This window comes from Takifugu flavidus, chromosome 4 (assembly GCF_003711565.1).
Source record: "Takifugu flavidus isolate HTHZ2018 chromosome 4, ASM371156v2, whole genome shotgun sequence".
Classification (NCBI taxonomy): domain Eukaryota; kingdom Metazoa; phylum Chordata; class Actinopteri; order Tetraodontiformes; family Tetraodontidae; genus Takifugu; species Takifugu flavidus.
In genome coordinates this window covers 3,091,645-3,226,416 of record NC_079523.1, presented here as the reverse complement: position 1 = coordinate 3,226,416, position 134,772 = coordinate 3,091,645, and the positions used below count along the sequence as shown (strand labels likewise).

The following is a 134,772-nucleotide window of genomic DNA, read 5'->3' as shown; positions in this document are numbered from 1 at the left end:
TCATCAGTCTCTCCACCCCTCCCCGCTTCCCTGGCTCCCTCCCAGGGGGGCAGTGTGTCACTCAGCTTGAAGCCCATGGAAGAGAGGTGAAAGGGGGCTGATTGAGCTAATTTAGCCCCTGGATGTGAGAGCAAGAAAGGCCTCACCTTCTGCTAATAGACAGACATCAAAATGGAGATGAGTGAGGGAGGAGGGATGAAAGAAGGGAAAGAAGAGCTCGAGGAGGTGGGAGCTATAAAACAGTGACGACTTTTTGATAGATTTACGTCTTTTTTGTCCAAGGGGGTGTGCGGAAAACTTTTATGGACGATGGGTGACATTGTGAAGTTGCTCCAGGTTTAAATGTGTTGCCTCAGATTAAAACCTGCTGATATTACTTATTGATCCATCCTTCTCCATTAAGATCCCATCAATCACCCTCCGCTCTATGATCCGGTCCGCCCCGGTCACTCACCTCACGTACCGCCATGTAGAGAAATACTGGGAGCGGCGCTCGGAGACACCTTTGACAGCGTTTGCAGGGATTCGTACTCATGTCGGGTCTGATTTAAAGGCCAAACGCCTCTAATGACGATACCATCTTGTTGTTAAGAGCCAGAACTTTATTTTACGTACACATGGTTCATATACCTGCCTTCATGCAGGCGCGGCCTTCACTTGCATTCCACCTCCTGTCCTTCTTCTCCCCTGCCTCTCTTTATTCTCCTGCACCATTGTCCATCTTCCGCTACATATTTAATACTCTTCGCTGACTCCCTTCAACCCCTCATGCCTCTATTCCTGAAAGAAAAGGAGCTCAAATTGGCTGGAGAGATGAATAATGTCACTGCCATTAATGGAGGCATGGATGTATCAGTCTTTTCATGTGTGTGGGGGTGAAGGGACGACTCGAAGGAGGCGAGGCGGCGGCGGCGGCGGCGGCGGCGGAGTGGACTCCGGTCCTGCTCTTTATGCTCCCTTCCAACTTTTGCACAGATTGCAGAAAAGGAGAAATGATTTCCGCATGGAGATTTCCCTCCACGGCCTGCGGCGATTAGCTTAAGTCATAAAATATTTGAGCCTTTGACTTTTTACTTCCTCTGAAAGAGGTGTATGAAAGTACATTTAGCGGAAACTATAATTTAGACTTTCTTTCACTATCATGAGAGATGAATTCAAATTAATTTAAGCTTGCCTTTTTAGCTGATAGAATTCAATTTTGCTCTTAATTGAAGCCCTTTCACAGCCATTCAGAGGCTGCCATGGAGTGTATTCCCGTGGGTGGCCGATAGGGGGAGATAGTGGTCCACAGGCAGCCATCAGAGCTGAGGAAGAAGACAGGGCCCCGCTGACATTTGCTCACTGGGAAAATGAATCTGTTGTTTGGACTCACAGGAGTGTCAGTCGCCGACAGACTCAACAGCACGGTGTTGTCTCTAAACGCCACCATCACTGTCCGGGAGGTGATGGGCAAACTGTTGTTGGGCTGCTGTATAAAAGATGGAGTGTGTACGCTCTCAGTTTAGTGGGCTGGGCCCCATCTTTCATTATCAGGATGAATAATATATCCGACACAACATTTGTCACATTCTGAAGGTTAAACACTCCCTCATTTCCTCCCGCAGGATGACGGAGCAGCCGTGACAGTAATGAATCCAGCATCACCTCCTCGTTTCACTCTTCGTCCTCCTGAATTTGAAATTTGTCTCCAACAGCAGCGCGAATGATGAACGTATCGTCGCCCTTGGCAACCAAAAACCCAGGAAGATAACTGGCAAACTAATGGTCTGCGGGTGCACGATTCATCCGCACCTATAAGCTCCTGAGATCTGTTTGTTCGCACTCTGTGTTCCTCTATCTGTCGATCCAGCCACTCATCCACTCATCCGCTCATCCATCCAACTTGCAAATCCTCTTCCACTCGCTGCTGATGCGGAGTGAGAAGCTGTTTCCCTGAACTCCAACTCTGAAGGTTACACAGATTTGACTTTTACCCCCCCCTCCGTACCTCCCTGAAAAGCAGCGTAGATTATACAGCCTACAGCTGTTATCACATTTATGCCCTTCTTCAAGCTCCTTTTTATTCCCGTTCTCTCGTTTCTTTCAGAGACCTGAAGATAACGGCACACCACATGACGCCATTGTCCTCCTCCGTCTCTCTCCTGCAGCTCGTAGGTGGAGATTTAAAGTTCTGTTTTAAAACTGCCACTGTTCCAATCCTACTTAACCCCCCCTCCCTCTCTCCCTCTTGTCTCCCCCCCCTTCCTCCTGAGTATACTGCCTAACCCCTCTGAACTTCAGTCAGAGTTACTGAAGACCCGGAGTACACCGGGGAGTCGGCTGCACCGCTGAGAGACAGCCAGAGATAGACGGAGACTTAGCTGCATGCTATTCCACCGCTCTCTACGGTAATAAGAAAAGTTTCTGTTCTTTTCTGTGTTACAGCAGGGAGATAAAACTGGGGATCACGCACACACACACACACACACACACACCACACACACACACACACCACACACACACACACACACAAACACACGCACACACATGATTGTGGAATGGCACGCGGCAAAGATTCAGACATAAAATGGAGGCACACACAAAAAAAGCCCGGTGCTCTCCAACCGTGATTCGTTCTCAGGCTTTCTTTCTTTATTTCTTTCTTTCTTTTTTTTTTTTTTGCACAAACTTGCAGGAACAAAGAGCAACAAAAGAAGGGAGAAAGAGAAACAAGTTTAGTCTGCAAGCGGCATGAAAACCTGACTCGCATTAGAGGGCGATTTCCACAAAGGTCAATGTATTCAGCTGATGCCCTGAGAGAGAGGAAATTTAATACCCCTTTTTGGTTGAATTAATTAATTATAATATTAGGCTAGCTCTGGGGGCCCTTTTCTTCAGTGATTAAGTGAGCACATATCTTTAAAAGACTATGTTGGTCTCTGGGGCCCTGGGCTTCTGAACCTTGGGGTGAAACGGAGAGAGATGTATTAAACATGAGAGGACGGAGGAACACAGACCCGTCTGCTCACCTCCACGGTTAGACACACCATTTTCTGTATTTAGACCTTCAGTAGCACTTGTCTCCCTGTGCTCAGGCGCTTCTCTGCTGCCCCTCTGCCCCAAACTGCTCCCTTCAGAGCTCCGGACTGGGGGTTTAAAGGCTTTAGGAGCAGTTTGGCTGCGTAAATGTGAACAGGTAAGAAAGAGGAACATGCTGCTGGGTGGGTGGAAAAAGGTAATGATGCTGGAATCATAATAACCTTTAGATTCATGCAAAGATCACGACACATGGGGTTGTTTGTGCCAGTCAGACTGATCCAAGCCTGGAACCGAGCAACTGAGGGAAACAAATGCCCCCGTCTGTCTGCTCGATAAGCCCCTGCACAATAGGAGCTCCGGATGTTTCAGTCACATCTGGACAAGACTGACGTAAACTGACATAAACTATCTCAACTGTATCACAGGCTGCTCTTAAAATAACTGACATTTAAAACCAAAGCCTGGTGCTGGGCCTTTGTTCTTTACTGCAGCCTACCAGCAGGGGGTTTACAGCAGGTGAGTGTAAACAGGTTTAAGGAAAATGGAAAACAACTGTCTAAATGTTGACATACAGCAGGTAGAAAAACTGCCTGTAGCAAATAAAAATTCACCTCAATACCAACATTTACATGTGCGAATGGCTCTGAGCTGACCCAAGTGACTCCTGGCTGTCAATCACCCTCCCTCCCCCGTGAACCTGTGTGTGTGTGTGTGTGTGGTGTGTGTGTGTGTGTGTGTGTGTGTGTGTGTGTGTGTGTGTGTGTGTGTTACAGCTCATTTGAATCATTGCTACTGATCGACTGTTAGCCTTTCCAGTAGCGGGTGATGATGGAGACGAAAGAGGAAGGGCACCCATGACAAGAAGGTGATGACAGAGGAACATGTGACGCTGTGAAAGGGGTCGGCGAGAGCAGGCGTGGGCGTGTGCACGTGTGCACGTGTGGGGTATAAACAGAACCGATAAACACCTTAGTTACACCTGGTGGCTAAACGCCTGGTGCTCGCTCTCCCTCTCTCTCTCTCTCTCTCACACACACACACACACACACACACACACACACACACACACACACACACACACACACACACAGAACTGTAGGCATCTTGCCCCACTGTATGACCCCACTAAACATTCAGGTACAATTAATTATTCCTTCCTGATCTAACGAACACAGAGCACTGATTGGACACCCTCGGGGCGCCGGGCCGCTATTTTAAAAACACTTTCAGGTCATGAATTTTAATCACTTCAAAATGTATTGATAAATTATTAATTAAGTGACTTTAAGTGATGCCAGGTGGGCATAATTTCAGCAGGAGCGAAACGCTTTTGGGGGCTAAAATGCTGGGACGTGAAAGCGGCGTGTTATTCTCCTCCTGAAGCAGCTGGTTTATTTTTTTTTTTTAAAGGCTCCTCACAAAGAGTTCCAACAGTCTCAGGGCTTGTTTGGTCAGAAAATAAAGAAGTCTCCATTTTGCAAAAATTAAGGCCATTTTCCTTTCTTTGTTTTGCCACTGCTGCGGGGGCTCCTCCGCTCATGGTCCTGGAAGCCGTCCTCGGTGGAATACACTCTTTTTTTTTTTTTTTTAGACTTGCGTTGAAAATCCAAGCGTTGACTCTGCCTTTGATTTGAACGGGCTCCTATAGAACTTCTGAAATATACAGACAACACGCGCACGGGCGGGTTCTGCCTCATACATTTACGTGTGTTTCACCTGTGTCTGCCTGTTCTATAGGTTAACCTGCTGAACAAGACCCAAACAGGAACGGTGCAAATTACAAATTACCTCCCTTATTAGGCCTGACCCCAAATTTCCTCTTATGAATATTCATGACGGGGGCCGCGTGGAGCGCCGAGAAATGAATCTGCCCTCTCCTCAGACTGGACTGTGAATAAGGAATGATTAATGGAATTGTGCTTGGTATGAATCCATCATTCCTTCGACGGAAGGCTGGACTGGTAATAAGAATCCAATTAGAGGCACAGTGGGTGGGACGCGGTGGGAGTCACAGCAACAGACCTTATGACACGTGCATGCACACGCGCGCTCATGACACACACCTTTTTTTGGGAGGGGGGGGCGTTTAAAATATCCAACTGAGTAACTGAGTACATTTACTCATGTGTTACATTTAAGCCTAATTTTGAGATTCAGGTCCGTTTTCTTTTAAGTAGCAATCAGGAGGAGAGGGGTGGGATGGGGGGGGGGGCGACACCAGAGGTCGCGGGGCAAGGTTACCAATACCCCCGGGGGAGTTTGGAGACTTTGAGCGGCATTTTTACCCAACGACACTTATTTTGAAGCTTTGCCTCCAGCTCACTCGCAGCTGTTGCTTCGGCCCAGCGGGGGAAGCACATTTCTAATGAATTTATTTTCCTTGTCAGAGGTTACCAAAATATTTAAACAATGTGGAAGATCGTGTCAAAATGCCTTAAATTCTTGCTTGTAGAAAGCAAAAAAAAAAGAGAGAAGAAAATAAAATACTCAATATGCTGAGCAAATTAATTTTCTTTTAAAACGCCTCCTGCTTTTTGCTATTCAGACCTTCACTTCAGGTTGTTTTATTTCCTTTTTAAATCATAAATTTACAGAGCACCGAGGGGATTCTCAGCCCCTGACTTATGGCATATTATATTTCTGAAATCAGGATTCTAATTATTTTTTACATTTGATGCTTAGTTTTTTTTTAATCTTAAAAAAATAGTAAAAAAAGCATTAAAATCAGACACATTTAATCAGGGAGAACCTGAATCTGTGGTGTGAACTTTGAGCAACGTGCAGCAGATATACGAGCTGTGGTGTTTCACCTCCGTCTCCTTGAGCAGTGTCTCCTCTCAACAGGACGGCCTCGGCCACGCTCGCGCCGACACCTCTCCCGCTCCCAAAACAGCCAAATATTTGGGATGGGAGCGGCCATCTGACCTGGAAGCTGTGCTCCACACACACGTGCTCATGGTCTCCTGTGTCGTTGGTCCAGGTCATGGAAGCTTAGCGGCGCGCAGGTTTATCACAGGTGAACAGACGAAGCGAAGGACTTTCCTCAGCGTTAGCGCTCTGCTCCATCTACCACAACTGAAACTAGTGTAAATTCCCCCTCACGGAACATCTTTACTGTCCATTCATCTGTTTTTCCTGCGTCCTCTCTCCTCTCATGCCTTTAATGAGCTCTTCTATTCCGCCACCTCATAAACTAAAACCTTTTAGATGAATTACATCTCCTTAAGATTCATCTCCAGCGCTGTGGCTTCTTCTACCCCTTTTATGATTGTATTTAATCCACATCACATCTTTATTCAGAACAAATACCTCCGCGTGACACCGTGGCGGCAGCGGGAATATTTTGGCGAAGGTGTAGAAAGACGCGGAGATGTGCCAGAGCGGCTCAACCCCTTCTCTGATGATATCTTCGATAAGACTTTTAGCTAATTAGCGCCGGCTGCCCGCGAATGCAGTTTCAGTGCAGCGAAAGGCAATGAACCTGCCTGCTAGCTCAATAGAGAGGCGGCGAGAGGAAAGAAAGGGGGACACGGCTGTTGAAAGAGAGACAGATTAACATTTGTTCTTTTACATGCCTCCCTCTGCCACACACACACAATAACTTTGCTTATACTAATTAACAATTAGCATAGACTGGATGGCTAATTGTGTTATTGCTCCTAATCAAGAGGCTAATTACCAGAATGTCAATTTAGATTTAATTACTAAGTGCTTTGTTAATTCCCACTGAGCATAAGTTACCCTTTCTCTTTCTCTCCCCCTCCTCTGCTTTTCTCTGTTCCCCCCGTCGTTCGTTCCGCCGTGGAACCTTTGCTGGGTTCCGAGGTCCTGCTCCGGGTTTGGAGATGTTGGGGGAAGTGGGTAAACACCGACATAAATGAGGTAAGGTGTTTGAGCAGAGGGGCCCGGAGACACAAGCATTAATGAACACTTTTTTTCTTAACCGCCGGGCCTCCAATTAGCCGCCGCTCTCCCGCCAACATCACAGCGAGGAGGGATCTACTGAGGGCTGCTCATGCGACTCCCCCGCCCATCGCCACGACAACTGCGTCCTCACCTCCCGCTGGGTCCCTTGCAGCTGTTCGCGGCCTCGCCCACACCTCGTGGGTCAGACCACAGCTGGAATAAAGACGCTATCAGGGATCACGTTCATTTGAGCTCAACTAAACTGAAGCAGGATCAGATCTTCTCTCGTCTTTGTGATCCATCCACAGCTGCCATCTTGGATCCAAATGAAATCACCTCTAAAAACGGACACGTTCGTGTTAGTTTCTTATGTTTTGGCCCTTTTTGGTTTCATGTATTAACTGCTGGCGTTTCAAAATATCCACTGACCGTCAGACGAGCTAATCCCAACATCCGTCATCGTGTTGTGGGTGTTTATTCTCTGAGATTCTGCACATCGACTCACCCGGAGACGCTCCAAGCTCCGACCGTGGCGGTGGAACCCAGATTCCGTGAGCGATGCTTTTCCTTTGTGCAGGCCTCTCGTTCGGCCGCTGCTGGGTGCTATTGTCTCGCCGTTCATCGCGGCGCTCTCTCATGCATGCGTGCACACACATAAACCCCAGCCCTCCTGTCTCCATCTCAAAAAGAGCAAGCGCTTTCAGTCTCCCTCCTAACGGCCCGGCTCCTCATACTCCTGCCAAAATACCATAAGACAGGGTATAATATATATAATTATCCCCACTTACATTAGCCATTATGCCAGTGGAGCATTGCCTGCAGAATGACACACGACCTGTCAAGGCTTCATTCACGCCATTAATAAGCGTCATTAGTGTCTGCTTTGAATACCCCTCTTGCACGCTGCAGTCATTTCAACATGTCATAGATTTTAATTTGAGGGTAAAAATAGCTGTGAGGATATTATGCACTCGCCCAGTCAGTCTCTGTGGTCTTCCGATGGGGAAGAAGTGCACAGTGTGACCTTGGGTTTTCTCTTTCTTGAAACGAGGACCATTACTGCTCTGCAGCGCTGTGGGCCAGGTACTGAACCGGTGCAGGGGTTTCTGCGCCCGGCGTGCGCGCTCCTTTATGGTGTCCATCAGCTGACAAGCACCTGACACAGCCTCGTTAGAATAAAATGGGTTAAATGATTTGAAATGATTTTAAAAGCAGGGTGCAATTAAGGAACTTCCCAGCTGTTGGGAACAGCACTGTGCTATTAGCACTTTCTGGATGAAGCGTTTTATTTTAGTAGCACAGTAGAAAATGGAAATATTGCTGAAATGTATGTGATATTTATTTATTTTTTATAATTATTCGTTGATGAAAAAACACCTCATTTTGTGATGTTAAATAGACTTTTGAAACATGGTCTTAAGATCCTTTTTACTTGCCCTCTAGTGGTGGGTTGCGGGCAGAAGGAAAGCCCCTCCTCAGCGTTGAGTGACAACTGACAACGAGGTCAACAGATTTTGAAATGATTTTGTATTATTTTCAAGGACGCACGGATTTTTAAACCGTTCTATAAGAGGCCAAATCTCAAAGGTTAAACAAGAGGCAGCGTTCCGATTTTAATGAAAAGAAGGTGCCAGCGTTGACCATCTGCTGTTGTTGATCCCTTTTTAACGGAGAAATGCTGCTTGTTTCTCTTTACGCTTCCTGATCGTCATCCGTTGCTCTTTCATGCGTCGCCAGCTCACGGCTTCATTCCTCAGTGACTCGTTTTCATGACTGTTTGATGGTGCCACATTTGTGCTTTTTGTGTGTGTTTGTCCATTCCGGCTTTTGTTTGTTTAACTGAGCCATTTCCTGGTGACCCCCCCTCCCACACACACACACACACACACACACGCACACACGCACGCACGCACGCACGCACGCACGCACGCACGCACACACACACACACACACACACACACACACACACACACACACACAGTTTTTCCTTTGGTCTGAAGGTTCATTTCCTTCTGTGTCCAACATTTTGTCCTCTTTGAAGGCCACTTTCATCCCTTATTTTGTCGGCACTTTCTCTCTGCTCACATCATCAACGTGGAGCAGTTGAGATTCTTTTAATTTGAAGTCCTTTGGTGTGTGTGTGTGTGTGTGTGTGTGTGTGATCAGACCAGATCTAAAAATCTACCTTTAAAGCTGAATCTGCCCCAAAGTGTGAATACACATTTGAAAACAATCTCACGAGGAGACACTGTGGGATGACAAACAGCCTTCTGATTAAGTGTTTAGACAGTGTGTCTGTGTCAGATTCTCTATGAAGTGTGAAATGTTTGTGTGTGTGTGTGTGTGTGTGTGTGTGTGTGTGTGTGTGTGTAATTGAGCTCAGGAATACGAGATTCTCCCACAGGTATGATGCACAAGTGTGAGAGACTGGGAACGTCCCACAGGTCCCGCCGTGCGCGTGAGCGTGCGTGCACCTCTGTGTGACTGTCCCACAGGTACGCAGACTGTTTGAGCCTCCTGACAGGCTGCGTCTTTGATCGCTGGCTGAGATGGTCCTTGTTTGCCTCGCCTGCGTGCGACTGCTGTAGGGGCTAATTAGCCAATGAAAAGGCTTAATCGCTAGAGCCCGCCGTCAGCCCGACACCTTAGCTCGCTTTCAGGAGTCTTTCGGAAAGGAGGATGAAGTTGAGGAGGGGGCGGCTGAGGAAGGGAGGGAGGGTTTGTGGACAGGAGGGAACTTTGAAGAGATGTTTGTTTCCCTTTTTATCTTAAGTGCTGCATCTCCCGTCAAAACGAAACGATATCAGCGATCACCTCCGACGTACGGGAACCCAAATCGTCTTCACTGTTAAAATGCCCAAATGAAATATCCATTAATCCTGAGCATCAGACCATCATGGGGCCTTCCTGAGAGGACAGAACTAAAGAGAGTGAGGAGAGACGACTGACTCGCTGTGAACTCCTCCATGTAAAGAGCCTATTAAAGCCTGGGGAAGCCTGTCCAGCAGCTCAGGTCTGGCACCATGGCCCCCTCCTGTAGCCCTCCCGGTCAGTCCCCTTCCTGTGGCAAACACTCTGTCTGGCCTTCATGCTGTCCTGAGGTCCTACAGGCCCCCAGTAACAGCAACACACCAATGTGTGTGTGTGTGTGTGGTGTGTGTGTGTGTGTGTTTAGCACCTGCAATCAGGAAAGCAGCATCAAACAGTGTTTTTATCTCTTGTAGCCTGTTGCTACAGTGGGATACTGACATGATCAGAAATCAAAGTCAGTATCGAGGGTGAATCTTTGCAGCAGCTGTTGCTCCCATCGCCACAAATCTTGAACCCAAAACGGATATGAAATGTTATCATCATGTCCGAATGATAAAAGCCATAAATGGACACACACCAGCTCCCTGCCGGTCCATAAATTCTCGAGCAAAGTTGTCTTTGCAAATCAACTCTGGAAATGGTCGTGTCACTTTATCGTGCCGAGAGGGGACGAAACCCTGGAAGGTAGAGAAGTTGGAAAGTATCTAGAAGTATCTAGACAGGGTGCACGTGCATGCGCTCACACACCTCGCTGTCTCCTTCAGTTCTCCTCTGACGGTGGGTGACTGACAGGGATGTTAAGTGCCGTTTGACACCGCAGGCTGAGGTGACTGGAGGTAGCTGTCTGAGTGAGAGTTTTTTTGAGTGCGTGTATGTGTGCGCACGTAAGGATGGGGTTGTGTAATGAATTAGAAGCGTGCGTCCGATTAAAATGACTGGTAATTTCTCTGGGGGGGGGGGGGGGCGATGAGAGCCTGGAGCGGCATGAATCAAAGCAGCGCCAGGATGACTCACCAGCACGTCTCCTAAAACCCACCGACACGCTGAGATGAGCACCAGGAGGCTGCAGGAGAGAGTGGACACGGGGAGAGATGGGTCAGGGCGTGGGGGCGGCGGGGAGGGAGAGCAGGGGGACGGCTGAGGTGGAGAAAGAGGTTTTGATGAGAAGAATGAGGGGACGCCCCCCCCCCTCAGCTCCCTCCTCTATCGGGGTTCCATGGCAGGGGACAGCAGCACGGCTAAATTATCTCCCGCTGGCACTTGAATCAAAGAGGGCGCAAAGTGAGCGAGAAACAGGAAGAGAGTGACTGATGGGGAGAGAGTGTGTGTTTTGTACGTGTGTGTGTGTGTGTGTGTGTGTGTGTGTATGTGGGGGGGGATTTATGAAAAGAGTGTTCTGTGGTCACATTAATGCAATTCCTCTCTTCCGATCCTTCCATTCCCTCAGCCTGGCCCTGGATAATGAGGTAGCGAAGCCCCCCCCCACCCACTGGGCTCTACCTGCCTCACACAAAAGGCTCCGAACACTATTTTTGGAGCCCCTCTTCTCATTTATTTCCTTGAATTGGTGACGATAATGATCATTGTGACTTGAGGTGCCATATTCAAATTAACTGCCATTCCTCCAGTGCTATCGTCCCCGCATCACCCTGCTCCTCCTCCGTCTGCTCCCTCTGTACCCCCCCACACACACCTTCCCCACCTCTCCTGCAAGCAATACAAAGAGCACTGAAGCGGCGCCGCCTGATCTGTTTCCTTGTTGAGCTTATTCAAATCAGGTGTTTGAAAACTAGCCTTGTTTGCATTGTAATGTTGCGCGGCAGAGCATCGACAATTGACAATTTACTGATACCGGCCGGTAAGAACGCCGGCGCCGTGAATACGGAATGAATTACATTTCCGCCTGCAGTTATTCATATCAGAGTATGACATGATAGCTTACATGAGTGGGTTTCAATGGGGGTATAACTAAATAAATTTGATGTGCAGGGAGCGTGTGTGGCAGATAGAGCTACTCACCAGGTGCTGCCATGGATAAAGCAAGCAGTTTATTGTACATAATAGGATGCAAGAATCTTTACATATCCATGAATTCTATTAGGCGGCAGAAGGGAGGCACAAGACAGCAGCTCTGAGTGAGGAGATGAGGCAGCTGCTCGCATCCATCAGCCTGATAGATTTGTGTGTGTGTGTGTGTGTGTGTGTTCCATTCAAAGCTTGTGTGCTGTCACTCTCACTTTGCACTTTTTTAGCAACAAAGAAATTAAAGTGTTTCTGTCAAACCAAACACCCAGGGGATACCTGTCAGCACGGAGCCTCTCTCCGCGGTGCGTGCACGTGTGCCTGATGAGATGTGCAGGCTGCAACAGTAGGAATAGTAGCGTCTCACACGCACATGCAGGAGACTCAAATTTCTATTCAACGCTAAGCAACCTTGGTCGTAAAACCCCAAAACATCGGTGATATTATGAAAAAATCTGCAGAATCATCACAAACTGTTCAAATCTTTGCTCAGATTCGTGATATTTCCTTTTTAAATCATCGGCAGTTTAACAGCTGCTGGGAGTAATCTGGGCTGGTCAGGGCTAATGGCTAACTTGTTCTTAATTACATGATTGAGCTCGCTATGGCCTAATTAAAGCAGTAAAACAGAGAGAGGGGAGACAGAGACATGGAGAGCGAGGACATGGAGAGAGTTAGGCTAGCAGCCTTCAATCCCCCCCCCCCCCCATCCGCTTTATTAAACTGTTAACCCACAAAGCCCCCGTCTCTCTCTCTCCGTATGCCCTCGGCTATTTGGAATGGGCCGTGAACTACAGCCATAATCAGCAGGCCTACATTTCAATAACACATTTTATCATTTAACCTCTAGTTATACACATCAAGGTGGCAGAGCGTGTTCCATTTGGGGAATTGAAAAGGAAAGGAGTCGTGTGTGTCTGTGTGTGTGTGTGTGTGTGTGTGGGGGGGGGGGGGTTCGATAACAAAGTTAAACACCAAAATAAAATTACCAGCCAGCTATTGCAAGGGCCCGAGGACAGGAAAATATAAGTTGAGGAAGTTTGGATCAGAAGTTGAGACGCGAGAGGGAGCGGAGAGAGGCGGCGAACAATGTTTTTGTTGTTCAGTTTAAGAGTATACTTTTGGGTCAATTAACAATAAAGATCAATTGATATCTCCTTATCCTTTCTTCTGTGATTTTTTCTTTTGCCTGCAGTGATGAGATAAATATTTATGAAGGCTGGAAGTCCCCTGTCTCGCCTCCTTGTGTCAAATGCTCAACGATGATCAAAGGCTCAGCCCAAAAAACACAGCGCACGCTGAACGCATCAAGGCTCTGTTGGCATTGTTTTTCTGCTGTCCCACAGCTCAAACACTGGAAACTGAGCATCACGCTCCCCCCATCACCACCGCACACCCTTCACCAGATCTGTTTGGGACCAGTGCACTGTCGCTTTAAGATAAAATATTCTATCTTCTACATCATAATTATCTCCTTAAGGTAGAAATATTAGCATATCCACCAATCTTATTATCTGAGAAATTGGCTCATTAAGTCGGCTGTCTCCCCCCGCGCCCACCTTGTTCTCCATTGTCCGTACCTCATCAGAGAGGGAGGATGCTGAGGGGCATTCTGACTGACAGAAGGCACTCGGCCTCTGTGGGGACTGGCCTGGGCCGGCGTGCGCAGACGGGACGGCGCTCTAATGTTCGCTGTCCTCGCCACCGCAGCACCGGCTCTCCCGCTGGGGACCGAGATGTGCCGTGACTTTGTCATGGCGGGATCTGAGCGCTTAGTTGCTTGCATTGCTCGCAGCAACGTAGGAATTGCTGCGCTCCGTCTCTGAGCGTGATTTTGCCAGTGATGCAGCCTTGGGGATGGAGGCTAAACCACAGAAGAAGAAGCAGCGCACAGCTCAATTTGCGGTCTTAAAGAACAGAGCGTCAGCGTTCTTAGTAATCAGAAAGACAAGCTTTTGAAATCATATTTTCTGTGCCATTAGATATTAATGAGATGCTGGAGAATAGCCTTGGCCTCTAAGATGTAGGATTTAATCCCTCGATCGAAACCTGACACCCGTGGATGCTAATGAAATCATCCTTTTTAATCCAGGGAAATGTCGTCCGTAAGCCGGCAGCTTTAGGGAACCGCCGGCTCCACAGCGCAGGCCGTGTTTGGGCAGAGGTGCAGGACTGAAGGCGGCGACCAGGAGCTCCTTTAATGCTGCTGATGCTCCGATAAGGAAAGGAAAAGATGGAGACTTGAGGGTGTAAAATCATCAGGCAGCACATGAGGGGCTACAGAAAACAATCTTGGAAAAATTCTCCTGAGCACAGTTCCCCTCCCCTGCTTCCCTCCCTCGTCCGTCTGTCTGCCTGCCTGCCTGTCTGTCTGTCTGTCTGTCTGCCTGCCTGCCTGCCTGCCTGCCTGCCTGCCTGCCTGCCTGCCTGCTTGGCTGGCTGGCTGTGCAGGATTGAGTTGTTAATTAGAATTGTGGCCCGGCCAAATGAATTCAGACCTTCTTCCCTCTGTAATGGTGCTGCAGACCCCAAGCTGTGGGCTTTAATTTTCCTCTCATCAGTGTGATGGAAAAATCACCTCACTGCCATTCAGCTCTGCCTCTCATTAAACAAGCCAAGAAAAGGTGGTCGGCACAATAGAGTTTTAATACTACGCCTGCCCTCTCTCTCGGCTTTTACGGGAATGCAATTTTTTTTTGTCGTGCACATTTTTCTGCAACAACAATAGATGCACCGACACGACTGAGAATAATCATCTGATTGCAGGTCGGATATCTGTGTGTTTGTCAGTTGAAAAAAATAGCTGTGTATTTACAGGTGATGTGTGAGGTTTGGGGGTCTAGTTGTGATATGCTTAACAGCCAATTTACAAAGGTCAGGCCAGCAGGATCAAATGGGTGGGAAGATCACACCTCATGCTCCTAAATGAGAAACAATCATCCCTTCAAAGGTCACGCAGACCCAACTAAGGATTAAAATAATAGAGCGCACTTCTCCTTCAGCTTGAGACGTTTCTCCTCCTCACAGAAAATACACCTCTGCACCGAAGCTCAAACCCAACGGTGTTCGCCTCACCACGGGGCCAGTATATGAATCTTAAAATAATCGCGTCCTGACTTTTTATAATTGTCACAATTGCCTGCTCACTTGATGAGGATTTGATTTGCATCTGCAGACTTTTTGTTCTCTGCCTGCTGTTACTATAAAACACAAACCAACACATTATAGATTAAGTCAAAATACACAGTAAAAGGCTGTTATCGCACAGTATTCAGAGCAAAATTTAAAAAACCCAGAGAGTTAGATGAATAAAATGATTTTGAATGTGTGATTTATATATTACATTTTAAAAAGGACAATTGTAGGTGAGCTTGGGAAACAGCAGCACTTGAGCAGGTACCGTTATGCAACATAAGGGGGCAGTGTTGAGTCATAATGAACACCACTGTCTGGCCCTTTTCTCCTTCTGTCTCTCTTCCTCTTTCTCCCCCTCTCTTTCTTTTCTTGTCTCTAGCCAGAGTCCAGTCTAACCACCTCTCAGGATTAATTACACATTTTCAATTAATGTTCTAATGAGAGCTGCTGGTGCAGAAGTCTGATAAGGTAGTTAGGGCGCCAATGAGGCTATAGGCGAGCACACACATACACACACATACACACACGAGCACGGGCGCACACGGAAATGATCGACAGGACATAACAGAAGCTGACAGGACCCATCAGACCGAGATGGCCCCTCACTCATCTCAACATCCTGGCTTTAAACATGCAAACAGGTGGAACAGCACATTAATGATGAATGGATGATTAATAAATTAAAACATGAAAGTAAACATACACACCGCTTGTTGTCACTTTGTTGACAGAAAACCACACAAGTGCATACTGGCTTTCAATGGTAATGAGTTCAACTGGTGCCGCACGCACGCACGCACGCGCACACACTCTCACACACACACTCTCACACACACCCACGTGCGTGAACTCTGGCAGCAAACACCAGGGGACCTGTCAAGTATAAATTAGTGCCGTTGATGTGTCACAAGATGTCCCTGAAGGTCATTAATTGGTCAGTGATTGGAGGTTGTCATGTCATTTATATGGAGATCATTTGCATAAAGCAGCAGAGCTCCTTCCCCCTCAAAAGCATTTTAAAGATTCTATACGTTGAAGCCAACCTTGTTAAGGCTTCTTCTGCCGGAAATCGGTGAGGGAGTCGCTCAAGCGTGAACCCTGCAAAACACAAGATTAAGACACGTTTTGACAAAATCTTAAAATGATTTGCTTTGATCCTAGTTGGAACATTTTTATTTTAGAAGAAGCTTTACGATTTGTTCAATGTTGCTCTGGACAAAATGATTCTGAATAGGTGTCAATGTTCTTACAGATGTGACGTCTTCTTGTTTCGAATAGAGTCAAAGACAGGAAAAAAAAAGGTCATTTGTTTTGTCGGAAATTAAAGTTTGGAGACGATGATCTAAATCTTGAGGAGGCCAATTGCTTCAGAACAGAAACCCCGAGAAGGTCACAGGACACAAAAGAAGAAATCACCCACTTTTTCGGTGGTGATTCTGCACGCGCGTGTTCGTGTGTGTGTGAGCTGCTTTAAGAAGATAATAGAGAAGATTGCGTATGTGTGTAGGATAGAGATTAAGTGAATATGGTTCCTTCTGTCACTAATCACAGCAAACCATTACATCCACTTTTAAAGATAACAAGAATTAACAGCATCCTGCCTGCTGTATATACATGAATCCTTATATATGTCGGTTTGTTAAATTACAATACCGTTTTCTCTGATCTAGTCACATTGTCTCCACCAAAGGACAGAATGAAAGTGTGAGAGATTGTTTTTTCCCTCTGCCGCCGCCGCCCCCCCACACAATTACTCATTCTTTCTTTCTCCATCTATTTTATTCTCTTTCTCTCCTCCACTCTCTCCATCTCATTGCCCCATAACCACAGAGAGATGAGTTCAAGCCACCATTTAAGCGTTAAAAATTTAAATATATATATATATAAAAAAACCTCAACGCTATTTTTTTAATTAAAAAGGATCCTAATAATCCACATCATATTATACGTCGCAGATTCATCGGTCAATTTAATAACAGTGAGGCTTTTGGATCTTAATATCTCTACTACCAGGTTTCCTTCATAACTGAGAGCGCGTGTTAATTACAGCAGAGCCTAATGGTGGGGAATATTCAGGGCCTCTCCGTGTTTTGATAAATGGCTTTCCACTAAGATTTATTCCTAATTATCTCATTTGTCTTTCTCCATTACTTTTTATAGCTTAAATTTATGAAGTCATTAAGACGTTAGTGGGCCTGATAATGATTAGGAGAAGGAATTGTATGAAAGTGAATTATATGAAAATGATTATAGCTAAAGGAGTGTTTAAAATGAGAGCTGTGGTGCGTGTATGTGTGTGTGTGAGGGTGTGTGTGTGAGTGTGAAAGAGGTGCAGCTCTGTTTGAAGGTGGTTAGCCGACGCCGTCGCTGTACACCAGTGGAAGTGAGCGTGATGAACCATCTTTGTCACTCTCCTCATCCATCGTGCATCTCTCCTCCGTGCTGGCCCACATCGGCTCGTATCTGGGCTCCATCCATCTGTCTGGTCCGGCTGTGTTAACCCCCGGCCAACGTTCCCTCCAAGTAATGAGAGACGATCCGTTTCCGACGCACCCTCACGTGGAGACACACGCTCCGCTCGCTGAGGGAGGACCTTCACTGCATTTGGCTTTTCTTTAATTACATTTGCCTCGCGAGATAATGAAACGTATAAATACAGATCAGACCATGTGTGCATTTGGGTTTCTTTTCTGGAGTTACGACCATTTTATACAGGAGCTGCTTGGCACTTTCAGTGGAGTCTAATCTGTTTGATTAAGGCTTTCAGGCTTTAGCATTTTAGGGAATAACAGCCCTTCCTCTGCTACCACACCTACTCTTTGGTCTAATTTAGATAGATGAGTGTGTATGGGTGTGTGTGTGTGTGTGTGTGTCAGGGAGAGAAAGCTGTCCTTAAAGTATACCTTTTTGGCACCTGTGCCAACTTTCCCTCCCTCGTCCTTCCTCGTGTCCCAGCAGTCAGCGTATCCCACCCTCTCGAGCTCCTGTGCCGCCCCACCATGGCAGGCTGTTTCCCAGAGATCATAAGAGGCTGTGCAAGCCCCTGCCTAATGAATTAATTATTTGATTATTTAATCACCCTGATGAAGAGTGTCTTTAACACCGGTATTAATTAGCTAACATCTGGGCCAGTCTGAGGGCCACGCACGGAGATACTGAGCCGAATATCAACGCACAGTCAGACATGAAATAAAGTTATAACATTATTCCCCCCTCACTGATGCGTCTGTTGAAATGTGCTGCTGAGTGCCTGTGATCAAAGATATCCATGAATAAAATCTAAAAATAAAATTCATATATCAACAATGGTGAATTTCTATTCTATTCAACATGCAATTCAACTTCCTGCCGTTAGGGGGAGCAATGCTTCCCCCCAGACTTAATGAGAGGTGGCACAACGGTGTGTACAGTGTGACTCTTGCTTATTTGAGATTACAGCATCAACACCCCATCATAACTCCAAACGCGCGCATGCGTCTCATCTTCTATTGTCCCAGAGCTTCTGTGTAATTTTAACTGAATCTGCCGAACATATTAAGCTGCATATTCCTTATGTTTCCATCATAGGACCTCATATGAAAAGCAAAAGTGAAGGTCTTGCAGGGGTTCTCTGCTGCCTTTTCTTTCTGTAATTAAATTTTGTATGTGTTTGAGGGGTGGGGGTGGGGGGGTGTCTACTGCTGACAATGGAGGAGGGACAGAGGAGGAGAGGAATAGTTGTGGCTCTGATTAAGACCACTTCAATCTGGATGGTCGTACTTCATACTAGACGTAGCCTTCCAGGGCACTGGACATCACAGCACGTGTGTGTATGTGTGTGCATGTGTGTGATAGTATATGTAAATGTATGTGCAGAGAGGAGTGGAGGAGGGTAGGAAAAGGGATTCCCTCTAATTGCAATCATTCTGGCAGCACTGCAGGGATCTACATGCCATGCATACAATTAGAGAGTAGAGGAGGAGAGGATGCTACTGGTCTGCCTCTCTTCCATTATAGTGATGCCACACACACACACACACACACACACACACACACACACACACACACACACACACACACACACACACACAGAGTTAAAACCAGACAGTATCTTCAAATACTGATTGTGTTTCCTATCAAATGGTGCTTTTAGACCTCACTGATTGCATCTTTGTATATTGTCTATCAGGGCTGCGCACTGTCAGGGGCGTCTTGATTCTTTGTGTACTGTATACTCTTTCTGTGCACCGCTGAGGTTAATTGAGATACATAGCTCATCACTGCCCTGATGGGGGTCAGAGCACAGAAGCAGATCTGCATCGCATTAATCTCACCCCAATTTATGCCACCACACATTGTCAGTTGCAGCCTCGTTCCACAATCACACACAGAGGCGCACACATTTGCGCATAACCATTAATTTAGGGCCAATTTATGTTGTCTTCGCCTGCCGTGAGGCATGACACACACTTATGGATTCACAATTACAACTTACACGCTTTCTCTTTCGTGCACATTCCTTCACACAATGTTCAGGAGGACTGATCAGTGAAGGTCAGCAACGTACAGGCTTGCAAACAAATGGGAGCCTCAGCATGCAGCATATTAGAAAACAGCACAGCACACACAGGGGTTGTCATGGTCTTTAATGTCAATACTGTGTGCAAAATGCACAACTAATTACCCCCTGAAAATAAAGCCAAAAACATCTCAAACAGTGTTAATCTTGCTGGCACACATTTTCCTCAGCAACACACAAGAATCCTCACGTTCATGTGGCCCTATTATTCCTGCACAAGTTCCTCGCGGAGCGGCACTCTGACAGAAGCTAAACCCTGCATCACCCGCAGAAGAAGAGGCAAATTAACCAGCTTCACTCCAACACTGAGGGACCATTAGAGTCGAAACGCCTGATCTCCCTGGCCAGTTTTTACTCTCCATCCTTTCCCTTGTTCCTCTCTCGTTTCCTCACTCTTGAGCTGGAAAGGTTAACCGTGAGAGGCTCTCAGAGACACTCTAGCAGACACACAAGTGATCTTTCAGTTAATTGGCTTTTCCACTCCCCTTCTTCTTCGCTCCTTTCCCTATCAGGTCACCGCAGGACCCAACAGCAGAAAAACACACAAAGAAAGAAAAGACATAGGTGTGCTCAGGCTGAACTAAAAACTAAAACCAGCGGACGAGGCGCGCGCGTGTGTGTAGGTGTGTGTGTGTGAGGGTGTTGAATATCCCCATCCCACCAGTCACTCTATCAGCAGTAGGAGCTGTGTAATTGAGCTATCTGGCTCTCAGGTCTGTCTGATGTCCTCATCCATGAAGCGGCTGACACCGCCGCTGTGCTCCTCGCCGTTACAAAGAGTGGACACGGCAGCTGTGGAGCAATTAGCAGTTAAAGCAGGGCCGGGCCACAGGTAGAAACGCTGGGCGGAGCGACCATAGCGTCAGCGTTAGCCACGGGCGGAGCTTCGCCATAGTGGTCTTGAAGAAAACGTACACGCACAAGCAATGACTTGACTTCAGTATTGCATGTATTGGGGAGCTGCAGTTTGGTCCATTCCAATCATCTCTAAAACTCGCTAACATTTGAGTTATTGCATATTTTATACCAACCTGAATCTGGAACGGTGTTGTGAAGATTTATGATGCAATAGTCACATATCTGCACAGACAGACAGCCAGTCACCATTATTTAGACATTTTAATCCCCTGGAGTGTTTCTCTTTCACATTTCTGGATAACAGAAAGAATAGATCATTCACACACACTTATGTGACACATATTGCATTTTTAGGATATTATGTTTAAAGAAATACTCATCTTTTATAAACAGAAGCCTTTAAATGTTTAATTTCTTACTTATTATCCTTAACCTTATGTTACTATATTTTAAATTTATTAGTGATGCTTTGGACACGTTTTGTACGTATTTAGTATTATTGACAGTGTCACGGGCTTGTTTAGTTTAACCTAAACTGTAGGAAACTGCACATTTATTTAAAAAGACAACTGAAGATACTTGCAGCCACTGTGAAGATACATCTTTGGCCTGTACACAGGTGTCATGGATGCTGGGATGTCAGGCCTCCAAACGAATGAATAAAGTTACCCAATCTCGTCAGTTCTCGTGGAGACATAATTGTGTCCGCCGACGCTCAATCTGGCAGCTAGCAGGTCGAGATAGCAGAGAGAATCACGGTGTGAAATGAGCTACTGGCTACGCTGACGTACTGTGGTGGAGTCAGAGATGAGTAGACAAGGCGGCTCAGATGATTGCACCCTGGACTCCGTTACACCCCTTCTTCTGCTTCATCTTCCACAGGCCTCGCCGCAGCTATTATCCACGGGGCGAAAGATGTGAGAGGACATCATTACCGGCTGTCTGCGGAGCTGCCTCCTGCTCCTGCAGCCGTTCCATCTGTCTGAGTAGAACCACAGAGAGGCCGGCGACTGGGAGCAGCCTCATTCCCACCTGCCACAGGAGCAAGATAGGACACCAAGATACACGGCGCTTGCTGGCGGCTCAGGAACCTCGATAATGGACTCATCGGGTCACAATTTCAGATGCTCCACAGCCTTTTTCATTTGAGAAGTTTATTCTACATTTCAGACAGAAGCTCCAAAAATGATCGGAATACATCAGAAGCCACTCAGCAGATGTTAAACTGGGTTTATCGGCCAGGCCAGTCCAACCAGCTGCCTGTCCTGGGAGAAAACCATGACCAGGTCCGTAGATACCAGCCTCCTATCCTACTGTGGGTCGGTAAGGGTAAACATGGCACAACTACGACCTGACAATGGACCTAGATAATATATTGTAAAGCAGATTATTATTGTGTTTATTATTGAAGTGGGGATTTTGCTGTTGTCTCCCCAAAAAGTGTTTTTTTGTGGGGTGGACACGAGACAGCAGGTGGGCAGCTACACAAGAGCAACAGGGGCTAAAAGGAAATGGACTTTGAGGTTGTCATGGTGATCTAAACATTATGACCCAAACAGTCTCTGGGTTATTACCCCAACCCACGCTGTCTCCTGACCCCCTTCTGCACTCCCCCACATACTCACAACACACACACACACACACACACACACACACACACACACACACACACACACAGGCACACACACACAGACGCATGTGTGCCAAAGTATGACTTTGTTTTGGGGTCAGATGAGCCAGATCTGTTTTGAATCTCCGCCATCACACCTATCGTGTCCGTTTCACATTTATTTGCGCAGACACACGCAGACCATTGTCCGAGGCGATCCGTGACGCAGGACAGGATATAAGTGTTTACGTAGATGAGGCGCCCCTTCCTGTGCGCTCCCCGAGGAACCAGCCCCCTAATCCAGCCTTTTATGTTCCTGGATTTCACCTTCCTCCAAGTGCAGAAACTCTGGATGTTTCTGGGTTAAAGTGCTCTCTTTCTCACTCTTGATTTCCCTTTTTCTTTGCCCCCCCCCCCAGCTCTGTTTTTACTGGCTGTTTGAAACAATGGAGTTTTGTTGGTGGATTTTGCCATTATGAGCAGTTTCACATTTGTTTCTCTCTCTCTCTCTGAACCCAATAAATGTGTCCGCATCAGGTTTTTCAACTGGTGGCACAAAGCTGCAGTTCTGCAGTAGGTCACTGGTGAAGTAGACACAAGCCCGTGGAGCAACACCAAAAAGAGATGTAGCAGAAACTGGAGAGCTTGTTGGGAGATGTTGACTCCATTTCATTCTGTGTGTGCAAGTGTGCGTGCCTGCGTGCGCACAGATGGACAAGGCACTGGTCTGTACTCCCTGTTTGCTTAAGGCGGCATGAGTCAGCTTGACTCAAAAACAGGAGCCTGTTTTTGTGTGGCCTGCAAACGCTGCCTCTCTCTCTCTCTCCTCTCTCTCTCTCTCTCTCAACATCAGCTCAGCATTTAAAGTTTCAGTTTGGTCATTTTCTGACCTTATGTACAGACAGTAAATGCATTTTCTCTGTAACTGACGTATGCTAAAGCTGGACCAAAGTAAAAGGTGTGAGGCTGCACACTTGGTGGCTCTTGTGGGGGTCAGAGATTATGGAAGGGAGGATGTGTTGGGCTTGGCAGACTCTCGGTCTCCTCCTTCACCCTGTCCCTTCCAGCCACGTTGCTGTGGTTATGAGCAGCCTCAGGGGTTTGGCTGAAATCCAGAAGTTGCATAAACTCCCCCTAAACCAGTGGGATGCCATTCCTCTCCTCCCAATTCTGTCCTGTTGGGTTTTATCACTTCAGCTTTTGATCTGTTGCACTTGGAATGGCTTCTCCCTTTAAGTGGGCACATTCATTCCTCCATTCAGTGAGATAAAAATTAGATAAAAAAGGAGCATATTTTATGGTGAATTTTTTAATGAACCGCCTATTTTTCAAGGATTTTTGCCTAAAAAAACAACATACCATCCGTGTTGATTAAGATCAGCAGTGAAAAACTGCATAGAGGACGCTGCTTACTTTTACACTTGCAGCTGTTCCTGTACGGGTTCGTGTGACCTTGAATCAGCCTGCCAAAGGTGTTTACATAATTACAATTGTTCCTTTTTCCTATGGCACATGCACACCAAGACGGGCTACTTTCAAGCAAATTAGGTGACTTGGCCAAAAACATTTGCCCGTTTACCTTTGAAAAGGCTCAGGAGTGTTTTGTGGAGACTGAAAGTCCACCCGCCACCACAAGAAATGAATTTTCACTGCGATCATCAGTGAAATTAATACTTTACATCTGGCATTGGGGTTTTTTACTTGGCTGAATCCGGTCAGAGGTGATCAAGATGCCTCCGGTTGGCTTTAAGTTCTGGGTTCTTCTGTATGTACAGTCTGTGAAGGATGGTGGTCAGTGGACCTGGAGCTCTGTCAAACACAGGCATTCAGCTTCACACGCACCACAATCTATTTGTGCTGCAGCCGCTGCGTTAGTCTGCCAATCAAACATTGCACTAAATCCAAAAATAGCTCCCGCGTGGCTGCGAGCACGTTTCCTACACCATGTCTACATAAACATCTTCATTTATCGCCGCATTGGCCGAGCGCGGCACGAGGGATGCGCTGCAGGCTTTTAGGGTGCGATGGGCACGAAGTCGGGGGTCAAAAAGGAAAAAAATATAGTCAATATATTTATAATTATAATATATTTTCAATATAGTCTCTCAGAGTGGTTTTATTCTGAATTGCATCAGAAGATAACATCGGGCTACTTAGATAAATGGGAAAACAAGCTGAGAGTTTTAGCACTCATTCATAATCTCTTATTACAAGAATTTAAATGTTTTCACCTGCGTTTTACAGTCATCCCACGACCTTGGTGAGGCCGCCGCATAGGCCGGCGAGCAGAGCCAGCGCTCCCTCAGTGCTGTTTGTCATGTTGCCAGCACTTGTATCTGGCATCTCCCACCCACACAGATGAAAGCTGACTGCTAAGTGCTGGTGTCTGCCCTGCGTGCACCTCCCCTGTCTGACAAAAGAGCCGCACTCAAACAGGAAAGAGGGCAGCGACGCCGCAGCGCAGCCGATTACCTGTGTTTGTTAACATGGCATTTGTTATGGAATAAATGCTGTCTCCCCATTTTTCATTTTCTACACACATCTTTTACTGTTTGCTCCCTCGCTGTGCAGATTTCAGCAACAGAAGGGATGAGAATGTTTTAATGATCTGTAACAGATTTCTGCTCTTCCTCTTGAACTCTTGCTGGAGTTGAGGAAGTGTGCTTGGAGCTGCACGTGTGGTTGTGGAACTAATCATCATTATCCCAAATATTCCCATCCAAAAGTCAATAACTGTCTCCTGAACAATGAGGCTTCTTCTTTTCCAGCTTGTGTATAAACTGGATCACTCGAACGCTGCGAGCCAAACTTTTACCGAAGGACATAAACCCAAAGTAAGCGGGATCTGACTCTGGATCAGCCCTTTGACAATAACACCAGCCTGCTGCACACACAGGTATGCATGGCCATTAAACCAAATGACTTTACACTGTCTCAGAGTGAGATCTTTCGGGTGATTCATCAGTGATTCATTATCTGACGGATGCGTCCATGGCGGAGGGATCCATAGCGCACTAGATTAATCTAACTGTCATTGTCGTATAAGGAAGATTTATGGTCATTGCTCGGCAGAGATGAATTAAGGGAGCGGGTTTGTATCACCGCCGGACATACACTGTAATAAGAACATGACTCCAAGCTCATACTGGGAGGAGTTTAGGCGCTGATGTGCTCCGTGCAGACGTTTGGTGCCAAATTGCGCTTTAGGAGCAGGACTATTCTGGCAAATCTCCGGCTGCTGCAGGAAGCTTCTCCTCATCACGTCTGGTCAGCGTCTGGCACGCTTGTCAGGCCTCACACAGATGGTCATCGGAGTCTCCGCCCACTCTCGCTGCTCTGGCCCAACGCCTGCCGCTTCCGTGAGACCAGAGCCGAACCAAACCTCTCATTTCTGCCAACTGTGGGTGTGTGTGTGAGAGAGAGTGTGTGTTTCATGAAGGCCTGGGCTGCGGTTCCCTCAGTAGTCCTGCAGCAGCAGTAACATGATACAGTACACACACATTTTTGTTACTGATCCAAACTTGTCTGCATGCCATGATTTTGGTGCCGTTTAACTTGTTGTAAAACGCTGCACCATTAGAGAGGAGAGCGTGTAATCGGCAGCTAATGAACACAGTGTGCTCACGATATACTGTATATATATATATATATATATATATATATAATATATATATATATATATTATATATATATATATATATATATATAATATATATATATATATATATATTATATATATATATATATATATATATGTATGTATATAACACTGTTATATATGGTTCAGTGTCAGCATTTTGCCTTCGTCTTCTTCGGGTTAAAATGTCTCTAAATCACTTTTAAAGCAGCTATTGTTTTGCTTTCAGCTGAAATGAAATGATCAGATTTTTTAAAAGGACCTTATTTCATGATCTTTTTCTCCACGTGTACATTTCAACTCGGCGCATATATTTGCAGCTTGCACAAAGATTCTTACATGTTGAGGAACAGGGTCGGCATTCAGGCCAGGATGCAACTTTGTGAAATCTGAATCCTCCCCTGAAAGAGTCGACTCACCGTGGGTCTTCGACACCTAGCAGGGGCCCTGGCTGGCAGCTCGCAGCTTTTATATATGTATTTTTAAATAGCTATTTAAGTTACAGCCCAATTTCTAAATCAGTCCTATTAAAATAACTGCGGTTACGTCTCGGCACATAAGCTCCGGTGCACCGACGTGAATAGGTGTTATTCCAGTGTGGAAGCGAGGATGTGGTGCATCTCTTAAACAGCTGAAATGACTCCAGAGGTGAATCCAGTCTGCCTGGGGTGTGTAGAACGCCAGCCTGACCTGCTCCAACGGTGACCTCGATAAGCCTCTGAGAGGAGTTAAAAACAAAAAGTCCCGGCTCCTCCTGACGGAAGCTGAAGATAAACCGTGTTCTCCTTTCAATAACATTCCATAGAGGATCATTGAAGGATATTTTAGGATTATTTATTCGAGATTATGGTTGATTTAAGACTGCAATGGATGTTCCGGTGTCAGACCTGTCATCGCCACCAGCTTCTGGACGATCTCTCCGCTTCTTTCAGCATCAGCGCAGAAATATGTCGCCATAGCACCAGCACTGGAACTGGATTACAAAGGGTTCTAAACAGACGTCATTGTGACGAAGGTCCCTCGGGAACACGTTGACAATCGCCCACGTGAAGGTTACACGGTGGCTGTCTCGCACAATAGTGACATCAGAACAGTATCAGGCGGATTGAATGAGTCCTGTGTCTGTTGTGGCCTTCCATTGACCCAAAATTAATAATAAATTGAGTGTTTTCTTCTCTAGGTGTGTTTTCTGACTTCAGTGGAGAGAGAGCTGTGTTTGGGAGCCCAGGGTGAGCGGCTTGTCATGTCAGCGGTATTAATTTATGATTTCCATCCCAGCTTCTGACCCCATCACCTCCATTAAAATGCAGCCTTTGTAATTTCTTAGTTAATATTCAATGGCCACTTGTCCCCGGTGCACCCATTTGTGTATGCAAAATTTGTGCAATGGAGGTGCATCGTTTTGGATTTTGCACGCATGTGCACGTGCATGAAAAGAGAGCTGATGGAGGACCGAGCAGCATGGCAACAGTGGCAAAGACGTCCTGATTTCTCCTCCCATCATGGAACTTGAATTGCTTCTCTGTCTGACCTGAGTCATTTGAAATGCCTCCTTCATACTCTCTCTCTCTCTCTCTCTCTCTCTCTCTCTCTCACACACACACACACACACCCTAAGGCTGTGAGAACAGACATACACACATACTGACCTTTTGACAGGCACTTGACGTCCAAATTTGGACCCTGCAGTCTTCTCCACACACATTCAGTGCCGTGAAGACTGGACGTGTTCATAATTGCTGTCCACCATGAAATAAACGCAGAACTGAAAAAAAGGAAGAAAGACTCCAGCCGAAGAAGAAAGCTGGAGCAGCAGAAGGACGCTGCGCTTCTCCGCAGATTGATGTATTGGCTGGAAACCACATTCCTACCGAATGACTTTGGCAAGCCTGTCAAAAAGCACATTAAAGGCCTCTGTTCTACACGATCCCAGTTGTTGCTGTGTTTCTAGCCTTTTCTCCAGTTCTCTCTCTGGTTTGTTGAACCTCAGACACACACGAGAAAAACTGAAGGATGGAACATACCAACGTGCAAATAATTATGGCGGACAAAGAGGACGTTTAAAGATCGCCAGTGATTTGTCCAAACACGTCAGAGCTGTACGGGAATCAAACAGGAGCATCATCATCATCTGCACATTATTAATGAAGAATATTAGATCAGATTTTTGATATATTTGACAAGAAAACCCCTGAAATAGTTCCCGTCTGGGACAAACTCCGAATTCCGTTGTATTAACGGAAGAACCAATAAAACCCCATGTTGATGTTGAGTGGAGGAAGATCTAATGTAGATGAGCGTATGAAGAAACCGTCTTTGTTTCTTTAAAGGAATTTTAAAGCGGGCCAGGTTAAATGTTTGGTTTCGTTTTTGAAATTCAGCTCTGCGATGGATTAATGTTTTCTTTGTTAGTTTAAGATACATTTCAGATCATTGCCATGTTTTTAACGAGCTGAACTGCGACCCAAATGGAATATTTACATAACCATAATTTAATAAGCCCATAACGCAATAAGCTGGGAGCCCATATGAAAATAAAGGAGGAAGGATACATGTAGCCTGGAGTTCACATTGTTTATTCAGTATTAAACAAAGAGATCTTAAATGTGAGTTCCAGAACAGCAATTCAAATTGACATTAACTGGGGCTAATGTAAACAAATGACACTATAGTGGACTAATAATCTAGTAACATTTCAGTAAGATAACTTTCAGACTAGCAACGGTGGCAAAATTCAAAGTCTATCAGTACAAAAAAAACCTAAAATAAAATAACCACGAACGTCACCAGACATTTCTGTGGTCGAAGAACTTTTGAAAACAACGTGAGAACATTGAAAGTAAACATTATTTGGTCTTTTTTCCCAGTATTGTGGAGATAACTGAACAGACCAAAGAGATGTTTGCACATGAGATGATGAAGTGAAAGCTCAGACGCAACAGCACATTTAAAATCTTCAAACCAAAATCCAGAGAACGTGGGAACTGTCTTGATCCAGACCAATAAATTTGTTCTTTTTATGGCTCTAAACTGCCTTGGTTCCTCACGAATTTTCACTTTTAATCTCGCTATCGCATTTGATTCTGCCAATCAGGATAGTTCTAAATTTAAAATCCTCAACCAATCACTCATCTAACAGAATCAGTCTGATGCCTCCTAAAGGGATTTACAGAAAAATAAAGACTGGAAGACAGATTGCACCTGGAGAAGTGCATGAGCTGGCAGGAGAACGTCCATCAGACGTTAAACTCCAGCTTTAATGACTAACAAAGGTTACAGTCCAGCAGGAGAACAGTTCTGCCATTTTAAAGCCGTAATAAACCCACAAAAGAAACCGAGTTGTCGGCTTTGCTTTTGTTGACTTTTCTCCAGTTTTCTCCACAAAATTCAAAACCGTCCAGTATAACAGAAGCTTTGAGATGTCAGATAAGTGTTGTGTTATAAGTTTGATATAATTGGTCACAAACGGGGTTGGTTCTAACCTAAAATGAGATGACTGAGCAACAATTCTCTCAGTAACAGTGATGACTAATTAAAAATGATTGGACTTTGTTGAGTCTGTTATCATTGAGGCGGACTTTTGCAGATGCAGGGAAACTTTAATATCCTCTCGGTGGTTCGGCTAATTTGAATCGGTACTTTCTGTGATTACATTATTCTCGTAACAGAGAATCCCACAATGAAATACGATAACCGCACTACTATAAACAACTTTATATGATGCAGTTCTCCCTTCATAAACCTCTCTATACTGTAAATAAGTGCTCCGTCTTCCAGGGACTCCAGGAACTTGTCGTGACTGTTGCAAACACACAGGAAGAACCTGCAGGATCTCCTTAATTTGCATTCAAAGACTAAAAACAGTTTGATCCTCTGCTTTGGTTCTGTCACCTGTTCAACAGTGCGGTTCAACCACGACAACAGCCAAGCGATATAACACTAATTGTAGTGTAAAGAGGCGATAAAAACGGTATTTCTGGGGAAAAACAGTATTTGGTCAGAGAGAAGAGGAGATTGCATCAAGTCTTATTTTTCTTTCGAATGCACAAGAGATCTGGGTGACACATCAAGAGGTAATCTGTTCGAGCGCACGAGCGTCGGCCTGCTGTCCAAGCGTACCGTTCACACTATGAGCATATGGATCTAACTTAGCGTCATGTCGAGAGATTTTCAATCAAGGAATTAAATGAGATGTTAAGCAACGTCTGCTTTACAGGGCGCCGGGTAAAACCTGATAACGCAGAAAATGTGATTTTCACATTGGAGGAGAAATGCAAATATCTTAACAAATATCTACAAAAACAAGGATTAATAGAGATCTGTTAAAAGGCAAGGAAGCTACTTGAAAATCCAGGCCTTGAGCTAAGCCAAGGCCATTGGTTCACATAGCTAGAAGGACAACAGGGACAGGAAATTCAATTAAAAGACAAGAGATGAGAGTTGTTTGCCACTTCTGACCACTCAGGGAAAGAAGAATTCAGTGAATGCAGCTGAAGCCCCTCAAAATACTAACAGAAAAAAAGAAAAGTAAACACGATATGAAACTTTGAACGAGGAGAAACATTTCATTTGGACCCCTCTCCCTTCACATGTTAGCAGACGCTGTGTCCGTTCACCCTGTGCCGTTGAGCCTTTACAGTACTCTGTTAATGGGACCTGCGCTCAAGCTTTTGGCCGGGACCCTCTCTGAGCACGTCTGTAAAGTGAGATGCATATTAACTAAAGAAACGCTCTTTAATATTGCCACAAGCCACTATTAATGTTCATTAATGAATGTTTCCTCACTTTGGATACGTGCGACTCGAAGGCCACTGTTTGCCATCAAATTGGATGACTTTAACCTTGGCAAGGACGGGAGGGCAGACTACATTTCTTCTGAGATCTAAGCATGCGTTTTCCATTATGCTGCGGCTCTTATCTACAGAAACGCTCAAATCCAGTTAAACGGACCCATTTTCTCATTTGCCTTTGAGGTCATTTTTCATACTTGAACAACTCCAGTCGTTCAGATGTCACCAGAGGTTCCCGCTGGACTAATGGTCTGTTCTGTGACGCTCCAGGGGCCCCCGTGCGCGCAGCCTGGGGGACTCTCAGGGGCTGCGGCTGGAATTCACAGCTGGAATTCACTCTGCAGCCTGTATCCAGCTGTGCAGCGACTGACCAACAGCAAAGACGAGGTGAGGCCAGTGTTCCATGGTTTCATCAAAAAAAGGAAGGAAGAGTTCACCAGTGACTGCGCTCAGCTTTAGGTCACATCTTTTGCTTGCCAAACTCTGTAAGAAACATTGGCCGTATTGTGGATCCATTCAGTCAGCCAGTATAGTCTAGACCACAATCCCAGGCAACAAGGACCGGCTGTGGGGCCTCTCAGCTCTGTACGGATACTGGTCAGAGTTGTTCCTGGGCTTATGGCAGCGTGTGAAGGGCAGACATGGACTTGACCTACCCCTAAACCCCGCCTCCACGCGGTGGCTGGGGCCCTCAGGAGGAGAAGCACAGACTGCAGCACTCCATGCAGATCTCCAGGCAGTCTGCAGACTCGCAGCAGGCATCGAGGATGCCACAGTCCATGTCACACGGCAGGTCGCAGTCGCCGCACTCCTCTGAGGCGCAGCAGCAGCAGAAGCACGAGTCGTCCCCGGCGCAGGAGCCGCAGGTGGCACAGTCCAGCACGATGTTGCACAGAGTCAGAAACTCGCAGAACAGGCAGGCCAGGATACAGTGAACGCAGCAGTCTGGAGGGAAGCGGACGCGGTCTTGGTGACTTGGTTTTACAATGAAATATTTATATTGAAGAATTCTATTAAATCTCACCATCCTGTGCCTCTGTGGGGATCTGGGAGCTGTTGCTCTTGGAGCTGCTCTTGCTCCTCTTGCTGCTCTGGGACGTGATGGACGGGTTGGACTGCAGTTTCTTTGTGTGCCTGGGTCCTGTAGAGGACGAAGACGAGGTGGACGAGCTACCTCTCGGCAGGGAGCCCAGCTTAGGGTGCTCATGAAGGCCCCCATTCCTGACCCCGTTGGACTGGAGGGCGTGCGTGTGAGGCGTGTGCGTGTGATGAGGACAGTGTGCGTGTGGGGTCCGAGTGTGTCCGTGGTGCTTGGCTCCGTTGCGCAGTTGGCTGCTGGGTTGTGTCCGACACGGCTGGGTGTAATGGATGGGTGTTGATCTGGCTGTGGGTTGGGCTGAAGAGGGAGGAAAACAAAGACACGATCAAAGAAATGGACTCGACTTTTGAATCAAAAGCGTGGGTAATCACGGGAAAGCATCCGGTCCCGTCCGGGCTGGGCAACAGCGCACAACAATTCCACAAATTCTTTTCCAGAGAGGAAAGGATGCACACATTTATTCAGCGGGTGAAAAATAAAGCTGTTGGTGACTAAGAGCGAAATGAAAACTCAACGCCAGCTGTTTTTCACAGCTCAGCTGGAGACCTTTCCTGTTATGGTTCCAGTAAAGATTGAGCTCATGTGTAACAGGAATCGGTGGTTGTTGTGACATGGTAGTTTCTGGTTAGCACATCTGAAAACAACCCCCACATATACATCCAATTACACTGGAGTCTGCAGCACCACTTTCTTCATATACGTACGCAGGCTTGTGCCAAAACTTTATCCTGGAGTGTAATGGCAAAGCCCGGCCCAAAGGCAACGGCTCATTGGAGCTGCCACTGACCCTTGACCCCACACGTCTAGACTCTTATACAACTACAAAGAAGGAAAACGAGATAAATGAAAGACGAGTGAGAGGAGAGGAAGGGGGCTGTTTGTGTCTGGAAAACCCATCTTTTCTGTACCAGGGGTTCTTGGAAGTGGGTCTGCGCACACATCACGTGTGTATTTTTACCCTTGGCTGAATATAACACTTGGTATGTTTTACCTCGGGCTCAGGGAGAGAGCGTCAGAGGCGAGCACACCTTCGCTGCCAAAACAAACACACCCTCGGCAGAAGAATGAAGCGCGGGTCTGCTCTTTATATTATTTTGCTTGTATTTAATACCATCCTATTGAGGCCCTAAATATTTTCTTGACCTGAAAGCATATGGCAGCAAGAGGTGTGGTGAGTATTAATGTGGCAGGATGTGAAACAACAAAAGTGGCAGAATAAACCTCAAAAAACCACATACACACACACACACACACCACACACACACACGCGCGCCCGCGACACGCAGGTACTAATAAAAGCTGCCGTTTGATAACCACTCGGAGACAGATAATCCATCCACAACTGTTTTGATTGGCCGGCGGCTCCGGTCACATAACCAGCTCGCTGTTATTAAAGATTCTTTCATTCAGCGTTCTTCTAACTTTGCTCCAGATGTTTGGCAGGCCGCGGGGGCCAGGGCGTGCACGCATGCATGTGCAGGGCACCGAAGACGCAGACGCATTTTCTCCTTTCTCCAGCGTGTAAAGTCTTCCTCCTGTCATTAATTTAACCCCACGCGTTGCACGGAAGCGTGCACTATTCTGTAGTATTTATAACTCCGCATTATCCGCTCACGGATTTGCAAGTTACTCAAAAATTCCTGCGTCTCGGGAGTTTAGTGTATATGTGTGAGTGGAGCACATAGGAAGATCTGGCAGACTCAGACAGTGGGATCGAGGACCGTCTCCAAGTCGCGGCTGAGGTTCGGCCCACTCAGTCGCACAAATATATGCATGCGAGTACACGTGCGGGCACACACAAACAGAAGGTGCCTTTGTCTGACGGGGAGAAGGGAAAAGGATGGCAAGAGAAAAGGGTTTCTGCTTGTGCAGAGCATTCAGACCAGGAGGACATGAGACTCATAAACCCGAAAATTCAGCGGGGGGAGTTGTTTCAGAATAGCAGCAAATAAAGGCGTCGAGCGGTGGGAGCGTTTATGTGCGTCGCACACAAAAGAGTGTTTCTGAAAACCCCAGGACGCGGTGTTTCTTGGAGGTTTGCGCAGATATGCTGGGCCACTGAGGGAGCGGGAGTGAGTCACCATCAGATGAAACACCACGACCGCACCCCCCTATTCTTAAACCCTCCTCTTCCTCCTGCCCTCTGGCGCCTCTCAGCCACCCTCCACTTCCACACCTCACTCCCAGACTAGAACACTGCCCTTCATCTCTCCCTCTGTGGCGATGAGTCACCAGAGTGATGAGGAGTGTCCGTCTGTCTGCGTGTCTGCGCTGCCGCAGTTCGTCTGCGCAGCTTTATGGTGCTAATTTACAACATTCAGACATGAGAGCGGACTGGCTTGGAGAACAGATGGAGCGGCGGGTGACTTCATATGTGTTGAAATCCGGCGGCACACTTTGAGGAGTCATTCAAGTTTGGCACTTTGGCCGTTGTCCCGACTCACATAATGGAGGGGAGTGTGGCTCAGTGCTTTGGCGTAGCCCAACACCAGTGGCAGCCGGACTGGACTCACCTCTCAATTAATACAGAGTGCAAGATCAATGCAGAACTTTATTCTGCAGCACCAGGACGGAGCCTCTCTGAGAAACTATTGACACATTCTCGAGGATAAACGTTGCCCCTTGACTCTGAACGTCGCATTGTTTTTAAAGCCAAAGCCTGAGAATCGGCTCCAGAGTGCAGGGGTGGAAAAATTATAGGGTCTCTGTGATATTATTCGAAGCAGGTTTCAGTGTTACCACATTTCTGGCTGCTGCTGTGCACGGCTCCAGTGATGATGCAGTATTAATCTGTATTACGCTGCCGCTGCACATCCCTTTAGCGAGTCGCAGAAGTGCACAGTTAGCTGTGCTGTGAGTTAAATCTGTCTTCATGTGTCATTACATATGTGTTAAATGATGTTTCAGAAGCTCTTTGTAATTTCATACAGCTGCTTTGGAAGAACGTCAAGGAAAGTCGGGACCGACAGCAGCAAAATCTCTTAGTTAGCAGTTCAGAAATACCGTTGTCCCACATCACCGCCTCTATTTTCATCTAATAACTTAATTACTTGATTTATTTAATCTAATCTAATTCATTTGACAGTCATTTTAGATCGTTAAGTCTGTAATATCATTAAAGTGCAGTTTTCTTCTTTTTCTTTTTATTTTCTGTCACATAATTGTTGCAACTATAAATCCAAAAAGGATTTACTGCTGGTATGTTTTCCATGTTCACTATTATGAGACACCACAAGAGAAAATATTTCACTCAGATGTGTTTTCTTTGCTTTAAATCACACAATTTAATCACAAGGCCCTGAGGACATTCAGCTGAGAATCTGTTCAAAATGTTGAAACAAAACTTTGAAACTAGAGTTGAAGCTGATGACCTGGTCAGAGTGGGAGAGACTGCATAAATGAAGCGGTCATGCTCGGATCATTTCGATCCGCAGGGTTTATATCCGAGCGGCCGAGACGCCATTTAAACCGCTGCGTATGTTTAGCACAAAGACAGTTATTCACCTTCCACAGATGGTTTTATTTACTTGTGGCTATGGCTTTAATTGTATTACTTCTGAAATCCCTTTAAAAGGAGTGTGTAGAAGGTAAACGGAGGAAGCGCTTGTATATTTTCAGTGGTATGGACAGGCTGGGAAATCAGCCTGACAAGCGGGTTTATTGTCAGAGTGAGGGAAGTGGAGAAGAGAGGACATTGTTTAAGGGCAGCGGAGATGGGAAATATGTATTTAAACATCTATTAATCTGTTATCGCAAGCACCGCCGTGGGTATTAATGAAGATACAATAATTAACATTGGGGGAGAAAAAAATATTCACAGATTTACGCTCTGAAATTCATGATCCCAGTTCAATAAAACACTTTGTGTTAACATAATGGAGGAACAAAGCAGCCACACAGCTCTTCCATTTCAAATTCAAAGACAGCGTTTTGCTGTGTATAGGACTCGAGGTCAGACCGACAAACTTGTCCTCCGAATCTGGATAATATGTTCCAGAATCAAAACACCAGTGAATATACCCACAATGCCACTTTATCCTTAAACTGAGGGCATTATGTCAAACAAAGCTCTGCCCTCCTGCAGCATATGCAGCGTTTTGTGGTTGTGGTGAATAAAATTTCCAGCCTGTTAAAGGAAACATGTTTGTTCAGACCAATAAAAGCAAACTGGAAGTGTCATAAATGCTACTCCAATGCTGTCATTGATAAATTACGTGCGTCTCAGCGTCTTCGTCCGTCCCAGCAGTGAAACATCTGTAAACATGTGTATCCCGCTGCGGCCGTGACGTTAGAGGCAGCCGTGTGTTCGTTAGCCGGTGACAGGCGGGGCGTCTGGCTGAAACACCCGCTCCCCACTGCTGACAGCGCGCTCTGCACATTGTTCTCAGACAGCTTGTCATTTGCCCAGACGCGTTCTCCAGCTCTGATGTCATCGCAGAGAAATGACGGAATTGTTTGAATTGGCTTCTGTTTTCTCACCTTCTCGCTCACATGCACCCGCAGAGCCATGACCTCACCGGGTCGGCTTAGGAGCGGCTTAATTCTTGTCACGAAATCGACCGAACATGTGATGAGCGATTGATTTAGGCCCTTTTTAATCAGCAGAAACAGAACTGATGTGCCTGAGCGGGCATCTGTCTCTTCCTGGGACAAGACGACAATCAAGCTGGACTATTTTGAGCTTCAACTAAACAAAATGTCTGATATTTTTGTAGATTCAGGGAGCAGTGCATGATGGGAAACAACCCATTACAGCAAATGCAAGCTCAGCAGAGAGTGGCACACATGGCGGTACATTTTGTCCAGCTTACAGTAGTTGCATAACTCACTCTGCCCAGCATATGGAGCTGGTGGGTTTTATAGCGTTTATTAGGATTGAAAGTAAAACAAGGGAAGAAGGGTCGGTGGAAAGCAAATCGAACCTTTCCAGGCGGTGCTTTAAATAGCAGCAGACCAGACAGGTAGCGGCTGAAACCAAAGACTTTCACACACCTGCCAAACTCAAAATACAATGAAGTTACGCACTGCTTCGTTTCCTGCCCAGGACTGACTGCTGGATATTCAGTCGCCACAAACTAGCTATTATGAGGGGCCAGGCTGCTGTGCTGCCTGGCCCTGGATTCCAGGAAACGCGCATGTAGCTTTCAAACACATACTCAGATGTCGGCTTTCTCAGTCATCTACTGACCCCTCACTTCTTTCCTTTCATCCAGCCATTGTGCACCTATGACGTCTCTAATTTGCTCTGGATGGCAGGAAGCACGGATTTAGACCTTCGGGGGTATTTACAGAGTGTGACGGTGCATGTAACTAACTGGCCCGCCATTAAAACAGCATTTATTGCGGGTGTTATTATTGCAATGCTGAAAGGTTGAAGGAAAAAAGGCCACATACTTTAGCTGCAACACCTTGAAACTAGCATCGTAAGAGTTTCGCCACTGAACACAGAAACAACGTGTCTGCGGCTCAGACAGATATGAGGGAGGGACCGGGTGGTGGTTGATGGTGTTTTGTCCCATGGAAGGAGAGGCTGATGGTGTTGTGACACTCCTGACTACCATAAATTAGGCTACACCTTTATTGCTTCACCCGCAAATTACCTGCAACTAGTGAGTCTACAAGGTTTTTATCAAGCTAAACTGGGAACATTTTACTGCTGCAGCACCTTCAGAGACACAATCAGCTCTGCTACACATACTTAAAGCAATAAAGTTGGAAATAATAGTTAAAGGTGCTACTATAAACACTATAAACATAGAATATCAGCAGTAAATAAACAATAAAACAACTATAGTTGTGCACAATGTCGAGATATCCTGTTTCATTGTTACTGCTGCTTGTCCAGCTGTTTGGAGGCCACCTCTGAAACAGCCCCACCGCTCCTGCTTCTGAACCTTAATCTGGGAATGTCCAGCAGCAGCCAACTGTGTGGGAGGCTGCTGGGGCTGAGATCAGTCCAGTTCGCCATTGATAGACTTGAAAACTGAAATCAGAAATGAGATCCAGAAGTGGACAGGAAGTCGGAGTAAAGAGGCCACCAGACTACCACCCTGTCAGAAAATTAGCCGCTGCTCTTTGTACAATCTGCAGGTGACGGAGTGAAAGCTTGACAGGGGTAACAATGGTCTTAACGAGCCGTAATGAAGGCCTAATTTGATCTGTCAAAAAAAGGGAGGTCAGCCTTCGACCTATTCAAATGTCTCCACCGAAAAGAGCTCACCTTGCTTCAGCTATTTTCCAGGAGATAATCAAAGATCACATTGAGGTTCCCGGCAACAAGGTGACTAGTTTTATTCCTCTCAGGGTTCAGGAAGTTTTTTTTTTCACCCCATCCACTTAAATAGCTCTTTAACCATCCAATCACCAACAAGGGTACAATAACAAAGCTCATTGTTAGGAAAATTGACAGGTAGAAACTATGAAAGACAGCCAAATCTCTGCCCTTCATGCACTCATGGGAGGCCTAAACCAGAAAATACAGATTTTAAAACTGGAACTGCTGCAGTAGCAGTGGAACGTAAACTAACTCAGATTAAATTATGACAAGATGTGGCTAACACGTCTGTGAACAATGTGTGACCCCCCCCCCCCCAGGCCTGGCTGAGATAATTCTGGCCTTAATGAATGCACACCATTTAAAAGTTCCTTTAAAACTGGAGAAAATTCCAAGAAAGCCAAACAAATTCTGTCTTGTTTTCTGCAGCGGTGACAGCTCGCCGGCCCCGGTCTGAGCGGCTGGAATGAGCAGCAGCTGGACAGACGAAAATCATTTCACGTGTGGAGGTCTGGGTGCAGACCTGCCCGTGATCAGAAATAATAAATGTAACTTATTTAGCTGACAATGTAGATATTTGTGTATAGGATTACCTGACCCATTTCTCCAGGGTGTGTTGAAGGTCAGGACAAACTGACTCATCAGACAAATGATCGGTCATGGAAATAAAACTTCCCGCCAGGCCCTCTGAGCGTTGCTCTGCGTGTGAATGCGCTATTTACTCACATGTGATACTCTTGCCGGGAGTCGTGAGCTCCGTGTGCGAGAGGATGTTGTTCCACTTCTCTCCGTGGCCGTTCCGTAACCTTTCTGGGGTGCCGTTTATCCTCAATATGAGGGGCTCGGTGTAGGTGTGGGCCACATCTGAAGAGCACAAAAGCACACTGAATCAACAGAGATATATTTGTTGTCACAGCCCGTATTCCCGGGTCCGGAGCGGAAAATATCGGCTCCTCTTTCCTGATTGGACAGATGTCGTCCGTGTGGACGTTATCAGATATCGGCGTCACCGTCGAGCTGCTTTCCCACGTGTGGCCAACTTGTCAACTCCCGGGTCATTTCCCATCCTCCAGCACTTAATGTAAGTGAGCAGTTCTGCTGACTTGGACACAGCAGAAGATTTCGCCTGCATGAGTCGGTGTGCGTTTGTCCTGGACCCGCATCTGGAAGCAGTTAAATCAACCCCCTTGGGACTGTTTAGGGCTCTATATGCACGCTTGTGAAACCAAAAAATCTGTGCGGTTCTATGGTCATGCTGGGATGGCTGTTGTTGTTTGAAAGTAGGTCTGCATGTGCGCGTTAAAATGAACATGCGAGCGTGTGCCCACCTCATACGTGGAACACGGTAAATACACGTCTGGGTGTTTTATGTGCTCACTGGTATCACGCGGAGCTCTAATGAAGCCGGTTTTATACACACATTCATGCATACATACATGTTACACAGAGGCCTTCAAAGCGGGGCAAGTTTGGGCCTCAGAGAGGTGCAGACTCATTCCTGGGCAAATGGGAGCCAGCTGGGCTTGATAAACACACACACACACACACACACACACATGCAGACAAACCAAACCACGTCCTGTGCTTGGACTCAACACTTCCCGGCTATGTTTATTTACTCAGTCCGCACTCACTGACTTGTCTATCTGTCCTCTCTATCCTGTCCTCTGTCTCCTCGCCTCCAGATCACATTCCCTCCCCAGTCTTACAAATAAATTCCTGCACATATTTGACATAACTCAAAGAGCACCCCCCCCCACTCTTAACGGTATTAAGGTGATGTTTATATCAAAGGTGTCTGAACTGGTGACTAATGGGAGTGAGTGGGTCACCCGGCAGAGGCCTGAAAACGGGGCTCATTCATCCAAAAGGTGGAAATAGGAAAAAACAAAAAGTTTTTAAGAGAAAATTGAACTAATTAAACAATAGATATATGATGCAAACATAAATAAAAATGTGAAAATTAGGAATTTTGCAGCTGTGGTTTGGAAATCTTTTGCAGAAGATCTCATTCATTTATCATTTTTCCAGTACAATGGATCAAACACTGTAAAAAAAACCCAAATTAATGCAGGTTTTTAAAACGCTGCACCATTAGATGCATCAAAGATCCACTTTCAAAGATCCACTTTCACAATGAAGGGACCAGTTAGGGTTAGGGTAAGGCGCACTATTTAAATTTTCTCAGACCAAACCTATCAAAGCTGACGTCCAGATCGCACAGTTGAGTAAAGGTTTGCGACCTTGATGAACAGGAACCGTGTCTGCAGCGCTGACCTTCAGCTTCGCTTATGTCTGTCTTTCGCGTGCAGTTGTTTTTCCATGCATGCGATGCTAAAGGCGTAAACAGGACCTGGAGGAATGAGAAGCGCTTCCTGCTCTTCCGCTCTATGAATCTGCGCTGCCCAAACTACATACCTGTACAAAAACATACAGTCGTAAATCTTAATGCGCTGCAGTACCGACTCCCACCACTGGGACCCACAGATACACTGAACATCTTCGCAGAGAGAAAATCCTGAAGCAAGAGTCATTCCTCTGTTCTGGACCTCAAACGTATAATATTTCAATCCGTATTTACTCATTACCCATCATACATCAGCCTAAGGACCTGCGCCTTAACTTGCAGAGGTGCATCATGGGTTAAATCTGTGTGTATTGTGACTACATCAGGGCTTTCAAAACCACAATTGTTGGAGCTAAATGGCTCCCTGACAGAACCCCAGAGTACCATCCAAGCAGGCCTCCAACCAATTGTGAGCTGGCATCGGCATCAAACCACCAAACCGCGTGACCTCAGAGCCGCTTCAGAGATCTGAGCACGATGAGCCTTTAATTCAAATCAGACCGGAGCCATCTGAGCCACCGAGGAGACGTGCGTGGCTCTGTGTTTACATGTGTCCATTCGTGCCGTGTGTGTGCCTGCTGCTCACATAGGTGTGCATGTGTGTTTCATTTGTGTTTGCTATTTACATGTCAGCGGCCCCGAGGGGAGGATGCAGTTTCTTGTAAACAAACAGAAACATATGGATCTGGACTCAAAAGGGCAGCAAAGGTCATGTGAGATGAGGTGACGCGTCCTGGCTGACCTTCAACACGGGCTTTATTCTATACCAACAACTTCTATTCTATATGATGCCGCTACACATCTGAGCCGGGTTCACACAATAAAAGAGAATCCATCTTTTTACTTTAAAAAAAAAAAACACCTTAAAAGACTTTTTCTTGGAGGTCTTTCAAATCCAAAACGCTGAAATCACAAATGCTGGTTTCAAGTTGACACGTTTTTAATGTTGCGTGAGCCTGATTTTCCACTGAGGTGCCTTAATTGCGAGGAGCGTTGTGCTATCCGATCTTCCGGGGATTCTTAGCGCTCATTCCCACCGACCCGCCCGGAGGTTGACAGCATAACGGCAGAGATAAGAGGCCAAACGCTGGAAACAATCCTGGAAAGTTCCTTTTGACGAGATGAGAACCTGGGCGCTGCCGTTGGACGGAGTTCATGGAGATGTTGCAGTAGCAGCGGGAAGTCCGGCGGGAATGAGTGGAAGGGAGTCCACGCTGGGGGTTCTGGTTGAGGATGACGCGATGATGGAAACAACTACACACCAAAAAAGCATGTTTTGTATTTATATCCCCCAACAAACACAAAAAGGAGCGCAGAGGCGGGGAAAGAGGAGGCAGCTGGTCCGCTGCAAACCAGCCAAAAGCTGATGCTCGCAGGCGCACGGGGACGATGGGAGTGCACGGCTGGAGCGGGTCCAAAATCAGAGATTACAGATGCTGAGAGAATGAAAGAGTGCAAGCTCATTAAAGACAAAAGTGTCGGCTGTCAGACAGTCGCAGGGGGATTTGACTCTGTCACAGATTCTGCTGGGTTCTGGGAACACGCTGGGCAGCTGCCTTCCCCACAGAGGTCCTCGCTAAAGCGCCGAACAAGAGAACAAACAGAGAATTCCTCAGGCGTGGAGGCAGACGGCGAGAAGCGCCGCAAACCTACTGGATCTCCGGACGAGCTCTGGAAGTGGTGGGGTTAATTTGTCAGATCTGTCAGAGGCGACTGTTCTTCAACAGGCCTCATGTGTCTTCACAGGAGGGGCCATTTGTGATGCTCAGGCTGAAACTATCTGTCAGCAGTTTACGACTTGGATTAACGAGGATTTGGACAATCTGATGACAGGATGAGAGTCAGAGAGAGAGTGATAGAGAGAGCATACCTGTAGTCATTTCTCAAATATTTGTCGAGAGGTGAATGAGGGGGAAAAACACGGGCTCAGTTCAAATATGTAGCGAAGGAAGCTCCAAATTCCTCCTAGTTTATTTCAGACACTTTTACATCCAAATGAGACACACACACACACACACACACACACACACACACCTATTCTCCACAGAGCAAAGCGAGACACAGCAGCAGAATAACCCTGTTAATATCAATACCCTAACCCTGATAGTGGGATTGATGCTAACGGCAGGAGGAAAGAAGGGTTTAATGACGCCGGTTTGTTTTGACATGTTTTGACTGTTGGACTGTGGAGCCTTTCTGTCCTAAACTCCAGACGGGAGGATTTGGTCCAACACAGTTGCAGTGTTTGACGCACATGATGCTCTGCTCAGGGGTGAAAAGGACGTCATTGCACAGAGTTCAGTGCAGTCTCTCTGCAGCTCAGCACATCAGTAAGAAATAGTGATCTGAAGGTGCACGAAATGAGACGTGCACTCTTAAATTCGACTTAAGTGTCAAATCATGTGTCTGAAAGAGCGAACTGGCAGGAGCAGCTGCCGACATGCCGAGGCTAGCTACGCTACATTATCTGCTGATTCTGACTGCTGCCTCAGTCTGTTCGGCCTTCCTGCCTTTTCAAACTGCTCGGAGGCAAAAGGTGCAGTTAAATGTTTAATAAGCTTTATATGTGTGTAGTTATTCAATGAGTTTAAATTTTAAATGAGCTTGATTTCTCAGAATGATCGATGGAATAAGGAAAAGGAAAAAAAAGCCACTTACTTTAGCATCCGAATAAATCAATCTATCCAAACACCAAAATCAGCACAAATGAAGCGGATACGAGCTAAGAGATGCGCACGTTGCTGAAGCCAAGTCTTAATTTTCCTCCGGGGCCTTTGGGATCGACTCACGACAACATGATTAAGCTTTTAACAGACGCTGAAAAGAGCTCAGCTCATCATCGGCAGTGTTGAGGCAGGTGTTCCTGCAAGCTGCACGTTTTGTCCTGTCCTATTATCAAAACACAGCAGGCTCGCACGAGGAAAAATAAGAGCCATAATTGTCAGGAACCGAGCGCTTGGCAGTCACACACCTCTGGTCTTAAAAACCCTGAAATGATAACGGTTGCATGAGGTTCCGGTTAAAGTTCAAGCAAGACTGGAGATACAAACGCACACCTATATATTTATTTCTATAAATGCTACAGTGGCATCTTGGTCATTATGCTGCGTTTTAGTTCAGCCCTTATGTTCAGAGACAGAGAGAGAAGGAGAAGGGATAAAGAATGTGAAAATCTGGCATGCGGTTGTAAAAGGCGCCTATATAAACAGCCACATCGCGTCGTCATGGCTGAGTGAGTGCAACACTCGCTACAGTCAAGGCATCAGTCAGCACACACACACACACACACACACACACACACACACACACACACACACCACACACACACACACCCCACACACACACACACACACATACCACTGTGCAGCAGGGTCTTCACGCTGGCTTACGTCCGTTTTATCGTCTTTTGTGCCGCTCACCCAGACCTGAAGTTTTAAAAATGGCTGGCAGCGTTGTTGCCCTGGTCAGGTGATAGGCTCCTTCACCTACAGTCCACACACACACACACACATACACACTAGACCAGACAAGCTAACGTCTGTGCTAGACGCCAGAGTTTTGTGTTTGCTTCCAGACGTGCAAGCACAAGCACCGTCAGCACAACCACAACAACAAGTTTGGATTTCAGATGCGTACGAGGACATTTCTGCCACGGACGCTGATTTAATGCAGAGTGACGCACACGGGCGTCGCCGAGTGTGCATATCTTAGATCAAAAGAGCTCATTTTGTTGGCAGCTTTAAGTGCTCATAATTCAAGGTTAAAAACAAAAGGAATACGAATTTGCCTTTTCAAACCTAAACTCGCAAGAATCCAGTAGGTGGCGGGTTGCCGTGGCAACACCCTCCTTAAATCTTTGCCCATCCCTTAGCCCTTTAGCACACCTGTCTGGCCTTTGGTCAGTCGTGCCGCCGTCACGCAGCAGCTCCAAGGGTTGTGGGCGGAGTCACCGGACCACGGCGCTGCCCTTTTTCGTCCGCGACCTCTTGTTCCCCCCCCCGCCCCCCCGCGTCAGTCAACCTTTACCATGACCAATCGCACAAAGGGAGGGCGGTCACGGATCATTCCCAGCTTCCCGGTCCCACTGCGGCCTTTCGGCATTCCAGCGGTGCTGAATCGGTGCCTACGCCTCAGATCACCCGCAGCCCCCCCAGATCAAACTCTGATCAACGCTCCACGCAACTGTTTTCTCTATCAGGCTGAAGGCCCCTGACCTAATTCTCTCTGCGCCACACAAGTAAACTTCTGACTCAGTCGCCCTTCCAGTAGTTTGCCTTCATTTCCGTCCTCACAAAATAGAAAAACCAGAAGAAGTCATATCGTTTACTTTGTAATACCTATAATTTCACTGCATTCCGTCACCAAACCAGATCAATATCAGCCATCCAGCTGGGCATCAGGTTTCCATCAGCAGCGGAGAACATCCCTGCCTACTGCAAAAGCGTTTGACTTGGTAAAGAATGCGCCCATAAACCATCAAAGATCTGACCTTTCAGTGTTGGCTCAGTTTCACCACGCCAGGCTTTAAGGGTGGCACCAGCAGCTGAGAAAGCAAATGAACCAAAATCTATCGAGTTGACGTGTCACACGCGATAAAGGTCACAGGAAAGGCAAGGTAAGCATCAAATCTGTCCCCTACGTGATCTTCCAGGATAAAAGAATTAGAAATGAGTCAAACAAAAACACAAGAAAGTTATCCACGATAGAATGTGATAGTTGGGCTTTTTGACATCTGATAGATCACAAATTAGGATCATTCGGGATAAACAACCTTCATCTTAGCCTGATCCACCTCTGCTTGAACTGTCAGAACCTCTGCAGAAGATCAGATATGATAGGAATAAAGAAGGTTTCATTAAGCTGGAGAGAGGTGAGGGTGACTCTGAGTCTCCACCAGCTGTGTTGTTCTTCTCTTGCTCTTACCTGATCCGGGACGAGGGTCTGTTTGGGGGCGACCGTTTGCTGCCGCTGTGCTCGGCGTTAGCGGACCGGGGTTCCTGACATCGGGCGGCTCTGGGGAGATGGTAGGCGGACCCCTCTCCTCATCCATGCTGCTCAGGAAAGGAGGTGGAGGGGTCTGAGAGTGAGCCTGGAGGAGACAGACAGACAGGTCACATGACCTACCTCACAACACTTTAACGGGCAGACGTTTGGGCGCGTGGCGCAGCACCGAAGCTGTGGACTCCTGGGAAAACATCGAATTAATCATTCTCAGGAACGTGCATCAACGGTGTTTACCCACCATCCCTCATGACCACCACTGAGGTCCGGAGCAGCCCCCACTGACCCCAGCGGCCGGCAGATCACACACTGGTTATACTGGGCCTGCTTTCAGGCCCGGCAGTGATCAGGGTGTTTCTGGGAAGGCCCGACTGGCTCCCGGAGTCGCCTTTCTAAACAAACACCAGCTATAAGTGTGCTCTTTCTCTTGCATGAGGAAAAGGTGCTTAATTACAGTCAACCCAGATGAGTCAGGCTTGCAAAAGTTCGGCTTTTATCTCTTTAAAGCGCAGCAACAGCGTTAAAAACGCGTCATTCCGGATGATTTTATCTGCGAGTGTTTGACTCTGATGAGGACAGACAGAAAGAGAGGAGCCCAGATTGTTTTGTCTTGCGTTCAGCAGCGATTACCGTGGTTCTGCAGCCAGTAATGCAGAACCTCCAGAGGTGGTTACACTTCAGAACCTTTGATGTAAAGAAAAACAGCAGCCTGACGCGCTTTTGGCCGCAGAACCCCCCTGACAGCTCCAGGCGGTTCCGGCGTTCCCGATCACGTTCTAAACCCGAGTTAGTCGTCCGCCTCACGTGCCAAAATGTGTTTGTCGCGCGCCCACGCTGCAACAGCTGGGCAGCTGTTTGCGCGCTCCCGTCTTTTTTCTCGGTGGCCCCCCAAAACTTTTGACAAGCAACCTTTCGTTTTCGGCGTAATCACCCGATGGAGATGCGTTTGGTGCGTTTAGGGGCCGCGTGTTCGCCTCACGCACGATTATCACCTTCAACGAGCCACGGCTGCTTCCGTTTTCCAACTTTCTGAGAGAAGTTTGCGGCGCAGCTCAGACAAACGAAACTTTGCGTCTAAAATCAGAAGGTGCACGCACGCCAGAAGCGGGTGTTCGTGTTCGGTTCACCTATTCTGCTCGACCGCCTGCTCCCCTAAAACGAGTCTCTGCACGCTTTGGCTGAGTTTAGCTGCAGACTCCGGATCCGTTTCTCTCTGTAAAGCTGCTGCACGGTAACTTCCACCGGTCAAACCAGCCCTTACCTCGTCTCTGGTCGGGACGCAGCGCAGCCGAACCCGGGCTAATTCATTCTCTGGCCGCACCAGGTGGACGTCTTGCCCTTTCCCGTCCTCTTTTCCTCCTCTCCTGTCACCAAATCACTTTTCAGCTCTTGGAGGCGTCCCAGACTCCCACTTTAACGCATTTTTTTCCCTCCGGCGGAGATAGTTTTCTTTCCGACTCCAAAGTTTGTGTCTCCGGCTCGCCCCGTCCTCCAGCACACCAGATGTTGGGAAGTTTAACTTTGCAGGCAGCTTGCTGAATTCTCTTTGTGTGTTCTTTTTTTTTTGGGGTGGGGGTTCTGCGCACAAACTTCAGGGTGGTTCCAGGCTTATTCCAGGTGAAAATCAGGAGTATCAGTCCCGCTCCTGCGCCTCTGCAATGCTTGTGTGCTGCAACCAGCCTATTGGACAGGAAACTGCAGTCAGCAGTGATTGTGCTTCCTTGAGGCAAGAAAGTAGTTGGGCTGAACTATACTGTCATATAATTACCCCTTAACCCGAACCAGACACGGCTCTAACACAGGGTAGCTTTCATCGGGATTTATGAGCCCACGAACTCATACGCGTAACTTTTTACGCACGAGAACTCTAATGCACGTAAGAATATTCAGCCAGAAGCAGCCGGACCGGGCCAAAGGTCCGGGCTCATTTGGGATTTTTTAAATTTTACATCCACAAAAGCTGTTTTAAGAATGTTACAATGACATCCCCGACGTGTTGCTCTCGGATCTGATCTTCCTGGTGTCGTGACTCACTGTGGGAATTTCCTTTATTCCCTCTGGGCCGCGCGGGGCCGTTTGAGATGCCCCAGCGCAGAACTAAACTAGGTCATTTTGTCAGCGATGACTCACGATTCTGTCCTGCTCAAAATAATCCCGCGCACACGCGCGAGCACACGCGCGCGCGGATGCAACAGTCATAACTAGAAACCGGTTCACGCGCAAACTTGAATTAGATTCAGTCACAATTGTGTAAAAGCACGATATCAGTGTAAATGAGCTTTTTCCCCCAGGTCTTCAAGCGCTAAAGTTTAAAGTGTCAGCATATAATTTATGATTTTACTGCTTAGTTGGAGTCTGATAAACATGATTTACTGCAGCAGGCCACCAGGGGGCGCTCAAATATGTCATGACACGTTTTTTGAAATTCTGGATGAAGAGACGGATAAATGGGACGGCTGCACCGATGTGGTATCAGCGGTGATTAGGAGGGCAGATAAGGGGGTCATTTCATGCAATCAGAGCCGCTGGAATTGGGCAAAACTAGCCAAGACGTGAGGTTTTTGGTTGTGTGACTGGCACACATGCAGCGCCGGCTGGTGGCGTGTTGACACCCGCTGACTGAGGCCGAGGAGACTGTTGATGACTGACGGTTCGCGGTCGTGCTGCGGGCACAAGTTAGCACATGGCAGCAAATCTCTTGACAGGCCTGATTTTTGCTAATAACTTGATGACCTCCTGTTCCATTTTGGAACAATCTCACTAACAGATTGTGACACTTCAGCATTTGAAGGATTTAGGAGCGGCTCGCCGTCTATCTGGGCATGATGGTTAGAGCCAATGTGGGTAACGGTAGAATTAAATAAATCTAATTCCAGGAGGATTTCTGGTGCATTTCTTTGGTTTGTTTTGGCTTGTGGAAGGGTTCCAGGCATATTGCATTTTACTTTAGACAGCTGCTAACCTACAGTTCAGCAGACATGACCCACTTTTATCATCCATTAAAGTGTGCAACACAACATTTGTGCACTTTAGACCATTTATTTAGAGAGATTGTCCCCAAGATTTCCCAAAATGTACCAGCGGCTGGAGCCGTAAGGGCTAATAACAGTGTTGCAGCGAACTCTGAGGCTGACAAACGAAGCCAGTGTGGAAGGGCCAAAACAAGTTTATACACGTCTGCTGCCTCAGTACAAACACTGGTTTTGTGCTCTTCTCATAGTCATTTATGCCATTTCTCATGCAAATCTAATGTGTTTACATTATATTAATGCGGGAGTTTATGTATCAAGTGGCGTTCTCTCTCTGGAATGGCAGTTAGCGGTTAGCGGTTAGCTACAGGCTTTGAGTCAGTGTTTTAACATCATCTGTGTTGCTGGTGCTCTTAGGGAGATATTATTAAACGTAAAACCCGAATGATTAATTGAAATGATGTCAATGTCTCCTGGGTCATGACAAAGAAAAGCTTTGGTCCGATCTACAAATGCATCATTCATAGACGACCTGGACGCGAGATCCAAAACAGTCCCCGTTTTAATTGCTGTTCGCAGCCCAAATCTGCTCTGCGTGGGCCTGTTTTGGCCTGCAGAACCTGTAAACTACGCTCCAGTGAAATAAACATTCAGAGGTGACGACCAGAAAGTCGATCGCATGAACATTATGAGGTTGGACTTGCAGAAAGCAAACGCTGGAATCCAATAATTCCTTAAATAAGGCGTGTGTGCACGCCCAGCGAGCACAAACGGAAAGATAACGGAATTCAAGCATCAAAAACACCAGCAAAAGCCCATTCTCTCAGGTGATCCACGTGCACAGACGTGGACCCGTTGCTCTGGTTGCAGGAGCCTAGCGCAGCCTGTCCTTTAGCCCCACAACAGCCGCTCAAACAGGCACAGCTAAGGGGATTTTTCACAGGGCGGGATTAGAACCCTGTCAAGCCTCATCAACACATCAGACATCAGAAATCCTCACACACTGAGCAGAAATAAAGCAAGTGCGAGCTTCCAACGGCTCTGGCGCGTGTTTGCGTGACACTCTGGCTGCACCGTACCTTCTGCATACGCGGATAATGCGATTCACTCCACCTATTCCTGCGGCGAACAATGAGCGTCAAGAAACTGTCTCGGTGTCAGTTTCCTGAAAAACTCTCTAAAAAAGTTCTGCCCGTGACTCACACCCCGTTCTCCACGCCCTGAGAGCTCCCCAGCAGCACGACGCCTCTCATTTCTATTCATATTTATAATTCCTGAAACGATTTAGAGGCTCTGATTGGGTGGTTTTGGAGCACTCGCCTTCTAAAACGCTAATATTTTACACATTTGCTCTCTCCGTCGCTACGTGGTTAGTTGTTTCAGACTTTAGAGGCCTGACGGTCCACTGACCTCCACCATCGAGCCTCCGAGCTGATCTGTTCGAGATCCCGACCAGCATCTGATCAGCAGGAAACGGGCAGAGTGGGAAGGGTGAGTGAGAGAGGGAGAGAGAGAAAATGTGGTTCTAATCACTCACAATCATGCTTTTGTTCTGCTGCTGCTGCTGCTGCCTCCTCTCTCTCCCCTCTCTCCCCTCCCTCTCTCCTCTCTCTCCCCCTCTCTGTCTCTCTCCTCCCCTCTCTCCCCTCTCTCTCTCTGTCTCTCTCCCCTCTCTCCCCCTCTCTGCCTCCGTCTCTCTCTCTCTCTGTCTGTCTCTCTCTCCCCCCTCTCCCCTCTCTCTCCCCTCTCTCCTCTCTCTCTCTGTCTGTCTCTCTCCCCATCTCCCTCCCTCTCCCCTCTCTCCTTCTCTCTCTCTCCCTGTCTGTCTCTCTCCCCTCTCTCTCGTTCTCTGTCTCTCTCCCCTCTCTCTCCCCCCTCTCTCTTTCTCTCTCTCTCTCTCTCCTCTCTCTCTCTCTCTCTGTCTGTCTCTCTCCCCTCTCTCTCTTTCTCTGTCTCTCTCCCCTCTCTCCCCCATCTCCCTCTCTCTCCCCTCTCTCCTTCTCTCTCTCTGTCTGTCTGTCTCTCCCCTCTCTCTCCCCCATCTCCCTCCCCCCCTCTCTCTTTCTCTGTCTCTCTCCCCTCCCTGGGCCGTTTTATCCACCTTTTAAGCAATGTCAACCGTCAAAAGTTTGTTATTTAAAAGATTCATCGAGTTAAATGTGCAAACCTGGTTGATAAAGACTGGAAACCTCAACAGACATCCGACAAAAACATTAGTCAAACACTGATTATTCATTTTAATTTCTGTATTTTATCACCTTCATCAAGTGTGCGACTCTTTAACAGCCACCAGCCGTCGGCACTAATAGTCATTTAATGTTGCAATTTTTAAAAAACTGAATTTATTAGAAAAAAAAAATACTTTAAACCCATTAGAAAACCAACCGGGCCAAACACAGGAGAACATACACGCTGTCGGGTAGATTTGAGTCAATATTCTGGTCCAGTCCGACCACTGACCCGGGTGAGGGGGGGGTGAGAGGGGCGGGTGAGCATGGCGTCCTGCATTTATGTAGTGACTCACAGGGTCTGCCTGGACCTCAGTGTGCTGGAAGCTGCTGGGACTAACAGCCCTGCACACACACACACACACACCACACACACACACACACACACACAGACCCAGTTTTTACGCCAGCATGTGACGCCAGGAACAACCCGTGTGTGTGTTGCCGTGCACCCTGACTCACCTTGTGAGTGTATGATCCTCACTTTCTGCTTTGTATTCATGATGTGCACATGCGTTTCCGTGTGTGTGTGTGTGTGTGTGTGTGTGTGTGTGTGTGTCGGCTTAAGATGGGGTCTCTCCCAAAACCAAATGTCACGGGGATTTAAACTTCAAGAGTGAGTTTCCCTCCAGACTCACAGAGAAGTTCACTAAAAGCAAGATTAAAACAGATTAAACAAAGTTTCAACTTTCCCGAAACCTCCAGCCAGTTTCTTTTTTTCCCCCTCCCCGTGGCAACACGTGCACGACGCAGCGCGGAGCTTTAAAGACAGAAAGATCCCAAGATCTTTGGGGCTGTAGGGCATGTGTGGCTCCTGCAGGTGGGAACGGTAGAAATAAAGGTTAAAACACACCTGGGGGTGAATAAGTAGGTTGTAACGTGGGCAGCATCCCCAGAAATGCCCCACCTGCCACCTCCAGCTCCGTTCTGCACTCTCTGACCCACCCTGTTGGTGGGACCCCGTCAGTGGAGCCATGTTTGTGTTTATGCTGCTCCTGTTGCCTTGTTTGTTTACTCCTCCTGGTGGCCGTTTTCTGTATCACAGCAGAGGTGACCTCCGGCTGCCTGCAGGACCCCGAGTCCAGGTCCAGTCAGATCACGTGACACTTCATGGTTTTCACGCACTTTTGAACGGACTGAACATAAAATTGTGATATTGTCTTTGGAATTTGGATGGAAAGTTTTTATTTTATACTTTACTTCTCCATTCTTATAATGTCAGAACAGGATAAATAATAACTTCACGCAAGTTATTTTTAAAGTAAGTCAGAGAAACATGATTTCTACTCAAATAGAAGTACCAGTCGTTAATAAAGCCCAGTGCACAAATGACTGCGGTTAAAATTCTATCTCCAGTATATTTGTGTTCACAAACACTCCTGGAAGGTTTTCCATTATATTTATAGCTTGTGTCTGACTTTGAGGAGCTTTCGTGCCTAATTAATGGGCATCTAAAAGAAACAGACACCTCTGACGGGCCAAACCACAGGTCAAAACTGGGTCTAAAACCAAAAAATGATCTTGGTTTCCACTAATATGCAGCTAAATAGGAAAACAAAAGCAGAGGACACCGACCAGACAGTGTAATAAGTATTTTATTGCATTTTATAATGCCATTGTCAATAATTAGTACAGATTACATGCAACTAGACCTACTGTACAGTTTTTTATTGTCTGCATGGACAGACACAAGAAGATTCAGGTTACAAATACACAGATATACGTGTGTGTGTGTTTTATACAGCATGAAGGAAAGGGCAGTGACTGGCGTTACATGGCTACCCGGGGTGGAGGGGCAGAGGCCTGGGCCACCACCCAGTCCCTGTCCCCACCTCTTCCTTGGGTCACACTTTTCAAATAAGAAGAAACAGAACCAAAAAAAAAAAACCCAACAACAAAGGATAAAGAGGAATAAACAACTGAAACTAAGAAACAAGTCAGAGTCACTGCTGAAAATGTACACACGTTCCTAAGGTTTGACCAGAGGAGGGCTGAAGTGGTAGTTCCATTTTTGGATTCTGGCTGTCGACTTGGTAAAATCCCCCCCTCCCCCTTCCCCCCACTCGTGAGACACCTCAGAACTGTCCAATCACACGTCAGGATGGGCGTCCCGCGTCCCCTACCAGGCTGGTCCCGGTGACGTCAGCGGACGAGATATCGGACCTCGGCAAAGGTGATCGGCGAAGCGGATGCAGCGTTTTGGAAGTAGCTCGGTTTTCGTTTGGTCAAAGTTGCGGCATTGGTTTGGTACGGTTTGGTTACGCTTCGGGGGGGTTTGGGCTAAGTTTGCAATGCCTTTGGTACTCAGAGGAGGGACTGCATCCTTCAGAGCCCCAGACCTGGTTTTAGAACTGAGACGAAGCAGGAGGGGGTTAAAAAACTGTGACGGGGGCGGCCTTCCGACCTGGGAGTGGAGGGGGGGCCGTACTGGTCACCAGTGACGCCTCCACCGCGCCTGCAGATGATTGACAGCTCTGTGGGACAGAGTGTAACACAGGTGTGGCCGGGGGTCAGGGGTCACAGGGAGCTGGACACATATTGGCACCTGAGAGGACCAACAGAAATACTTGAACGGAGCTCCGCGTCTTTCAAAAGCGAGCGAGGGGCTACATATCTTACACTTCCTTTCTTTTCTCTTTTTTCTTTTCCTCTCACTTTGTTTGGAGGTTTTGGTCCTGTCTTTGAAAAAAAAAAGTCCTTCTGAGGTATCAATACATTGAAGAAACTTTAGTTTTCCATTTTTTTTCTTTCCTTAAAAATGCATAAATGCAGTACAGAGACAAAAAAAAGGTATCAAAATAGACCTAGCTAAGATAAATATACAAACAGGTGTTACCTAAACCACTGATCTAACTTTTATTCTTTTAATTTTTTTTTTAGAGATAATACACTTTAAAAAAAAAAATCAGCGTCCCAGACGTCTTATGAAGAACTGAAAAGAAAAGAAAAAGCGGAAACAAACAAAAACAAAACCTAATAAAACCAAGATACCTGCAGCACTTAATATGATAAATACATATACTTTAGCATTAGCAGTACAGTATAAGAATCAAGAGCTGAAAGTTTTACAATCGCTAAACAGGTGCAGAAATTAGGAGGAAATCAAAATGAGGGGAAACAATGCCCTGGAGAGAAGTCAAGCGTTAATATACAAGAATACATCATGTTAAGCCAAGCCGAAGGAAAAATAAAAACAACACAGACGTGTTACATGGCGACCTGTCAACAATCTACATCTTTGTAAAACAGCGTTGTTTACAGGTGTACCTTAAAGCACGAGTCAGAGGAGCGGTTCGAGTCCTACCGATGGGTTTCTGTATGCGTCTCAGCCTTTTCCTGCCAGTGTTCTGGTCAAGTGGCTGCTGCTGTGTTTCTGGGTCTTTGGATATTTGGACAGCTGGATGGTCAGAACCTCTGTTGCACTAACCCGTAGCCCTGCTTCTGGTCTACGCCTACCTGCATGTGTGTGTGTGTGTGTGGCGGCGCTGATGTATTTCCCCGGTCCTACAGCTAAAAACACGTCCACGCAGCTGCTAACCGGGCGCAGAACAAGGTCAGACGGTTCACAGCGAAACCTTCAGATACAGTCGGCACGAGATGTGGAGAGTGCTTTTCATGTGGTTTAAGGAGAGGTAGTCATTTTAAATTCCACAAATAGTGAAACATTTCTATGTTTTTGGGCTCAAGCAGATGCGTCGGGGAGTCCGGATCACCATGAATAATAAAAAAAAAGTTGTTTTTTTTTTTTTCCCGTCAGTCATACAGTAAATGCAACAGCAATTTTGGCATTCTGTATCGTCACCATTAAAAATGGAGAAACAAGCTCAGGCTCCCGTTGGCTGCGTGTTGAACGGCTTTTGTAAAGGAGGTAGTGGTATTTTTGGTTTTCGTCTGGTTTGGAGATGCCTGTCTGCCGCTTTGTACTTCATTAGAAATCAGTCTCTAAGGTTGCAGGAAAACAGTCCCGCCGGAACACAAAGGAGGATTTTCTCTGAAGGAAAACCTCATGAAGTGCAAGAGAAAAGTATGAAACAGGAACCCAACTTTGAATCACATGCTGTCCCTTGGTTGTTTGCTGCAAACATTGGTATATTTCCTTTTTAAACGGTTCCCTCTTGGTTGTGACATGAACGTTTTGTCCAAAGATGTGACTTCGGTGACCACATTACTTCCTCTTCCTACAAATGACTGAAGAAATAAAGAGAAAAAGAACCTAACATTTATAACCACAGCACCAGAAATCGCTGATTTCGCCTCTCTGTGACACACGTGTCCGTAAACGCCTGGTTTTAAGGAATGCTCGTGCAGTAGTTGGGCCAGTCCTGGAACCGTGTTTGGAACACAGTTTAGCCTGAGCGCATCACCTCTAAGTGCTTCTTTTTTCTTAATATTCGCTCTGTTTAATCTAATTTTTGGCCTCAAACCTGACGCGAGTCACTCGCAGCCACATTCCAGCTCAAACGTGTCCGAATTCTAGCACACTTTGGTTTTTTCGGGAATGGTCAGCACTGTTGCGTCATTTTAAAAGAAAAGGTTAAAGGAACACAAAGCGAAAGGATTCAAACTCCTGATTCGTTGTCTTTTTGGCCAATTTTGGAAAACAAAACATCAAATAAACAACTCAAAAAAATGGCAAAACAGACTACTAGGGACTACTACTAGGGTTTTTGGTTTTCTACACATTTCTTTGGTTACCTGTAACGAAAATAAAAACGGGGATAAGACTGGAATAAATTCGGCACGGCGCCGCGGGGAAGGTGACGCGCGTACGCTCGCGGAAAACAAACATGGCGGACCTCACGTGCGCTTCCTTGAACACAAACTCACACAGTGAATGGCAGACAGCTGCTGCACAGTAAACCAGCACAAGCAGAGAGCAGGAACCCAAGCTGAGCAGAGTTGCCACATTTGGTGTCCCACAAAAAGAACTCCCCCTTATTTGTTTATCAATTTGGACACAGTTCCGGGCAGAACCTTTGTGGGATGAGGTATTCTCTGACTGCAGTAATAATATATATATATATATATACTTTTTTTTATTATCATTAAAGCATTGCTGAGATTTCTACAACTAAATACAAAACCAAAAAGGAAGGAAAAGAATGGATATTTAAATCATCTGTTTGGTTAATGGCAACTTTAAGTGCTGTTTCCGAATGTTGTCGCCTGCTACTCTGGGGCAGTTTGGGGGTGGGTCACAGATGTTTGGGGGCGTTCTGGGGGTTAAAACACTCGTTTTGCAGAAACTATCTGGAATGGTGTGAACAGCCAGAGGAAATCCGACGGATAACAGAAGCGGGAAAAAAAAGTACGATGAAACGGAACACGGCTGTGGAAATATTGATCCTCAAACATAAACAGTAATAACATCATTTTTTTTAAAAAAAAAAGAGGAAATGAAAAAAGCTACCACACATTTTTTTTCTTGTTATATTCCATAATCGTCGACAGTTCTCTTTTTAATCACGATATTTCTGGAGACGTGTCTTTTCGCTTCTCCTCTTTTCTTTCAGAGTATTCCAAGCTCATCCCTCCATCCGGTGGACGGAGGAGAGGAGGAGGAGGAGGAGGAGGAGGAGGAGGTGGAGGACAGCACCAAAGGGTCCAGGTCCTGCAGTCTTTAGGGGTGGAAAAAAAAAGTTTTTGTTGTTTCTCTTTTCTCTCACTTTGAATCAAAGATTTTTAAAAGCTGTCTGTCACTAAGTGTCTTTGTGAAAGGCGGGAGGGGGAGAGGTGCGGGCATGGACCGGCACCACGTGCCACCTACCCGGAGTGGGGGCGGGGGTGGGGTCGGGCGGGGGGGGCAGCCTCGCCGCGGGCGCAGGGTGGAGACAGCTCGGCAGACGAGCCGGAGGTAATCTTTGAAAGCGCTCCTCTCTGATCTCAGGCCGGCAGTTTTATTCAAATCAAAGAAAATGAAAAGTGATCGGCATTGTTGGGGGGGGTGGGGGGGGGGACCTCCCAGCCCCCGCTGCTCCACATCTATATACAAGTGATCCTGTGTGTGTCCTTCTCACTCACACACACCTGTGTGTCTGCGTAGAAACAGGGATGGTAGACGGGGACAACAGCGAGCGCCGACTGACCAGAGAGGATGATGGGACGAGGGAATGTGTGTGTGTGGGTGGCTGCATGAGTGTGTATGCGTTGAGTGGTGTCACACACGGGGGTGAAGCGGAGCTCCACAGTCTCGTTTTTGCGTCTGAAAGTAACGAAGGTCGACTAAACCCTGTTCTCCCCCCCCCCCCAGCGCGGTCCTGGGGGGGAGGTCTTTGCATTTTCGTAAAAACAACAAAAAATAATCTTTTTTTCCTCTCTTTTCTCTTTAAATGTAGTGTGTATCTTCTCCTCTCCGCACTGAAGGGGGGGGGGGTGTGTCCCCATTTTCTCCCTCTTGCGTTCGGTCCTACTCCAGCTCCTCGGTGGGAAGATCCTCCTCCAGGTCGCGCTCGTCGCTCGGCAGTGGGAGGCTGTGTGTGACCCCGGCCAGGAGAGACACCGGCCGGCTGTCCTCCTCCAACTCAGTGGGCTCCTCCTTCACGTGGACCTGGTGGCTGCAGGAGAGCGAGGGGGGGAGGGTGTTAAAGTCGGTTGTGATTTTAATAAAACATGCGTTAGAGCGGTGAGCAGTGGGGGGGGGGGGGCGTTTGCAGATGTACCTGTACTGCTGGGGGCTGAGGGTGGGGCTGCAGCTGCCGTTGCTGTTGACCTGCTCCACAGTGGAGCTGACGTCATCGTGGCCCACGTGCAGCATGTTGAGGCTGGCCGCAGACGGAGAGGTCAGCAGGGAGGGGCTGTTCAGCAGCGACAGGCTGCTCTCTGCCAAAGCCGCCTGCAAAAGTTGGGGGGGGGGGGTTGTGTTAAAAACAGAAATAAGGCAAAAGATTTTATAAAGACTTTTTAAGAACAGCATTTTAGTTCCTCCATATGAACAAGTTAGTTGCTGGTGCACTTGCAACCACTAGGGGGCACTTATATACAATACTTGTACTTCTCCCTGCAGTTACGGTTACTGTGTGTGTGTGTGTGTGTGTGTGTGTGTGTGTGTGTGGGTGTGTGAGTGACAGAGCAAAATCTTGAGATGAAGATGAATCACACACAACATACACTAAAAAAACAGTGACCCATCCTGCTGTTTATAGATACACTCTACTGTGTGTGTCTCTGTATGTCATCCCATAGAAAATAAATAAATAAAGTAAATAAAGAATGCCAATATAATAAAACCCTGATCTTAGTGACCTTAGTTGACAAATACTTGAAGCAATAAATCATTTTATTCAGAAAATTGCAGGTCTGTGGGCCTGATGTGTACAAGAGTCAGGAGCTAGTGCGTGTGTGTGTGTGTGTGTGTTGTGTGTGTGTGTGCAGAGGTGGGGTGGGGCATGCGTGTTAATGTGAGGTGGGAGGTGAGGATATGTGTTCTGGTGGAAAGGGAGCTGGTGTGAACGTCGTTAGGGAATCTGCTAATTATAAAAGGGAATTGATATTAATGACCTTGATTGTGATTGGCTGTGTGTGTCTGTCTGTGTGTGTGTGTGTCTGTGTGCGTGTGTCTGTGTGTGTGTGCATTCCTTACCTGATAGCTGGCATTTAGGGAACCAAAGCCCAGTCCTGAAATCATGTTTTTCACCAGAGTGGGACTTCTGTTTGCAGAGACAATCACAAATGAAGGCCACATGTGAAAGACCCATCACAAATCATTTTTGCATACTTATCAAACAAGTGGAAACACACACAGACTGTAAACAGATGCTAAAACACACACACTAGAGCGTCTAATATCAGGAGTTTACAGGAGTGTGCGTGTTCGTGTGCATGTGTAATTATTCTGGGTTTCTCTGGTGGTTGGAGAGAACATCTGTTTACGCTAACAAGGATTTTCCTCTTCTGCATCTTACACAGCTGTTTACTAATGGTGTCGACAAACAGGGCAGCACACACACACACACACACACACACACACACACACCACACACACACACACTGCAACATGTTAAGCCACAGGCTTTTTTAAATCGAGCTAGCCTCTTGGCTAAAAAAAAAAAAAAGACGTCCTTTTCGCAAATCAGCGTGACAGAACGCATCTGCTCACACTCGCATCATCCTCACACGTGCACGGTGTGCGTGCACGCGCACTCACCCGGTCATCTTTGGTGGTCTCCTCTTTTGGTATTCAACTTCATCCACAGTCCACACGGCCCCCTTCACGTTCTCCACGCGAACGAAGCACTTGTGCAGACTCAGGTTGTGGCGCACAGCATTCTGGGAAAAAAAGGACAAATATGACGGTCAGTCAACAAGATTAGTTTACATTTTACATGGATTTGTTTTATTAGAATTTTAAGTGTATGATGCAAAATAACTCAAATTCCATCCGGTTAAAACGGTGAGCAGCGATCTTTAGGGAAGCTTAGATTCCTGGAAAGCTCACTCAGGATGTGTTTGGGACAAACAAAGCTTTCCAGCCTGGTGTTAAATTCCCTTTTAAAAAGAGCGACCTGAGGATAATCCGATTCACACCCATCGCACATCCACAGTGCTGCTGCGCGTGCGGCGCCAACGCTAGGTAACTTCTCCGGAAACATTATTTTATCTTCAAATTTTTCTCATCAGTTATCAGCACACACACACACACACACACACACGCACACATGCACACGACAGACGCTCACATCCACAGGCGAGCACGCTGCTATCTTTGTCTCACCCCCCCAGGGACAGGCCTCCCTTTTCATCTGCTATTTGTAGTTTGTTCATGCCCAATTTCATTACCAATTTTAATTCGTCTATAATTAAATCCTGCATATTCTCTCTGACACGCTGTTCTAAGCTGAGAGGGAGGGACAGGCCAGGCATGCATCACTCCTCGCAATAATTACACACTCAGACACACACACACACACGCATACAAGCACACAAGTGCACACACACATAATTACACAAGCCATAATCAGCGGAGGAACCTTTTCTCCCCCACATCCCCTCAACCCCCCGAGCTGTGATGCTAAGTTTTGTAAATGAGTCTGACCCCAATCTGTGCCCGCCACCCTGGCAGTGCAAACACACGTACACACAAACACACACTCGCGCACGCCGGTGCTGTGGCGGCATTATTTGCATTCATCTCCGTGATGAAAGCCTAATTCTCCCTGTTAAAACATTAGCAGTCATTTACAGTGGGTCACAGCGCATGTGCCACTCATCTCGGGGGAGGGGGGGTCACAAGAGGGGGCAGGATTTTTGGGAGGAAGGACTGAATTGTTTCTGACAAAACAAAGAGCAAAGGTGTGTTGCAGGTTCACACCGCAGGTGCAAACATCTGGCCGTTGTTATTAATCCAGAGCTGCTGCCACGTCCCCAAATTAGCCTCCATAGGATTGCAGCTGATCAACGTGCTTAAATTCTACACTGATATTTCCCTTTGATTTATTCACACTATGAACACAAGGGGCTCACTTGAGATTCTAAAGTGATCATTTGGATCTGAAGTAGCCCATTTCCCTCTCTGTGTGGAGAGTGTGGACCACCAAGGAAACATTTTCAGATATTTGACTGGGTTTGAGACGCCAGCTGGTTCTTTTGGTTAAATCATGTGACTATTCCTGAATGATGCATCTGCACGCTGAGCTCATCTGTTTCAGAAGTTATCGCTGGCATGGATACAACATTCAGAAGTTAATCCGGTCCCTACCTCATCCTCCCTCCCTTTATTTTAATGATCAATGGCTTCCACTCCGACACCGCTGCTGTCCTCATGAAATATAACAGCCTATTAAAGGACATACATCTCCACGGGCCTATTTGACTTTGTGCGGCGCTATATAAATACGTTAGGGCTATATCTGAAGGTCTGCGAGGCACAGGAAGCAGACACCGGACATGAATAGTTAAAATTCATAAAAGTCAGATGAGGAGGTAAAGATATTCTTAACTGGCCCATCGCTTAACCTTCCCTCTACCGCTCCATCATCATCTTCATCATCCTTCCCTGCAACCTCGCCACCACTTTCCTTGGTTTTGGGCTATTAGAGAAAGGACGCCGTCCCTCCCCCCCCCATCACTTCTACTCCTTTGTTCTGTCCTTGCACTTGCTCTCTCTCTCCGGAGGAACTTAAATTAGTGTGAGGTTTCTGCAGAAATGGGTCAGCACCTACAATAGCGGGATCAGGCCAGGTGGCTGTGTGTGACAGAATGAATTTAATGTGTGTGATGATGAGCAGTGTGTGTGTGTGTGTGTGTGTGTGCTATGCTGGGCGTGAGAGAGCTGTTTAGGTTAGGAATGAGTGACCAATCCCTGCACAGACGTTGAAACGAAGCCATCAAATCGAATCCAAATGTTGCAAACAAGACTGCAAAATCTGCTGCACGCATTGTTGCTGTGCCTGTGGTCCGACCGTCTCCGCGGGCGCGTGTTTGGGCTTTAGCAGCGGGCGCAAACCACAGTTAGGCTGCAGCTTTGCTCCTGGCGCAGCAGCAGATGACATTTTAGGTTCAATTAAAAGTACAGTGCACAGAAACAAGCTTTGACCTGTGAAGCGCCAAAACGAAGTTTTCCTCTGGAAATCCTCAGCCTTTTTACCCTTTAAACAATCCCAAGCTCGTCAGAGATGATTGAATCAGCCCGGATCTTCTTGAGCAGTGGAAACCACTCATTTCAAATGTTTTCACTGCACTGGAAACGATGGCTGCTCATAATATGTCATAAAATTAGCAATAATCTGTTTTCCACTTCTTCCCAAGAGTTTTTTTCTACCGCCTCATATGTTGGGAACCATGAACCAAAAAGCCTAAAATGACGACTGCAGTTTGCTGCCAACACATGATCTTCTGGGTTTTATTTGGACATAAAGGTCAGATTAAAACAACTGCAAAATCTGTGTAAAAGAGGGAGACTTTCACCTTCCATGTGGCTGTATTTCTCCTGAAATAGGCAAACTTCCGTGTAAACCAGTTGTAGATCTCATTGAGAGTCAACTGTCTGTCTGGGGACTCCAGAATGGCCTGAAGGTGTCGAGAGAGACAACAAAACTTAGAGAAAGCGCAGACGGAGGGATGAGGCGGAAGAACCGGGCGTCCGGAGGAACTTACGTGACGTATGAGAGAGGCATAAGTAAAGGGAGGCCTGACATCGGCGTTCTTGTAGAACTCACAGTTCTGAGCGAGCTCTGCAAAACAATAAACATGCGTCAGTCTCGATGAGGTCGTTGGACATTGAAACATCTGTGGAAGCTTGACTGACAGCTGAAAAAGAAACTTTTGTGATCCTTATTTCGCTTCACGAGAGGCTACAGGTAATGCAGGAACAAACCTGGCAACCATAAAACCCGACAGACGTTGGAAGCCTACAGCGCTCGCACCATATGGGCTCGCTGGCGAACCCCTGAGAGAGAACACACGCCGGTGGCGTCACGAGAAGGCAGGTCTGGAGCTTACCTGAGGCGATCGGGGTGCAATACTTGTCGGAGTTGCGCCTACGTATGGGCCCGACGCCGTGCGTGTGGGAGTGGGAGTGTGTGTGCAGGCTGGAGGAGCTGATGACCGAGGGTCCCTGGCGCAGCGGGGTGATGGGGGTGGCAGCCGAGGTGGGTGGATGAGGGAGGCCCTCCGGGTAGGCCTCGCTGTCCCTCTTTATTAAAGAGCCGCTGGACGCCAGGTTCAACTGAAGAGAGACGCACGTTCACACCATCAGTTCATTGAACTATGAACTCTGACCCTGACTGTCCGCTGGGCCGGCGTTTAGCGTTGTGGCGAGCGGCGTGAACAGGTGACAGAAAGAACGGAGTCTGCAGGGGCGCCGGAGACCCGTTTGTGTGCAGAGACATAAAATGGATTTTCTACACGACTGGTGCTTTCTCCGTGTTTACCCTCCACCATCTGCTCTAGAAGCCTTCTCTGCACACGGAGACCGGGTCGAGGGCGGCCGATAACCATCCCCAGTCCGTCCGTTGCATAAGAAGATCGATATCTTTGTATATATATATTCGGGCCGAGCCGCGCTCACAAGAACAAAATAGAGGTTTTAGAAACGCCGCTCAGGCTGCAATTAACCCCGGCCTTCCAAATCCGAAACCACAGCGTGCTTGTAAGGAGGGAACGCACACGTGCACCCTGCGGTGGCACAGGCTTCACGGACCAATCTGGCCCAATTAGGCAGAGCCGCGCACACACGCACACGCACAGCCAGTTTTCCCGGGCTCACTGGGATGGACGTTTTGGGCTGCTAGCTTAAGACTAATTAAAACCACTGTGCACGTGTGTGTGTTTATGCGTGTATAAAACGTGCCCCTCTCGGTACCGTTTAAGCTGACCGAGAGAGGCGGGGCTGTTTAACAGGTACTTCATTAACGCTGTGACCACGCTGCATCACCACGGTAACAGTCCAACCCTGTTAATTGAGGCCAAGCTTTGTTTCCATCCCTGACGCTCCGCCCCTCCCCCTCCTCCTCCAATCCCTGACCCCGAGGCTCGTCTCCAGCGGCGACAGAACACGCCTCTTCCTGATTTCCCATTAGATGTTAATAACAGCTGATCCCCCCCCCCCCCCACCGCAATCGACGCATCCAGGCACACACTCACATGCTGCACCCATTTATATTCCCCCGTATTAAGACACTCTGCTTCTAATTGACAATTAATTTCAACATCTTCATATTTTAATAAGACTCCTCGTCAATCTGAAATAATGAAATATTCATTAGATTCCTAATAACAACTCGGCAACACACGCGGGCACATTTGCACACGTCAAATCTTTCCTGCTTTTGTCAGCGCACGCTGGAAATCTGGCTCCAGCTGCTCCCTCCGTCTGAGGAATCATCAGTTTCAAACAAATTGGAAGTTTAACAGAGACATAGTTTGAATATTTGGAATTTACTGCTTTCTGGGGGAACATTATAAAAGCAGACTTTTCTCAGGTTCTGCGACAGGAGAAATTTAACAAAGAGATTTTTGTTAAAGGGGAAAAAAGATGCAGTCAAAAAGTCCATCTGATTTAAAACCAGCGCAGTTACACTGACTGGTCAATAGGGGGAGTAGATACCAACAATAAGGACGACAAGGCGCGAGGGATGAGTGGGAATGGAGACGAAGAAAATGCTCAATGATGAGAAGCAGCAGTAGGTCAGAGAGTTTGGGGTCAGACGGTGTCGTGTATCTGCAGCGTGAACTCACTGGTTGGTTAAAAGGCTTTGGCTCCGACGGGCGCATGTGCAGGTGGGCCATCATGGCTTGGAGTCGCTCGCTCTCCTTCGCCAACTGTGAAGGACAACAAGGGCAGACATGACCACCAGAAACAACAACGTTTCGGGACCCGAGCCCACGCTCGGCCCGAGATGAGGCGATATTGACACAGACTCAGAATTCTGCCTCAGGCGGGAAGAAAAATATGAAAAGCAGCCACGTCTTTCCCCCGGAGCTGCCTCGCGCACTTACACCAGCCTGGAGACGCGCTCTCTACTGTTTGACATCGGTGAGCGGGTTCTAACCGGTGCTGCTGCAGCCCATCTTGCATCCAGTGTGTGTGTGTGTGTGTGTGTGTGTGTGTGTGTGTGTGTGTGTGTGTGTGTGTGTCCTCCCCAGAAAGAACGGGTCCACTGGAGAGCGATAGCACCATTTACATACTCATACAGCACAACCATGCACAGATATGAGATTCTTAAACAGGGTGTGTGTGTGTGTGTGCGTGTGCACGTGAGTGAGTGTGTGCGCGCGCCGTTGGAGGGCTCCACCAGTCTGACGGCCTCCCTGATCTGATGTGACACCTCTGCCTCTCTGTCACTTTGCGTTCGCTGGTGGTGGCTTCAGGGCCCCCTGATAAACGCTGTTTACCATCACTGAACACAACACTAACGCCGGACACGCGCGCGCCCGCGCACGTGCGCGGTTTCAAAAACTATGTCGAGATGAGCGCGAAGAGGCTCCCTTTGTGTTTCGGCTCCTTGTGGAACTTTTCTGCGCATTCCTCTGTTCTGTTGGTGTTTGTGCTTCGGCTCATCTGTTGAGATGCTTGGAGAGCTCAGCGTGCACCAGCCACTTTAAGAACAAGAGCGGCAGCCCGGTCATCCACTCCCCCCCTCCCCCGTCCTCCCCCCTCTTCTCTCACTGGTGACCAGAGCAGCTTTATAATTGGAGCGGCGATGGCAGCTTCACTGCCGACTTCTTTTAAATTACAAGCTCCGCTGCTCTCCATAAACTCTGCCCTGCTTCAGACGCGTCGCCGCCACCGACCGGCAAACACGCTCTTCTGTGGCTTTGTTTAAAGGCGCGTGTTTGTGCGCACGGCGGCGTGACTCACCTGTATCTCCAGCTGCTGAACCACTTGCATCTGGACTCGGCACTGAGCGGTGCTGCGGTCGTCGAGGGCGTGCTCGTTGTTCAAGTGCCTGAAGGTGAGAGGGGAAACGAGAGGAAGTCGCCAATCAGTTCGGGCTTGATTGGCTGAAAAATTCAATCAAATCAAAACAACTTATGGAACAGGAAGTACCCGATTTCTCCTGATTAATGCATCTAGAACGTGTTTTCACGTGGCGTGAATGGTGCTCACTGATAGGTTGTGAATGTGAGGCCAACATGAGAGAAAGCGATGACAACAATCTGGTGTCACGCTTGAGGAAACGTGAAAGTGGTTGGATGTGGAAGTGAAAGTTCTGAGGCTAAAACATTAGCTCCTCCTCTTCTGCTTCCAAATCTGTTTCAAATGTAGAGAAAACGCCAAAGGTCGATGAAACTGGCAAAGAAATATAACACTCCAGTTGCAAAAACATGGCCGAACGGGGGGGCGGAGCTAAAATACAGCCTGCGCAGGCCACGTCAACGTGGAACTACATCCTTTCCACGTGCGAGAGGCCAAATTTGTTTTTAAGGGTTTAATTACTGGCAGGAGTTGGACTTTGAGTTAGCAAAAATAAATCCCAATCTAGGGAGTTTATTTTGTCTAGTGCAGGACGCAACAGCTGTGTTGTGTGTGTTTGTGTTCTTCAATGGTCCTCAGAGAGACGTGACCCAAGACAACCACCTGGACATGAGCTCATGTGTTATCGCAAAAAGCCTTATCGTCTGTTTGTTAAACTCCAACTTTTAACACTTGTTCACTTGTGTGTGTGTGTGTGTGTTGTGTGTGTGTGTGTGTGTGTGTGTGTGTGTCCTTGCACATCCTATGTAGTGAGGACCATATATGCATCTTTAAATTTTGTTCAGTGTGTGTGTGTGTGTGTGTGCTGCTAAATCAGTGTGAGATTTCCCATGTCCTACGAGACAGCCTGTAAATTGAGTGCACTTCAAAAAGTCAGTGTCCTACTCGATTAGGCAGAAACTGTACAGTATATCTTCAGTGTGCGTGCATTTGTGTGTGTGTTTGTGTCTTTAAGAAGGCAGAAAGTTGGGCAATATCTGTCCAGACTGGAAATGAAAGGAAAACAATGATGTCATGGTGAAGCTAATCCAGGCAGATAGACAGCTCAACACAAGTGCACGATAATAACAACAAAAACATGAGCTCACCCCTCTTTTGGACTCTCTATTAAGCTCTATCTTTCACATGCACTCCTGTCCACTCTCCACACTTGTCTTCCCCCACAAAATGCCAGTGATTCACCCTCATTCCAACCGAATCTGCCTGATTACCCCCCCCCCCCCCCCCAACCTCTGAGTCCCTCTTTAGTCGGGCCATAAACAGTAGCCGGTTTCCTTTTTTTCAACGTGTCCCGACAATGAGGCTCTGTTTACTCCTCTGAGTGCTGGCAGACAAGACTTTAACCCACATTACACCCAGCTCCACCGACCACAGCCAAAGTATTATACCAGAGGACCGGGAGGGGGGAGGGGGGCAGAGAGAGGAGAAGAGAGGGCTGGGATAGAGGAGTGTCTCCTACGCTTCTACCCTTTTCTCTCCTGGGGCGATGACTAAAGCTGGCTGGAAGGGAACGCACCGTCGGCCTGACGGCATTATCTGTCACTGCCTTCATTTTCTTGCCTAACCCCCCCTTTCTTACACACACACACACACTCCCTTTTCCTCTATCTCTCATTCTCCTTCCATCTGCCCCGAGGCCATGTGAAATGAGACACCAAACAACAGCTTTCCTGTCCAAACTTTCCCAGCCTGCCTGCGCGCTTTGATCCCGCCGTCCGATGCCATCACGCTCACCGCGGACACGTCTGCGATTGTGTGTGTACTTCGTCACCCGGCTTATTAATACCGCCGTAGCTCAAATAGCTAAGAGAGCCACATAGCTAATGAGAGGATGAGTTTGTTTAGGGATTCATTAAAGGGCTTTTGGAGGCTTCGTTAGCAGCCAGAAGGGGAAGTCGGCTGCGTTGTGTGTGTGTGTGTGTGACAATGAAGGGGGAAGCTGAATGTCAAGGCCTGTAGCTGCATTAGCATAGTCCAGTGACTCCTACATACTGGTAAATTACCGTGATGGAGTGAGAAGTGGGTTTTAAGCCGCTCCTCCCTTGTTACTGGATTTAGGGCAGTTTAAAATGTTCTGCGTCACAGCTCTGCTTCCTGAGCAGGAATCATTTGCTACTCATGTAAAAAAAACAAATAGTGCCGAGAATTCCTCAAAAGAAAGCGAGAAACAAACACACAGTTCCCCTCTCCTTGTGTTTATGATACACGTGTTCACCTCAGAGCAAATGTGATGTAACAGACGGCAACTGGTGAATTAGCGAGGAAACGTGAAGCGGCCCTAACACGCCGGTGTGGTCCCCCACGTGTGCCTCCTCCCAGAGATGCTAGGATGTTAGAGTTCAGGCTCCAAGTTTGGGTCCGATAACTTACTTGATGAATTGTCCCATGTCCTCACACAGGGCTTCACAGCCGGGCCACTTGCACTCTCCATGTCCATAGAGAGGGTGTGAGCTAGCGTGCTCTTCGTGACTGCAGCGAAAGACACAGAAGAAGAGAAACGGAGCGGTCAGAAATGTAGAGAACACAGTTTTATCGGGCCTCTCTCTCGCTTAATGATGCACACGTGCAAAACCGCGACAGCGGCAGAACCGTCGCAACCATCTGAGTCTGGTTAGCGCTCATTAGCTTCCAGAGTTCACAAAGCCAAGAGCGGAGAGGGGACGATGGAGCAGAACCGGGTCAGTTACAGAAGCCAGGCAAATGAGGGAATTGGTCCAGCAACCTCAGAGGCACATTCTTTAATTCCGTGACCTGTCTTTGTGTGCAGCGCATGTGTGCTGCGCATGTGTTGCTGCGTGTGTCTTGAGTTTCAGAAGTTGACGGGTCGGCACGGCACCAAGCAGCAGTGACTGATTGGTGGCGGCTGCAGTTGTGCTTGTTGCTCTTTTGCGGTGAGTTTGTGCACTTGTGTTTTTTTGCGTGTGTTTCTCTGAAAAATTCGGCGTGTGTGTGTGTATGTGTGTGCGTGTGGTGATTAAATTCCATGCCTGGTTTGGTTTGGGCCAACTCTGCTATTGCACGTGTGCTCGTGCGTGTGTTTGTGACAGCGGTATGAGTGTGTGTGGCAGGTCCAGTAGCAGATGCGGTCGAAAGCCGGCGCATCACCGTCGATCGCTGTCTCCACTTATATTTACATGACTGTGTATGTGTGCGTGGACGGATTCAAAAATCAACATCAGAGGGGTGTGTAACAAAAAACATTTGTCCAACAGATGGAAACATGTCTCTCTCTTTCTCCCCCTTCACTTTTTCTCCTCTTCCTGATCACATGTGTTGGCTGAGGGTGGAAGTTTGTGCGCGCGGCTGCTTGTGTATATGTGTATATGTGTGTGTGTGTGTGTGTGCTGGCTGTGGTTGAGTCAACTCAGAAGCAGCTCAGACAGCAGACAAGACAAACTGCTGGCAACCGCATTCTCCTCCACATCAGCCTGCAATAGCTTAGCGGGCTAAGCTACTGATACTGCTCCCCACTTTGTTCTATGCTGGTAGCATGACAGGGTGCAACTGATAGGATAAACTATGGCACTGTTATTATTCATGCACACTCATGTTGACATTTTCAAGTGGGGTCAAGGGTCAGCAGCACCAAAAGACATTTAGGGTTCTTATAAGCCCTTATATTGGATTATAACTTCGTAGCATCTCGCGTAAATGTGTGCTGGTATGACACTAAAGGTCCTTGAATCCTTGAACTGAGCCGTCGACCTTGGTCCAACAGTGTGTGTATGAGTGTGTATGTGCTACTCACTGGCTGCTGGGGGCCTGGCTGCCTTTAGGGTAAAGGGGAACATGGTCATCTCCGCTGTCTGCCTTGGTGAAGGAGGATATCCACTCAAACAGCCTGGCACTTAAAGACGGAGATAAGCCCATGAGCAGCCAACACAGCCATGGGTCGTACAACACGCGCGCTGCTCGCCACACATGCACCCGTTTCTCTGTGCTAACGGCCACTTTTGTACGAGGAGGCCTGCTTCCGCCGTTCTCTCTACCGAAAGCAGCTGAGCATCCTGACAGAACGTACCGCACCCGACACGCCTCGCTCAAATGGACCGGGAGCCGTTTGCACCCTGGTGACGTGTGACATGCAGCGTCACCGTGTTTCTGTGTGCACGCGCGCAGTTGAAAGCTCGAAAAACGACCTGGCGGGAGCGTGTGAGTCCGAGTCACGCAGAGGACAAACACATCATCACCGTGGGGATATTTTAAAGACTCCTGACGTACCTGTCTCTCTTTGGGGTGTGGCTCTGTCCGTTGGCCAGGCTGTGCAGTGCGATGTGAGTGCTGGCTGCTTTGGGGAAGACTGAGGTAGAATTGGAGCTGTTGGTGCTCAAGTCCAGGCCCTCGGCCTGTTTCAGGGCCTCCTCGCTGCTCTGCACCCCCGACACCTCCTTCCACAGCTGCTGGAGGTCTGATGGACACATCGCTGCAACGGAGCAACAGCTCGGTGAGAAACCGTTTCAGAGGTGAAGTCATTTAGGCAGAATGGCTAAATTCCAGCCATTTAAGGCAGCTTTCACTCACAAACGCGTGTGGATGTAAAACGCAGCTCCCCTGAGAACCAGGGAGAGTAAACCAGTGCCAAAATGTGAGCATTGCTTCATGAACTTTAGGACACCAGAACATCCACAGACGGAATTTTTCATCCCTGTCCAAGACGTCTAAGCTGCTACGTCTCCAGGGAGGGATGAGGTCAGAGCCTGGACGCTGAGATTAAATAATTAATCTCTCTTTTCATAATAATCGAGTCAAACGCGAGCGTACTTTCAGTCTCGGCTTTGCCCGTCCTCGGCCAGTGGATCCTGACCACGCGTGCGCAGCCACACACGCATGCACACATGAACGGAGCTGGAAAGCGATCCAGCTATTATGTCTGCTTTGTCTGCATTCTTCTGTAGCCCCGCCAAAACAAAAGTTCTCACTCTGGAGGAGTGACGCACTGCGAGCGCGGATTAGTGCGTATTAACCTGAAACCTAACCAATCTGTTAACAGGCCTCCGGGGGAAGACAAGCTCGCGTCACAAACTCTCCAAAATGCTGTTTACAGATGTGCGGAGGGTAAATAATGCCACATCGGCTCTCTACACTAAAAAAACCATCTGCAGTTTGAGTTCCCGCCTCACAATATCCCGCAGCTATTGAACAAAAGCTTATGAAGCGTGATTGCGCCCTGCGCCTGTTAAACGTGACGCCCACATCTGGCTGCTGCGGTCACACTTTATTTCACGCTAACGTCTGCGGACAAATGGGACGTTACTTTGGAAGGTGTGGTCGTCCAGGATGAGGTCACATTTCACAGAGAGAAAAATAAAAACAACCCCGGAAGTTGGTTCCCGTGCGCAGCCTCGGCGATCCGCCTGAGCGCAAAATATTATCATCTGAATTAGTTCAGCGCTCCAGATACGTACAAAGGTTTTGCATCTTACTGGGAGTCGCACCCTTCGTGCCACAAAACGCCCCCACCAACCACCCAGGAGCCCTTTGATGCGGGGCAACGGCGTGTGCAGTTGCGTATGCGCGCGCGAGTATTTATGCCTGTGTGTTTGTGTGTTTGTGTGGCATGGCTGGTCAGAGGAATGCTCGGGCTCACGCCTGGCTGAGCCGTCACAATGGGCCGGCTCTTTCACACTGCAGGGAAATTCCACCCTGATGCGGAGACAGAGGGAGTCCAGAGAGTCTGAGAAACCAAACCCCAGCGTTAGCTAACTCCTAAATCCTGCTTTTCATTTAGATTCTCGCTCTTCCTGTAAAATTGTTATTAAAATAACAGTCCTACACGCAGTCGCTGTACTGCACACACACACACACACACACACACACACACACACACACACACACACGCACGACTGCAACAAAGACTGAGCAGACAGAAGGAAGGAAACTGGCCAGTTTAGGCGACTCAAAAAGTGCTTTAGCAACGCTACGGCCACTTTAAAGCTCCTAAAGCAATTTCTTGTGTGAGCATGTGCGTGATAGACCTGGCGCAGACAAAAGTGGATATGTGCACATGCGCGGAAGGGCGGGCCAGTCAAAGAGTCAACCTTTATCCCCACAAAACCGCGCTGACAAAACAAAGGACCCAGGTAAGAAGTTCCATGTCGGAAGAGAAGAAAACCGGCGGGCAAATCAAAAACACAACGCTGATGTTCTGGTGTCTGGCTTTTATCACACACACACGTGCGCGCGCGCACACACTCACTCAAGCACGTGCACACACCATCAAGCAGTGGCATATTTTACCTATTATCCAAATGAGTACCTTCCACAAACCCACCAATCAGGCTTCCTTTTATGTTTTAAAGGCTGATTAACTTAACAGCCATCACACGCAGCAGTGGGTGCAGACCTGGGCATGTGTGCTCAGTGAGGACCACGTGTGCAAGACATGTCTGCAGGGTCATGGCTGTGCGTGTGTGTGTGTGTGTGTACCTTGTTGCAGAGACTGCATGGTGGCAGTGGGCTGCAGTGGGACCAGGCCTTGTCTCTGGAGGTTGAGGATATGCTGCTGCTGAAGTTGTTGCATCTGGATGAGCTGCTGCTGGAAGGCCAACTGCTTTGTGCCTAGCTGCTGTTAGCATGAGGACAGAGAGACAGGAGGCAGAGGCGGGTGTTAGCTTTTGGCAATTTCATAACAACGGACGGTATTAAATAAATAACACGTTGATGATCTGCAGCCGAGAGAGGGAACTGTGCAACATGTGCGCAGAAGATCTGAGCCACTGAAGACAATCTGTGAGGAGCCCTGGGGGAAATCCAGGAGGGAAGGGAATATGGGAGAGACTACATGGCACGTGGCGATAATGTTGGTGTGTGTTGTCCTGATAAATGGCCCCTTCCTGCTCTGTCAGTGTGGGGCAAACCTGGACTGTGCTGCGCTGTTTGAAGTCCCCCCCACAACAGCGACCCCCACAGAGAAAATGGACTTTATCTCGCGCAGATAAGAGGGGAAGAAATAAATAAATACAACCGGAGGAGCTGCTCGTTGTGTGTCTCCGCGCGTACGTCTGACAGCGTGAAACTCTTTGAACAGAGAGGATCTCACAGGAAGGGCAGAAAGGTCACTTCCTCTTAGACTTGGTGCCTAGGGAGAGCAGTGACCGTGCGTGTGCCCGTGTGTGTCTGTGTGTGTGTTGGAAGGTTCCACTGACGTGTTTGGGCTATAAAACATCTAAATTATTATAGCTGAAGGATTTAGCATTAATATCCGATGGGTTGGTTTCCTGAGTTTTGGTCACATGCACATGTGCTACAACTGTCGGGCATTTTCTAAAGAGGAAATGAGTGTATTAATATGATCAATCACAGTTTCCATGTTGCAGCTATGGCCCACTACTGTAGCTGGGACATTTATATGAAATGAAATTTACTTTTGAAAGGTATAAATCGCTTACATCAGCTCTGGTGAAGTACGCTGCCTTCTACACATCGGCTGTATTAAAGAATTTGTCACCGGCCCTTTAGTTTTGGAGTTCTATTCTATTTCCTTCGAAGCCACTTCTCCATCTATCATTCCCTCCTGAGACATCTCCACGGTTCTTTAAGACACACATATTTTGTGTGTGTGTGTTCTGTTTACATTAGCTGTGGCTGAGTGGCCAAAGCTAGCGCAGTAACAGGCTGTCAATGTGATTTATGAGCACATCACACACTGTCTGAGCCTGCCAGTCACACGGACACGCACTCACTCACACACACGCCGCAGATGGACACTCCAAGACGAAGGCACATACGCGTGCACACATCTCCTGCGATGGTCAGAGTCACTTCATTAAGCCGACTCCTGACCGGTCCCAAATGCACTCGCGCCACACAAAAACACAGTCTCGGCTCACGCACACATCCACTTCCCTTCAACGTGTCACATTTAGGCGGACGGGAAAACGAAGAGGAATTGCACAAAAGAGAGGAGAGGGCAAAAGTCACGGTTTCATTCCCCTCAACTCTCCCCCCTCTCTTGTTTCCAAACACTTGTACTTCCCCAACATGGCTCGATCAGGAACGTTAGCATAAAGAATCTATCCTTAAATAGCAGCAACAGCCACAGATGAAGCTTTAGCGTGCAGCCATATTCCCTGAAGTCCAGGCGTGTTTGGGCGCTGAACCGTCACACGTCAAACCTCTCGCTCTCTACGCGTGCACGTGTGACCAGTGTTTGCACTTGTCTCGTTGTTCCCGGACAACAGACCTGGAAACTGGGACGGCAGCAGAGAGAAAGGCAGAGAAGGGGAGAGCGAGTCAGACACCCCCTCAACATGCGAGTCAACCACAACTGGTTTGCTTTGGTCACGGTCGAGTTGGCTGACCGCTGTCGGCGAGGAGCGAGGAGCAGAGGTGGGTGGGGTGGTGGTGGTGGTCTGCCCACTGGGAGGGGGAATGGGTTAGAGGAGGAAGGGGAGGAATGGAGGACGTGTCTTCTCATGCATTCATCAGGAAATTCTCATGAGGGCCTTCTCGTCTCCTGATCCTCCGTGTGTTTGGTAATTTTGGGGAGTGAGCGCCCGCGTAGCCAAGTAACATCTCTATTACACACGCGCAGCCCTGACACACCCCCCCAGCCTCACTTGCACACAGGTTATGACAGTAATCTTGTCTGATCGATTGAGATCCTCTTTGTTGTGCCACGATGTGATCCCAGTTGATCCGCTGTTATCCGACTGTACCACAGCTGTGGTTAAACCTGTTACAGTGTGTGAGCTCATGCATATATCTGTGTGTGTGTGTGTGTGAGAGAGAGAGAGAGCGAGAGAGAGAGAGAAAGAGCGAGGGAGCCTCCTTGGCTGGTGAGGTTAATTGACAATTAAAAGAGTGGCAGACCCCTCCTACACAGAGATTTCACCTCAGGCCTGCAGCTGAAAGCATGCAAATGGATAATCTGGCACAGCGCTCTGAGAAAATGAGCCCCGCAGCCACTCGTCCTTGTTTCGGTCCACGCTCGCTCATAAACACACAATGTAGGCAGAGCGGGAGAATGCACCAATCTATATTACATCCTATAGGTCTGGGTCACACCTTTTTCCTTCCCCCCCATCAACCACTTTACCTGCATTTCAATGCACGAGTGTGCTTCAGGGGGTACTTGAGCTGAGTGAGTGTGTACGTGGTGGAGCTCACCTCTTTTGCCGCCTGCTTCCCGGCCTGCTGCTGCTGCTGCTGCTGCTGCTGCTGCTGCTGCTGCTGAGTCAGAAGCTGCAGATGCAGCTGCTCCTGCTGCTTTTTGTAGTATTCCTGCAACTGGGCACAGACACGGGGAAGCTATCAGGCTCTCAGACGTTACTGGACCAGATCACAGAGACTGTTGCAGACGGATGGGAGACCCCTTGGGCCCCCCGACCACCCACATGGCGGGTTGATGGATGCGTCGTGAAGTGATTTTACACCTGTGCTGTTATGTGCCCAAATGATATCATTTGCATAGAACTGGCAGATACCAGAGCCCCGTCGCAGCCATAACAGTCGCAGTCCTTGTGAGTGTGTGCAGACAAGACAGCTGCCCCTATTTCGGGCCCGATTCTTCAGCTTGCGCCTCGGTCTGAGCACGCTCACCTTTACGAGTAGCCCACTCCTTGCCGTAATTATGCATATTTGATTTGAAGTGAATTAGACTAATGCCATATGCAATCATTTTAAACTACTGGATTTAGCACGGCACCTTAATTTATGGAAACACACACACATTAATTTCTGATTTATATGGACTTGCACACAGAGCCTCCTTTGACTGGCCACAGCTTGTCTGTTTGTTTGAGTTACTAATCACTAATTTACTCAGGAAGCTCCATTAAGATTTTAATCTTGCCAAGCTGAGAGCAAGGCGGAAAACACACTGACCAGAGTCTCAGAGCGCACAGGCACGCGCACGTGTGTGTGTGTGTGTGTGTGTGTGTGTGTGTGTGTGTGTGTGAGGGAGGGTTATCCTCTGGAGAACAGCCTGTACATGTGTCCGTCTGCAGTTTGTCTTTGTTTCATGGTGCGTCAAACGTTCAAAGAGGCTTTTCAGCAGAGAGTGACTTCACAAAGCAGCAGTTGTTTCACTCTCTCATCCGTCTGACACCACACTGAGCAGAATACACGCCACTGCCCATCCTCGCCACACGCCCCACTGCTCCCACTCTTTGTGCGGAAAGCTGTTTTACATTTCCAATATCAATCTTATCACAGCCATAACTTACATTTTGCATAATTCACTGTTCTTTTGTACTATGACGTCCCTCCTTGTCCTTAATTTATTTTAAATACGGGACTCATTCTTTCCTCACAGCTCTTTTTTTCCATCTGTCTTTCCTCCCTTTTATCACTCCTTAGGCGGAGTTAATCTCTTTTTTCCGCGTCACTAGCGCTGATCGCCTCCTCATCACGCAGACAAATGCGTACGCGAGCGCACACGCGCGCACCCATACATGGCTGGAGAGTGGTGAGTTGAGGGAATAATTAAGTGATAATTAAGGTCTTTTTAATGATTTGATTCAGTGGCTCCGTGCATTAAGACTATGTATAAGTGAGGCACTCACCTCTCCAGCCTATTACTGTGACCTTGACTTTAGTGAACACGCTAAGAAAGAGAGGCGCAGCAGCTTGAGCAAAAGTAAAGGTTACTGGGACCTTAAAGGTTAAAACGCCTACATGCAAATTCACAGGGGTGCGTCTACAAACACACAACTGCTGTGTAGCACTGGCCCGTGAACCCCTTTCTCACACACCCATACGCTGTACTGTATCGCCATGGGAATATGAAATTTAATGCTTCAGCGACTGATGCGTTGCTAGATTGTTCTGTGTGTGTGTCAGTGTGTGCATGTGTAAAAGTGCCTGAATTGCAGATATACACTGAGACTCAGGCCATAGTGTGCTTAATTAAGTGGGAGAACAGTGTTAAACTCAGTGGTTTTAATGGAGGCACGGTGGTGCGCGTGTGTGCGAGCGTGCATTATCAACCTTCATCCCCCATCTGCAGGTTCACTGTTAAAAAAGGGGCTGCGGAAAAGGTTCTTAACCATCCGCACATCTGTTTCCAGAAATGCAGAATATTTCCATTAGATAGGTGTTGTCAGGTCTTCCTTCCTGAAGCTACTGTTCCTCATATACTCCTCCTTGTCAGGCCTTGCCTGACTGACTCGCCATCTTCCACTCTCTTAATAATCCTCTTAACAGCCTTTACAAGGCAGCTTGTATATTTGCTGTGTGTAGGTGTGTGTGGGGGGGCGCATAAGTTGGTGTGACTGAGCACTCGACTGATCTGTTGGAGATAAAGAGTGTTTATTGGTTTGTGTTGACATGGAAACCTCGACATCACCTGACCAGCATCAGCACACACACCTCTGAATGGCTGTAATTCACCGTGGAGTGGCTGCAAGTGCGCCTGTGTGAGTGTGTGAGGGTGTGCGCATGTACACGCGAGCCTCATCCTACCAACAATGCAAACGTGCGCATGAGTGAATGTGTGAGGAGTGTGTGTTTATCTTGAAAGATCTCTGAATAGGAATATCACACCCTATGTGTGTCAGCACCTACAGCACTAAAACACACCCAGACATGCTGCAGTGGGACTGGGTCCAGCTTGTGTGTGTGTGAGAGTGTGTGTGTGTGTTACCTGCTGTAGCATTAGAGCTTGCTGCTGTTGTAGCAGGGCCTGGAGTTGAGGGGGAGACAGAATCTGTTGCATCTGCTGAGGAGTGATCATCTGTGGGCTCATCATAGCCATGGACACGGGGACCTGGAGGGGGCACACGCCATTTATAGTTACACTGACAAAGTGACCAGTTAAAACCAGTTTAGACTGGCAAAGGTAACATTTCATATTCTCTGCTGTGACTCATTTCAAGAAAAATGTAAAAAAAAAAAAAAAACCCAACAGCAACAAAAAACTTATTTACAGAACAAAGGGAGGAATTGTAAAATTAATGGCAATTTCAGTGACACTGCGCAGAAAAAAGAGCGATATGTAATCTCCTTATATGATAATATATCTTATCTGCTTTCATAAACACACGATTAGGACTTTCTCCGAATCTCTTTCCACGCAGACAATCCTGGCTAACAAGAAAGGCACAACAATGTGGCTATCTGATGAGATAAAGATCTCATCACACAGAGCTGCTGGCGGGCGAACGCAGAGAGAGACACACACGGAGGAAAGAAGTGATTCCTTGCTGAATGTGGTGTGCAAGCACTCCTAAACACGCACTGACCACGGAGATGTGCAGAGATGCTAATCTGACGGCAAAACACAGAAAAACGGCAACGAGTTAACCACAAAAACCTGAAACTGGGACTCCATGTGCATAAAGGCATATAAGAAGATCCTGCTGATAAGGCGCTCTGCTGTTTATTAATTAATTAAAGAAAGTGGAAGAAAACAGGGGCAGCGAAAGAGGAAGCAGCACTGGTGACGGGGAGACGTCTATAAATAAGACTGAGGAGGAGATTCTTTCCACTGGCAATCCTACAAACACCATCTTGGCCGTCATAAAAGGCACATTATCACCCCTCAAACTGGTCATTTACCCCTATTCAAAGCTCAAACTGTGTGTGTGTGTGTGTGTGTGATGTCTCAGCAGCTCTTCTGCACCGAGACCTGAGGGGATGACCGTGGCGGAGGGGTGGGGTTGGTGGGCCGTGGCGCGCGAGGTGGGGGCGGCGTTGGCTGCCGCCTGGCGCCGTGCCAGCGTGCCCCCACCGCCGGGCCTTGTCAGTCTAAGCTGCCAAATGAAAAGCTGTAATTAATTGCTCTTGTGCATCCCATTCTCCCCCTCTGACAACTCATACATTCTATTTTATACACACCGCCATTGACATTTTCCAGTCGCAGGCGTAATAATTACTGGAGTTATAGCACCTTTCGGCGTGTTGGCTGACGCTTTGATGCCGGTGTGTGCGCGCACAGGCGTGCATGTACGCATGTGTTTAAGGCTGAATGTGCGTCTGTGGCAGGCTGAATGCTGAGTAGTTAAGATTTGACGCCATTAATTGCCCCTATAATCTAATATCACAAAGCGTGGTGATTATGGGGCATGCGTTGCCACCGCCATACGACACCGCCAGCCTGAGAGCGCCGCCGCAAAACAAAAGCCTCACCATTAGCGATTTGACGGGCCAGGACAAAAGCGCCTCACAATGCAGAATTATATTTTCATTCGGCTTTGTCTCTCCTGGTGAATGATTTCTCCCCTTTCATTGGACTGTGAATAGGGAGAGGCTGAAAAGCCGGGCGATTTGAAGTCAGCCATTTATTAAATCCATTTAATTTTTCCCCCTGCTGTCGACCCTTTTTTACCCTCCATATTGCATGTTAATTTAAAAGAGAGAGATGCGTGGTAGATTAGCGGTTGAGGTAAAGCTGGCGAGAGAGCAGAAAGAGCGGAGAAGGAAGGATCCACTCACAGGAAGACAGAAAAGAAGTGAAGGAAGGATGAGAGATAAAAGGAAACAATGGCTGCTGAATAGAAATATAAGGGGACAGTGTCAGGAGGAGAATGGGGCCGCATTGGTTTTTGTCTAACGAGAGCTTAAAGCGATGGAGTAAAAGTGAAAGTCACCTGTATTGCTACGTACAATACTTCCACTTTTCTGTCAGGGAACGCTTTCTTTGTCCATTTTCCAAATAAAGAGACCCACAGAAGCATAATAATTGGGAATAAAGGGTCATAGTTCACACTTTGTGGTGGAGACGTTTAAAATCTGGATTAGCAGGAAAACATTTTCCTGTGGTATTTTATATAACCTGCCAATAAATGCAATGGAAAAGTGAAGTTCGAGAATCATTGTCAATTGGATTAAGAAGAATATTGGCAGAAGTATGAAAAGAAAAAAGACCTCAATAAAATGTACTTAGTCACGTGTTGTTAGTGGCGACGTGAGCGTGAGCGGCAACAAACACACGTTAGCAGGTGTGTGATACATGTAAAGTTGTGCAACTAATAAAAAGGCCTGAACGGTCACTTCTGTCATTAACATGCAAGAAACAGTCACATGTGAGCTCACACACACACACACACACACACACACACATACACTGCTGAGGGTCGGTGGCTGACAGAGGTCAACTCCTGTCTTGAAGAGAGGGAGCTGAGGGAGGCGAAGAGAAGCGAGACACAGCCTTGTCGTTTACAGAGAGTGGAGGAGTAATTAGAGGGCTTGTTTGAAGAGGGAGTTTAACTGATTAACAAAGGAAGAGAGGGAGCGCCCTGAAGATGGGAAGGAGAGAGGAGGAGAAAGGCATGGGCTCCCAGAGGAGCACCGGCAGAGGAGGAAGGGGGGAGAGAACTTGCATTTCAATGAGGCTGGATCCCTCTCTCCTCTCCTCCCTTGATGACTTTTCATTCTAACGAGAAGGAAAGCCCCGTTTTCCATCTCAGATGAGACCTCGGAAACAGAGGAAGGAAGGAGCGTGTGATATTAAACCAGGCTGCAGCCGGGGGAATCGGCCGGCTGCAGCTCTGAGAGGATGCGTAAATGTCCGCACCCACTCTCATTTAGGTGTGAACTTTGGATTCACCCCCCCGGCACAGCTCCTTTTTTCTAAAATGAAAATTATTATTTAAACCGCAAATAAACCCGTCTCCAAACTCAAACATCCAAAGAATATGAGGACTACTTTGGTGGGTTTTTTTTTTCCGGTCCAGCTTTGATAAAAGCAAACACACCGCAAACAGACTGTCGCTTAAGGTGAGTGTAACTATTTGTGTGTGTGTGTGTGTGTGTGTGTGTGTGAGAGAGAGAGAGAGAGAGAGAGAGAGAGGCTATAATCAGAATCTAAACAGGCTCTCTCTAAATGATGCCGACCCTGCCTCTGGGTCTACGGGGACACACAGGAGAGAGGGATAATTGAAAAAATGACAGTGGACAAGGCAGGAAAGACGGGAGAGAGGAGGGAGGGGGACCTGCTCCCCCTCGCCTGGCAGGAGCAAACCCCAGCGCTGTTTATCCCTGTCAGTGAGCATTACAACCCCACTGTAGATGAGATGCCCCTCAGACACACACACACACACACACAAACGTGCACACACACAAACGTGCACACACACCTGGGCTTTAACATTTAATCTTTTAATTTACCACAAAAATGCGTCTAATGTTTTAATCCCTTTAAAGACAAATCCTGTCTGATTTTTTCTTCATTTCAGTGGGAAAAAGAGTGGAATCTGGGCTCTTTCCGTGCACGTGGACACCTGTCTGACACCCACCTGCCCACCTGCAGTTACCCATGAGCCTCTGACCGACCACAGACGGCGCGGCGCTTTAGAGGGCTGCGGTAAAACGCCCGTTTCTCTGTTTATTCGGCAGCTACGGTGGCTATCATCCACTGCTCCTGTGTATCGTGAGGGTGTGGGGACAGTGTGTGTGTGTTGGGGAGGGGGGCACTCTGAGAAGGACCGAAGGAGAAAAGCATTTGAAAGAAAAAAGAGAAATATAAGGAGCGCCCACTGTGCTGAGAGCGTTGTTTGGAGCTCAGGGCCAGGCCTCCACTGGAAGTAAAAAGGGCCCCATTGTATGTGGTGAGTACCCCTCCTCCAGCTAATCTGAAGCAGGGCTGGGGGCCATATTACTCAGGGGAGAACTGATGGGTAAAATTTAGTGGGGTCACAATCTTACAGCCTCAATGTTTCTGCTGATTGTTGTTTCTGTCTACAGCAGAAGACCGCTCTTTGGCATCTGCAGCCTATTTAAACCAACGTGGCTCCATAATGCACGGAGCTATCGGGACTTTGCACAAACCATGAGCGCAGCTGCAGAGTATCATATGGCCACAAATGGACAACGTTTTAGGCCACTGGATGTTTGACTCTGTCTCTTCTAGTTTGACGGGTTTAAGTGGGGGGTTTAAATGGTTTAAGATTGAAACTTTAAACAGATTTGGTGTTGCTAGCCGGCTTCTCCACAAACACGGGGATGCGCAGATGCACAGATGAGTGGAGGAGGTGAGAGGACAGCAGAGGGAATAGGGAGAACGTGTCCCCTCATGTCCCCGCAGAACAGTCAGCTCTTCCTGACAGGGGCCAGACAAATGAAAACTGAAAAAACTTCAGATAGGACAGTAAAAGACCAGTAAGTTCAAGTGGAAAATCCCCCCAACACACACACACACACACACACACACACACACACACACATGCATACTCTTTCCTTTCCTCTCCCCTCCTCCCTCCATCTAACGCCTGAGTGCTCCAGAATAAAAATGACAACACTTTCCCAGAAACACACACACACACACACACACACAAACGTGCACACACACCTGGGCTTTAACATTTAATCTTTTAATTTACCACAAAAATGCGTCTAATGTTTTAATCCCTTTAAAGACAAATCCTGTCTGATTTTTTCTTCATTTCAGTGGGAAAAAGAGTGGAATCTGGGCTCTTTCCGTGCACGTGGACACCTGTCTGACACTCACCTGCCCACCTGCAGTTACCCATGAGCCTCTGACCGACCACAGACGGCGCGGCGCTTTAGAGGGCTGCGGTAAAACGCCCGTTTCTCTGTTTATTCGGCAGCTACGGTGGCTATCATCCACTGCTCCTGTGTATCATGAGGGTGTGGGGACAGTGTGTGTGTGTTGGGGAGGGGGGCACTCTGAGAAGGACCGAAGGAGAAAAGCATTTGAAAGAAAAAAGAGAAATATAAGGAGCGCCCACTGTGCTGAGAGCGTTGTTTGGAGCTCAGGGCCAGGCCTCCACTGGAAGTAAAAAGGGCCCCATTGTATGTGGTGAGTACCCCTCCTCCAGCTAATCTGAAGCAGGGCTGGGGGCCATATTACTCAGGGGAGAACTGATGGGTAAAATTTAGTGGGGTCACAATCTTACAGCCTCAATGTTTCTGCTGATTGTTGTTTCTGTCTACAGCCAGTGTGCGAGCAGAAGACCGCTCTTTGGCATCTGCAGCCTATTTAAACCAACGTGGCTCCATAATGCACGGAGCTATCGGGACTTTGCACAAACCATGAGCGCAGCTGCAGAGTATCATATGGCCACAAATGGACAACGTTTTAGGCCACTGGATGTTTGACTCTGTCTCTTCTAGTTTGACGGGTTTAAGTGGGGGGTTTAAATGGTTTAAGATTGAAACTTTAAACAGATTTGGTGTTGCTAGCCGGCTTCTCCACAAACACGGGGATGCGCAGATGCACAGATGAGTGGAGGAGGTGAGAGGACAGCAGAGGGAATAGAGAGAACGTGTCCCCTCATGTCCCCGCAGAACAGTCAGCTCTTCCTGACAGGGGCCAGACAAATGAAAACTGAAAAAACTTCAGATAGGACAGTAAAAGACCAGTAAGTTCAAGTGGAAAATCCCCCCACACACACACACACACACACACACACATGCATACTCTTTCCTTTCCTCTCCCCTCCTCCCTCCATCTAACGCCTGAGTGCTCCAGAATAAAAATGACAACACTTTCCCAGAAACACACACATACACACACACACACACACACACGGCGCATTTCATTGGGAAGTGTGAGCGGCCGTTATCGACCATATTTCATTACTGATTTCACTCATGTTTCAAATCACAAAATAAGAGTTTCGTGCTTCAGTGATCAGACCCAAACCTCTCCTCCGTCTGTCCAGACCTCAGCCCAGAGCAACGCCATTCCGCTGGGCTTCCCAACCTCCTCCTGCAGCTCTGACAAACTGTCAGGACCCCATACCACTGTAGCCACGCATGTGTGTGTGTGTGTGTGTGCGTGCGCGTGCCCCAATTCCCTCTACATCAAATAAAGTGCCAACTAAACACTTTCAGGGAGTGGACAAAAGGAGCGCTTTGGGGGAACGAGTGTTAAAAAGAGAAAGAAGAGAACGGGAACGCCTTCAATTCCACGGACATATTTTTGTTGATGAGCTAAAGGTCCTGACCCCTGCCTCAGAACTGGGCTCAGAGGCGTCGCTGGTCCAACGACGGCAGCAGAGCTTTAACAAAAACTGCTGAGCTGAGCAGGAAACACTGATGAAAAGTCCACTGAAACCCAATCTCCGTTTTAAGGCCGATGCGGCTCGGTTTCTTCCCTGTGTTTGTGTTCCGCGTCTCCCAGCTCTCCCTCTCCATCCCAATATGGCAGCCCTCTCTGGGGAGCACAGAGCCAAGCTAATTAACATATCTATAATGAGTCTTTTCAATTTTTTTTCTAATTAAACGAGCTCCTCAATAATACATGAAAACAGGACACGCCGCTATTCAGTTACATACGTGTGGGCCGCGGCCAAGCACGTGCCTCCGTCTGTATGTGTGCACGCCAAATGGCACCGTGTTAAGTGTGCCAGCCGCGCGGCTGCCAAGTGGGGGTGTATGTGCCCACCCAGGGTCTGAGAATGTGGCAAGTGTGTCTATTGTAGCCAAGGCCTCAAAGGCTACCTACCGTGGTGGGTAATCCGGCAAATTACCGCCACTCTGTGCCAACCAGCTCATTTAGATGCTCAAGTGGCCCAATAACGGTGAACGCCGACGACTCTGGGCGGATTATGGACGATCGCTCTGTTCTGATATTTGGACGTTTTCACCAACAGCTGCAAATTCATTGAGTATAATCTTTTTTTTTCTCCCAGCAATAGCCTGTCAGAGATTTGAGCTTTTGTTGAGGCCCTTGCACACACACACACACACACACACGCACACACCCAGATTGATACAATCTCATGCAGTCAGTCACACACAGAGACGTCTCTGAACAACCAATCAAAAAGCAGATATAATCTGAGTTTCTTTTGCTCTCTGCTCAGATACTCGCCTCCATTATAAATAAAGAAAAGAACAGAAATATGATGGGAAGGGGTGAGACAGTGGGGAGCAGGGGGGGGCAAGGCTTGTCTGGAGAAGTCAAAGCACAGATCGAGGTCTTCCTCTGGCTCTTTCTGTATGCCTCTGTCATTCTCCCTCAGAAGGAAGGGAAAAATCTAATTATCGAGCTCCTAAAGATCTCATTATTGGCGGAGCTTCATTTGCATGTGTGAGAGCAGCCCAGCAGGAGCCAACCTGAGGACAGCCATTTTGCTCCTGGTGTCAGTCAGGCGGTCCCCGTCTGTGGAAGTGTTCCAGCTGAAGGTCTGCTTTTACTCATCCTGCTCATGATTGCTTCGGTGCCCTCGCTCCAATTTTTAAAATGACCATAAAGCTCTAAATTGCAATAATTGAGTGGGTTCTCTGTGCCATGTGACCTGCAGGCTCTGATGCACAACTCGAATGTTGCTGCTCCACACAGGTAACCATTTGTGTTTTATCTGTGTTTCTGAACGAAAGCACACACACGCATCAAAGTGACTATGCGAGTTATCCGGGTGTGTGTTTCCATGTGAGTTGACAGCTCAGTCAACAGAGATGTAGCGCTGATGCCCTGGAGAGTACAGAGAGGCTAGCTGGGGCACACACCAACAAACAAGACGAGGAGGGAGGGAACGGAGGAGAGGGAGTGAGTGTGTGTGTTTGTGTGTGTGTTTGTGTGTGCCTGTGTCCGTGACAGCGAGGGTAAGCAAGGAAACTTCCCTGATGTAAAACTGTAAATCAGGAAAGTCAGCTGACCTGTGTTTGACCCCATTCAGCAGAGAATAGTGTCAGAATTCCCGTTGTTGGTATTCACAGATGTAGATTCTGTCCAATGACAAACGCACAACACGTTTTCACGCTCCTCTGCACTTAGGTTTCTACTCTCAGACATTTAGATCATATTAAAATCCCAGGTTCCTACAGATCAGTAGTAATTAAAGGAGGCTTGTGTTGTGTTACATCGGAATAATCCCACTTTGGACCGTTCCCACATTTGGAGACTTGAATGTGTGTGTACCTTCCAGCAAAGATACACACAGAATACACTCCGAGGCTTCTGCTGCAGATGCTGCTCCATAGTTGAGCTCCAGGAAACATCAATTATCTCACCAGTTAGCGAAAGTTTGGATTCTTCAGTTAGCTGCTAACCGCTCGCATCTGCTTCAAATCAGCTGTCTGTAGCACATGTTGCTACCAAACGTGGCGGCCCCGGTACGTGGTTCTACCTTCACGGCCCAACTTCCTGACGAAACAACAACGGCAGACCCCACGTCTGCCTCTTTCCAGCACGTTCCGTAATTGCGAAGATGCCTTTTCGTGTTTGTTAATTCACAGACGCTGATTAGAATAAGTGCTGTCTGTGTATTTGTGGTCTTTCAGAGGTCATCCTGCCCTCTGTTTACGCCCACTGCCGGTGCACGACGGACCCAGCCCGACACGGCAATTACCAAAAACATTACAACACAAACACGCGCAGGCAGAAAAAACTGGTAATGAAAAAAAAGCAACGTTCAAAAATCATGATTATATCAGAGATGGCGAAGCTCGGTGCTTGCATGAGAGTGCACGGGCAGTTTTGTGTGCTCTGACCTGCACTGGGCTCTGTTTGACCTCATTGCCTGGGGAGTTGAGTCCGGAGGCCTGCTGGAGGAGGAACTGTCTGGCTGCCTGGAGTGCCTGCAAGAAGGACAGATTAGGTTGAATAGATGCTCTCTCTCTCTCTCTCTCTCTCACACACACACACATACAAACACACACATACACACACACACACACACACACTGGTATCTCTGGTAATCGGTTCTGGTATCCCAAAAACTTTCACTTTCCAATCTCTGACCATCTCCTCTTTCCAGTCTTTGTTTCCCTGCCCTGCCTCCCTCTGCTTCCTCCCCCTTTTCCTCCCTCCCCCTTTTCCAAGCAAAGCGGGTTTTCCACATCCTCTGAGGCAGAAGTGTGTCAGCAAATCTTCATGTGTGTCATGTGTTTGTGTGTGTGTGTCAGAGGGATGTAAGAAACCGTTTGCTCTGATGTGCCCTGGAGAGTTCTGAATAACCACCACCCACCTCTTCATTCCTCCCACTCTTTCCACGTCTCCCCTTTCTTCCCTCCAGTGCTGTCCATTCAAACCAGTGATACCATTACTCTCCCAGATCTCTGTCTCCACTCCTCTGTGATGCCCTTGATGATTGCCAATTCCACTTTCGGATGCAGCAACCCCAGACAATCCCCCCCCCCCCCCTGTCAGTGATCGTAATAAAACTGCATAAACAAATTTGAAGTTCCTGAGGATGAGACATTTGCTCTGGAATGTCTGAACTGGTTCTTAAACAAAACAAGAAAACACCCATGTCAAAACACAAGGTTGCCTTGCGCGCATTCACACACACACACACACACACACACACACACACACAAACTCACACCCACACACACACACACAAACTCACACACACACGACAGGGTTAGAGAGCGGGATGCACATTTGCTTCCTCTGACTCAAAGGGGAAAGGTTCTTTAGTAAATATTGATTTATGAAAGTCTGTGTGTGTGTGTGTGTGTGTGTGTGTGTGTGCGCGCGCTTGCGCATGTTTTTGCCACCACAAATTAACGGCCAGAATAAAGGATGTTCTTTCTCAACCCTGCAGCTCCAGAAAATCGGAACTCCCGCATTGTTTCACAACGGCGTGAAACTGTGAGGCCGTGATACAACACACACTGCGTATCGTCACGGGTTGAATACACTGTCATATTAGGATCTCTGCTGCGTCGAATAATGTTTAATTTCAAACGCAGTCTGGCACGATTAGAGGGAGACGGAGAGCGGAGAGAAGTTTCTGTGCGGTGATGAAAACCATCTGTATCAGGCACACTTGCTACTTTGTCGAGACCGCAATTAAAACACACACTCACATGGACATGGCTTTTAAATTACAGCACACACACAAACACACACACATGCGCGCGCGTTTTAACACTTCAACAGAAAACTTAGCAACCCCCTCCCATTTTACTGCTTGACCACAGCCTTAAAGCAGACAGACACACACATGTACACGTACAGACACACACACCGTGAAGGCTCACACACAAAAAAAACATAACCGCCCAGTTTGTTGGCATGTGGTGTGAATTATTCCTTGAACACCCTGTCTGCCTAAGAGCCTGTGTGTGTGTGAGCCTGTGTGTGTGTGCTTGTGTGTGTGTTTGAATGCATGTGTGTTGGCAGGCGTTGGAGAGGCATGTCTGGCAACAATAAGGGACAATTCCACCCAAATTACCACCCTGATTACCACTATATTAAAGAGCCATTTATGGCTTTCATAAACCCTACGACCAAGCAGAGGTGATGCCTGTCTCCTCTGCTAGGCCTCGTTCGTGGACGCAGGTGTTGCAACCAGACAGCCAGCGGACGTGCACGTGGCAATAAACATCCCAAAAGTTGTCCTGTGTGTTAACAGCAACTGTTACTTCACACCGAACTTTCCAGTTATGTCTGGTTTTTCTTTTACGCAATAAAAGACAGTAACAGAAATCCTTCCTATATGTGGAATCACGGGAATCCGGTGAAAGTGGCCGTGCAGCCGTTCCCGCGGATCACGTCTGATTTACTTTAGAGGAAAAGTTCAAGTCAGAGGTGAAAATAACTTAGACGGACTGCAAACAGACCTCTAAAGAGGAGAGCTGTTAAAACAAATCCTCCTTGTTTTCTCTGGTGAGGAGCATGTCAGCACAAGTCAAATTTCATTTATTGAATGCAAAATCATAAATCACCGTCCGCCTCGGGGGGCTCCTAAATTCGCAGAACACACAACACCATCTGTCCTTCATCCCTGATAAGAAACGCAGTAAAGTGTGTTTTAGAATGGACGGAATCCTCCTCCCTATAAGGCTAATCAAATTTGTGTAATACCTAAACACAGAGGCTCTGTTCCATTTGTCTCATAAGTATTTTGTATTTGGAGAATCGTTCCACACTGACTGATAATGAAGCAGCGTTCACTGTCCCAAAAGCTGAAGCTCGGCTTCATGAATAAATAATTCAACAGTTCATTTATTTATGTATTAACTTCCATTCTGTAATAACCATTAGTGGAATGAAATGGAAGCACTGTAATTGTACCAAAACACACGCGCATGTGGGCATACACACACCCCCAACACACACACACACACACACACACACACCCAACACACACACACACACACCTATTCGCTCCATTGTCCAAAAGTGCTTCTCTTCTTGACCTTTCTCCTTCAATCCGTTGCATGTACCCTCCACGACTTCTTCTCTAGGTGACCTGGGCGAGCAAGGGAATTGTTCAGATTGCCCCGCTCTCCTGCCCCCCCCCCCCCCCCCCCAACCGCTCACCCGCCCTCCCACCCACCAGCACGTCAGCTCCTCCTAGAAGCCTCCAAACTCAACTCTGCTCTCCCCCTGTGGCATTCTTAGGGAGCACTGCACCTTTAAAGAAAATATGAGGGAGGCCTAAGAGGGAGGCCCAACAACAGAGTCTTTGTGCTGCTGCCGAGCACATCACACACACACAGACGTACACACATGCACACGCACACAAACATGCATACATGTACACATCAGTGGTGTCAGACAGGTTTTATTAGAGTGAGAGAGGGAGAAGGGGGAGGAGGAAGGGGAAGGAAGGGTGAGGAGGTCATTGCTCAGCTTGGAGGCCGGTGTGTGTGTGTGTGTGTGTGTGTATGTGTGAGTTCTTCTAACTTGTCATCGCTCCCCTTTGTAAATCATCGCCTCTGACAGTCTTTAATAACAGAGCATTTTTAAATTCATCAGGGTTACTCTCTCTCTCTCTCTCACACACACACACACACACACACACACAGACAAATGAGCTTTTAGTTTTTGTCCGCAGCACATTCCAAAAATATGGTCAAAAACTCCAAACCTTTCAAAAGGATCAGGGATCCCACAGCAGCAAAATGTGTGACAAGATCTCAGTGTTTGTTTGTTTGTTGTTCCTGTTTATTGATGCTTATTCATTCATTCTATTCATTTATGTAAAAAACTCCACCGTGTTGCAACTGTTCACAGAGATATGTGTGTGGGTGCTTTTGTGTGTGTGTGTGTGTGTGTGTGCGCGCACACGCCGGGCTCAGGTTGCTAAAGCAAACAGGTCTGTGTGTGATGAATCTGGCCTCTAATCCTCCCAGCATGTTTGGGTGAGACAGGGAGACGGAACGCAGGAATAAGCAAAGAAATATAAACAGAGACACATTAGAAAAATGGAAGGGGGGGTGGGGGGTGGGGGGGTAAAGGGAGACAGCGAGACAGGTGGGTACCATATGTTGGAGTAGTCCATCAGCACAGACTGAGGTCCATTGTTGACGGCCAAAACGAAACAAACCGGTCCTGCTCCCCCCCCCCCCCCATAGATAAACAGCCCCCGGGGCAGACAGTGGGCTGTCCTTGAGGTAGGAGGGGGAGGAGGAGGGGGGCTAGAAAGGGCAAGGGGAAGGCAGGTGGTATCAGATTTCCCTGCTCTTAGACCCGAAAGAAGCAAAAAAAAAAGCTGAGAGAGAAACAGGCGTGAGGGTGAGAAGCTCGTTGTTTCTTCTGTCTGGGACTAAGCTAACCCAGGACCCCCCCCACCCCCCACCCCCCCAGTTTGTAAAAAAACCCCTTTTCTCTAACAGGAAAGAGGAGGCGTAGACAGACGCAGGTTGAGGACAAAGTCACACTTGGCTGCCTCTCTTGTCTGCACACTTCCTGATTTTGTCTCAGCGAGAGGGATCAGCCACAGGTGGAGGCAGCGGATCTCTCGGATCCACCGGTGGAGCTGAGGAGCTGATGCTCCCGTCCTTCTCACCAGGAACCCCCGGATAAACTCAGCTCCGACTTGAAATCCCCTCTTTACGGCCTTGCGCAGCCGCTAATCTGTGGCGCTGAATTTGGTTTCCAGCTCCGCGACATGTGTTGGGTCCATCACGGCATCGGCGCTGGTCCGTTCCTACAAGCAGCTCAAACCGCAGGAACTATTCTGAGCAGGACGTGGACGACGGCTCCAGACCTGCGAGCGCAACTGATCAGAATCCGGGAGGGGAAGAAAAAAGGGGTGACAAAAACCAAAGACAGTGTTTATGGAGGAGATTCTGGGTGAAACCTAAACAAGTCACGGCTCCACGCAGAACAAATAATCCGCCCTGCCCACATTTGCCCATCCGGCCTTTCACATGAGGCTGGTTTTAGAACCGCGCAGTCCACGCTGTTTCCTTGGACGTCTATTTTGAAGTTCAACTGTGGAAACATTTGCCATTGGCTCGTCGCTTCTCACGCTTTCCTGACCAAACGTTTGAATTCTCGGGGGTTTGTCCCGGCGAAGGATGGAGCCGCGCTCAGAAAAAGACCGCTCGGCAACACAAAGTGGGAGTAACTCGACCCCAAACCCGGAGCCTTCCTACGTCTCCTTTACTGCGAAGGCCTCGTTACAGCTGCGGCAGACCCTCGGAACTCAAACGCATCACCGTCACTCTGCAGGAAGAACAGTCTCGTTTCTGTCTAAGTCGCCCGATCATCTCGCCTTCACTCGCTCCTCCGGGTAATAAACCTCCCAAGCGTTTAGCTGCTGCGTCTCCAAGTGCTCCGTCTCTCTTTTCCCCACAAATCTGTTGTCCACATTGTTGTTTCTTATATGCGTGATAAATTATGAGAGCAGATATGAGAAACTTTAGATAGATTACTCAGGCCAATGGAAAACAAATCTGAATGCAGCTGTCGACCTTATGAGGGGACTGCTGCCCTAGCTTGACTGTCAAACCTATTACCATCGGGGCAGCTGCCAGCCCGGGGTAAGTGGTTAAAGGTAGAGACGCAGGATTACCACATCAATATTCAAGCTAGTGTTACAAGTGGCTTTTTGCTGTCGAACACCCTAAATGAGTCTGCGCCTTTTGGCTTGGATGATTGATAGCATGCTAGCCCGCTGCAGTTGTTAGCCATACATCCAGAGTAAACATATAGGGGTAAAAAGCTGCCTGAGCCAAATCCCGGTAAATCTACTCAGTTTCACGGTGGGTTACAAATAAATACGGTGTGCCGAATCTTCACCCCTTTCCCCCTGGCTCCTCCTCACATGCTCCTTTACTGGTATTAACCGGGTCTTTCCGGTCCTTTCTGGCCAGCTTTTATGTTTTCTTGCTTATAGCCGCGGAGGCTCTGAAACAGTTGTCCACTAAAGGCCTCGCTGGAAATGTGCGGGACACCTTCGGCGACTCCAGCCAGATGCGATCCCGTTCAACTTTTTAATGCGATGTTTCCGTAATATAAAGGGCAACGATGGAGAGCTGAGGTTTTAAAATGGCTGAAGCGAGCTTCAGTGGGCCCAGACTGACCATTAAAGAGAGGAAAGACCACGTCCAAGAGCCAACGCAATAAAACTCACATACTCGGGGAGAACTTCAAAATATGCCACAGTGTTTGAAAACCACGCTGATTTTAGACGGGGGTTTTTTTTCACATCCTACTTTTCATAAAAGGGACCTTTTTTCTGAAGTCCGGCGTTTTCCAGATGGTGCTCTCGGTTCAGAACCGTTTGGAGAAATGAGAAAACCTCTCCCCTTCAAAAATGTCCCTAAACCCATTTAATATTTCTTCTATTGATTCACAGGGGTACAGGCAGGGCCGTAAAACCGGGCTGACTAAATACCCAGAGCTGCTTTATGTCATGACACAATCACATCATTACACACACACACACACACACACGCTACGAACACACACATGCAAAAATAAAATAAAAAATAAAGAAATCTAAATCTTCCCAAGGGAATGCCGGCTTTTTTCTTTCAGCAGAAGGGGAAAGGACATCAAGAGACAATTTGGGATAATGATGAGGTGACCTGGGACAGAAAAGAGAGAGAAACTCACTTCCAGGATATAAAAGCGGCTCCCGCTGCATTGTTGCCCTCATCTCATCCAGACTGCTAATTGATGGCAAATCGCTCAACAGCAAATTTCCTTCACGCATTCACTCAAACACACACACAACTGCATACACAGACACACACACACACACACACACACACACACACAGGCATGATGCATTATATTCACATATGCAGTTTCCTTGTGGTTTTCATCATAGCTTTTTTGGCAAGAGAGGACAGTCTTGCTCCAGACAGACCCAGCCCACAGCGGAAAACACACACACACACACAACACACACACACACCACACACACACACACACACACACAGTACTGAGCTGTCAGCTCCTATAAGGTAGGATAGATGAGTAATTTGGTCAGTATGAAGACAAGGCTACTTAGGTGTTATTTATTCAAACGACTTTGGTGGAGTTTGAGCTGCGTCCGCTTCCCAACACGAGTAATTACGGAGGAGGAGATGCTGTGCAAGGCCTGTCCGTAATGAGGATAGCACTAGCATGGCAACCAGGCCCCGCATATGGAAACTGTTTAACTGGTTTTATTAATAACCAAATGTAACCAATAACACACGCGAGATGCTGCCAGGACCCTGGAAACAGAGGAGAAACACAGACGCAAACAGAGGCTGTCAACCATGTGCATCTACACACATACTATATACGCATGTGAAAATAAATGCACACACACACACACACACACGCCTGTTGGTTAAACAGGAAAACAAGTTTCAAGTCACTGGCCTGTAAAAGTACTGGCCAGACAGCCTGCCTGGGTGGAAATAAAACTCTTTTATGTCTTTGGTTCAGAAGGTTTTTACACCTGGTTGCGGCTGTGCAGAGTGACACACCCGCCCACCAAGCCTTACCACACACACACACACACACACACACACACACCGGAAGTGGATAGACACACAGGGGTTGGCTGTATGTAGAGTTCAACTTCTAAACAAGTACGAAAATCTTTAACTTCCCCAAATAAGAAACAGGAGTGTTTCAAAAAGGGGAAACAATGAGATTCTGGGCTTCACCTCCTGCTGTAAATGTAATAATACGCCTTTTCTCATTTAACTTTCTAGTCTCACGGCACTAAATGAAAGATTGTATTTATCAGACCCATTTTTTTCGCTCATTAAAAACATTATCTCACATATAGCCTGTAATCCAAAAGACATTTACAGCCTCATTAATAAAAGCAAATAAATAAATAGAGACAAAAGTGATGTCTTAATGTTGCAGTGTGAATCATTTAGAATTCATGATACTCTTTTTTCATACATACATGGTTCTGATGTTGGAATCGTTTAGTAAAAGACTACAAATCAACATTTTATGTGTCACATTGTTTTGGAAAACTGTACACGGCATCCTGTCCCAGCGCCGATGCAGAGAGCCCAGGAAGAAAGGAGCGCTGCATTCCTCCTCACCTCCCTGTTGACTCTTATCTCTTCTTTAAAATGGCTCGCACAAAGAACCAGCTCAGACTAGCTAATTAGCAACACTTAGGCCTCTGCAGCCATTGTGTGTGCGCTGTGTGCGTGTTCGCTGCGCACCTCAGACTCTTGACTGTTTCCAGGGAAACTATTCACCCGGCAGCCTTGTCAGCATTCTGTCTGTACTCTTTCTCTCCCTCTCTCTTTCTCTCTCCGTCCATCTTCTGAATGACCAGAGGAAGGAAGGACAACCGCGGCCACGGTAAACAGATGTTCTGACCCGTGCGCTGGCTCGGTTGCACTCAGAAACTTTCTTCCTTTGATTTCCCTTTTGATCTTTGTCCCTGAAGAACTCTGAAACGCAGCGTTGGAGGGCACGCATCGATTAAAAGCAGAGGAACAGCACACAGTCACGACCCAGCATCGCTGCCCAGTACTGTAATGAGGTCGTGCGGCTCTACCCACTGACCCTTGACCTCTTAAAAAGCCTTCAGTCAAATCTGAAGGGTGAGGGGCGACAATAGCCCGCTTACAAAATCCAGCAAAAAGGGAGTCTTTCTGTGAAGAAGATGTATGAAGTCAGTGTGTGTATCTACATGTGTGTGTGTTATTTGATGGGTGTAAGTGCTTCCAAACACTCCCATGGCAACCAAACCCAATCTAGCCCCTTCAGGAGGCTGGGGATGTGTGTATATCTCAGTCTCCACAACAGAGACAGGACACACACACACACACACACACACACACACACACACACACACACACACACACACCTTCCTTGGTATTTTGTCTATTCTTGTCTCTGAGCCTCGTTACTGTTTGGGTCAACCAAGTGTGACTGTCTCCTGCTGGCCTGCTGGACCATGTCCACCGTCCAGGTACTCGTAGCGCGTTTCCATCGATGTGTTGTAGCAAAATCGCAAAATCCATCTTTGCTCAATGCCCAAAGGATTGCAGAGATTTTTTTTTTTTTTAAAAAAAGAGGTGTTCACTGCATGATTTTCTAAACACAAAAAAAAGAAAAATCCCAAAATTCAAGCAAGACAAAGGACGGAGGAAAAATGAGGAAGGTCAAGAAGAAGCTTTATTATGAGGCTGTTTATGAATATACCCCAGCTTCTTAGAATCTGCCAAAAAAAAGAAAATGGAGGAAGGTGTGCACGTATGTGTCTCACTGAACTGAATTACTGCGAGTTCTCTTTTTAGTGTGTGATAACAAAAGTAATATATACATTAAAACCTTTACACATCAATAAAAAAGCAAATACATATGCAGTGGATTCAAGAGTGCAACAGCCAAATGGCAAAAGTGAAAGAAGCCAGATAAAGGAGAGCTATTAGCGCTTTTAAGACTCCTGTAGGAAGTTAGCTTCTATAGAACTCTTTGTAATATTGCGCTAACAGCGGTGGGTGTTCTCTGATGCTAGGCAACAGGACTTGCTCCTCCTCTGTCTCAACCTGACCTTTGATGACCCTCGAACCCTCCTGACCTCGACCATAAAGACGAAGCCCTGGCCCAGAGCGAGGGAAAGCTTTTAGGAGGTGACAGCCCTCAGAGAGAGGCCTGGGACTGATTTACTGGCCCTCGCACACGACGGCCTGACACACACAGGTTACGGATGCTGACAAGACAGGCGGCAAATGACACCCACACACCTTCTGTGTGGATGCAAGCGAGAGCTTAATGTAATTAAATTAAATCCGACTGTGCTAGCTAATGACAAAATATCTCTTTTCTCAGGCTGCGGCAACGTTGCCTCTGCACCCCTGACCTGAGAGTGAACCCCATTGGAGAGCTGGAGGTCAAAAGAGACATAACTGCCCCAGTGACCAACATTCACCTCCCATAATTTAGCCTGGGATCGTGGACTGGAAGAGTCACGTGTGCTGAACACACCCCACCTCCCTCCACGCGGGCCTTGATTACTCCAGACGGAGGCTAGATAGCTAACAGGAAGCAATACGTTATCTGAATTATCCAGGATCTCTCATCGTTCGTTAGCGCACCCACCAATCTTGGACATCTGTCCGCAAACACCCCCCCCCCCCCCCCACCCCCCACCCCCCCCCAGCAACTTGCACATGCACGCAAAATGGCTATCTTTCATCCGTGTTTGTATATCTGAGATCTGTATCAGTTTCCCCTGATCTGCAGTCATCACTGTGGCTCCTTAATTACACCCTTCATTAACTCACATCAGCTCTTTGCATGTGTTTAACCGCCTGTGCACGTGCGTGCGCGCGTGAGCGGGGGAGAGAAACAAAGCCTCAGTGTGCGCTCCAGAAAAGGGACGCATCCGGGTAAATATAGATTATGACAAATGGGAGCGGGGGAATGAAGCTCCAAACCAATTTCTGAGACTGCCATTTTCTCAAACAACGTCCCCTTTAGATCTGTGGGGAAGGAAGACGGCTTCAGCCCCCCCCCACCTTCTTTTTTCACACAGGACAGGGTTGGAGTCACGAGGGAGCCGGGGAAAAGAACCTTCCTGCCACCATCCTTCTCTATCTCTTCCTTCCTAACTTTCACCAACTATTGTGATGGCTGGAAGGCCGTTAACTGATGGCGAAGGGGGAAAAGGGAGACGGGGGCTAATAGGGACGGGGGACGGGGGACGGGGGGGGTGCTGAGCAAATGACTCACATCTGCAAAAAAAGAGACAAAACAAACAAAAAATGGGCGGGCGAGATACATAAAGGAGGAACGTGAAGACACCTGGTTCTCGTCAGAGCAGCCTCCACCCAGCCACACACACACACACACACACACACACACACACACACCACACACACACACACACACACACACACACACTCTCAGGTCTGTTCAGATCCATCCTGCTTAGATTTCTGCTCCGCCATGCATCATTTCCCTTCTGCAACCATGGCCGCCACCTTCACCAACACCTTCCACCACACTCACTTCTCCGCCTCTACCTTCCTTTTACTTCAACAACTGCCCTCTTTGTCCGCCCCCTCCCCTCAGTGATGAGGCTGAATCTGCCTTTGCCCCCTCTTCCCTTTCTTTTCTTCCCTTTTTCCTCCCTCTCTACTGCTCTGTACTTTCTGGGGAGGCAGACAGGCCACATTCCAAAGGGAGGCCCAGGCGCCCTTTTCTGACACGTCTCAGCGTTACACCCCTCCCTCACAGCTCTAGAGCTCCTTTCCACCTCCAATGCCCCCCACCCCAAGACACACACCCCCTCCACAATGTAAAGCTCTCCTCTACCTTAGCTTTCTCTAATAATGTACCTCCCATCCCTCATTCAGAAGACAGAGGGAGAAAGAGGACAGAATCCAAAGATGGAGCAGTGCACAGAAGCCAGAGAGAGGCCGGTGGAGGGGGTCCGACAGCAGGAGATGGCTGCGATGCCTCTCGGGTTCCCAAGGGGCTGGAGGAAAATATGGCTTTGTGTTCTGACAACAGCGTGCTGTCAGGACTTCTGTGTGTGTGTCTTTTCTGCTCCAGTGCACACTGGCAGCGGCGTTTAAGCCCCGACGCCGGCCTGCACCGCACCTTCAGGTGAGACGGAAGCGCGGAGGAGAAAAAGGAACGAGGGGAGGGGGAGGTGTATCGGAGGCAGGTTCAGGTTTACACAACGTCTAATATCTCATTTAAAAGTTCCGAACACGGCACGAGCTCGGGTGTGCTGCGTCTGCAGGCGGTTTGGGTGAGGTGTGGGCCGGGGATCTGGAGGAAAGGTTGTGCTTGTCTTTCACGGACCACAGCGGACAGAGGGAAATTGAAGCCCAGTGAGGGAGGAAGAGAAAAAGATGGAGGGAAAGGGAGGTGTAGCTCTGTGGTTTTTAACCCGCTCAAGAGAGGAAATACCAGCACGCACACTCGCACACACAGGTGCAAAAACATTAAGAGCAGAGACGCGTCTGACGGAATAAAGGCCTGCTTTGTATAACTTCAGGTCGGGTGTTTATGTATGTGCGCTTGTGCATGACTGTGTGTCTCTGCGTGCACGTGTGTGTCTTCAGCTGAGGGTTGCTGAGGAAGCAGGGTGAGGATGCAGTCAAGGGGAGGGAGGAGGGAGGAGGGGGAGCAGACCGGCCCCAAGAGCCCGGACTGTTCTTCATTCACCAAAACCTCCTTCACTACCTACGGGAGGGGCGAGGGAAAGGGAGGGCAGTCGCTTCAGCATCGGGGAGGAAACCCGGAATTTCATTTTCCTGCTAGATTTCCTCCAGAGGCAAAACTTTTGGGCAGCCGAGGACCTGCAGTGATGCTGAGGGGAAGTCTTTTACTCTGAAAAGAGCAAGTTTTGGGCAAACGACAGATGAAACCCGTGATGTTTGTGCTGTCAGCTGCATCTTCGACGCTTGTTAAGTTTGGTATCAGTTTACAGCCGCGTCCTCGTTGTGCATCAGCAGACGTGTCCTGGTGGAATAAGCTGACACGCTGTGACTGCTGGGTAATTAAAGCGCCGACGAGTCTGCCTTGTCAGACTTTTCTGAAATGCAATGTTGACTATTACCGGAGAGTGGCTGGGTGTTTGTCATTACATCTGCGCATTATGTAACCGATGGCCGCGGACATGCTGCACACGGTGCATGGTGTGTGTGTGTGTGTGTGTGTGTGCACAGCGTGTGTGCACGGCCCCTAGGCACACGGGTCACAAAAAGGGAGGTGTTGCCCAGCCAGTTTCATAAGTACATAAATGGGTCGATCTGCAAACATTGTGTCAATCATAAGCCTCAATGCGCACACACACACACACACACACACACACACACACACCACACACACACACACACACACACACACACACACACACACACCTGTTGCTGTTGCAGGTGCAGTAAGTCAACCGGACTGATTTCTCCATTGGTGTCTCCCTTGGAGCCACCCTCTCTTCCTCCCCCGCCGTCTGATTGGCTGCTGAGGCTGCTGATTCCGTTCTGGTTGGACGGCGTCGTTCGAATGGTCTCAGAAGCTGATTCCACCATCATCACTGGCACCTAGAGGAGAGGGAGGGGGCACACAATGCACAGATTGAGCACGAGTGACCCGGGCAGAACAAGCTGCTCCCATCAGGGCGAACAAACAAGACGGGTAACTAAAATAAACACGTGTGAGGACAGTAAAGTAAATGGTTTATCTTTACTTGTAGGAAAAGGTCTTTTGGTCATGAACCGCCCACACACACAACCAAACATGCCCATGTGGCCACAAATGCAACACCTGAAACAGACACATTTTTGTCTGGATATGAAAGTGCGCCTGGGAGCACACACGTGGATTAGGATCAGATCTGCAGCAAATCTAAACTGACAAGGCTGTTAATACTCGGCAACGTAGTTAAAAACACAGACGTTTCTCCGATAATCAGAGCTGGCGTGTGTGCACGGTGTGAGAGCCACGAGCAGGTTGAGCTTTGACAACGTTCCGTTTGATGCACCTTCATAGGGCTTCTCTAATTAGAGCGTGTTCCCTCCACAAAACCCGACAAAACGAGACGTTCCTGGATGTGTTGTTGTTTTTGAGAAACAATGCCTTGCAAACACACGGGCACATTTGCCATCGTTAGGAGCGCGAGCGTGGGAGAGAGTAGACAGAGAGGTACACACACGTGCGCAAAACACACAAAAGGCAGTGAGCATGAGACAGAAATCTTCATACAATCAGGCGGGCTGTGAAGTCTAATGACAAGCTCAATCCTGTCTTTCTGCCTCATCCAGTTTTAGAAATTAACACACAGGGGCGCATGTAGTTTTTAAGGGAAAAGTTCTAATGCTTTTTATTCCAGCTACACAGACTCGGTACACAAATCGACGCTGAGGAATTGTCTGCCAGTGTGTGTGCGTGCTTGTTTTTCAGAGACATATAAGCCATGCCTGCTGGGAATACAATAAAAGGTTTATGTGAGAATCTAACTTTTCTTTTCCTCTGAGGCAAGAGCAGGTGAAGCAGCCTGTGTGTGTGTGTGTGTGTGTGTGTGTGGGGGGGGGGGGGGTGTGCGCGTGTGTGTGTGTGTCTGGACTGACAGCAGATGAGAGTGTGAAAGCGCTGGTGGCCCTGTTAATGGAATGTTACCAGATGGCCGCTGGAGGACAAGGACCTGAGCATATCTGCGTGTGTGCATGTGTGTTTGTTAGTGTGTGTGTGTGTGTGTGTGTGAAAGAGAGAGAAATAAAATCAAATATAGACTGCTGCAGGCATGAAGCCACCAAAAAGTGAGTTCTCAGGCTCTCTAGTGGTTGGCAGCAGCAGCAGAAGAAGCTCCGCCTCCCTCTATTCATTTAAAAAATGGATTTAAGTCAATAAATAAAGAAAATGTTAAAGGACTGCGGTCTTCTCCGGCTGATGTAGGATCAGCAAGTTGGTTTTCCTCCTCTTTTCGCTGTAAATTACCAGACATTTGGAGCTCACAGGTGCACATAGGAGCTGCTCTATGGCCTCCAGAGGAGTGAGCCTCTTCTCCGCTCTAAAGCCCACGGAGGTGCTTTCCTCTGCCCCTCCTCCCTCCTCCCCCTCCCCTGCAGAAATCCTGTGAAGCTGAGCATTATTGTGACATTTAAAGATAGTCACTAAATCTCCAACCTCATTCCTCTTCCACACACTTTCCTCCCCCTCTCCACTCTCTATCCCTCCATCTCCTCCTGGCCTCTTCCAGACCCCTGCGAGGCCCAACTGCTCCCCGAGGGGATATTACGAAGCAGAGCATCGCACCGCGGAGCGACCAACAGATCCTGCCACACAGTCCAACGACTTTGCGGCGCAGTAGAAACTCCTTCCATCATCTGGCTGAGCATGAATCACCGGCCCGGCCCGGCCCACACCGGCCGGCACGGCGCCGTAATGTACTCTCCACTCATCTGCTTCTTACTCTTCCTCATTGACCTTATTAGCAGCGAGCAGAAGACGGATAAAGACAGAGAGATAGAACTCGCAGGTGGACAAGGACCTAATGGGAAGGTGGGAAGTGTGTTAAGATGGAAGCTTGCCCTATCCCACACATACACAAACACACACACACACACACACACACACACACACACACACTCATAGGCAGTGTGCTGTGCTCGTCTGAAGGGTGTGTGCTCTGTCATATCCTGTAATGGGTGTATATAAGCTGGTGTAATGGAGGTCGGGAAAAAGGCAGGGGCATAAATCTACCCTGAAGTCTCTGATTAGGGCGATGATACACACACACACACACACACACACACACACACATGCACACAATGTTTTAATTTTAAGTGTTTCTCGCAGTAAAGGAGCCTGCCTGTGCAGAGGCCTGCCTCGACCTGCTGCGCTCTCTTTCCACGTGAGCCTCCCCCCCCCCCCCCCACCCACACCTGAACCCCTGACCTGGGAGCACATGGGGGGAGTGATTCTCGCTACCCCGAGGGGACCGAGCAGGGGAAGGAGGAGCGCAGATCACAGAGATAAAGAATGTGTTTAGGGGAGGGCTAAATAAAAGGCCTCTTCTGCCTTTTAATTGGGATGGAAAAGAAAAGAAGCGAAATGGGACTGGACATGTTTCCTGATGACTCCGCTGTATACCTGTGTGTTTGCATAAGGAGCTGACACGTACCGCTTTACTGTAATGGATTAGCTCACAGCAAACACTGAGAGCATGTGTTTATGTGCACGTCTGCCATGATTGATGAGGTGGAGAAGACCTGGGACGGGTCCTGTTTCGACACGTCGCTTCTTCAAATGTCCCCGCAAAATTTTACACTTAATAACCATCAGAACTCTCCCTGCGTTCCCTTCCCACAGCTCCGAGGCGTGCGGAGTTCAAACGGGACGGGCCCGGTGCCCGGCGAGCTGGCGCGCAACTGCTGACTGGCGAGCTTTGTCGGAGGGGATTGGCTCTGTCAGATTCCTCTTGGTCACAGCTCATCAGAACCCACAGAGCCCGGCAGGTTTCCCCTCTCTGAGAGCACGTGCGTGCACGTACCAGACAGCGTTGTGTACTTGTGTATTAACGTGTGCGTCCGTGTTTACAGCAGCTTAGCGAGATAATAAGACTTTATCATGTTATGCCTCATGTGGGAATATTTCCAGCGGTCCCAGAACGCCTGTTCTGTTTCCTCCGCCTTGCATCAGCTCGTAGGAACGCTGCTTATTAGGCAAGGCACTGAGGGAATAAGGGTGGGAGGAAGAGGAGGGTGGAAGAGGGAGGGGGTGAGGGAAAAATGTCTGTGTATCTACGCTCAATCATCCATCTACTTTCATCTGACTCTTGAATTATCCCTCTTTCCCCGACTCCCTACATGCTGTATTTCTCCCTCTGGTTATGTCTGGTAACTAGTGGCAGCTTCAGTCCTGGAAAACATAAAAGTTTTCACCCTGAAATAGAACCCACATAGTTTTTGGGGGTTTTTTTTATTTTATTTTACTGCGATCTTTGATAGTTCAATCAATATTTGTGAGCGTGAGGCGCTCTTCCTGGAGACAGAAACCTGAAGAATTGGAGCTGAAACCTGTTTTGTAATCAGGAAACAGGAGTCCCTGTTAGCAATGAGTAGATTCGTAAATTATTTGCTTTAGCTGCTACACCCAAAGGGGCTTTATTTCATTATAATTGAAAGTCACGCACTACAAAAAAAACAACCCAAAAAACAGAAAATAATAGAACCTTTAGTAACTGTCAGTGTGTCCACAGAACCCTAACTGGAGCAGCCCCAGTTGCATGAAAGCATCAGAAAGGAACTGAGATGTTTATTTTCAATCCTTTCTCTCTCTCTCTCTCTCACACACACACACACACACACACACCCATACTGGCAAACTACGACTTACACGTCTTCGCGTTTGTTGGGCAAAAAATCAAGGCCAAACACGTCTCCAGGCTGGCTCAGGGGAACGCTTCAACCCTCAACCTGAGAGCCAACTGTGTTATCATTCAGCCGTCACCAGACACTGTAGGTTAATGCGACAGATGCAGTCGGAGACACCGAGCCAAATAAAACGGCTGCATTAGAGGCCTTGCAGGCAGGAAGGAAAAAAGAGTAAAGTAAACATGGGTTGGACTGGTAATGTCCCTGAAGTAATGCTGCCGCTGCGCTGAGCTGCTCTAAAGTCAGAGTTTCTGCTTTCTATATTTCCTCATACACTTTAATATTTAACTATGTTAAGTAACTCAAATATTTAACGTTTCCTCGTGTGTGACAGGACACGTCGGTGTCAAATGAATACCTGGCTAGTAAGTATGTACGGTGGCCTTACTCAGTTTAGGCAACGTCTTCAGAGTTTTGTAGTTTTTTTTCTGTGTCTGATTTCTGAAAATGTCCTGTTTCATTTAATTTAATACAATTTCGGTGCTTTTTTCTGACATAAAGTTATAAAGTGACACTAAACACTGTATATCTATTTGTTTTAGATACATAGGATTTAGTCTTCTGACTCCAGAATGACAGAAGAGCGAATGAGTTGGGGGAGGATCAGAGGGATATCTGCGTGGCATTTCTGAGCTGACGTGTGTTTGCCTGAGAAAAAAAGAGACACACACACATCATCTCACTCCAGCGAGTGCTCATAAAAGAGCAAAGCGCTACACAAATTCTTCCTTTGCGTTCCCTTCCAAGTTTGGTTGTTTCCCCAGCAGCTGGCTGTCGCTACATCCCAGCCAGATTTGTGGCAGGATACCAGACGAGAGCGACCAGGTAGTCTATCACACTGAGCCAAAGCTAGCAGCTAGCAGCGCCGCTCCAGGCGGAGCTGGCTGCCAGCCAGCGCTAACAGCTTGGCTAACAGCAAAAGGGCTAATGCTAGATGTCTGCAGCTGCCCTGGCCCTGCTCCAGTGCTAACAGGTGAACTCCATTATCCTACAGACAGATAGTCAGTCACATGTTGGCGGGTGTCTACTACTGGCTGGCTTAGTTGACCGCTTTCAAAGAGCATCATTAGTCCAAAAGCGCGACGCTAGCGACGCTGGCCTACTGTTTGAACCCCAGTGTGGCGTGCAGCTGCTTAATAAAGACGACAGCACCGTTGTTGTGGGGTTGAAATGAGGGTCTTGGTGCAGAAGAAAACCTTCAGTTATATAAACAGGGGGAATTCTTCTTCTTCTTCTTCTCCTTCCTTTTAACTGGCCATATGGCATCCAGTTTTTCTGAGAGTCTAAGTGAGTGCTTACATGAAACATCTGCACGTGCGTGCATGCTTTGTATCTACTCTATCCATTACAGTACGTAACCTGCTCCCCCTCCCCGCCGCGTGTACGTCGGCGTGCGTGTCCATGTGTGAATTGTGTGTCTGCTCGCCGTCCTGTAGCTGTGTGAAGACAAAGTCCCTGTTTACAGAGCCCATAAAGATTAGCCTCCCTCGGTCAGGTGGGTTCTGGAGCCATAGGTAAACACACAGCACATTCCGCACCGATGAGATCGTTCTCTATGTGTATATGACCGGGGCAAACATACACTCCTGCCTTCACCTCGACCCTTCCTTTAGAGTGCAGTAAGTGATTTACCAGCTTGCAGACTTCTGTCTGCTGGAAACACCAGAGACAGACACAAAGACACACAAATATTTGGAGAAGGAGCGGACTTCATGCACACCTCATTTATCTGGGCCTAAAATGGTGGGTTGTGCATTCCTCCAGAGGCAAAGCTCCAGTGTGTGTGCCCATCTCTGCCATTGGGATGGAACCATCCCCGCTTTCCCCTTCGCTGTCCCCTCCCGAGAGGCGATCGGGGCTAAGGTCAGATTATGACAGCCCACGCAGCTCAGACTCAGATTGTATTTAACATGGTGGAACAGAGGTGAGGGTGGGGGGGGGGGGGGGGGGGGCAACGTGCCTTTATTTGGATCTAAAAGCAGCAAGAGCGCCACGGAGCAATTAGCAGCTCTGTCCTGAGAGAGCTCTTGATTAGAGTGACCTTCAGTGTGAGGGGGAGGTGGGGTGGTTGGGGGGGCAGAGGACAGCACTAATGATAGATGGAGAAAAATTTTGCCAGAGACACTCGAAGAAGCATCGGTGAAGTCTGAGAAAGAGAGAGAGGGAGAGAGAGAGAGTATATGTTTGAGTCTGAGAAAGAGAGAGGGAGAGAGAGAGTATATGTTTAAGTCTGAGAAAGAGAGAGAGGGAGAGAGAGTATATGTTTGAGTCTGAGAAAGAGAGAGAGGGAGAGAGAGTGGAATCGACAACTACTCCATTTTGTATTAAAAGTATTCGAAAAGAAATGGCTGTATTTCTGGTCACTAAAACGTGGGACTTTCAAATAAATTGCATTCAATTTTTTTTTTTTTAACCTTTAATTATAAGGTGCAATTTAAGTTTTACCACAGAATCAGAGTGCATGAAAGGTGTTGGGGGGGGGGGGGCAGAGTGTAATTTCTGAAGCAGCAAATTTGTGGTGTTGCCTTCAGGTGAGGCATAATTTCATTTACAATCAAAATTTGCATTATGAGGAAGATAAAAAAAGAGCTGATTTAATAATATCTGGATGTGTTGTTGAGAAATGAGAAACAGGCCTTCAATAATAAGGGCCTACAATGGATTTCAAAAATGGTGGCGTGAAGAAATATAAATAAATATATATCAAAGTGGACATGATATAATTTTATACATCAGCTTTCAAGTCGGGCACTTTGCATTTTCTAGTTAATTAATAGATTGGATCAGAGTGAGTTTAATCAAATATAATTGAATAAGTCCACAGTAAAAACAGGAGCGACTTTAAAGGGACATGCAGAGAAAATGATAGCATGTCCACTTTCAAATTAAATGAATTTTACTACTTTTGAACTTGGTCCAAGCCGTTACCGAGGTAATTAATTCACATTCTACCCAAAAGTGGTGCAAAGATGATATCCCTGAGCCACACAACACACACACACACACACTCACACATTTTTTCTTCCAAAAGAACCCGATAAAAGTCAACACTTGCACGCCAATCCCACTCTCTAATGCATTCCATATACAGTAATTGTTAGTTTTCTCTTCTTCCTGCTCCTTTCTCCTCACTTTTGTCTCACAGGCCACAAATAAAATATTAATCATTTCTAAGGCAGTTCTCATTGTATTAAAAAATGTCTCCTTTATAATTTATCACAGAAAGAAAAATCTTTGTTATAGTGACAAGTATGCTAATTAATAGAAGTAGAAGAAACATTGAGAGAAGTCATACTAATTTGGAACGTGCTAATATTAATAGAATAATTTATGGCCCGGCATAAATAAATTAATAGAGTATTTCGTTTGAAAAAGGGATGCCTTCAATTCAATTTAGGAGAAAAGAACGGGGGGGGATGTCTGCCTCTTGGACAAGGACATTAATAACAGTGTTCTATCAGCAGAAGAGAGAAGGAGGAGATAAACTAAACATGCACTGTTCACTTTTTAAGTGCATCAATATTTCAGTCAGCTAATGAAAATTAGATGAGCAACATATTTCCTGCCTTGTTGTTTCCATTTGATGCTACAGGACTTTCTGACTGGATGAAAAAAATCCATGAAAGGCCAAAACAGTAAGGGGATCTTACTCTTCATACTGGCTCCACATAAACCCACAGCTGTGTGCCAGACACGGGCGAGAGAGGAAGGGAAGGCATGGAAAAAAGAGAGAGAGTAACAAAGACAGAAAAAGAGAGGAAAAGAGGACTGGGTCATTACCATCCTTATTACTCCTCATTAAAACGCGCCATCACAGAGGCGTTTGTGTGTGTGCGTGCGTGCACCGCCGCGCTGCACGTGCACGCCACCACTGTTCCCGACGTGCGCTTGTGCGTCCTCATGCAAAAGTGACAAAAAAAGAACAATATAATTGGAGAAATGTACGCAGTAATAATAGGTATTCAGAAAATGATAATTCATATTAAACAGGGTGCACAAAGTCAGCCTCATTTGCATGTTTTAGATTATATGCATTTCAAAAGTAATTTCCGCAGGGCATATGAATGACATTAATTCCCGGGCGGGTTCTGCTATAGACCTCAAACTATCAAACACTCAAACATTTAACAGATGAAAAAAAAAAAAAAAGAGGGAGCTGGTGCCTCGGCGAGGGGAGATTTCAAGGTTAAAGAATTCGAATGTGAATTTTTTAACTTCTGTCTCGGTTTGTTTAAAGTTGCTCCGCAGCCGGGCGACGAGAGACTTTCATTTGGAATTTAGGCGAACCGCGCACGTGTGTGTGTTGTTTTGTCTCACTCAGCTGTACGCGTGTGTGTTCCGCGCCGGCCCAGGAAAGACACTTCTCATCCTCGTCCTCATCCTTCGGCTCTGACTCACGCAGTGACTCGCGTCCCCGCCGCTCCACAACCAGAACAGAGCGACCCGGCAAAGAAAGGGGGGCGACGGCCTGCTTTTAGTGACCCCGAGCGAAGGGGGCGCGCGGTGACGGAGGGAAACAGAGGGTTCCCTTCTCTCCGTTGGGGCAGAGAGGAAGACCCGGGGGCAGGAAACGGCCTGGATGAATGTGTGATTTCAGTGGAAAACTCTGGATGCCGCAGACGACATTCTTCTCTCGTGAACCAATCTGCTCCGCAGCCACAATGCAGCGCCTGACTCCTGGCTGCGTGTGTCGCGGCGTGACGGACACACGCACCACGCCGCCGGTCCCCACCTGTTATTCCCGCCAAAGCTACGGAGGAGAAGGGGGGGGGGGGAGCAACGGGCAGAGAAGCTAAAGAGCGTCTGTGTCTTGTTTGTGGTTTTGTCTCCGTCTGTAAACAGAGCCGCCGCTGCCGAGAGAACGTTAGCGTGTCATTATCTCATTAAGAATTGATGGCAGAGGTTTGAAACTGTTTTGTTTGTGAGTGTTTGCAGGCAGCTGCTGAGCAAACACAACAACCACAAAACACACATCCTACAGAGAAGCACACACACACACACACACACACACACGAGCTAAAGATGCTTCTTCGCTACATGTTTAGCACGACTCTTGTCAGCGGGCAGGAATCCAAGAACCATCCAAAGGAAATGGAATAAAAGTGTCTTCTCTCGCACCTTTCTGCCCCCCCCCCCCACCACTGCCACCTCTCTTCATTCTTTAGCCGGGCTGAAGCACCCTCGATGACGTGAAAGCTGAGATCAGAGAGTGAGGGGGCATAACGACAGGCACTAACGGTGGGCTAATTGGGGCCTGGGAAACATGTTTGTTTTCTCGCCTGTTCTCTCCTCTCCCCGTCTCGATCCCTTTTTTTTCCCAGCCAGTCACCGCGGATCTGTTCACCCGAGAAGGACAAGCGGAGAAAGCAAAGAGGATTAGATTCTCGGCAGAGCACAAATCGCCGCGCACACACACACACACACACATCACGTGAGCGTACTGTAGGGATGGGGAACTCACGCGGACCCGAGCGGGGCTGCATTTAAGGCAGCTGTGGGGTGTGTGTATTGAACAAGGTCTGTCTGTCTTAACCAAATGACCATCAGGGTGCACGGCCCACCGCCGCTCCACCCATGCCCCGTCAATACGCTGCTGCTGGGCCTATTCAGCAGCAAAGAGCTTTCCCATGGCTGCCGCTCAGCACTGGATCAATGCTGTGAGCAATGCAGGCAAACCGCTGCTAAACAGACGAGCCCCTGCCTCTAAAAGGCCCTCCGCAGCACCGGCTCCCCCGGCTCTGGATCGTTCGCCTAATGGAGGAGTCCACAGAGGCCCCTGAGGGCCTCTTACTACCAAACAGGCCACCGAGGATTCAATCCCCAACCCTCCTCAATCCCCGAAGCTGTCAGAGCCTCCATCCTTCAATCGTTTGTCCCTCCACACGGTCGTATCGACCTCTGCGTCTTCAATCAGGCGCGCTAGCTCGTCCCTGCGTGTTTACATGTGACCCCGACATACGCGGAGTTCCGACGGTAAACGTGCAGCTTCACACGGACCCAACGTGGAAAAGGGAGGAAAACGAACTCCCCTCTCTCTCTCTCGCTCTTCCACCCGGCCGGGACCCCTCGCCACACCACTCCCGGCCAGTCATTCTCCTCGCCGCCGCCTTTGTCCGCTTTAATAACAGTGAAAAATAGCCAGAGAAGAAAAAAAAGAGCAAGTGGAAAGAACCTGCATATTTGTCATTTCCGATTGTTTACCTTTGTCACGGCAAATTGATTTTCACATCTCCTGTTACTGGAAGCTCTCCGGGCTGGACGGCCAGGCCCGTCTGGCTCTGGCCTCCGCTGCCAAGCCCGTCGCCGCGCTTTACGGCCCGACTCTGGGGAGGACTTTTAAGCCTTTCAACTCGCAAGTCATTCCGATGATACAATAGCGCCTTTGTCTTAAGCACCTTTGTTGCTTTCGTTCTCTCCTTGCCTGCCCCTCGACCTCATTCTTTTCTGTTTTCTTTTCTTTGTTTTCTCCTTTCAGGCCTTATTCTCAAATCCTTAAACTGGCTGAGAAAGTGAGCAGCAAAGACGGCAGCCTTTTACTTGTCCATGCCTGTTTTCGGATTTGTTACATCATGATGGGTTGGAAATGAAACGGAGATGATCTAGAGCTATGACACACACACGCGCACACACACAGCTGACATTTAGGGCTCACTGTGGGGCGAAGCTGATTGAAGCAGGCTTGAATTTCGCTGTGGTGACTGGGCAGTGTGCTGTGGTCCGGATCTGACTGGGTTCTGGTAGGCCTGAGGTTTGCCTGCAGGGACCTCCAGTGAGTCAGGCAGCAGGCCTGAGCTAAACTGCGGCCGGCGCCAGGAATAGTCCTCAGTGCAAAAGGGCAGGTCTAATGGTGTGTTTGTAAGGGCGAACCCAAACAAACAACCTGCAGTTTGGATGGTAGGACCGAGCGAGGCTGCAGCCAGATGCCGTCGGAGGGCAGGAAAGGCACACGCACAACGCACGCAGAGAAGCGCCGGCTGAAATAGATCTGCGGCGTCTGGGGCTGGGCCGCCGCCTCGCCTACAGACTCAGAGGAAGTTTTATATGAGTGAAGATGCACCAATTCTCTCCAAATGAACGCTAATGATGGCCAGACAACCTCTTCTGTAATTACTCCCCGAGGAGCAGCTACGTTCAGCACCACCGCGGCACTAAAACAAACACACACACTCGCACGCCAAACACACACACATGTGCAAGAGGCTCAGGTTTTAATGTGTTCACCTGTTGGGCACTGGAGGGAGTGATAAAGTGAGGAGGAGGAGGGCCCTGGCAATAACATCATCTCATCATGGAGAGCGAGGAGATCTGCTGATTTGAGACATCTGTATGTGTGTGTGAGCGCAACAAAAGTAGACCAGAGCACTGAGGCAGCGGCAGCTGCTCCAGGTTAGCAAATAAAGCAATTTAGCAATTAGGTGATGGAGAGGAAATCCGTTATCTTCTATTAGAATGAATTAGGAACCATTCCCATCTTAATTCCTCAAGGAAAAAGTCAAAGACTTGCTTCCTTCACCTCTTCAAAGGTAGGAATTTCTTATTTGAAATGGTGAAAGAACAAGAGAGACGCGTCGATGTGATTGTGTTGGGATGGATTAAACCATTATCACCATTAAAGCTCCCAACTCTCCTCAGCGCTCAAACTCTGTCATCGATCCACCCAGGGACAAATCTAAATGGAGTGTTTGGAGTAAATGTGGCTCGTGTGTCTTCATGAGGGGAGAACTAGTGTGTGTGTGTGTGTGTGTGTGTGTGTGTGTGTGTGTGTGTGTGTGTGTGTGTGTCAGACAGACTGACAGACACATAATGAGGCAAACATGAAGTCAGTGTTTTTATGAAATCTCAGCCTTTGTCCCAGTCTCTCTCTCTCTCTCTCACACACACACACACACACACACACACACACACACACACACACACACGACTTCTGACTTTTTAACAGCCTCTTTGATTCAGCCAGGTTCCTTCCACAGCTTTGACCAATTTACAATAGTCTTATTGAGAGGGCAGGGTCCCCCTCACACACACACACACACACACACACACACACGCACACACACACATGCACAAACACATACACAAACACAGAAGAGATATACATATATAGAAAAATATCAGGCAATCCTATTTTTCTAGGACTAAAATGTTAGGAAGGGAATCTTTGAGGCACACACTCTCGATCCCTGCCCAGAGACTGTGGTGGTGGAGCACGGCTGGTAACATCTGGATGTATTTTAGAAGTGTTTACGTTTCCAAAATGTCGAAAAACTGCACAGAAAGAAAATAAGAGAGAGACAAAATTCTGAAAAACACTGCAGGTGCCAGACGGGTAATAAAAAAAAAGAAGTTCAGGCCCCCCTTTCCCCCCGAAAAAGTTTAAGATCTTCATTTAAACGCGCTGCTAAACATCGACCAATTAGCGTCGCCGCCATAATCCAGCCCCAACCATCACTGACAGTCGCTGCTAATTGGCAGACTGACGTTCAGCCGTCTGAGTTTCTGTCCCCGCCTGAAAACGGAGATGTTTAAACGGCGTTTCTACCACATCTTTGCTGCTCACCAGCTGACAACCACTCTTACGCACTTACTGCCACACGAGAAACTCAGTAATTTTCTCTGACATACAGTACACACACACACACACACACTGAAACAGCTGCATTTTCATTTTCCTTCCCCTAAATGACAAAAACACACAAAAAATGTTGGCTTCGCTTAAGTCTAATCAAAACTGACAATGGATCCATCTGTGAGATGACGTCAACGCCGGGGAAACGCACGCAGAGACACACACGGCCTATAGGATGTAATTTAAGTGATTGGGGCTAATTTACGAGCGTAAGATGAAACCACGCGAGGCCATTAGTGCGGGAGATGTTGAAAAACACACACCTCAGCGCCGCCGCGGCAACGGCGAGCTCCGGTCGGCCCGAGGTGGCAACACGGCTGACGTTGGAGCGGGTTTGAAACTATTGTCCCAGACAGAGCGTCCATGGGATCGCTCTAATCCTTTCAGGTATTCCACTTTCCCATGGTCCAATCTAACCTCAGCACACACACACACACACACAAACACACACACACACGCACACACACACACACACACAGGAGATTATTAAAGCAACCTCATGGCACATGGAGGTTCCTAATGGATTTAACATCAGGAATGATTGTTAACTTTTAGGACTAAAAAGACTTGGAATGACTCCTGAGAAAAACTGAGCTCTAAGCCAGACGCGCGGATCACATGACAACTGGGCGGCGGCAGCATGGACCCCTGGGAAAGCGGCACCGCGCCATATCTCAGATCCCACGGAGCCCGGTAATAACGACGGCGGGCAGCTCCATCAGTTACAAATATTGCGCTCATGTATGCGGAGTGTTGGAGTGGGTTTTGATGCAATTACGTGCATCGCAGTGAAGTGGTTAAAGAAGGGAAAGAAGATAATCACCGTGAAATAAATTAAACCTATTACGGAGAACATATGCTCAAGGTGACAGAAGAAATTAATTTGGCTCAACTATCGAGAGCCATACCTCCACCCCGCTATAGGATTTCTACCAAACTAATTATCACGCTCCACTTTCAGAAATAATAAGGAAAGTACTTAATGGGTTCGGATCCAACCCTGCATTCATGTGTCCGTTTAACACCTCGGCTTTCATGCCCACACACACTTGCCTTAATGTAATTTCACATCCATGATTTAAAACGGGGGAAATTATATTTCAAGTGGTGTCAGGATTAGAATATGTAAGCGGCGAGATTAAAACAGCGTAAGGTCTCGAGTCGAGCCTCTCTGAGCAGGAGGGATAGTTTATATCATATCAAAATTCACGCCGCCGCCACGCCATCAGGGAGGAGGAAGCTAAGGCGTTTAGCTTTTGTTCCGCCACCCCTGCTCCTTCCTGGTCTGAGGTTCTCGCTGACGGTGAATCTTCAGTTTTGGGGACTCTGCCTTCGAGTCAACGCAGAAATCACAACCAAACAACAGATCTGTGATTAGTCCTCCTCGCTGCATTTTAATGCCGCTTCCCGCCTGCTGCACGCTGGCGAGGAGTTTAATTTTTAAACAGAGCGCCGCTGTGAAAAGACCCCCAAGTGTGCGCTCCTACGCCAGCGAGCCGAGTCTGTTTATCTAGTCAGCCGCTCTTCCCCAATTAGGACAACATCCAAACGCATTCATTGTTTTATTTCAAACATTCTTTCAAATTGAAATCACTTTTTTGTGTTTTTATCCCTTATTTATGCGCCGCTGAATTAGCATTTCACCGCCCCAGGAGGGAGAGAGTGTAAGTCAGAATGCAGGTTGGGCCACTTTTGTTCATTATCAGCACAACTGGAGGAAGCCTTTAAGAAAGTTTAGGTGGGGGGGGCTCTTCCTTTTAATGTGGTGAATACACGTCACCAAGGCCATTCTGAGAACAATTTCTCAACAGTCCTTATTTATTTCTCTGTTCTGTCACTGAGAGCTACATCTCTGTGACCTTCACCTCCGTTGAAGGTCACAGGTGGAGAAAGTAACTGATGAAGTCCATCCCCGCAGGTCACGACCTCTGAGCACACGCCGCACACACAAAATGAAGTTCTTCCTCTAACGGTGGTGCAGCATCTCTAAGCTAAGCTTGTGTTCAGGTGTGAGTGCTGGTAAATGTGTCTACAGCTGCCCCCCTTCATCCTTCCCTCCTCACAACTAGAAACAGAGAAAACTGGAATTCGGCAATTTCAGAAATTTGACAAATCCTGTTTAACAATGAAAATGGAGCTGAGGTCTTGGACAAAGAAAGGTGGACTCGGGTCTCTTCAGAGGGAAAAACAACGCAGCAGATGTGCTGTAACAGAAGTAGAGAAGAGCTCAAAGAAGAGGCGAAGGCGATCTAGGCTGGACCAAATGAAAGGAAGCAGGAGAGAGAGGCTGAAGCGAGCCACATGGCCCGAGAGGCAGACTCTGTTCGTCTGCCACCCATTTGCTCATTTGCCTCAGTGGTCACTTCTTCCACTGTTTAACACAAACAGATGAGGCCTTTTCTTTTTCCAAATCCTTCCTTTTTAACGGCGGCTCCTTGGCCTCCGCGGCGGCGGCGGCGCGGCAGCTATTAAAACAGCATGAATGCTGCGAATGCCCTCCCGGCTTTTGCTGAACTTTTACCCTCGTTCCCCAAAGTGACATGTAGGGCACGAGGGTCAAGAGGTGCCTGGGTTTTTTCGGGAGAGGGGGGTGCATTAGATAACACACATTCAAGCCGACACATCACTGAGGTGGGTGCAGCGATCAGTGACCTGGGCTGGTGGCTAACATGACAGAGATAAAGTCGAATAGAAGCACACACACACGCGCGTACACACACTCTTCGGCAAGCGTATACGAGCACCAAGTGTTTAATGTCCAGATACTTATCAGATAGATTTTATACTGAACGCCAACATGCACACGGGGTTATAAAAACCTTGTGTCACAGGCTGAGGTGTATCTGGATGAGTCAAACTGTGATAAAGTCACTCTTCAACTACAGCGATCGATGGAAGTAATTTATTTACCTCAATGGGCAATTTCTGCTCTGTCTTCAGACCCGAGGAAGAAGGACAGAGAGAGAGGAGAAGTGGGGGGGGGGGGGGGCGCTTTGGCAAGCATGTGTGAGCAGTGTGTAAATTAATTTAACAGCAGCGAGATCCACAGCAATGCATGAGTCCATAAAACAAGAGGAGGTTAATGCGCACATACACACACATCAGGCAGAGATCCAAGACCGAAAACAACTCCTATCCAGAGGGACACCAGACATGTGGGGTCGTCTAGGTCCCATTAATGTGATGTGAAATCCCTGGATGCCACTATAAAAGGGGCTGAGAACAGTTAAGGGATCTTCCTTTTTCTGCCTTCTTGCTCTCTCTGCATTGAAAAAAGCCAGAGTCCCGTCCACCATCCCTAACTTTAACTCAGCCAAATAAAAAGCACTTAACTGAGCATCAGTGACCGATACAAACACACACACACACACACGGACGCACACTTATCCCAGCTCCTCAGATGCTCATGAATATGCACGTCCATTGTGATTTATGCATCCCGGTGGGGGTGTGAACCTATCTGAGAGCAAGGCCAACATGCAGGTCAGCTCATTTGTAAACCGGCTGGCTATTTTTAGATGCGTTTAACTGTTTGTGCGCGCGTACAGGTAGACGCTCGCGCCGCTAAAGCTGCGTATGAGGTAGAGGTCATCGTCCAAACAGGCTCATAATTACTGCATTCATTGTATTTATTGAATTCTGTCCAGCTTCTGCTCTTAACGTCTATAAATCTCACGTGTTCTACCATTGTGTGTGTGTGTGTGTGTTGTGTGTGTGTGTGTGTGTAGCTAAGGCTTCAGAGCGCTGTCGACTTCTGCCAACCAACACTCTGACCCTGCCTCTGCAGCAGGAAGTCGCCCAACTTTCTGACCTCTCTTATTATTCCCTGGGACAGCTGAGGAAAAGCCTTAAAAGAAACGCCTTCACATCAGAGCGGCTGTCAGCTAATAGGGTCCCCACGGTCCCTGTAGTCCTTTGCACTAGATTGTGGGTAAAATGCTCCAACAAAAATATGTTAGGGGTTAAACTGAACATTCATTTTGACGTGATCTGAGGATACAACGTTCCTAAAACACAAAGTCGTGAAAACAGTGTGTTTCCTTTGTGGAAATTCAGTGGCTGTGTTGCTCCAACTGCCCCACCACCTCTCCCTAACAACAGATTTGGGCTAATAGGGCAGCTGCTTGTCCCCCCCCCCTCCCCAAAAACCTCACTCCGCCACTCGCCCTTCTCCAAAACTCCAAGAGGAAGCCTTTTGTTTTCCACTAGTGAATGAAAAACATTCCAAAGTTACAGTTCAGTATTTTAGGACATATTCATCCAAAACGAGTCAAATCCGACTGTTTAAAAGCAATAAAATGTGTATGTGTGTGTGTGTGTGTGTGTTGGGGGGGTGGCAGTGGGCTATGAGGCTGTTGATCCATCTCTCCATTCATCTATTCAGATTTCTCCTCCTCCCGTCTGTTTTGCTACGTTGTCAACACAAGCAACCGTATCCCAGAAATAAACCCGGCGTCGGGTCGGCCAGCAACCACGGCCGTAACGTCATCATTCAAACAAAACAGCCTCAGCTCCCAGTGCAAAGAAATCTAATCTGGAAGGACGGCGGCAGGAGCTCGCATGTACAAAAATGGGAAATATGGAAACATTGCACGCCATTGCAACACTCAAAAAGGGAAAAAAAAAATCAAATACCATGAGAAACATCGAGATTAGCCCCTTCAAACACTCGATCTGTCCCTTGTGGTGCACGTAAGTGAGCTCGTAAAACATGTTTCAGGGGACTGAGGACTGGAAGTAGGGGCTCGTTCGCATCAACCGAAGAGGTCTGCCTGTGTGTGTGTGTGTGTGTGTGTGTGTGCGTGCAGCGGGGGTGCGCGTGTGTGCACGAGAAGCTGAACTGTAAGCCTTATGCCATTCTCCCTCTGGTGCCAAACACACACACGCACGAGCACATACGTTCATAAAGGCTTCCCTGTAAAAAAAGCCCCTCCACTTCATTAGGAAAGTAAACACAAGTGCGGTCTGAAGTGGCTAATTAGAGACTAATTACTCCCTGCTTGTTACTAATGCAAATTAGATTACGCTGCTTAACTTCCTCGTGTCCACAACGCTGCTGTTAATTGAGGCCTTTTGAAATTAAATTACCCGCTAATTAGCATTTCAAAACCATTAATTCTGAGCAAGGAGGGAGGGGGGCAAAACAACAACAAATGCCAAGTTTTGCTAATGCGTTTTGCTAATTGAAAATGTATGCTCAATACAGGGGTTTGTGCCAAGAATACCTATTCAGCTGATCAGTGTGTGCGTGCATGCGTATGTGAGAGTGTGTGTGTGTGTGTGTGAGGTGTGTGTGTGTGTGTGTGTGCGTGCAGCGGGGGTGCGCGTGTGTGCACGAGAAGCTGAACTGTAAGCCTTATGCCATTCTCCCTCTGGTGCCAAACACACACACGCACGAGCACATACGTTCATAAAGGCTTCCCTGTAAAAAAAGCCCCTCCACTTCATTAGGAAAGTAAACACAAGTGCGGTCTGAAGTGGCTAATTAGAGACTAATTACTCCCTGCTTGTTACTAATGCAAATTAGATTACGCTGCTTAACTTCCTCGTGTCCACAACGCTGCTGTTAATTGAGGCCTTTTGAAATTAAATTACCCGCTAATTAGCATTTCAAAACCATTAATTCTGAGCAAGGAGGGAGGGGGGCAAAACAACAACAAATGCCAAGTTTTGCTAATGCGTTTTGCTAATTGAAAATGTATGCTCAATACAGGGGTTTGTGCCAAGAATACCTATTCAGCTGATCAGTGTGTGCGTGCATGCGTATGTGAGAGTGTGTGTGTGTGTGTGTGGTGTGTGTGTGTGTGTGTGTGAGAGAGAGAGAGAGAGAGAGAGAGAGAGAGAGAGAGAGAGAGAGAGAGTGGCAGCAGCCAGACAGAAACATCATGTATCATAAGAGCAGCATATAATTAAATCTCTCCAAAACGCTTTGTCAATATTTCCCTCTGAATGCACAACCTGACTGATATTGGGCAGGCGGGAAATGAAGGATGAAGAGGAGACACGGAGAGGGAGAGAGGGAGCAGTGGGACAGGGGATGGATATTCATCTCATGAGAGGCTAAAGAGCCACTGTATGTGAATGTGGAGTGTGTGGTTTTGCAGTGGTATGTGAGCGGATTTAGTATTTGTCCAATCCGTAAGCCTTCTTTTGAAGTAAGGAACTGCTGCTCTCATAAATCCCCAGCCCCCCCACCCCACCCCAACCCCAACCACCTCCACTCTCTCTGCACTCCCTTCTCCCTCTTTAACTGGCCCCTCTTCACCTCCACTACAATACCTGTCCAATTAGCGAAACACACAGACCCTCGTATAAATGCACGCACACACATCGGAGCAGCCTTAAATCCTCCCCCCCTTCAATCAAAGCACAATCTCCCCCCCCCCAGCTGAAATGATGATTTGAAACTTGGCACATTGGCGCCCATTTCAGGGCTACCTGCTAATGAATAAGAGGGAAGCCGCCAGCGATAAGCCGCTTTAATCGGCTGACCAAATCAAAGAGATGTTCTAAATTAAAGTTCCATCTCCTCCGCGTGTAAAACCGGCGGAATTATTCGCCGCGACTCCTTTTAGCCTTTCCTAAAAATCCATCCAATCAGGGCGGGTGTGAAAAGCTCCATTCAGGTTACAAAAGTTTCATCCTATTATACTTTTCCAGTTCTCATTTCAAGAAGGAACAAATGATAAAATTGAGAGGTGGCCACACAAAAAAATGAAATCAGCGTGATAATTAGATGTGGAGATATTTTAATTCCTTCAACATGATGCATAGAAACTGCTGCTTGACAATATTTGCCCTAATTGCCAGAATTATCATATTAACCAGTCGCCATTTGAGTAAGTTGATTAAAAAATTGATTATTCGTCTATTTCTTTTAGGAGTTTCTTAATCAAAATCTTACATCCTTGAAAAATTAATTTGAAGCCGTTTCTTATCAGTTAATTAAATCGGGTTGGAAGTCATTTTTTTTCTGGGCGCGGCGTGATTAGAACGGTTCTGTTCAGACACCATGACGTTAGAGGAGGAACTTTTCACTGTCTCATCAAACATTCACAACCACAAGAATAGGACTTCTTTGAAGGGCCCCCGTCTTCTTTTTCCCCCTTTTCTGCAAACCTCTGCCTTTCTGATAAATCGTGCCGTACCCAATAGATCTTCCTTTCTCGTTAACACGTTCTCATTAACGGACGGGGGGGGGGGGGGGGCGAGGGGTGGAAAGGCAGAGTGGCGAAAACAAAAGATGAGGGAAAAACCAACGTTTCAAATCCGATCTTTAAAAATAGTCCTTTTACTAAACACCTATGTGACGTTTGGCTTCCATCTGTTCGATTTGTGGCTCTAAACTCGACACATCGGAGCGACTTCACCTCAGAAAACTAGTTTTCTTTCTGGAAGGAGACTAATTATAAAGCGCTGCCCCTGGGAGAGAAAAGCCCCTCTTGAAGGAGAGAAGGAGGCGGAGAGTCCATTCAGCGCCGCCATCGGTGGAATGTAACTTTGTCTCTCTCTACTCCAGCGAGCAGCCGAGCAGAACCGAACAGATACGGCGGACTCGGCTCATCTGTCCATCTCCGAGTCCTCGGGGAGGCGCGGGAGGATTGGTGAGCAAGGGAAGGGAAAGGAGGAAGGAAAGGAAGGGAAGGAAGGAAGGAAGGAAGGACAGGCGAGGTTAGGGATTGCTATGTTGAGTGTCTCTGATTGGATAATGATTTGGATGATTAGAAGGGCCCCTCTGGCAACGTCAGACCCGTCATAAGCCAATCAACACCGGCCTCATCAGCCAATCAGACGTGTCGGGGGTCTTTTCTCCATCTCTCCGTCTCATCTCTCTCTCCGCCAGAGACAGAGAATTCTCAAAGCCACAATTTACCGCACAGAACTATCAATTTCCCTTTCCATTAACCCTGTGGGAGGAAGGGGGACGAGGGAGAGGGACGAGAGAGCGGGGATGAGAGACTGAAATTAAGGATGAACGCCCGCCTCACACCCCCCCACCCCACCCACGTCCCAAGGGTGCAGTCATGAGTTTGGGCTGAGGGCGAAGAGAATTACACCTGCTCAGGGTGAACTTGACCTCATGACTGGAGGTCACCATCCAGCACCTTCCCTCATTAGCGGAAAATGGACCCGGCCGCTGTTCCGCTAATGCAGACTTATGTTAATAACCACAGACAGGAAGAGAATGGAGGGAGTGAGAGGGGGAAAAATGGAGGGCTAAAGGAGGGGGCGTGAGCCGCGACTCGTGTTTCTTAGATCAGCGCCTGAAGGCCCGGCAGGCCAGCTCGCTCCCTCATCCTCATTTTCTCTGCCTTCTCTCCCGCCCCCCCCCCCCCAAAAAAGCCCTCCACCCACTCTGTGAGAGCGAACCTCCCCCGAGGGGAGCTGCTCCAACCCAAACCCGGCCCTCAGCAAAGTTTCGCACAAAGGCCCCAGAAGCTGAATGGCTGCCTGACACCACGGAGCATGCCAAGGCTTCGCCGCCACCCACCCACCCTCCCTCCGGCCCCCCTTTCTTCTCTACTTCTCTACTTCTGAGTCCCCTCCCTCATCTATGTCAACCGCTAGCCAAGGCTAACGCACCGGTCCCAGATGACCTTTAGACAATTGGAAAACCTGCAGCAGGAGAAGTTGCTGATTAGAGCCACAGGTTGCACGCGACAATAATGACCTTCTGTGGCCAAACGGGCGTTTTCCTGCCGGCAAATAGAAGAACCCCAAAGGGCAACAGTTCAAACTAATATAAAAAGAAAAATCTGCTTTCTATATCACGCAAGGATCCTCAATACTTAAAGGGAAAAGAGGCAGTAACAGGTTGAGCTGCAGTGTCTCATGGCCCAGCTGCTGTGTGTGACTGACCCAGGGACAGTTTTAGCTGTCCAACCTTTTTGAGCGGCAAAAAAAGAGAAAAGAATAAACAACATTCAGGGGAATAATTCAATTGTCTGCACAATGACAGCGTTTTAACTTCCGCCTTATATATTTGTCTTATTTTCACTCCCGATGATTCACTGAAAATGTAGTTTAGTCTCTGTAGCGACGAGGGAAGTGTTAATAAACCTCAGGATGGCTCGTGTCATTTCAGGCGCGCTGAATAAATAATTCCCACTGAAACGAGGCCCGAGGAGAGGCTGCAAATATTGGAGGTAAACTGTGATGGCAGTTTGGATGTAATGAAGAGCCTGATGGAACACAGAGCTGTAATAATTAGAGACAACAGCATGACAAGGAGAGAGGAAGAGGAGTGTGTGTGTGTGTGTGTGTGTGTGTGTGTGGTGTGTGTGTGTGTGTGATGGGGGGGATGCCTTCACAGAGCGACTCTGGAAGATCAACAGGGAGAAGAACATTTTCCAACCAACCACTGACGTACTTGCCTCTGTGTGTGTGTGTGTGTGTGTGTGTGTGTGTGTGTGTGTGTGTGATGGGGGGGATGCCTTCACAGAGCGACTCTGGAAGATCAACAGGGAGAAGAACATTTTCCAACCAACCACTGACGTACTTGCCTCTGTGTGCGTGTGTGTGTGGTGTGTGTGTGTGTGTGTGTGTGTGTGCTGAGCCGCAAAAAAGGAAATCCAAATTTAAAAAGACAAAAACTACAAAAAGGTTTGCATACATGTCTTATTATAAAATGTTTAAACATCACGTGGCGAGTGTGTGTTGGCGAGTGTGTGACGGCGAGTGTGTGACGGCGAGTGTGTGACAGTCTGTTAATCTGGAAAAACATTTCAATTAATTGTTAAAGGAAAAACAACGACTTTTGTTAATTTTCAAAACTTGAATCGATGCACCGACGTCAGTCAGCGAAGCCGTTGGTGTAAAATGAAAAAGCAGCAAAAGTGTGTTTTCTTTTTTCAATTAACATGAAATCTGGTAATAAACGTATTAGAACAGGATCACACGCAGCCTGTTGCTGCTCTCTTTTACTGGCCTTTTTCAGCTGTCGCTCCCTTCGCGATCAACATTTTGCTTGAAAAACAGGCTTACACACTTCTTCAAAGGCAAACACACACACACACACACACACACACACAAACACACACATACATCTCTCCTCAGGAACATGAGAGCTGGCTTTAATTCACAGGCTGGTAAAGCTGTGGTGGACAGCAATCTTGATCTGGCAGGATTAGGCTACTTTTATTTCCCCGAGAGCCACGGGGAGGAGAGGCAGAGGGAGGGGGGGGGCGGTGGGGGGGGGGGGGGGGGGGGGGGGGGTTGGAAGGCCGCTCAAATCCTTCTACAAATGTCAGACAATGACCAGTGACCACGTACACCCTCATAAACAGCCCAGAAAAGAGACCCATGCTCACCTCTCCTGGGCCGGAGGAAGACGGGGTGTCGGGGTGACAAGACGGGTGAGCCAGGGAAGGATGGGGGGGGAGGGAGAGTTGGGGGGGGGATTACACAATTATTCAGATAACAGCTGGGTATAATCTAGTGGCAGATGTCTTTTGGTCAACAATGCCCACCACACACAGCCGTGTATGTGTGTGTGTGTGTGTGTGTGTGTGTGTGTGAGAGTTTCAACGCCCGGCGAGCAGCCACAGAGCTGAGACGGAACAAAGCACAAAAAAACGAAGCAACATTACTCTGGGAAAGGTTTTTGTTGTTTGGAGTCTATGTGTGAAAATAAGGAGGCAGAGCTTGTTTTCCTCCAGAAGGGTGAAATATGTAACAAAAATTTAAAAAAACACTCTCTCTCTCTCACACACACACACACACACACACACACACACACACAAACTCGCCAGTGAGAGCGCGACGACCTGTTTGCTTTTCTTCTGCTCCGACAGCTGTCTGAAAAACAAAACCTAAAACCTGAGGAATTCTGTCGGAGGAGAGAGGTGGAGGGTCACCGGCTGATTGACAGTTAATTGTGGCTCGTCACGCACACACACACACACACACACACACACACACACACTGAATTAGAGTACAAGTAGAACAGCAACCTGCCTGTCCCCCCTCCCACTAAGGGCCTCTATGGAAGCCACGCTGTGGAGAAAACCGGCAGCTTTATGCTAACATCTTATTCGTTACAACCACATAAAAATGAGCTTTTTCTTCTGCAAAGTTTCCATGTTTTTACTCAAAAAAACTTTGCATCGAAGGCACGAGCGAGTGATTTATAAACTCCTTCAATCCGCTCTGGCGCAGGCTGCCTATTGTGATTTGGTTTAACAGTGGTTAACAGCTCGTCCTGACGCTGGGTGGATCATCTCGCGGCGCTTCACATGCTAATAGTTAAGCAGGCATCCCATGTCCCCCGGAACTAATACCATAAATACTAATACCATAAAAGAGCAGCACACACCGACGCTCTGGCGTCCGTGTTAGCCAACATCCCAGATACTTTACGGATTAAAAAGCATAATGAGATGCATTTAAATGGTGATTAGCTTCCCAGTCTGGGGCAGCAGGCCTGCATTGCTAATTTCCTGGCATGACGTTTTAACGCCAGCTGCTTGAAAGAATTCATATATTCTGAGGAAAATCCAGCAAAAAAATGACGATACATGAGTTGTGAAAAGATGTCGGACCGGCGTGGACCTCGTGCACCCCCCCCCCCCACCCTTCTCGTTCCTCCACTCCACATTTTCCTGCGGCGACAGGACGAGCCGGCCTTGGAGCGGCTCCTCTACGGTCCGTTTGCGAAATGTGCACCACAAAAAAGCGCGCGTGCATCGGTGTGCCTGCGCACGTTGCTAGCGCTCCCGCGCCTCCCAGCTGTCACCCACCCTTCACGTCCCATTCAATACACATTAAAGCCACGCCGCAGAAACTTTGGCCACATTGTTGTTGCGGGCCGGCCCTTCCACTGATGTGCTCCCTCGCTTCCCTCCCGGCTTCGATTGACGGCTGCCCTGTCAGTTTGTCGCGGCGTTTTAGAAAACACCAACCGCTCTCTGATGAAGTGCTTACAAAAGGTCACAGGGTGGAGGCGGCGGAGGGGAAGGGAGCCGACTACCGAGAGGGAGGGAGGCGGGGGGGGGGGGGGGGGGGGGGGGTGAAGGAACGGGAGACGGAGCGGAGTGAAGGAAAATCCATAACACAAATACAGCTGTCAGAGGCGACGCGGAGTTAGCGGGGGACAGGAGGAGCGGCGAGGATGCACTGTCAGTGCACGCCACGGCGTTCCGGAGGGTTCTCCGCGGCGTCTGTGGGCCGTCCTGTGTGTTCGGGCCGGCTCAGACTCAGCTTCAGATCTGCTCCCCCCGCAGCAGAGCCTCCGTGGCCGCGGCCCTCCTCCGGCGCCCGCCACGGCCTCAGGTGCCAGGCGCGCTCTGGAGACACTGATCTAATGCTTCCTCAGCTATAAAGACCGACGCCCACAAAGCCTCGCTCGCTCATTTCCACCAGCCTCTGTTATATCTCTCCGGCTTCCCTTTTCCCCTCCCCGCCTATAGGAAACAGCCTCTTCCGCCTCGAGCAGTTAGGTCACTCCTTCTCACATCCATCAGCTGTTAATGGGGCCAGAGGAACATCTCAAAAAGCCCAGCGGAACACGCGGGAACCGACAGGAAACGCTCAGCTGACACACGGAGACGCGAGCGCCGGCGAGCTGGATTTAATCACCGCGCAGGACGGGCACGTAGGTTTCTAGAGACGGAAGGCTGAGCAGCCACTCGGCCAACAGTGCACAGAGGGTGACACCAGACGAGAGCGGCTCCCCTCACACAGGTGGAACACAGACCGGAGCTCCTCCAGATGTTCTCTGCAACGTTCCGCCCACGACCCTCAACCAAACACGGCCCGTTTAGCTGCAGGCCGGCCCGCGTAACAAGCTAATTTAGAAAAACTAACACAATCAGGCCTCGGTCCGAAACGCCGCCACAGTTTCACCGCTCACTCAATCACAGCAGAAAGTTCCCGTCACGGCGTTCCCTCGCACCACCGGCGACCCCTCCAGTCGCTCCCCCGACCGCCAGCGGCGCCCGATGGCCGCGCTTCTTTAATTCTAACAGCATATAAATGTAAACGTGGCCCGTTTCACTGGAATCGTATCATTACGACAACATTATTTTCTCATCCAGCATGTTTTCCCATTTCAACAAGCCCAGCACACAATAAAGTGCACGAGAGCGGGCGCTCCAGGACGGCCAGGTTTAAAAATAACTCCATCTAAAAATGCACTTTGGCTCCTTTAAGGGGAACATTTTTGCATTTTCTCCGAACCAATCGAAAGGATATCGACGATTTAACCGTTTCAGCTTTTAAACAGCTAACGCGCTGAGTGCCGATCTCCAAGTAAAGCGGCGAGTGCGGACCGCAGGTCAAACCAACACACGCGCGGCGCAGTCGCACGCCGCTGCTCTTCAACATCACTTTGGAGGCAGAAGCCCACTCAGACTTGTGGGTTTGGGATAGCAGGAGGGCTTTAATGAAGAGAGACGCACGGACGAGCCATCAACGCCGCCGACACTCGGGACGTTTTAAACTTCAAACACTGTCCATTTCACTCTGGCAGGACAGGTGAATGGAGGGAAAAGCACTCACACACACACACACACACACACAGCATAGACACGTATGCTCACGTGCGCTCATGCTGGAGGTATAAGGACTCTCTGAGTGAGTTTATGGAGCAACACAATCATATCGCTGGCTTTTAATCCTGCTGAAGGGGTTTTAGATTCCCAGCCATTATTGCCCGTCTCATCTCACACCTGACACGAGTCAGACAGAACGCAGGGATGGACCGGAGGAGCAGTATTCCAGAACATCTAAGAACACACCAGCAGCACATGAGAATCAAACAATTAAAAGTGCGGGGGAGGGAAGGAGGAGAAGAAGAAGAAAGTCTTTTTTTTTTAAGTGTCAACAGACGCAGGAGCCGACAGACAACCTGCCTCTGCACCCTCGGCGTCCCGCGCTCGCTCCCTTATCCCAAATCTCTGCTCCTGCCTCTCACGCGCTCCGCCGCCGCTTCTATTCTACGTGCGTGAAAAGCTTGTCACTGATGTGATGGCTCGTGAATGAGACGCAAAGGACAGCGCCGCGCCGGCTGCTGCGAGTCCATAAACGCGGCCGTCTCTTTCGTGCGCCGTCCTGGTTCCATTTACAAAACCTTGAAAAGAAAATTACAGCGCTGCGTTTTATTGGAAACGACCCATTCGGAGCTCCCGAGACGCCGCCGTTACCGAAGAGAGATTCAACAACAGAGAAAAACGAGTAAAGGCGCGGGCGAAGCCTGCGCGGATCGTTAGTTTGTCGAGATTCCGGCCCCAATAATCCAGTGGCGACGAGTATTCTGTCGACAAAATGTTGGGATCAGGGCTGACAGCTGCTGTCAGCGCCTCCGAATTATGTCAACATGAAATTCATTAATAAATTAAATACATCCACCTTCTATTTTAATTCAAAATAAATATTTGCCTGCATTTACAAGAGGACGTGTAAATAGTGAGTGTTAAAGCGCGGCCTTTTATCACCCTTCATTTATAATTCAGGTTCATCACATAAGCTCTTTTATAAAGAATTATTTTGGGAAGATTTGACTGGAAACAGCTGATTTCGTGGCTGAGAGCAGAAACGTGACAAGGTCATAAAACGTGATGAAGATCTGCTTCATCCCAGCTGGATCTTCTATTAAAGAGCAATTAAAAGTGTGTCATCGCGTCGCCAAAATGCCAGCACAGAGGGCGGGAGGGGGTGTGTGTGTGGGTGGGGGGGACACAACAGGAGGGGGGGGGGGACAGTAAATAAAATTAATTATGCCAAATGCCCCGGCGCCCATCAATCACGGGGCAATAATGCCCGTGTCAGGGTGCGCGCCACACGGCCTGTGCGCTTTTCTCTGGCTGACAGACAACGAACAGCAATTAATTGTCAGTTCATCTCTCCCTATTTCTCTCTCTCTTTTTTTTTTTTTTTTGGTCAGATGTGATCCGGAGTCCATCTGACAGGCGAGGATGTTGTGAACGACGCCTGGGAGCTTTGATGGGAGCAGTTTGACTTCCAGGGCGGAGGAAGGAAAGAAAAAGAGCAACTTCGCTTTCAGCGGCTGTGTGAAAATGGTCGACGGTCGCAAATAAAAGCAGCAACTTTTAAAGGCTCTGTCCCTGAAACGGGCTCTCCGGGAGGGAGCAAACGCGAGGGGAAAGTGTGGCCCGACACTATTAAATTGTGGAGTTTTTATGTTCATAGAAAGATATAAAAACCTGCGTCTTGGCGCAGCCGCAATTTTTGCCCTTTCGCGGATTACGGGTCTAAACCCGAGCTCGTTTTTATTTCTTATTAATTCTAATTTTTTTCCTAAAAGTCTGACATGTCAGGGTGCGCCTGTTTCCCGACAACACACTCCACAGTTTAAAAACGCAGCGAGGCTTCAGAATTTCAGCCACAGATCGTCTCTGCGTAAAATTTTTTTTAAAAAAAAACGAAAAATTAACATTTTCCCCGCTGATTAATCTACAAAGTTTACGCGTCGAATCACATCAAATCAGCGCTGATTCCACAAAGGAGTAAAGAAAAAGGCAGAAACGATCATCTGACCTAAAAAAGGCTCCTGAGTGGAGTTTGAGGCCTCGTGTCGGTTTAAAACAACCTCACACGAAAACGTTTCCGCGCTGGTGATTTTTAATTTCGCTGCACGGCGACGACAAAGCAGACGCGTGTAAAATTATCACCACATAAGCCACGCTGGTGTTTACTATCAAATCCCTCAATAAGGGTTATTAACGGGCGCGCAGGAGTCAACTTGGGCGCCCCCGAGAATAATCCGAACCTGCGAGGGGAGAAAAACTGAGTTGACACGGCAGCGAAGAGAAGCGCGTCTTTAGACGGCAACCCACTGTCATCAGAGGGTTGCCAAGCTCGGAATAAATGCACAAATCTCATATTTTTAAAATAAACAAATAAATAAGTAAACAAATCAACTGGGCCGGGAAGGGCTGAGTCTAATTTACACGCGTAAAGTTGCGGGTCGCTCCAAAGAGAGTCGCGTTTTTGCTTTGGAAAGTGTTTAGAAGAGGAATTACAAAGTTGATAAGGGAGCGCGGAGCCCGGACGGAGGGAAGGCTGACAGGGAAACTCCGAGGGTGGAATTCTCCGCTCTCTTATCAGCCACACTCGGATTTGTTTCCCCGCACGTTGCTGCAACTTCGAGCTTTTCGGCGAAAGTGCGATTTCGGAGAGTTTGAGTGGAAGCAGAGAGGCGAGAAAGAGACGGGAAGAGTTGAAAAAGGAGGGGAATGAAAGTGTGCATCAACCTGTTCTCTTGCTTTCTGAAGAAGTCAACTTTCACGCCAGTGGTTGGACCATGTGGACAGCCCGCTTCTGCTCCTCAAGCCCCCGGCGCGTCTCACGGCGACAAAGGGGGGCACAACCCGGCAGCAGGAAAAATTTAAAAAAAAATAAAAAGTGAAGAAACACAGAGGGGAGAGAGAGACAGAGAAACCTTGGAGCTAAGACCGCAGGAACATTACTGGAAACGACAAAAGCGTGGTCGTTAGTCCTTTCCTTTTCCCTTTTGTGTGCGTCCTCTCCTCTCGGAGTGGCCCCTCTGGAGTGAAGTCAGAACAATACTGCCGCTAAAAACTCTGGCACTGTGCGCAAGTTGCCGCGAAGAGCCGGCGCAGCTTCTCGTCTTGTTTGCTCGCGTCCGCGTCCGCGTCCGCGTCCTCCGCCGCCTCTTCAAACAGGCTTCTTCAGCGCGACCGAGCTCTCCTCCGATCCTTACTTTTTGGCATCCCGTCTGTTGCTCGCTGGTTCGCTGTGGAGCAGGCTTGGATCACCAGCGCGGCGTGTAACTGTGTGTGAGCGTGTGCGTGTACACGAGCGTGGAGTGTGTATGTGTGTGTGCGCTGCGGGGGGACAGTTTGTTGCGCTACCGTAATGCCTCTAAAACAGGTGCGCGTTTTGAGGGAGCAGCGTCTCTCTCTTTCTCTCTCTCTTTCTCTCTCTCTCGTTCGTTCTCTCTCTCCCTCTCTCTCCCCTCTCTCCCCCTCTCTCACCCCCCCCCCCTCTCTCTTTTGTATGGGGAAGGCACTGATCTTTTGACCTCTTTTGCATCCAGGCTCTGTTGTGCCATTGTTGGGGCAGAGAGGAACAGATGTCGGCCTGCTCAGAGTTTGGGTGTCAGAAACAAACCCCTGATCACTCAGACTTAACTTGTGGCCTGTTACACATTTAAAATTGATCCCAAACTTGAAAAAAAAACACCTCATGTAATTCATATTGATAATGGGAAGAGAAGGAAAACTCTGGATCTGTCCACATAATAAAGATTTATCTGATATCTGGTAAATAAAACAGAAATGTGGAATCGATCTCCTGATTGGAAAATTTACGCCACCCTCGTCCTTTATGTGTTTTGGAATCCCGACAGACACTTTTGGAGATTTATTAGCAGATATTCGCCACATTCATTTAGTAATTGACAGCGTCGTCACCGTGGAGACGGCTGTCGGTGATGAAATCCAGAGCTTACGTCAAACCTGTCAGCGTAAAATATATATATATGATAAAATAATGAAATAAATAAATAAAGGGGGGGTTGGGGGGGGACCAGAAGTCATTGACTTTGGTACTAAATTTGGATTCAGCCTCCCCTCTCTTCTCTATCTGAGCTGTTACCTCCGGGAATTGATGGCGGTCCATCAGAGCACCGTCCATAGATCACGACTGCAGTAAATCACAGCACAGTCATGATCTATCTATCTATCTATCTATCTATCTATCTATCTATCTATCTATCTATCTATCTATCTATCTATCTATCTATCTATCTATCTATCTATCTATCTATCTATCTATCTATCTATCTATCTATCTATCTGACATAAACATATAGAAATCTCCTCCGGCCACCAGAGGCTTATTAATGTTCTAATCTATTAATCAGTATTAATGTCTTTCCATGTTTTCTGATATCAACGGTCATCGATTTACGGTTGGTTCTGAGGTTTTTCCTCTTTCATGAGGGAGCAAACGTTTAAATATCGCATCCGTTGACGTCTTTACCGTCGTGGCCGCCCCGGCGGACAGATGCTGGCAGCAGGACGGATTCTATAGGTGAAAGAATGGAAGCGGGTCAGGCTGAAGCCGGCCTGGACGTCTGAAGTCAGCACCTTCCATCCTGTTATGGGAGGAAGGAGAAAATCTCCCCCGTCTCCCCGTCGCGTTTAGGAACCCTTCTCCCCCTGTTAATCAGGGGGAATAATTATGAAAGTGGACAGGTAATTAAATTAAAACATAAGTGGCTACATGAGCCGGGTTGGCTGTTCTACAAGCTTTTCTCTGGCTTAATTAAAGAGAAATATGGGAGTGCTCACCCGCAGTGTCACCGTGCTGGTAAAAATGAGGAAAAAAAAGCTCCCGCCACTAACTTCAATAAGTCAATGTGATCCTTTAAACGCAGGCGGAAAGAAGCGGTTCCTGCCTGTGTTTCTATGTGATGGAGGGGATTCGTCCCCGCTGCTACATCAGTCGCAGCACAAACAAGCGCCTTGTTTGTTTGTAGGGGGGCTGACGCGGCGGCGGCGGGAGCGAGGCGAGGGAGCGTTTTAGCAGCCGTCTGAGAGGCGCGTTGTAAAATAAATCTACAATGAAATAAAACTTACTGCCGTCGATGTTTACACACAAACAGCCCCCCGCCAAATCCCCACGCCGCTGAGAATCAAACCCGAGGAGGCCTCACACACTCACACACACACTCACACACACACGGGTAAATAAATAGACCCAGAGCGGGAAACTAACCCACAAACGAAATCATCCAAACAGTCACAAACGTGCGTACGTGGTTCTCGCTCATACCAGCGAGCGTGTTTACAAACAAAGACAAAGTGGGAGGGCCGCTAACAGGCGCTCAAACAAACAAATACGCCACGTGCACCCCCGCCCGTGTGGCTCGCCACACCCTCCCGGGTCTGATGCAGAAGCTGCAGACACACCGATAAACACCGACCTTTGCCCTCGTGCTAACTGTAAAGGCTAGCCTGCGCGTGCATTAGCAAACATCTTCAAGCAACAATCAACACCTGCTTCCCATTAGCGCATGTTTCATAAACATGTTTATGGCTCCTCGTCCCACAGCCAGGCAGAGAAGCTCACGCACGTTAGAGCAAATCGACAAAGACGCGCTCGTGAAACGGGTTTAGGGCTACTTTCTCCTCGCCGCGGCCTTCAGTTGGGAAGGGGATAATTAAGGAGCCCCGACCAAAGCGGTGGCGCAAGTGTTAACAAGCTGTGTTAACACACACTCGCGCTGCTCCCCACATGTAGGGAGCGCCCGAGACGACCGCAGGCCCACTATGTCTCAAGTACGCACTTCATTTGAAAATCCCCCCTTAAAAAAATTAACATCACATATTTCAATTTTTTTTTTGATTATATGAGGAAAAAACCCCATGTGGCCTGAAAATGGTTTAGATGTAATTCTGCACCTTCTCATCGAGATGTAGGAAAACGCTACTGTAATTAAGTCACAGTCTTTGGGAGTTGAACTGGGATATTACACTGCAGGGTGGAGTAATTCAGCCACTGAGGTCTGAGGCAGGCACGAATCCCCCCCCCCCGCCAAAAAAAGAGTGATAATTGTACAAGGTGATTCATCAAAATGGGAGCTTTCATTTTCACTTCTGCAACATTAATCCTGCAAGTTGCCAGTTTGACTTCAAAATCAAGCTAAATAGCCTGAATCTTGTGTATTAAGTTTAAAAAAGAAATACTTTTTGTATGGAATATATCTATAGTATGAATGCCCATTTATGAAATAAGTCATTAACTATAGTAGATAAACTCCAGAGCGATGGCGCTAATGCTAATTATTAGCATTTTAGGCAGAGGAGTAACTCAACGTGTAGGGCTGTTCATCAAAGAGTCGAAGATTAGACTTTCATTAAAAATAAAGATCATTTTAAGACACCGGGACTCCAGATGTCTTCGTTAGGCTTCTAGTCACAAGGAAATGGAGATTTCATGCCAGCATTTAGGTTTCGCAAGTGCGCCGTAACTCACAGTGTCACATAAAACCTGCCTCTGTGTCAGGATACAGGGACATAAAATGTGCAATTTAACTTCCTGCTTCTTCCACAGGTGCATTTTAAACTGTGAAACGTCCACATGACTGTTGTTATGATGAAAAATACAATCTCAAGAGTCCTTCAATGTCAAAGTGAAAGTGTGGACTCTGTCAGCGTCCATGTCAGAACATCCGCAGGTCACTTAGCTCTGCGTGCTGCGCTGTTGTGCGTCCAATTTTCAAAATGTTCTCCTTGAACGTCATGTTCTTCTTTGAGCAACGACGTTATAAACAGCTGATGGATCCCACGTTGTTCTTTTCCAGCCAGAGTTCCCTGATTCTCGTGATAAACTCTGGCCCTGAAGACGCAACAGTGGGACGTAAAATCACCCTGAAAATCTCCTGGAAGTGCTGTATTTTTTTATTAACACGCCAGCGCCAGCACATCGATGATAATCGTTCCTCATAAGGAGGGTGATCTGTCTCAGCGCAGACGTCTTCTTAATATTAAACTTTCTTCCAACGTTTTTATCTGATGGTATCATCTACAAATGGATCGTTAGAGAAAGTTTAAAGGTAAAACTTGCTGAAATGCAGGGTTAAGATAAGAAGTGTTTGGATTTAGCTTTAGATAAACTTTATCAGGTCTACGGAGACATATTTGGTAGGGAACACTGGAAACAACACTTGGAAATGTCCAGAAATATCAGCCGGCGTTGAAAATAAATGACACTAATCCGCATATTAAAATCTAGATCAAAGCCATTAAACTCTTCCTGTTAGCCAACATGCTAACAGCTGCGGGTGCCTTCAGCAGTTTTATGAATGTAGAAGCACACGCAAGTTCTGGAAGTGTCATTTTTGTTGGAAGGAGATTTGCTGGAACGCCGCCGGAGGCGAGGGTGGGGGCAAATAAACCTGAGCTCAAACACGGATCCAACATTAAAAAGTGTCTTTCCTGCTGTTGACGAATTAAAATCGGATACTCGTTATTGCCAGTTTTGGAGTGTGAACACAAACGGTGAAGTCAGCAGTTAAAATAAGAGCGTGTGGGGCCGAGTGAGGCTGTTTATGTGTAAATGAAGACGTGATATTTAGGAAATATGCTTCAACTGAGTCCATGCAGGGCACACAAACACACACAAACACACACACACACACACACACACACACACACACACACACACACACGGCTTCCAGTCTTCCCCTTCAGTGCGATCTCGTATCAAAGCAAACAAATGACATGCTGTCTCCCCCACCGTAGTCCCCCTCACCCCACCCCCGCCCCCCCCACTGTCTTTTTTGATGCGTGGTTGTGTAAAATGACACGCCGTATCTCTCAGGCTGACATTATCACTCGCCGGTGCGCTCACATCTTCCGGCCGCACGTCTTTCCCACAGGACTCCCTACAGCGGGGGTCTTTGTCTCCAAAAGCATCACACACACACACACACACACACACACACACACACACACACACACACCATTGCTTTGAAAAGCCACATTTCTACCTCTGCATTGTCTGCTGCAGGCTGAAGGTAAGACAGAGAGATACGACACAGATGGAAAGATGTCAGCTGGACGTCCCCGTGACCAGCAGCACCCCCGCTGGAACCTGCTCGCCTCTGAAACAGGAAGTGAGGTCGGGATTGTGTGGAACGTGCGTAATGTTGGATCCAAAAGACCGTTAAATAGGTAAAGCCATAAAGACAATCAGATAGAGAGGACGCACGCGTCTCCTCTCCTCGTCCTTTGACACAATGTGCTGCAACACAGGAGTGTTTAATCAACACTTTGCAAAGACGGTGACATTGAACATCTATAGATTTCTGAGCATTTATTTATATTATTTCTGCGCGTGGAGGAGGTCACCTTTCACCCTAAACTTGTTCAAGACTTTTTCAGGGCTTTTGTTCTCCTGTTATCAAAAGATCTCTTTAACAAACGCAACTTCCCTCATTCCAGCTCATTATTGTGGACAGGTGCGTACGTGCACATTTACATGCACATACATGTGCACAGCCTCACAACCTTGGAGGCTTCGCCCTCAATGTAATAGGTTTTTGTTTGCTATATTCATGAAAAGTTTGGAGGATTCGCTGGCGAGGCCTAAACAGGATGTCGTTTGTGTTTGTGAATTCCATTAATGTCGCACATCCTCCACCATGGATTCCGCCAGACTTCCATCGCCGCAGGTCACTTTGTATGCAGACAAAAGGGGAGAGAAGAAAGAAGGGCATCGGAGGTCGGCGAACCGCCAGGCGGCTTTTTTGTCCCGCCAAACGCTCACGTGAGCGAGACTTGAGCGAATTTCAATAATCATCCTGAAGGACTTTTCTTCTTTGGCCACATTCTGCTAAATGTATCTCTCTCCTTCTAATTCCCCTTCACAAAGCGTCTGACTCAGGCTCCTCATCATGTCATTGGTCCCTTTTCTATTCCCCTGTGTTTGATTCTGACAAATACATGGATTATCGGCTGGGGGGGGGGATTTTTAAATATATGGCTAATGTGAGCTTTCATGCCTGTGCTTTAATCTGCTCAGTATTTAAAACCAATCTTGAGGACGGAGGAAAACGCGGAGGTCAGGCTTTCCCTGCGCCCGGCATCGGAGTAAGGAGAGGGAGCGAAATTGGGAGAGGGAGACTGGAAATGGTAGCAAGGAAAAAGGAAAGAGAAAGACAATCATTTAAATCCCAACTGGGATTAACTGCGGAATCGCAGGTATCAAACTTCATCTGGCAGCAGGGCTGAGGAGGAAAGTTGTGTCTGTGTGGGTGTGAAAGGGCGATTCTGAGGTTGGGGTGTTTCCCTTATTTTACTTATCTTGCGCCCGAGAAATTGGACTTCAATCTCAGACGCCTTGGTAATTTGGGGGGGGGGGGGGCATGACACAGACAGGGAGGGACGCTCCGTCAAGCCCAGCTCCTCCACCGTCGCAGTGACATTTACTCATCTGCAAGTCGGCACCTTCTCCTGCTTATTACCGCCCTTTCCTCACCTCCTCACCATCCGTCTCCGTGTACCTGTCCCCCGTCTCCTTCTGTACAGGTGAAAGGCGGGCGGGTCCTCAGACGGGTTGGAGTGGCGTCCGTCCTCCTGCGTGTCAGGTTAAAGAGCAGCAGGAGATTTGCGGCTTCACCTCTGCAGCTTCATACTGCATTAAGCATCTTATAGACCTTTAGTTTACGACTGGAATATAAGGGACTTAACATATCGCTGCCATAAAGCCCGACGCACTCGGAGGAGTTGCAGGGAAACACGCCTGCACACGTGTGAACAGAGTAAAGTTTTTATGGTACAGAATGGAGCGGCTCACCCAGGACAGCAAACTGGGCCAAGGCAGATACCATCTGATCCACTTGTTTGCTCCTCGGCCGTGCAATCGCAGTCCTCCGCTGCCGAGGAAGCGTTCAGACTGCCGTTTGAACATCAACGCAGCATGCAAATAACATTCACCACCCCTTTTCACATCAGATAAGATAACCCACAATGCCTCGCCTGGCAGCGCAGGGGAGTGTTTGGCGTCCCGAGGCTACGTCGCTTTGGCAAAACATCGGAAATGAGCCATCTCAGCATGTTCGCGTGGAAAAAAGGAGCAAGTTCATGCGTATGTATGTCCTGTGTACACATGCATGTGTGTGTGTGTACGTGTGTGTGTGTGTGTGAGAGGGCGCACAGGGACTCAATGTTGAGAGGGTAAATGGAGAGAGGATTAGGGGGGGAGTGGAGGGCTGAGGTAGCCCTTTAATTTGGAAAGTTTGATGTGAGTGACGCACATCTGGCTCCCCAAGATGATGGATTCTGCCACTCATGCTATATGGGGAAGCGATCCATCCTTCTTTTATCTTCTCCCTCCTTCCACGTCCCTTACCTCAGCCCTCCGTCTCATCAGCACACCCCCACCCCCCCCGCCCGCCTCCCCAACCCTCACCTCTTGCTCTCATAAATTCATCCTTCCTGCTTTCCAGATTCCTCCAGCTACTTTGATTGTTGCCGCAGCAACTTTGTCCCAGAGGAACAAATCCAACCAGCACACTTGCCGCTCACATGCGTCTGACTTTTCCCAAATTTTTGCATGTGAAAAAGCACTTCGACTGCAAAACTGTCATGTGATTACCGCTAATATCCATAGAGAAGCTTCATTACCGCTGTATAAAAAGGATTAGGAGACCTGGAGACCCTGGAACTCAGAGAAAAGTTAGTTCTGTGTGGTCCCATACAAAAGCATTTCTTCCTGGTGGACCATCTTGTGCGCGTTCCTCACCATTTGTATATGTGCACGGTATTTTTAGCGCCTTTTTCAGCAGCAGAGGTGAAGAATGAAAGCATCAGAACAACGTGAAGCTTGTGGAGATGCAGGAATATGTTCACTTTTATGAAAGAAGAAACATCTTTCAATGTGGAAGGAAGTCATTCGGCAGAATTTGGCTTTCTATTGTCACTTTGCTAACAAAAATACACAAAATGAAGGCATTCAGCCTTCGCAGAATGTCTGTATAAGAAATTTCCACGAGCCACGACCTTCCAGCCTTTAGAAAGTTTTTCAATCTCGGCCAAAGCAACGGCCGACACGCAGGTGTGGACACGGCGCCTTTGTGTCC

General features: G+C 47.8%; 2 protein-coding genes across 7 annotated transcripts; both read right to left on the bottom strand.

Moving 5' to 3' along the window:
- Positions 1–28,114: 28,114 nt before the first annotated feature.
- Positions 28,115–49,183, bottom strand: mdfi (MyoD family inhibitor). Of its 4 annotated transcripts, none has more exons than XM_057030228.1 (5): positions 49,114–49,183; positions 44,988–45,153; positions 38,444–38,581; positions 31,369–31,740; positions 28,115–31,289 (listed from the first exon to the last, which is right to left on the bottom strand). In XM_057030228.1, exons 1-5 carry the CDS (start codon positions 49,120–49,122, stop codon positions 31,036–31,038), a joined length of 939 nt encoding a protein of 312 aa, XP_056886208.1. In that variant the 5' UTR covers positions 49,123–49,183; the 3' UTR covers positions 28,115–31,035. The 4 variants fall into 4 exon arrangements, with proteins under 4 accessions (XP_056886208.1, XP_056886210.1, XP_056886209.1 ...); XM_057030230.1 differs by lacking the exon at positions 49,114–49,183 and adding an exon at positions 46,327–46,943 and having other exon boundaries at positions 44,988–45,249; XM_057030229.1 differs by lacking the exon at positions 49,114–49,183 and adding an exon at positions 46,327–46,939.
- A 2,656-nt stretch (positions 49,184–51,839) lies between these two features.
- On the bottom strand, positions 51,840–127,001 carry foxp4 (forkhead box P4). Of its 3 annotated transcripts, none has more exons than XM_057030211.1 (18): positions 126,413–127,001; positions 97,565–97,744; positions 85,016–85,102; positions 76,260–76,382; positions 73,784–73,903; positions 71,102–71,237; positions 68,897–69,098; positions 68,424–68,522; positions 67,046–67,144; positions 64,559–64,646; positions 63,436–63,519; positions 61,699–61,924; positions 61,354–61,430; positions 61,165–61,266; positions 58,406–58,527; positions 57,842–57,908; positions 56,922–57,094; positions 51,840–56,816 (listed from the first exon to the last, which is right to left on the bottom strand). In XM_057030211.1, exons 2-18 carry the CDS (start codon positions 97,733–97,735, stop codon positions 56,669–56,671), a joined length of 2,124 nt encoding a protein of 707 aa, XP_056886191.1. In that variant the 5' UTR covers positions 97,736–97,744; positions 126,413–127,001; the 3' UTR covers positions 51,840–56,668. The 3 variants fall into 3 exon arrangements, with proteins under 3 accessions (XP_056886191.1, XP_056886190.1, XP_056886192.1); XM_057030210.1 differs by having other exon boundaries at positions 71,102–71,240; positions 126,413–127,000; XM_057030212.1 differs by lacking the exons at positions 97,565–97,744; positions 126,413–127,001 and adding an exon at positions 87,635–87,656 and having other exon boundaries at positions 71,102–71,240.
- Between the last annotated feature and the right edge of the window lie 7,771 nt (positions 127,002–134,772).

Coding starts and splice junctions, on each gene's coding strand:
- foxp4 (XM_057030210.1), bottom strand. CDS start 97,735: ATGATGGTGGAATCAGCTTCTGAGACCATTCGAACGACGCCGTCCAAC. Junction 57,095..57,841: donor CCCTAAATGCCAGCTATCAG/GTAAGGAATGCA, acceptor CAACTTTTGCAG/GCGGCTTTGGCAGAGAGCAG. Junction 56,817..56,921: donor CTCAGCCCCCAGCAGTACAG/GTACATCTGCAA, acceptor GCTCTCCTGCAG/CCACCAGGTCCACGTGAAGG.
- mdfi (XM_057030228.1), bottom strand. Junction 38,582..44,987: donor AGACCCTCGTCCCGGATCAG/GTAAGAGCAAGA, acceptor TGTGCTCTTCAG/ATGTGGCCCACACCTACACC. Junction 31,290..31,368: donor CCCCACAGAGGCACAGGATG/GTGAGATTTAAT, acceptor GCTTCCCTCCAG/ACTGCTGCGTTCACTGTATC.